This window comes from Adiantum capillus-veneris, chromosome 21 (genome assembly GCF_014529385.1).
Source record: "Adiantum capillus-veneris isolate H3 chromosome 21, ASM1452938v2, whole genome shotgun sequence".
NCBI classification, from domain to species: domain Eukaryota; kingdom Viridiplantae; phylum Streptophyta; class Polypodiopsida; order Polypodiales; family Pteridaceae; genus Adiantum; species Adiantum capillus-veneris.
Genome location: NC_140951.1, coordinates 129,003,340 through 129,147,518, shown reverse-complemented (window position 1 = coordinate 129,147,518; position 144,179 = coordinate 129,003,340). Strand labels below are relative to the sequence as shown.

The window sequence follows — 144,179 nt, the reverse complement described above, 5'->3', positions numbered from 1 at the left end:
TTCTACGGTTCGTGCTATATAGCACAGGTTGTTCCCGCTCCGTTTCTCCTATTTTCGGGCAGTTTTCACATCAGGTGCAGCATTTACCATGGCTGACAACAACACAGATGTGTTCAAGATGTTTGCTACTAAGGACAGGTTGGATGGGGACAACTACCCTATGTGGGCTTATATGATGCAACATGTTCTTGTGTCAAAGGGTGTCTAGAACATTGTGCAGGGCATTGATGTACGTCCTGGTTCTGAGGATGTAGGCGATGTTGAGGATGTTGCAGGTCTTGCTGCAAGGATTGCAGCTGTTAGATTTGTTTTGCCTACTGCAGAAAAACCTCGTTGGGATGTTAAGGATGTGCAGGCTCATGCATTGATTGCGTTTTCTGTGAAGCGCACTATTGTTCCTCACATCCGTTCAGCAAAATCTGCAAAATAAGCTTGGGATATTCTAGCAGGTCTTTATGCAAGCCGCAATGAGGCTAAAATTTCTTTGCTGCGTAAAGAGCTGGAGTCGAAGATTATGCATGAGGAAGATGATATGGACACTTTCCTTGCTAGTTTCAAGGATATCAATGAGCAACTTATTTCTGCAGGTGAAGTTATTTCAGACAGTTCCCTTGTGCAGACTGTTCTTGATGCCTTACCAGATTCCTACTAGACTTTTGCTAGTACTTGGAGACTGATGACCCAAGGAAATCCTGAAGTTGTCAAGTTTGATGCATTATGTACATTGCTGTTGCAAGGTCACTTTCCAGAAAAAACAGAACTAGGCAACGTGCAGTTGAACAGGCTTTTATTGCTTCTCAAAGAAAGGGTGGTAACAGTAATGCAGGCACTTCTTATGGTTCTGCTGCGAGTGGAAAAAATTATGTTCCTAATGCTTCTGCTGGCAGCACTTCGTATGGAAATTCTGGTGATAAGGGCAAAAAGAAGATGCGTTGCCATTATTGTAAAGCCAATGATCACTTGATCAAGTCGTGTCCTAAGTTGAAGGCCAAAGAGGCTAAGAAGAAAGAGGGTGGTTCCACTGCAAATGTTGGTTCCACTACAAATGCAGCCATTGTTGAGTCTTCTGTGAAAGGAGACTGTAATGCTGATGTTGATGCAGAATGGGTGTTTAGCGTAGAGTGCACTTACAATCCTGATGTCCATGATGCATGCTTGTCAGTTGCTGTAGATTCACATGTGTGGTATTTCGACAATGGTGCTACAAAGCACACTACCTCACATCGTGAATTGTTTACCTCTCTTGAGTCTATCCCTCATGGGAATTCAGTCACTTGTGCCAACAACGCCTCTTATCCAATTCAGGGAGTTGGAAAGATTGTGCTCACTGCTGCTAATGGCAGTTCCTTTACACTTGTTGATGCACTTTATGTACCTGGCATCAAGAAGAATCTCTTGTCTGTATTCGCACTTGCTAGACTTGGACTTGTAGTCAAATTTGTGGATGACAGATGTACAGTTCATGATCTCAGTTTTGGTGATGAAATTGTTGCATCTGGCCTTTTGTGCCGTGGGCTGTATAAGATCACTTTGTATGACAAGTGTGGACAAAACTTTGCAAATGCTGTTGCAGATTCAAGGGCTATTTCAGATGCAAAACTTTGGCATGCACGTTTTGGTCATCTCAATTTTGCCAGTTTGCTGCGTTTGCAAAAATCTGATATGGTTGCTTCTTTGCCGCCTCTTGAAGCACCTATCAAACATGTTTGTGAAGGCTATATTTTGGGTAAGATGCAGCGTTCTAAGTTTCCAAAGGATGGTTCAGTTCGGGCCACATGTAGGTTGCAGCTTGTGCATAGTGATGTTTGTGGACCCATGCAAACTCCTTCCTTGGGCAATTACCTGTACTTAGTGACTTTCATTGATGATTACTCCAGGCATGCATGGGTATTTCCGCTTAAAGCAAAGTCCGAAGTTTTTATGTACTTCAACCAATTTCTGGCTATGGCTGAAAATGTCTCGAAATGTACTATGGGCACCCTCCGTTCCAATCGAGGGGGGGAGTATATGTCTCATGAATTTAATGCATTTCTGGCTAGTCATGGGATAAAACACCAATGTACAGTGCCTTATACACCTCAGCAAAATGGTGTTGCTGAGAGGAAAAACAGGTCACTGACGGAAATGGCACGATGTATCGTCAAAAGTCAAGCGTTGCCGCATTCTTTTTGGCTTGAGGCCATTATGTGTGCCACTTATGTACTTAACAGGTGTCCTACGAAAGCTTTACAGTCTATTACTCCATATGAAGCATGGCATGATAGAAAACCTTCTATTGAGCACATGCGTGTTTTTGGTTGTTTGGCATATGCTTTGGTGCCACAAGTGCAGCGTAGAAAATTGGATGATAAGGCTATCAAATGTATTTTTGTTGGTTATAGTGCTGAAAGCAAAGGTTACAGGTTGTATCATCCGCAAACAAAACGTATTCTGGTTTCTCGGGATGTAGTGTTTGTGGAAGATTCTGTTCAGCCCTTGCTGTCATGTACTAGAGACAGTAATGTAAGCTCAAAGGACATTTATGACACTTTGTTGCCTCTTTTCAATGGTGGAAATACGAATGTAAGTTCCAATGAGGCAAATGTACAGCCTATGGGGGTTTCTGAGAATGTTTTAGATTAGCCTATTACTGATGCACATGTACATGATGTACTTGATGAGAAAAGGGCTGAAAATGAGCAGGCTAGAGGTATGCCAAAATGGCTCGTGCACACTTTACGTGACAGTAAATTGGATGCACCTTTGTCTAGTCGTACTCGTTCAGGCTCTCGCCATGCATCTTATGCATCAGATTGTTATTCTTTGTGTGTGTCTAGTTTACATGATGTTGAGGAGCCTCTCTCTTTTGATGAAGCACAGAATTCAAAAAATTGGATGGCTGCCATGCAATTAGAATATGATGCAGAAAATGACACATGGACTTTATGTAATTTGCCTCCTGGCAAAAAGGCCATTGGTACGAAGTGGGTTTACAAGTTGAAATGCAAGCCGGATGGTGAGATCGATCGCCATAAGGCTCGACTTGTCGCAAAGGGTTATGCACAGCAAAAAGCCATAGATTATGAAGAGACTTTTGCTCCCACTTGTCGTATGACTATTGTGCGGCTTCTATGTGCATTCGCAGCTCATTTTGGTTGGGATGTACATCAATCAGACATTGTTACTTCTTTCTTGAATGGTGAAATATTTGAGGAAGTTTATGTAACGCAGCCTCGCGGTTTTGTCATAAAAGGACAAGAGGACAAAGTGTGCAAATGTAACAAGGCTTTGTATGGGTTGAAGCAATCTCCTCGTGCTTGGTATGAGAAAGCTGACACTCATTTGGTCAAACAAGGCTTTCGTAACAGTCCAACAGAAAGCACATTGTATGTAAAGCGTGAGGGTGATGTATTTCTCATCATGGTTCTTTATGTTGATGATTTGCTGATCACTGGACCAAATGAGGGACATATTGCTGAATTTAAGGCTGATTTGAATGCTACTTTCAAGATGAAAGATTTGGGGATGTTGCATCATTACTTTGGTATACAGTTTAAGCAGTGTGATGGTGGTATTGCCTTGTGTCAGAAAAGTTACATAGAGACATTGCTATGTAAGTTTGGACTTGAGGATTGCAAACCTATTGCCACTCCCATGGAAACAGGTTTGAAGTTGAGTCTACATGATGCTGGAGATCCCGCTAATGTCACTCTTTACCAACTGCTGTTGGCTGCCTCATTTATGTATGCAACACGAGGCCGGATATTCAGTTTGCAGTCTCACAGGTCAGCAGATTTATGCATAGCCCAGGGTCTAAGCATTGGCAGGCTGTCAAGAGGATTTTCCGCTACCTTAGTGGCACTTTACATCTTGGCTTGTTTTATCCCAAGGGGGGATCATTTCCGCCAAACTTACATGCTTTTTCGGACTCAGATTGGGCTGGTTGTTTTGACACGCGAGTGTCCACAAGTGGTTTTTGTTTCATGCTTGGCAGTTCATGTATATCATGGTTGAGCAAGAAGCAACCTATTGTGGCCACTTCGATTTGTGAGGCTGAGTACAGGGCAGTCTTCACAGCTACGGTTGAGTGTGTATGGCTCAAACGCCTTATGGCTGATTTGGGTGTTGGACAGGACACTGCCAACACTATCTACTCTGACAGTCAAAGCGCATTGGCAGTTGCGAGGAACCCAGTTTTTCATGCTCGCACAAAGCACATTGAGGTGCATTACCACTATGTCAGGGAGAGGCTCCCAGCAGGAGAGATCAGCCTGGCTTATGTGCCAACACAGGACAACCTTGCAGATCTTTTCACAAAGGCATTGTCTCGTGAGAAGCTTGAAGCTTTCCGCAAAGCTTTGGGCTTACTCCCCTTTGTGGACTGATCCTATCCTCAGGGCATGGCACTTCCCTTTACTCATGTGCCAGCTCTCGTTCACCGCATCACTCCAGGGGGGATTTGTTGCCATATACATGTGGTGGTGATGTGTGTGAACACACTAGGACCACCGGGGCATTTTTTCCCTCTTTAGGAGGTTTTTTCCCCTAAGCAATGTATATACGCCCATCACTCTAGGGCTATCTATCTTTCCATTGCACACTAAGTAAGACACTCTCTATTGTGTGCCTTGAGCTTCCTTCGTCTTCTCCAAGCTGTGTGTGCTTCTCTGCAACCCTAATTCCAACAGAACCTACAAGCCTTGTAAAGTAGCCAATGGCCGTGGTAAAGGGTCCCAAGTTTTTGAAAGGGAACATTATCATTATCTAAGAGGATTTTTGGACGTCGTCTGTGAGCTCCGAGCCTGCTACACTTTTTAATCAATCTTTCTCTTTGACTGGTAATCAAAATTCGATTCTGTTTAGTGCATTGCGTTCCTTATCTCCTGCTCTTGGGAGATTCGCTCCTATCAAGAGCTTTAGCTCACCACCGTGATCACCAAAACGGAATGAGTTGGAAGCTTGATAGGTAATCTAGAGTTAGAATTAGAGTCGGTGAACAATTAGACTTGTATGTCACATGATCAAATGAGCTACCAAAGGTCAAATCATCACATGGCATAGAAAATTAGACTTCAGATGACAAGTTCAGATTAGACTGGCACCATACTTCTGACAAATGACTGAACTAAAATGAACAGACAAGCTCATATTCTAATACACTGAATGAGACAACTCAAAATGTGGTTTAGATTTTGATTACAGAATATAGTTCAAAGTACAACTTGATACAATTGGTTCAGATTCACATTTAAATACAAAGTTACAAGACTCTGTAATGATTGACAAGAATTTTGAAGTCAGATTGCTCTATTGTGCCTACACGTGGCACTTGCTACTGGTGGTAATTTTGGAAAGCCTCAACCTATAGGCTCCAAAGAGAACCTATGCAAGGCACCTCCCTAAAGAGGCTAGTCCCGCAAGGACCAGTCCAAGGAATCTCTCTAAAGGTATTGACCCCACCATCTACCTATGTGATTCCTAATGAAGGTTACACTCTATTTGTAGTAATGTGTAGTCATCAAAGACATAGTCCTTCTAGGATTCCCAACATCTAAATGCATCAAATAAGGTGATTTTTACTTAAAGTTTTCATTATGTAAACATGTTTGTTTTTCTCCTCAGATTCACATGCCTTCACAAATTTTTTTTTGTACCATCTTGTTTTTGGCATGCTTAGGCACAATCCAAAGAGCCTACTATATCTCTAACCATGCTCTCCCAATTGCGGCCATGTCTATAAAGCAACCCTATCCCTATTCAAAGAAAAAAACATTTTTCCTCCCATCCACGCGTTGAAAGCCGTACTTCTTGTAGCTTGGTCTATCACGACCGCCACTTAGCACTCACCCTTTTTTTCCTTTGCTCTCCCCTTTTCCAAAAAGCATCTTCATCAGATTTTCCTTAAAAAAAACTAATTCCAAAATTGGTCCAACCTACTAAATCTCTAACCACCTTTGACCAACTTGTGCTTTTTATTAGCATAGTTGTGTGACTACGTAATGTAAAAAAACTTGGAAATGTTTATATTAGGTATCCTCCACATCAAGGGGGGTAACCATAAAAGAGGGGTTGACGAGATTGATGTGATTTCACTAGTTTCACACACATGTGCCAGAGGGTGGGGGTAATATGTTTCTTTTGCAACAACTGGACCTCGTTGAGGTGCAATTAGTGGAGGGTGGAAGGGGGTAACTCAAAACAGTTACCACCTCTTTGTGTGGAGGTCCCCTTACATATTTCCTAAAGTCTTTTCCTATGATTATCCTTGTGATTCAAAGAATTCAAATCCACACATCATATATCATTGCTTCATTGAGACATCACCAAAGACTTGTCCTCAATGATATCACTAAAAGATGCTTAATTACTTAATTTACTTGTCAAAAAAATTCTATTTTTAATGTCTTTTTGTCTTTTGTAACAATAATTTACTTATGCATGCCTAGGCTAATCATAGAAAATAACAACTACGTGTATCACTATACTACCCTTGATTGTTTCTACGATGCCTACAATTACCCTTGCCTCTAGACTAACCTCTTTCTTTCACCTAGGTGATCCTAGGTGATTGTCAAAAAGAAAAATTGATTTCTTATTTGGTTATGATCTCTTAACAAAAGACTTGTGAATTTATGTTTGGTCCCAACTTTGATCTATAGCCTTTGAGTCTTATTTGCCAAGAATCACATCATCTACTTGTACATTAATTGTTGTAAGATTTTCAAAGATAAAATGAGCATGAAGTGCACTATGACTCATTTCTTGTCAATTGAATGCATCCCTTCTGCAAAAAGAAAAAAGGTTTACCGTGTTGGTATAAAATTCTCTATAGGCAAATCAGTGCATTTTATAGGTCACCCTCAATATGATTCAACTACCTTTTTTTGTAAGAAAAGATTTCTCATTTGGAATTTCCAAGCATAGGAATGTTCTTGTCAACCGCAATTTGATTGATAATCATTTGACATTGTGTAAAAAATTGATGAAAATTAACATATTAAACTATATATTTTCTCAACAATTTTAAATTTCACATTTATGTAATGTGTAAAATCTTTAGATCTTGATATACTCTTTGACTAGAGTAGATATTTGCTCAAACAAAACTCTACATATGAGATTTATCACAAGGATAGACCCCTCGGTGCAAAAGCTACATCCAAAATATTAAAGTACTCTTTTTCTTTTTTATTGTTTATTCCCCTAGATTAAAAGGTATTCCTAATGGCTTTAAATAAATTAAAAGGTTCTCCTAATTCAAAGATTCCACTTCAAAACAAGAAAAACTATGTGTTACTCTATAGCACATAATGACAGGCAATGACAAAGCAAATAGATTTGAAACAATATTATCTAAGAAAGATGAATACAACATTAGGGGGGGAGAGAGAGAGAGAGAGAGAGAGAGAGAGAGAGAGAGAAACGCTAAAGAGAATTTAGAAGAAAACGCTAAAGAAAAAATGAAAGAGTAGAGAAACAACTATTTATATGGACATTAAAGGTCTTTTGACTTTCCATGTGCATTTGTCTTTTGACTTTCCACCTTCATTTGTCTTTTCATTGCCTACACTCACCCTTCACTTATGCACTTAATAAGTTTTGAAAGAAATTTGTAATTTTCTGAGATTGGGGAGACCTAATTGGCCTTTGATACTCTAAAAAGGTGCTAGGAATAAAGGGGCTTGAGCTCTTAGAAGTACACAAACACACACACTCTTAGAGGTACACAAATACTCAAAGAGGATATGTATAATGAGGGGTAAAACGATGTGAATTCTAATGAAGAATGACTTAAAGTCCTACAAGCCAACAAGTAAATGAGACAACCGTCATTTTCAATGGTGATTAGTTCCAACTCTGGTAGGAATTGCCTCATCCATACTCCCTGTTCCACACCCTCCTAGCCCTTCATTTTTCCAATCACCTTTTAGGTGATCTTTTAGTCCTTTCATCTTGGCTTTGATTTAGCCTCTATAATAAAGACTATATAGGGACTCCCAATGAATAAATAGTGGAAAGCCATCTTTGTTTTATTGTGTGTCCAACTACAGAGTGCCTCCCATTGATGCTCTCATTTCTCACAATTTGTATAAAAGTAGGACAGACCTTGGTAGTAGCACTCAAGACCTTGCTAATATTAAAGACTTCAATCATCTTTAGTAATTAGCATGTTTTGAATGATCTGGAGCTTTCTACGAAGATCATTTATACTCTTTGTACAATGAGAGATATTTAGTTCGATGTTCATAGATTGATCTAGAGAAATTTAGAGATGTGTAGAGATTACTAGAGACCTTTAGAGTATGCTAAAATTATCTAGAGCCTAAAACATCCTGAAAATGTGTGGAATCTTCTAGAAGGATTTCTTTTAGAGATGCCTTTAGAATCTGGAACACTCCATGAGGATGTCATGTACCAAAGGCATTAAGAATATTCCACCAACTAAGAGTTATCTCCCATGTGGTGCAATGCACACTTCTTCCAATATTTCCCCATAGAGGTGTTACATGGGACAATGCATGGCCTAACAAAAAGGTCTTACCTCAAACGAGGCAAAACTTCTAGTCTTGAATCTATCTCCAATTAGTAGGAAAGGTCTTAACCTTATAGGGTCGTGTCTAATCTCTTTAAATTGTATGTATGAGTAAAGTATCACCCCTTTGACTAACACCAAGATGAGGTAAGCCGGATGCAAAGCATTCAATTGTGTCCGTGCTCTTTGACAATAGTAAGTCAAGTAAAAATGCAATATCTGTGAATGTGGAAGCTTAAAGCTTCATGGTCATTGTTGTTGTTGATGCCTTGGTGATTGAAGAGATCTTTTGTGCCCTGCTTCTTGCCTTGAAAATCATACTATTGTACATATCACTCACATATGTTGGTGATGTATCAAGAAAAAATTAAAGTAAAAAGAGAGTACAAACGAGCCACCATCATAGCTGAGCTTGCAGATCTTGAGAAAAATTAAGACATTATAGGGAAGTTGATCCCCCTAAGAAATACATGAATAACCAGGCAAGTGCAAGCTATGGAGGATCATTGTTGGTTGATAAAACCAATCATATGAAGCTAGAATTATAAGCAAGCAACTCTAGAACAAATATGGCTCACAGATATCTAAAAGTAGCACTACAAGAGGTCACTTGAATTCCAGCGCCACATTACCGGCTTCACTGTCGGGCGTCGGTATATGTGTTTGTATTTATGAAGGGAGTTAAGGTTTTTTTTTAAATTTGATTTTCAAAATTCCGACCCGTCTTCCGGCGTCTATTCCGACGACAATGCAAATTGACATACCGACGCGTCTTCCGACGGCTGTTTCGACAGCTGTACCGATGGCACCTGCAAAAATTGAAACCGCGGGCTTTCTCTTCGCATTTCTCTTGTTCTTGCATGTTTTCTCAAGCTCTCCTATTCCCCATCTCTCATAGATTTGCTACGAAACAAGCCGTTGGAAGTGCTAATCTTGCTTGTGGGTTAGCGCATAACACTAAGGTGAGATTGTTTTCATGTTTACTTGTAGATTTAGGGTTTAGGGTTTAACTTTGTGTTTGTGTGTGTGTTTTTGTAGGTTCCAGGACTTTTACTACAACTTTCATTGCTCAAATAGGACAAATATGAGTGCTCAAACCTTTAAATGCATATTAAATATATTTGAATTGCTTTGTATATTAACAAAAGAAAATTTCATGCTTTAAACTTTGAATGCTTTAAACTTCAATGCTTTAAAAGAAATTATGGTTTGTTATGTGAAATTTTATTTTAAATTATAAAAAAGAAATTGTTTAAGTTTATGAAAAAATCTTGTTTTGAAGAAATTTTGTATTGATTTATGTCGTTTTTCAAATTATGCAGTTGATGGGGTTTATGTTTTAGGTTAAGTTTAGGTTATAAGTTAAGTTAGATTAGGTTAGGTTAAGTTATACATTAGGTTACGTTAAGTTAAGCTACGTTGTTAGGTTAGGTTATACGTTAGGTTAAGTTAGCTTATGTTAGGTTATCTTATACGTTAGGTTAGATCAAGTTAAGCTACGTTAGGTTAAGTTATATTAGGTTAAGCTACATTAAGTTAAGTTAGGTTATTTTATATGTTAGGTTAGGTTAAGTTAATCTACGTTAGGTTTAGCTACGTTAAGTTAGGTTAGGTTAAGTTAGGTTTGACAATACGGCAAGCCATAGAGCTTACCCACAGTGCATATTAAAAACAACACAATGGCGATCCGTTCGTCAATACGGCAAGCCATAAAGCTTACACACAACACATATGCATTGTGGGCAAGCTCTATGGATTTCCGTATTGCCAACGGCTCGCCATTGTGTTGTTTATATGTCCGCGAGCGGTTTTCAAGTCCTAAAATAGCTAAGTGGCCCTGAAAATAACACCATGGCAAGCCGTTTGGCAATATGGCAAGCCATAGATCTTGCTTACAATGCATATGCATTGTGGACAAGCTTTATGGCTTTTTGTATTGCCAAACGGCTCGCCATGGTGTTGTCTATATGTTTGCGAGCGATTTTCAAGCGCTAAAATTGTCTTGTGTCCCAAAAAACAACACAATGGCGATTCGTTTGGCAATATGGCAAGCCATAAAGCTTACCCACAAGGCATATGCATTGAGGGGAAGCTCTATGGCTTTTCCTATTGCCAAAAGGCTTGTCATTGTGTTGTTTTTAGGACCGCAAGCGATTTTCAAGCCCTAAAATAGCTAAGCAGCCCTAAAAACAACACAATGGAGATCCGTTTGGCATGCATTGTGGGCAAGCTCTATGGCTTGCCGTATTGCCAACGGCTGGCCATTGTGTTGTCTATATGTTTGCGAGCGATTTTCAAGCGCTAAAATTGTCTCTTGCCCCTAAAAACAACACAATGGCGATCCATTTGGCAATACGGCAAGCCATAAAGCTTGCCCACAAGTCATATGCATTGTGGGCAAGCTCTATGGCTTGCCATATTGCCAACGGCTCGCCATTGTGTTGTCTATATGTCTGCGAGCAGTTTTCAGGCCATAAATTCGTTTTGCAACTCTAAAAACAACACAATGGTGAGTCGTTTGCCAAATTGGCAAGCCATAGAGCTTGCCCACATTGCATATGCATTGTCGGCAAGCTGTATGGCTTGTCGTTTTGCTAAACACCTCACCATTGTGTTGTTTTTATTAGGTTAGGTTAGGTTAGGTGAAGGTTATAGGTTAGGTGAGATTATAGGTTAGGTTAGAGCTATCGACAGCATAATAGTTGAAAAAATACAAACGGACTTTGAAAATGACTCGTGTACTTCTAAAAACGCAAACGGACTTCGGTCAGGTTAGGTTATAGGTTAGGTTTAGGTTATAATTTAGGTTACATTCAGTTAGGTTAGGTATAGGTTTTAAGTTAGGTTAGCTTATAGGTTAGGCATAACGATTATAGGTTAGGTTAGAGCTAGCATCAAGTTAATAGTAGAAAAAACTTAATCGGACTTCGAAGATGACTCGTGTACTTCTAAAAACGCAAACGGTTAGGTTATAGGTTAGGTCTAGGTTATAAGTTAGGTTAGGTTTATGCTATAGGTTAGGTTAGATTATAGGTTAGGTTAGAGCTAGCGTCAAATTAATAGTAGAAAAGATGCAGTCAGATTTCAAAAGTGCACACAGACTTCAAGAACCTGAATATATAGTCATTGACCAATAAAGACAAGATTATTATCCTGTGGTCCTAATTTCCGTGCACCTCTAGATCGAGGTGTGCGGGGATCGAGCCTGGCTAGAGAATTTGAGGTTGTTAGAGCTAGCAGAAAATAGTTAAAAAAATGCAGTTAGGCTTCAAAAGTGCACACAGACTTCAAGAACTTTAATATATAGTCATAGACCAATAAAGACGAGATTATTACCCTGTGGTCCTAATCTCTGTGCACCTCTAGACCGAGGTGTACGGGGATCGGCCCTGGCTAGAGAATGTGAGGTTGTTAAAGCTTTTCATGTACTTAGTAGTATGTAGTTATAACAACTAGAGTGTTTTAATTATTTCTTGCATCATTGGTAGATAAAGTATGGACGATATGATGGCATGTCCTTGTGCGCATTGCAAGCATCAGATCTTTTGAAAACGAACAATCTGCGACCAACACATATGCAATCAGGGTCTCTTTCCGATAGAGAAAGTACAAGACCTGCGTTATTGATCTCATGGTCTAGAGATTGAAGGTCAAAGTCCGCAAGTAGATATTGCTCCAACTTCATCCCAGAGAAGACGATTTTCAAATGAGCAGCCATCGACTGAGTCCTCCCAACTAATACCTGAAGCGGCATTTCAAGAAGTAGAGATGAAGCAGATGTTGGACGCTTTCTTTGACATGGATTCCAACATAGAAGGAGACAACATTGAACGCAGTACTGTGGACCAACCTCAACCATCCTGTTCATATCTATGGCATGATAGCAACGATGAAGAGGGCGAGATGATGCAAAGTCTTGCACGCATGCCGCTCTACATTGGTGCAAAAATCTCAATTCTCCGTACCTCATTGGCAATGCTTAATTTGTAGTTTGTCTACGGTTGGTCTGACACCTCAGTCATAGAGCTTTTCAAGTAAACATATTTTATCCTAAGCATGGTAAAGTGCAAATTACAGTTCACATAAAGTGATCAAAGGGCTGACTTGTTCATGTAACGTCAGGTTGTTGAATGACCAGAAGGGAATCACATGCCCCCTACCCGTCCAGCCGCTAAAAAGCTTCTTACTAATTTGGGCTTGGATTATCAAAAAATACATGCATGTCCTAATGATTGTATACTTTTTCGCAATGAGTATGCAAACCTGGAACAGTGTCCCAATTGTGGATCAAATAGGTATAGGGAGGACACACAAGGAAAATTTATCTCTACAAAGGTTCTTCGACACTTTCCTATCATTCCAAGAATAAAGAGCATGTTCAGGTGCAAGTCCATAGCCGCTTTGATGACATGGCACTCAAATACTAGATTGAAAGATGATGTTATGCGGTTACCTGCTGACTCTCGTGCATGCAAGCACATAGAGGAAAGTTGGCCTACATTTAAGAACGAGCATCGATGTATCCGTTTTGGTCTGGCAATGGACGGAGTAAACCCATTTGGATTACGGAGTTCGTCATGGAGCATGTGTCCTATTTTTCTGGTTAATTATAATCTTCCACCATGGCTCGCTATCAAGAAGGGCCATCTGTTGTTGTCATTGATCGTCTCAAGAAAGTACAAAGCAAATAACATGGACGTATATCTAGCACCACTTATAGAAGTGCTCCAAATCTTGTGGACAAGAATCGATGTGGTTGATATGTCCCAACCAATCGGATGATGGAATGTACATGTGCAAGGCATTCTCATGTGGACCATGCACGATTGGCCAGGCTTCGGTGAGTGCGTAGGTAAGTGCCTTTAAAACCCTCACACACATGTGATTCATGGCTATGTCAACGCTTTTATATTTTAATTTTGTGATGTTTCAGGCTTGAGTTACTCGTGCAATCATGCATGTCCGAAATGTGGTCCTTGACTTGGCTTCTGCCGCTCTGAGCATTTGAGCAATATAGTTTACGAGAACATGGTAGATTTTTGCCTGAAGGACATGAGCTACGCGGACCAAACATATGCAAACATGACATGCATCCACTGAAAGCGAGCGATTGGAAAAACATGTGGCTGGAGAGGGGAGATTGGATGCCACCTGGAATGAAAAGACTTTCTATTTTCCATGATCTCCCGTACTGGAGTGACCTGCTGATTAATCATTTTCTTGACCCAATGCACATCTTCAAGAATGTGGGGGAGATCATTTAGAAGACCATCACTAGAAAAAGGGAGAGCAAGGCCCAAAGAGATGACCTGCAGGTTATGGATCGAATGCCAGAGATGTGGCATCACCTTAAACCCAATGGAAAGTGGTCTATACCAAAAGGTCCATGGGTTCTGAGTCGCGCAAAAGACCAACAAGTGAAGAAGACTATATCTTCATTCAAGACTCCCACAGGGTGCATGCGATGTTTGAAAACGGCTTTTACGAGAGATGACAATCTCAGTGGTCTTAAGTCCCACGATTGGCACAAATTTTAAGAGTTCATCTTATCAATTGCCATAAAGGATTGTTTGACAGATGACATTAGAAGAACAATCTACAAAATCAGTGAGTTGGTACGCTGGATCAGTTCAAAAGAGATAAGAGAAGACAGCATCGATGCAGCACGCTTAAATGCTATTGAAGCAGTGTGCATGGTGGAGAAGTACTTTCCAACAAACATTCTTACCATCCAAATGTATGTACTTGTGCATGTGGTCGATGAAGTTGCAGTTGTTGGCGTGGTCCATAGCAAGTGGATGTTCTTGTTGGAGAGATTTATGAAGACTTTAAAGGGGTTTGTTAGTCAAAGGGCTCGCCCCAAGGGTAGCATGGCCGAAGGATGGCTTGTACAAGAGTCTCTTGTCCTCATCATTAATTTTTTGTCTCAATTGATCCAGAGATGCCCCAAATGTGGACTACTAAGGTCAACGTCAAGGTGACAGGGGACAAGCCGCAGGGACAAGGCATCGTTAGGAAGATGGACATCAGAATGCGAGAAAAGGTTATGAGATTTTTCCTTCTCAACTCAGACATCATGCAAAAGTGTCTAGAGAGGTACGAATGGAAAAAGCAACAACGTTTGACAGATCGTCTTCAATTCAAGCGCAGCCGTGCAAATAGAAACCTTCCTTTTCCAGATCATCTACAAAAATTGTCTGACTTTCCAGAGGAGTGGAGTGTTGATTACTGAAGAGGAAGAGGAGATGTCAAGGGGTTGTGATTGGCATGTATATTTCACAGCTTCCTTTTTGAGCTCCACATGAAGATTAGTTTGCTTTAATAACTTTTAGGCTGTTTCAATTTTGTGGCTGGCTCAGTATCACAAATATGGAGCTTTCTAGTCACATGGGAAACACTTAAGAGTGCAACGGATCGACGAACAAAGGGTCACTTTCGACAATGGTATTAGGGCAAGCTTCATCCAAGAAAGTAGGAGTAGTGCCAGGGATGAGAATACAGAGACTAGCCAGCTTGAATACTTTGGCTACATCCAAGACATCTTGAAGATTAGCTTTAGAAATTTTGATATGTTTATCTTTGATGTCAAGTGCTTCAAAGTTATTACAAGTGGCCCTAATGCAACTGTGCGTAAAGACAAGAGTAGATTGATTCAAGTGAACTCTAGGTGGTGTGGACAGATGTGCGGGATACGTTTGTACTTCCGCAGCATTGTGAACAAGTTGTGTTCATACATGATCCACTATGGATAGAAAATGATGAGAATGATCTGTCTAAACCCTGTTGGCTCTATGTCGTTCAAGTTGCTCCACGTAGCAAGCAAGTGTGTGAAGGATCGTGATGTCACAGCACCTTTGGGGTGCAGGTCCCTCTAGACCTACTACGGCTGACTGTCAACTTAAGATTATGGTTTTGCTATGATGGTATGACATTCATCTGATGGTTATGGTTATGGTTATGGTTATGGTTATGGTTATGGTTATGGTTATGGTTATGGTTATGGTTATGGTTATGGTTATGGTTGTGCAATGATGGTATGGCAATCAGGTGATGGTTATGGTTTTGCTATGATGGTATAGCAATCATGTTATGGTTATGGTTGTGCAATGATGGTATGGCTGTTATGGTTATGGTATGACAAGCAAGTTATGGTAATGGTTATGGTATGGCAAACAGGTTATGTTTATGGTTTTACAGTTTTCGACTCATGTTTTAATTATATTAACAGGTTATGTTATTCTTACAATTTTGCTAATTTCCATACACTCGCTCTTTAGCGTCAGCTTGTAGGTGGAGTACGGTTGCTTGTGCACTCTTCCTTTGGGCAGAGAGGGCTATTTTCTTTTGCTGCAGTACATGCAGCATTAGTTCCCAACCCTCTCTGCCCAAAAAAAAAATTGCAGGTTTGTGTCGTCGATACAGGTAACGGTATGAGCATCGGTAGGAGCAATGGTATGAGGAGCGTCGGAATACACTATACAAATATCGGTGTATATTAGGTTGCATATTCCGACGCGTTTTTGAAGGTTTATTCTGACGTCAGCTATACCGATGGTCATACCAACGCTACAATACCGGTGTCTCATCCGAGGCCTATTTCAGTGCTTTTTAGTTTAAAAAGTAACTTCATTTCGTCGGTACTGCACCGATTTTTGCACGACGTCTTGTAGTGTAGAGAAGAAGAGGTTAGGGATGTCCAAAAAAAGTATTGAGATAGTGAAGCCCCTACTGGAATCTCCTCCATCAAAATCACTTCACACAAGAGTAGTGCATATGACACGCGTTGGATCAGAGAAACCTCTTTGAAATATAGAAAAATGCAACACACATGAGAACAAAATGTTGCAAGACAAGGCTAGAGCGGACAAAAGATGAAAAAAGGGTGGGTTGAAAAAACCATTGATAATTCTCAATCGATAAGTTGCGATAAAAGTGGAAGACGCATGGCAAACAAAGTCTAGGAAGCTATGCATAACAAAAATATGGTAACAACAAAAGTCAAGATAAACTAACCCAAATCATTCAAAATTGCACGCAGGGGATAAGGGAAAGCATAAGCAATTAGTTAGCACCACCTTGGCTAATTAAAAGTGTCTAGTCTATAGCCCAAATCATTATTGGGGTATAACAACCAATGATGGCATAAGTGGTAAATACACTTCCAGCTAGAGGCTTCCTTAGTACAGAGGACCACTTATTTCACCTTGTATCTCCATCATCATTGCATATGGGGCTCATATACCTATCATAGGACAAGACATAGGAGTTGGAAATTTTAGCAACAAAAATGGTGAGACTCACAAAGAGCCATGTGGAAGAACTCAATAGAATTGTTTCATTGCCATATTTTCAATTGTCCATAATAGTTTTTTTCAGGGACCAAAATTTTAATAAGTTTGAACCAAGGCTATATCAAATTGTCTTTGAGAGAGCTTACATGAATACATCACCCCTAAGAAATCATCACCATGCCTAGAGTCAAGTTCAAAGTTCATTTCTAGCCTGATGCTCATCGTACCCCTCATTCTCCATTCTAGTTGTATAAGCATTCTATTGTGTTTTAGAGTTATTAGTCTTGGGTATTCTCTCTAGGCTTTGTCGCTCTTTAGTGTGTATTTCCCTCTCTTCACCTCATTCCTTCATGGTATCAGAGGACCAAAGATGGTTAGAGATTGGCAGGTTAGTCGAGAGACTCATATGAGAACACTCATTTTTGTGCATTTTAAAAAACAACAAGTTTACAATTTACTTGCTTTTTTACATGGTTGATGAGGCCATATGATGCTCCACATAAACTGAATGCATGCCATTAGTAACATCCAACATCACTTGTTGCTCATGCTACTCTATGTTTTATTAAACTATTGTGTTGATAACAGTCTGCTGCGAGTAGCTTATCCCGCTTTTCATGACGCACCACCGTTGATATTGACAAGCAACAGCTTTTCCACCCCTCCCTCTTTTCGAAACCCTATATAAATGTATGTGATATCTGTTGAGCTTGCATAGCGGAGGCGAATTGCTTCTCTGATAGACATGGCAAGGAGAGCAAGCAGACAAGAGATAGAGAGAGATAAGATAAGGCATAGCTGAACACCCAAAAAAAAGAGAGAGATTGCATCGAGTTTTTAGACCTTAAATAATTTTTACAATTTGTTCACATGGGAGTAATTGCCCAAGTTGGGCTGACCCCAACAATCCCCCCCTTCAACCAATCTTGGCATACTCATCATCATCAACACATCCCTAGGTGCTACTGATACATTTAGGTGTAGTGTCTGATACATCATGGCCGTTCTCGAAATGGATGCATCACCAAGGTTCACAAGTGCACTCATTCTACGCTCACAAAGTAGTCCTATCATAGTGTCATAGGAAAGGTCTTACCTACGGCACCATTCATTGTCATCATCGTGGGCAGTGCATAATCCCTTACATCATCATAATCGTAAATGGGGTAACTCATCATATATCATGAAAAAAAAATTTTGAATGAATCATCATCGTCATACATTATTATCATAAACATTACCACCCTTATGATCAAAATCATGTGCTTGCCTTTGAGTGACGACCCTCTAAACTAAAATAAAGCCATTATTATTTTTTTGACAATAAAAGCCTGAAGGCTCTCATAAAGTTTTTTTTTTTAATTGGCGTGCAGCGAGAGCTTCGTCAGTACGTACGTCATTGTGTGTGTGTGTGTGTGTGTGTGTGTGCGCGCGCGCGCGCATGGAGCTCATTCATGCTCACCGTTTTTGGTGTTGTCGCCCGTTGGTGGTGTACTACTGCAGGCTGGCACTGCTATTTTTCATCAGTGGCGCAGCCAATGGCCGGGCTGTGATGGTCGGGCTCTGCTGTAGCCCGCTTGGGCGGTGCCAACAAGGTTGAACTCTTCACCTATTGCTCTTCGGCTTCTCTCAGAATTCATCGTCCCGCTCTACCCAGTCTGGCTCGTGTGTTGTTGTCCGGCCCTTTTGTTGTCGTACATGACTTGCTGCAACCACCTTCTCCACTGCATCTCCAACTTGGATCTTGGTCGTCATTGTCGATCCAGCCATCATAATTGCCCCCCCTACAAGTCTGTTAACATGGTTGGCATAATCCATCCATAGCCATCCGTATTAAGCTCTAGCCTGCCATGCCTCAGATCCAGTATTCTGAGAAGTACTTTAAGAGTATCGGCATGTGGTATTACCTCTTGATATTGCCATGCTCTGATACCAGTTGTTGAGCTTGTCATGTAGCGCAGATGAATTTCTTCTCTGATAGAATGGCAAGGAGAGCAAGCAGAGAAGAGATAGAGAGAGATAAGAGAAGGCACAGCTGAACACAACAAAAAAAAAAAAAGAGATTGCATAGACCTTTAAAGAAAATTACACTTTGTTCACATGGGAGTGGCCGCCCAAGTTGGGTTGTCAAAGCACAAATAAATCAGCAAGTACATCAACACTTGCGAAGTTGCAAAATCAAGTACGTTTGCAATCTCTGCAATGCTCTAGATCTTTGATGACACAAAAACCCAACTACACAAGCAATCATTTGCCGACTCGTGTTTTTGACTCACTATCTAGCAAAAAAACCAAGTAATCAATGAAAGTACTAGTACTCTATTTTTTCCAATGGAAAATATCAATTTGCGCTTCATTTGTAGGTCTGATGACCCAGCAAATTGAAACATAATTTTTTAATGTTCACTTCACCGATCTCTCTGTCTTTAATCTGTATCTCATCGTTCCTTTGAATATATATCTCTCATATTAATTTTGTTTGGAACTCTCTCTCTCTCTCTCTCTCTCTCTCTCTCTCATAACAAGTAAAAAGTACAAAAACCTGGACCAAGGCTTCAAATTGAATCTTTTTGAGATTCTTCTAATTGTCTCTCTCTTTAAAACTCTCTCTCTCTCTCTCTCTCTCTCAAAAGTTACTAAGAATTGAAGTTGAAATTAGTACCTAGACTTAAAATTGAAGGTTGAGGTTGAGTTTCAACAATGTTTGCTACCCACCTTGCCCATCAAAATTTGGCTTTGACAAAAACAATTATCTACCTAGTGTGAGTAATGAAAAAAAAATCCTCTTAGAGAAAAAAGTCTCTTAGAAAAAGGCCTCTTAGTATGACCATTGCTAACCTTCACCTTTTGACTTTTGTGCTACAACAAATATTTTCTACATTTACGACAAGCTCTACAACCCAATGCCAAAAATGTCTACACAATGCCACACAGTACTTCCTAAAGGTTTTTCATCTACATCCAAATCTCCATATGCATGTTCTTGGACCACACAATTCAACTATAGGGTATCATAGGTTCCATTATTGTTTATGGGGATGCACAGTGCCAACTACTCCCCAAACTTACGTATAGCACTTTCGTATAATGTACACTATTTGTTCTAGACTTTGTCTTATATTCCTCATTGCATGATAAAAAGTTTAACTCGCTATATGGTTTTTCTTATAGCTTGAGAAAAAGACTTTCTCAATTTTGTACAATTCAGCAAGATTGCTACTCAGATATCAGGTTAGTAGTATAGTTTAAATTCTTCATTTTGATACCACTATTTGTACATTACTTTAGCCACATGTTTTCTTAAAAGCTGGATCCTTGACATCAACATTCGCATTCATTTTGTACAACATGTTTATTTCTTCAATGCAAGATGCTTGATGCCAACTTTTGTATCCATTTGATGCATACACACTTCCAATAAACACTATTATGTCTTGTACTAGTCTCAAAATGAGGATCTCTAGCTCTACAAGGCTACTACTCGAGCATCAAAAAGCTAGAGACCGAGCCGATGTCTGTACACTAGATCATGGCTTAAAGTCATTACATTGCATAGAGATTGGTCCACACAATGTAACATTCTTATCCCCAATCTAGAAATATGTTCGTCTTGTGTGGTGGCAGATTCTACATCCCAAGATAACCAACAATACCCAACAATTGAACCACATACTTCCATTGCCCTAACTTCAATGTTATTGATTGATTCCTTGGACCATGAATAATTGAAATATATATGGATGTCTTGCGCTTCTTGCAAGAAAGATAATTCCCACACAGGCTATGTTGCCATTCACACCCCTGACTACAAACAATGGCTTTTTTCTGCACAAAAAAATACGTGCCCACCTACTTAGTGTTGTTGAAATTTCAATCAGTGTTGCAAAAATGATGCATGCTATAGCATGTGGATTACTCGAGAAAAGGTCGCTGCTAGATAATCCATTGGAATCTTAGGCATCTAGTGCTACCCTACACTCTATGACCCATTAACTTTCTAGTTCGACCATTTTAGATGCCCTTGTTTTCAATATGCATAACAATCCTATAGTGTGGAGGTACAACTTTTCATGGCGGAAAGATCACACAGAAGATACTTGCTACATCGACTCAAGTGACAGCAATAAGACAATACAATAACATCCATTGTTCACTAAAAATTTAAAAAATACCAACCATCAATCAACAATATCCATTATCCATTCATGAGATTCGAGCCACAATTCTATTATAACTCAAAAAAACCATCTTGCTTAACCTTGCTAGCAACCGCCTTGCAACATACATTATAGGATCCTCAAAACTACCAAGAATTGTGATTTTTCATGGACAAGTATGCATATAAGACTACATCAAAAGAGAAATTGGTCAATTTCATACACCTATTAACATACGAATATTATACTCTTGCTAGCTTTCTTATTTATATCACAAGATAGGTAGACACTAGCCCAATCATTTAGTGCACGCCTTACTAGAGAGATCATTGAGAAACTAGGAATTTAAATTGACATGTCCAAAGACCACACAACTACAGAGGACACAAATAGAATACTATAGAGAAAAACAAGCATCAAACCCTACATTCTTGAAATGCTCCACTATGCCTACGACATTGACCTCATTATGGACCTCACACACATGACAAAAAATGATGCAAGAAAATGGCGTCGCAACAAAGATATTTACAAGCAATTCTTCAAAGAGCTTGATCCGCATGCCTATGTCAATAACCAAGCCCAACACATAGGTGATAATATATTTAGTCAATGTTATTCGGCTACATACAAGGTATATTACATCTTTCACAACTTTTTCATTTTGTCTCACAATGTCATTATTTATATTGTATAGAAAGGGACAACAAGAGCCATGTATTGCTACTCATATTGAAGCGTCTCTAGTTCTTCCCTCCATATTCCATAAGCTTTGCTTGGAAGAGCTACTATCTTCATCATCATATCCACCTTTAGTCCCAAATTAGATTTTATTTCTTCATTGTGTGCTCAAAATGTCATCCAATATACTAACAACGTACGACGTTATCAACATGCCAAAAAATTTTGAAAAAAATTGACTCCTTGATGATTGGGGGTCCCATAATTCAACCGTTTTGGTTGGTGCATCCAATCCAAATGTCGCCTATCATCTACACAGCATTCGGTGGAAATCCGTCAATTAAAGGTCAACAGAAACATTTATTACTAGAATGATGCTCTCAACAATGTATCGCCGCCATTTTAAAGTGTAATTGAGAAGTTGGCCTTTGTAGATGATGGATATTGAGGCAGATTTTCCTATTGCAAAAGGTTGATTCCATTTTCTCAAAAGAAATGGGGGCAACAAAGAAACTCCTTGCTGCTTATATGTCTTTTGCATGAAAAGCACGTTAAGAATGTTCAAGAACTTAATGATAATGCCATTGAGAGGTCAAAGTAGTTCAATGACCAGATTGTTAAGCTCGTAGAAGTGGCAACAATAAAGCATGAGAAATTTGGAAAATAACTGATCACGGCTCCAATTTAAACATGTAGCATATGGCATCAAATTGATTACCTCATCCACTTTTCCTTTGGCTTCCATGCACGCAAATGCAAGAGACATTAAATGGCAACACCATCATGTGATAGTTCTCAAAATAATTCCATCAAAAAACTAGGTTTGCACCTTGCTTGAGTTGATTTCTTTTCAGAAGAACTAATTCTTTTGAAGGCTTTGTGCATGTGACCAACAAATTTGTTTTCAAACCATAGGCGTTTGGCCAGATAATTTACTACTAAAACACATTATTAAATGAAAGAACTTGTGGAGATTTTGGATGACCCATCAAATGAGAGAATTGCCCAACTTTTGTGTGAGAGATTTTGTTTTGAATTGAGGAATATTGTGACACCCCAAGAAATAATGGAAGTATGTGATAGCACATGATTACTTTCAAGGAATATGCAGCTTTGTATAGATTGTTCACACCAAGTTGTAGGGCAAAGGGTCTCTTCAAAGTGCTTCAAATACCTTATAGATGTCAATCTTGAAAAGAAATTGACATTGAAAGCTTTTAGGCGGCTTTCAATGGGCTGGTCTTTCAATCGTGCCCACATTGTTAATGTTGTTCTCAACAACCACAAGGAGGTCAAAGCTTGTAAGTCTCTGGTTGAATGGCACTCTTAAAGAGCTTACGTAAACTTTATGTTGGGGTGAAATCAAGTTGCTCTCTTTGTTTTTGTGCATTTTTGTTGCCACAATAAAGTTTCAATGATCATTGAAGGCACAAGTGCAAGGGATACGAAAAATGGTTAAAAAGCTTGAGTGGAAAAGGTGAAGTCAACTCAACAAAATGTGCATCTAGTTTGCAAATAACAATGATAAGGCACTACTACAATGTTCTCAAGGCACCCTTAGGAGGACACCTATTCTACACAGTCCGCTAGCCAATGTTCATGTATGCACTCTACATGCATCTCTTAGAATCCTTGACAAGTTGGTAATGCTCCTCATTAACTACTATAAAAATATGGAGCCAAGAAAAGGAGCAAAGAAGGCATGCAAGGTTTAATGAAGACATTTTTCAATTGTGGGTCTCCATGGTGATCTGGTAGAGCTAACAAAGAATAAGAGGGCATCAAGAAGCACACACAATGGGCAAAGCTTCTCCTCTCTTTTTGTTTGGGAGTTATAATTCAAAAAATATATATTTGTTTGCAACACATACCTTTTGTGCATGTTGCATATTTCCTTGACACATAAGATTCATCAGGCATTTGGAGTAGTCAAAGAAGGGAGCATTCACATTATCAAGCTAAAGGAGTCTACTTCAAAAATAGAGGTGAGAGGAAAAACCAGCAATGCATTGCATGAGATGTTCAACTCGTTCAATAGGGTTTTGGTGGGACGAGAGAGTAAGATATTCTTATGTCAAAATGATTCTAAGATGCAAGATTACTAAAGTAATTGACGTAAGACAATTACAACCACAATTGTAGCATTTCTCAAGTGCAAGAAATTGGCTCCATCTGTGGATGTTAACCAAGCGAGAAGGATAGAAAACTAACCTTTTTTATTCAATTGGTCCTACTCAATGATAAACACATATAGTAATTAACCATGGTGTTTTTGTGATGCCTTCCCTTGTTTTGTATACAATGTTTGTTTAGTGTAAAGTTTTTTACATTTCTTACATATTTTATCAAGTATTTTTAAGTTTTAAAATGCTCTATAAGTCAAAAATCAAAATGTTAAGTTTATTTGTCATTTGCAAGTTGTACACCACCATCTTTAGCATACACTCCCTTGTTGCATGCCATGGCGGATGATGAGCACCAACAATGTGTTTACCCATAAGGCAGTCCATGGCACGGCTATCATTGATACCACACAAAAACATCAACTTCCACTTCATGGAGATGATGCCTTTACTATTTGACATAGTTTTTGTCACCAAGTGCCCTTGCCAAATCCACCCGGCAGTCCTTCCTTCTCCCTCTGCAAGCAAAGAGAGAAGGATGAAGAGGAACAGAGGTTGCCAAATTATGAGGGAGGAGGTGCAAAAATATTTAAAAGAGGAGGAGAGTAAGAAGCCCAAGAAGACAAGGAAGGCTCTCTAGCAAACAAAGAAAGCATGACTGAGACTTTACACATGCACAATAGATGGCTATAGGGCAAGCAACTTCAAGAAAGTTTATTGGTGGTAGAGTATGAAAACCCACCAAGACAATATTCGAGTATAATGTTCCTAAAGGCTCACATGCAAAGAAGGAAAAACGGAGGAAAAGAGATAAAAGAGAGAGGAGAAGTAAGAGAAAGAAGGATCAAGAAGACTTTGAGAGGAGAAGGCAACAATAAGAGGAGGAAAGGAGAAAGTCACAGGACGAGGAGAGAGCACGCAACGAAAATGAGCAAGCGATCGCGGATAAGAAACAAGTATACCATACGCAATCTATCAAACAAGTTGCATCTAGGAGCTCAATACGTAGAAAGTTTTCAAGCGGGTTTAATCCAAGTGCAAAGAAGAAGAAAATTATCCCATCCACAAAGAAGAAATCACAATAGGATTGCATGCCAAAAATACAAGAATGACATCCTTCAGTGGGCACAATTGCCCCCTCAGTCACCAACAAGACAAAAGAAGTTGAAATGGAGCAAGAGCGGTGGTTTTGAGAAAGATTGGCAAATACCCATAGAGCATTGATCACATCATCCCTAAATCTAATTTTTCATGTGTGGTTCAAGAGATTATGGGTGTTTAGGGCGACACAATAACATGGGTACGAAGCATTTCCCTAATGGCACTATACAACAAAGCAGAAAACATCGTAGTTTAGCTTTTCCACCCTCAAAACTAAAAATGTATACTTAACCCTGAACTTGCAACAAAACAATTGTCTACACCCTACTTTGGTTTTGCAATTGTAATCAACACCTTTTGACAAATGAAATTTCTATCTCTAATTATACAAAGCATAGTGTCCCAATCTTTTGCTTTGAGCATCTGAAGTGTAAAATTTTCTTAAGTTACTTCAATGTAGTTTAAGCTTGAAATGTATTTAACCTCATACTAGCATTGGATAGTGATAGGTCAAGAAAACCTTTTTGAATATCATTTTGAATAATTTTGGTGGCACAACATTAGCAAATCGATCTAGAATTTCTAGTGTCTTAGGTGTTTGTTAAAGGAATATGTCTACTACAACTTCTTGGCTACACATGAAAGATGAGATTTATGACAACTAATGATTTCAAAGAGACACAACTTACAGTTGGATGTTTTGAGCCTTTTGTAAGGTTTTCGGAAAAAAATTGTTTAGCAAAGTTTTCAACTGCCTTTGAGCTTGGAGCTTCTGGATAGAATAATGTCTTCTTCCCCTGGTACTCCGGGGCCCACATGCAAGAGCTTTCTTGCGGTGGGAGTTGCACCAAGGAAAGATCCCATCGCCCACCAAGATGCAAGGATTACAACCCTAGAGGACCAAATCCAAGACCTCATCGGAGAGAATGAAAAACTCAAGCAACGCTTGCGTAAGCTTGAAGATTCAAAGGAAGTAGAGAGACAAGCTCTACACGCAAAAGCACACGAAGTCCAAGCCTCCCTCACTGAGACTGTCAAGGCGATCCAAAAGGAAGCCCACAACGCAACACACGAGAAGATCAACACCAAGATACAGGCGGCCTTACAAGAATGCCGATTACAAGAATCTCTTTGTCTCACGGTTAGGATTGAGGGGATCCATGCACCATGGTGCACCAATGAATACACCCTCGACGAAGCAATCGTGAAGCTCAATGAAATTCTTCAACCAGTTAACATAAAGCCCGAAACCATTTCTTGGATCAACGACACACATAAGCCGAGCATTGTATCCTCACATAAGCCGAGCATTGAAAGTGTTACGTCAATCCCGTCTCCTAAAGGGAAAAAAGCTTTGGACCGCGGAATAATTGACCACGAATCAACTCAAGATTAAAGCAAGCGAGCTCAAGAAGATGCATGAAGCCCGTAGCAAGGAAAATGGACAGTCTATCGAGGCGATAAATCCATCACTATTCAGGGAGGAGTTGCAGCCATTGATATATATAGCGCGCAAGGATGAGCATGCTAGGTACGTGTAAGTGAGGCTCAGCGCAGAGACGAGCAGATACCTCTACATTGCTATCTGTTACTTTGCTTCTAGTACGTCAGTATATGCATCACCTAGGGGACAATCCCCCTTTGCTATTTTGGATTATGACATATGGGAGTTTTCTAAGGATGGTGACATTATCATACTAGGGATTTCAATGTTAGGACTGCCCACCACCAGACAATATTTTATGATACTTTCGAGGAAATGCTTAAGGAGCTGGACGTTACCGAGATGGGTCTATCCAGTTTATCACAAGATGAGGAATACACGGATACTTGATAGATATGGGAACCGCACATAGATTGGTCATTTTGAATGGCCTACAAAGATTTTCAACAGCTGGAGGTTTTACTTGCTTTCCACACCAACATGGTGCCAGCACAGTGGATTATGCTATGGCCTAGCCACGTCTCATTCCATTCTTTCAAGATTTCATGGTGGGCACTAGGCCAGTTGGAGTGGGAGTTGATCATGCTATCTTTTCCTTCACCCTAACGATTCATCATAGCTCCATTTAGAGAGGTCCCTACACACATCCGGTATACCTTCATGAGGGAGACGGACTCTGTGTATATGGATGAGATATACAAGAAGCTATGCACCTAGGAGCAAGGACGGCGACTAGATGAACTCACTCAAATACTGACAGAGACGCTCCATGATGCAGCATCAAAAGCATACCCCCACAGCCAGCCTACACGGAGACGACACAGAGACGATCTAGCAAAATGCCCCAAAACAGTTGGTATGATGAGGAGTGTAGAGAGACGAGCATCAAGTTACAGAGGGAAGTGCTCAAGGGTATTACCACACATAGACTTATCTTTCGCCGCCTAGTGCGACGAAAGAGAAGGGCTTATTCATCCTAGCTAGAGCAAGATCTGTATCAGTTATTTATAAGTCAGGACTCAGGCAAAGCATGGAATATATTCCACGAACATTCACCACCACCAACGGTCACCTCCACTGAGACATGGGGGGAATATGCCGCATCTCTCTACACAGTATCAGGACAACCACCTCTGCCGGACCCACTAGAGGCATGCCCGGAGACATGTTCTTTCTTTATTATCGAGAGGGTAAGGAAAGCTATTGAGAGGATGAAGACAAGGAGAGCACACGATCATGATGGTCTGGTAGCAGATCACTTCATCCATGCCAGAGATATGCTTGCAGAGCTCCTGGCTATGATGTTTAATCGAGCCATGTATGAAGGCTTCCCTAAGACTTGGAGTATGTCCACGATTGTGCCTATTTTCAAGTTAGGAGATCCCATGATTCCCGGGAATTATCGCACCATCATGGTTGGTCGCACATTAGCTAGATTGTATGCATCCATTCTTGAACAGGAGCTGAGTAGATGGGCAGAGCGAGAGGACATAAGAGCACCAAGGCAAGCAGGTTTCAGGAGAGGTTTCTCCACTCTTGACCAAATTCTAACACTCAGAGCTATTATTGAGGAGGGTAGACACCATGGCAAGCGGATCTATTATAGCTTTGTGGATTCCCGCAAAGCTTTCGACACAGTGTCGAGAGCTAGACTTATACGCAGATTATAGGACATGGGTGTGCCTACATAGCTAATTTGGGGGATTCTTGCTCTGTACAGGACAATAATGGGATGGGTACGCACCAGTCAGGGAATGTCTTACATGGTCCTCTCCACTATTGGAGTAAAGCAAGGATGCCCCCTATCCCCGACTCTTTTTGGGATGTATGTGGATGAGTTTTCGGAGTATGTAGAGCGTCAGGGGAACAGGGGGACTCAGCTAGCAGGGACATGGATTCTGTTGTTACTATATGCTGATGATATTGTGCTGATTTCTGACTCTCGAGAGGGGATGCAACCTCATTTGGATGCTTTGCATACATTTACTCGTGACAGTGGATTGTTTGTCAATCTGGGGAAAACCAAGGTTATGGTGTTCAACACCACACCACAGTGGGTCAGGAGGTTGGCACCCACATTTATGTGTTGTCAGGAGACTGTGGAGTACACACATGCATATACTTATCTTGGGGTAGTCTTCGGTGGACCGGTGTTTTCACTAAGGAGAGCATCAGAGACTAGACTAACGAGAGCATATGCAGCTTTGGGAAGACTGGAGAGGATGTGTTCACAGGTTCAGTTTCAGGAACCGCGAACACACTCTAGTGACTCCAGCTATGCTCTATGGAGGGACCCTCAGTAGACCACCATGGGAGATCTGGCAACACAGATGGATGGAGATGTATGGAGAGGCTTCTGGTCTCTATGATCGCTCGGACGATTCGGGCTAAGGCCTCAGTACCACATGAGATTATCCGAGCCGGGTTGAGGTCACTCGGATTGTTCCTGCTAGAGCTGCGCAGACTTAGGGAGAGCTTGCTGAGGACATCAAAGAAAAGACAGTCTCAGAGACAAATCCCAGATTTCTTTACACCAACCAGAGGAGAGCCAACGGAACAGTCACTACAGCAGATCTCAGAGCCTACTCATACTAGAGGTACACTACTTGATCGAGCCACGGAGCTTGGCAGATCCAGACATCCACGACCTCAAGGGGTTTCCCACTACCGACGAAGGCTGCAACAAAAGATACAGATAACTCTAACTCGACATGCAAGACGCCCAACCAAAGTATTGACCATGGAGGAGGTCGATAGGATCCGACAACGACCGATGAGAGATTTCATATGAACCCACAACACCCACCCCCCCCCCCCCCCCCCCCCCCCCCCCCCTCTTTTTCCTTTCTCCTTAGTGTTTTAATGTTAGTTCTTTGTAACTTTGTAATTTCCGTACTCAAACATGGTATCAAATTCACCAATTGTAACTTTTTGGTCTCATAGGTCATTTTGGCCTTTTGAAGACGTTAATATAACATTTCATCTCTCTCTCTCTCTCTCTCTCTCTCTCTCTCTCTCTCTCTCTCTCTCTCTCTCTCTCTCCGTCCGTGTGTGTGTGTGTGTGTGTGTGTGTGTGTGTGTGTGTGTGTGTGTGTGTGTGTGTGTGCGCACGCGCGCACGCTGATACACTATCGGTATTTTCAGCACAAACCTAAATAGTCCACTGTTTAAAACAAACAAGTCCACCCTATGAAGAGACTGCTTGCCCATCCTTCACCAAGAAGATCAAAGGCGCCCGAGGTGAAATTGGGCTAAATAACGCCGCAACTTGGATGGTCTGCAAGTTATTGCTCTACCTCCATGGTTGCAAAGCCCGGTTAGCAGCATACGAGAATGCCAGTACAACCTGAGCAATCTCTCTCTCTCTCTCTCTCTCCCCCAAAGACGGTGTTCAAAGGAGAGCAGTCATGCTCATTTACATTTCTTACATCAAGTTATATATGAAAGTCTTGCAATAGGAGAAATCTTTTAAACCGAAGTCGGAGACAAGAAGCTTCACTCTACAGCTGCCCATATATATACGAAGGCATTTGCTGCAAGTCGCTTGAGATAGCTTGTTTTTGGGCATGACAAATACAAGGTTGGGAGCAATCGGTTTTCTCCTCCCAACCTCTCTATACAGGCCCTTGGCCTTGAGACACCTAAGCTACACATGCAATATAGGTGGCAAAATCCTACCCTGGGTACCTTTCCCACACGGCAACCTTAGGAGCCTTGTCCTAAAACTACGCTGTCCGAAAAAAAAAAATGGCACACTAAAGACACCTTTGGCTCTATCATTATCATCTATCTCTCTTGATCAATAAGCTTGAATGATTAGAGGAGGTAGAGAATAATTCCAAAGTTGAGGGCTAAACCATTCTATTGTCCCAACCGATCGAGTTATCGTCTTATGGGAGTCCAATGTGCACTCAAATCTTAGGTGACACATACATGATACATTCATAGAGGCACTAGATTGTGCATAAAAACAGGATGTACAAAGCATGAAGAGCTTCTTATGCCTAGTCCTAGCCTATAGAATAGTATTCACACTAAACTTAGTAAAGTCAATGTCTATGAGAGTACCTCTAGACATTGTGAGAAACACTTCTTCTTTTTAAAAGGCATTTTCTTAAATTTTTCGAAGAAACTTCAACTTTTGATGACAGTTTTAACCAATGTCATAAACTTCTTGATAAGATCAGTATATTTTAATCTTAATACTTTACTAGATTTTGAGCAAGACCTAGAAAGCTTGTTCTTAGTTTCACAAAATACATACGAAAGGTCGGTAGGAAAACATACCACACGTGTCCAAGACCAGAAGAGTCCCAGGATACTTGACACTACAATTAAAAAAATAATGTTGAACTAAAAAAGCAGTGTCCTTTTTTCATTTATTGAAGGGCTTTTATAGCCTTGAAGACGAAAAGCTTAATTACTGGTTCCAAAGCTCTTGGGCTTCATCAATAAATATAGTCAGGTGACCTATGTGTCCGATACATTGTACTGTGGTAAATGGGCTCCTCGCACTCCAAGATGTAATTTAGAATTCCAACCATTATCGATAGCACATGGCTAACAAAGATATCCTGGCATTCACGGTGTGCAATTGTTACTGACCTCAAGGTGTAAAAACTACTCGAAAATTTTTTTTGTCAGCGAATGCAAATAAATGCACAGTATGAATTCAAAGCAGAGAAAAACATACAAATTCGAATATGAGCAGGTGGAGTAAGGGTTTAAACAAAGGCTTCACACCGCTCATCAGTCTTTAACGTGCTTCTGCTGCTTTGCATTGAATTGAGATGTCCATGGAGCTGTAAAAATCATACAATATAGAATTTAGACACTACACCTCATCAATGATTACATTTGGCTTGAGAGCCGACACAGCGTCCACAGTAAGACCTCCAGCCTCTTCTGTGCTGGTTGCTTGTATCAAAAATTTGATGATTGTATTAGTCCCAAATGCGGTATTAGTGGGGTTCATTCCTGTGGAAAGGCTGCAATTCTTTGTTTCTCCTCATTGTTTTCCTGTATTGAAACTTACAGCAATGATGCGAACTATGTACACGAGAGAACCTGTTCTTCTCCAGCCTATACAAACTGTGTCCCTTTTGAACTCAATGCTTCTCTGTGACGAAATGCAAGGCCTGTAATTACAATGCAGCGGATCCAAAAGGTCGATGATGATAATCTGCAAGTAAGAAATTTACCACTTAGCAAAGTCCTTTTATACAAGTATGCATATGTATGTATATACATACATAGATATATATACACATATACCTATATATATATATATATATAGCACTAAGAGAAATAAGTGAAGAAGAGAGACGAGATCTAGAATCTCCAGCTATTAGTATCGATGGTATTCTTGCAGAAGATCTACCCTTTCTCGCACCTGAAGAAAAGGTACACTTTTCCATCCAAGATTCTTATGAAAAGTATGAAACCCTTTCAAATCCAGAATACCCTCTCAGAATATAGTCTCTCTAGTGAGCATAGTCATAGTGGAACTCTCCTATAGATCTTCCCTCTACTTCATTGATGATAGCTCTGAATAGCTATATCCATCTTCCATAATAATATTTTGGAAAGCCACCGACTTTTCCTTTTTAGGACATTCAGAAGCCCACTCTCCTGTTTTATACATACATATCACACAGACACACACACACACACACATATATACATACAAGCCAATAGATATTTATACATATGTAAAATAAATAAACATACAAAACATTCACATGTCAAGAAAAAGGCCAATTGAAGTCATTACTGTTTTGAGGATTGGGAATGGCCGGGACATTTGCCATCCTTGGGAACTCTGTTGCCATCGTCATGCCTGGACTGGAAGAATATAGTGAATTAATACTGCCATAGACCAAATTTGGTTTCTCTGAACCTTCTTGCTTTTGTCCACTTGGAGCTGCAGCTTGCTGCCCTTCACCATCAGAGTCTAAATCTGCTTCATCTTCATCCAATTCCTCCGAAATAGCATCGGCTTCATCCCCAAAGATATTTGCACCATACACAACCTGGTCACCAAACCCTGTTGACTGAAACGAAACAAACGCCTTCTGCATGTCTATTGAAAGTCCATCAACTTGTCGAGAGCTTTTCCTCAATCGAATCCCAGCTGACTTGTTTCCAGTGTACGTCTCTGCAGCGTCCACTTCACACTCATTCACCGTTCTGCAAATCTGAAATTTGAAATCTGTGAGGTCAGAATGCATGAAGCCAAAGCAAGCCTGGTTGGTACATCAAAAGCATGCAGTGGCAAAGACACTACCTCATTGTAAATCCGAGCAACCTCTAATCTTCTTGGTTCATTATCATAAGCATATGCTGAAATTTCTTCTGGAGCTGTCAAAACAATTTGACCAATAATCATTGAAAATATTGATGCCTAATTCAAATTTCATATTAGAGTCTAGAGAAAATAGCAAAGCATGAAAGCATTGATGACTAAAGAAATGAACGCATGCCCATTGTGAGTGACTGATAGTGGCTAATGTTGACTATAAGGGCATGTGGTGTCCCAATCAGCCTTTTAAGTTTTTGTCCTTCCAAATGATTCTACCACAAGGAAATTAAAAACTTAACTCATTGCACCCCAAACAGTTTTTAGCTCAACATAGGCGAACAACTGACACTACTGATAAGAGTAGCTTGAGCCACAAGAAGCAGATGCTTTTGCTTTGTATAAATCTAGTAGCTAGGTGCATGAACAAAGAACAAAATGACCGTGAATAACATCCTAGGACCTAACAGATCCTCTCATTTGTAGGCAGAATCCCATATACCTAATAGTGTGAGAAAAGGGTGAGAGTCCTCAGCATCATTTCCTGTAGCCTGGGGGGCAGTCTGACCTGCATCTTCCATGGCTTCTCCTTCCACTTTTGATTCTTCCTGAAAGGTATTAGCATGCGTTAGATTTGACCACACCTAAAAGCACTGACCCTGCGTAAAGTTGCAAGCACAAAGCCAGCCAAGCAAATGAAACACACAAGGAAAAAAAAGGCTATAATTTCCAAATCACAGACAAAAGGTTGGGCAGATCAGAGACCAAAGACTCCTGGTGATACTCTGCATTCAAGGCCCTTTCAAGTAGCACTACTCGTTTCTTCAAAAACTCAACCATTCTCTTGTGTATGCGGTGTTCGTCTGGCCTTTCAGTTGCTGAAAACCCTATTCCTCCATCTTCCTGCCCCCCTGCATGGTTAGAATTAATGCCCACGGCTTGTCCCGCAGCTTCTTCTTTCGGGAAGCTACTGCCTTCCTGACCCGGTACTTTCGTTGGTGACCGAGAGCCATCAAGCATTGAAACATTCCCCGAAGATGGCAGCTGCAACTCTTTACAAATGTAAGACTTCAGATCAGACTCAGTATCCTCGATTATTTCTTGCCAGCGCCCATAACCATGCCTGTAACAGAACAATATCAATAAGAGCTACGCACATAAAAGTTTAAACTAAAGGATTTCTCTCTCACGGCCCCTCCAGCATGGCTGTAACTTACTTTAGGGTGACCTGCGGAGAAACACACATAAAACTACAAAGTTTCTTTATCATTTCCCCTCAAGCATGACTGTTAACTTACTTTAAGATGGCCTGCAGAAGCTTCCAATCCTGTGGCTCCTTCCAAAACCTGGCATTCACCAGCCCAGGAAGCCTCTTGTAGACATCATCAGAAAAAAGAGCAATCTTGGATACATCTTTGACATCTTTCACCTATTCAAGAAGCAAATATAGTTAAATGCACATAATACACATAACTTATGAAAGACGGCCATGGAGCTTGGCAAGTTACTTTGTCTTGTATTAGGTGTAAAATCGCAAGCCGCACCAAAACATCCTGAATTCGAAGTCCTTCCTTTGGGACGCCGTCTAAATACAACAGACAGACTATCTTATCAAAACCATCAACTTAATACAAGAAATGCTTTGCTGTTACCTCAAAGTTCTAAGATAGTTTAATTTATTTGTAAGAAAAATAGAGCTGGATTACCAATACTGAAAAGCCCCCTGGAGATGCTCTAGAATGAGCCTGTCAGGGGAAGTACAAAGCTGGGGATATAACTAGGCAATAGGCCATGAACAGGCTAGAATCCAAAAAACTGGTACAAATCTGGGAAAATGGAAACAACTGGAGAAACGGCCAGAGGCCAAAGGCTAAAACACTTGGCTTTAACTGTACTACCTGAAAAATTTGGAGAGTCCGATATATCCTCAGCAATATGGGTTAAAAAAAGAGTCCCATATCTGAAAATAGAAGCCAAAATTCACTGACAGAGATCTTCAAAAGATGGGCCAAATACTTGAAAAGTCAAGATCATACCTTGTAATTTCCTCTGCTGTTTTTGGTTTCATTCTTGGTAGAAATTCACTCCAGCTGAAATCTCCAAGTCCAAACCTGCCCAATCAATGCCGATTATGGATGCCTTCCTTTGAGATAGTAATGGCAAGGGAAGCCATGCTGCATGTGGCAAAAAGTGTACAGACCCCATAGCAGATTATGCACACCCTATACCACTTCAATCAAGCAGATTGGAATCTCTTACAAAGTGCACTAACTTCTGAACATTCGACAAGTGCTTGAACCTGCATGTTCCTAGGAATGTATACTTAGCTGACTTGCGAAATCAGTGCACAAGACCTGAGGTTTTTTTGACGCAGTAAAATAGAATAAAAATATTTTTTCTGCCACAATTTTATTTGGTATCAATTGCACCTTGGCCAAATATCTTATATCCGATGTTGAAAATTCATGCATCTGACATGAGAGGACAACAAGCAGCATAGACAAGACTACCAACTGTTTGATGTAAGAACTTGAAGATCGAAAAATTAAAATAAAGGGCATTTCAGTAAAACAAAAGTGACAAAAGAGACCATTTTTCCGAACCCATTCCATAAGACAAGTTTTTGTTAGAAATAAAGAGCCTGCGATTCTATCTCTTTTACTATACGAGACAAAATTACAGATAAAAACATTTTGTCAAATGGAAATGGACATCAAATTATAAGCAATTACCGCATCAAAATCTGCACAAATGCTGCCCTCTGCTTCCGATTGAAGCCTAAAATTTTCAATGATTTCCCCTCTCCATGTATGAGAGGTGGAGGGCCTGCTGGCTCGGACGAATCGACTGAGGCAGAAGCAGAAAATATTAGAAACAGAGGTAGTGTACAAACTTTATCACTTGTGTGTCAATGACAGTCCTGCTAAATAAAACCAAGTTACCTCTAGGCTTCTTTTTGGGCATCGAGGGCCTTCTTTCAAACCCATCAGGAATCTCTTTCACAGCTTCTGGTGCAATGGTCTCGGCAGCAGGCTCTTCATCTTCGTCATCTGAGCTAACGCTAGCCATACCAGCAAGATCATCCTCTCCTGATGCAAAGACCTATAGACCATTCAAAACAAAGAACGTTGTTACAGGCCTGGATATTCCAAGCAAGAAATCAATAGCAACACACAAACAGAAACTGCAAAATCACTGAACTTGAAGAGAGAGAGAGAGAGAGAGAGAGAGAGAGAGAGAGAGAGAGTTGACAGGGCACAACGGAGTTCCGAGCCCAGACGCACTGGCCCAAAAGACTGGCGCCCCTGTCGATATTTCTTTATTATTATGCTTCACAAAGTACAACTCCCAAGGGTCTCACTCTCTCCGAGACTTTGCATCCAGCAGAACAGTGGCCCAAAGGGCACTTATAAACAGGACAAGGGATGCCCAAAGCACTAGGTCAAAAAGCACTACACCCAAAAGCACCTGCTCCCCAAAAGCTTACGTAAAACTGCCAAACAGCCAGCAACACAAAAAGCAGAAATCCGTATAGTCTGCCATGTCATCACCTACAACACAAAACGTGGAATTCCATACAACCTGCCACGTCAGCATGTCACCGTGATTTACGAAAAACTCAACCAGAGTTCAAGCTTTTGATAAACTAGGTGTAGGCCCGTCGGCCAATGCTCTTTAAGTTCTTTAAGTTAAAGGGGGTTAGGTTTCTAAAACCCTAACTTCTTAGGCCCTCTCAACCATCTTTTGGGTTCAATTTCTCTTGTTCTCTCGGCCATTCCTTTCCAGTTAGGCATGCCACGTCATCACTTCGTGACATTCCCCCCTCTTGAGAAAATTGTTATCGCCCTCCATTATGTTTGCAAAAACAGCCAAAGGATAGAAAGTTTCTTCAATAGACATTGACTCTATGTACTCATGCACCAGACTCCACCAATCCAACACTCCTACAAAGACAGAAAGTTTTTTCAATAGACACTCACTCTATGTACTGAAGCACCAAACTTCACCAATCTAGCACTTCTACAAAGACATCAGTTACTAATCAATCACATTTCTGTCGAGGGTCTCAGATACAAATCATGATCATTGTAACCTATTCAGCAATCACATCCAAACCGTGTTGATCTTTTCATGGATGTGTTGATCCATTAAATCTTGTTACTATCACAATCACATCCTTTCTTTTCACATTTCAATCACACAAACCATGCCCATGACCATCCCCACCAAACAGTACATCCACATAGCGTGCAGTTCACATAATCACACACTTAGTTCACATTGAACACCATGTTTCAATCATTCAATCTAGCCATCTCATTCCGTCTGAAACTCTTGATGCCGCAAAGTTTGTATTTCAAAGAGGTGCTTAGATGTTGGGAGCACAACGTAAATGGTGGAATGGTTTGAGTAGGCCTCCCCAATTTGGGAAAAAAAAAAATCCTTTCAAAACATCTCAAATGCATGGGGTGAGTTTAGGAAATGAAAAGTCTCATGGAAATGGAAAGTCAGAAGGTTTTCCTTGTCCATATAAAGATAAAGAGATAGACCATTGTGCAACCATCTCATCCTTCCGAAACTCTTGATGCACTCACAACAGTATCCGGTCATCTCATCCACATAGAAATCTCGATGCACTAGAATCTCATTCAATTCAGATTCAGTTCTCATTCACTTAGCCATCACATCCAGATCTCACTGATCTCTAACAGATGTCTAAATGCACTAAGTTCAAATCATTCATCAGACAAAATGCTGCAAACATTTCATCTTTTTCTAAATGTCTCTAACAATACAAGCATGAAAGAGCACGTCTTTGGTTCAATCAAGGAAATTTCCAATTCAATGTACATATGTTCATAAAGTCATTCCGCAAAACATTGTCAGCCTGTCACTTATACTAAAATCTCAAAGAGAAACTAGTGATTTTATTCAATCTAGGCAATTTGTGACAATGGAGTGGAGTGGCTACCCTCTTGTGCAGTCCGCACTGCACCACATTCAACCTGCTGATCGATAACTTTTGGCATAGATACTGCTAATATTCCAAAAGCTTCAAGGTACAGTGTCACAAAGTGATAATGTGGCATGACCTATAGGACGGACTCCGGATAGAGAGGGGTCCAAACCTTGGTGAGAGAAGCAGAAGAAGAAGTTTTACCAACTTTCAAGTCTTGCCGAGTGGCCTATTTTTAAAGTTCAGTTTCCTTCAGCTTATGGGACCATGTCCGATATGACAAAATGTCACCTTTAAAAATCTCTTCAACGATTAAGAATTTGGATATATGACAGAAGGCAAAGTTGATCCTCTCAACAAGCTCTACGCATTGAAACAAGCAGATCTTATATCCAACAACTTTATAAAATTAGGGTTTTTACAGAAAATTTCAATATGTGTGGAATTAATGTTTTTGGAAGCTCTTGTTATCTGTGTGCAAATAACTACTAGGAGCGAGGAACATACATATGAAAGCTCCTCTCAACAAGCTCTACGCATTGACGCGAGCAGATCTTATATCCAACAACTTTATGAAATTAGGGTTTTTGCAAAAAAATTCAACATGTGTGGAATTAATGTTTTTGGAAGCTCTTGTTATCTGGGTGCAGATAACTACTAGGAGCCAGGAACATACATATGAAAGCATTTGGAAGCATGAAGCGGGACATCGACTCCTTTGCAACGAAGTGAACCATTTGCTTGAAATTTTGTCTATTTTGCAGGTAAAATTGAGAATGACATGGCAAGGAAATTGGCATCTGAAAGCGATCAGGAGCAACGGTAGCTCAGGAATGAATTCGTCGATTCAAGATAAGAATGATGAGTTCTGTTTGAAATTTGAATGAATGGATGATGATGCATGAGAAATGCTGAATGATGATGAATGATTCTAGTGCATCAAGGTTTCATATGAATGAGATGACTAGATATTATGGTGAGTGCATCAAGAGTACCTGCGGGATGCGGTGCATCAAGACTTCTAGACGGATGAGATGACTAGATGATTGAAACATTGTGTTCAGTATGAACTAAGTGTGTGATTTATGAACTGCATGGAAATTCTTCAAGATGAATTTGATTTATGTATGAAATTAATGTTTTCTGGAAGAACTTGCTAGTTGTGTGCAGATAACAAGTGAAAATCGAGAATAAGATGATGATGAATTCGCAAAAATGGCAGCTCTAGAATGAACCCGATAACGAAAAGAATCATGAATGATTCAATGGAGCTGTCATGAGTGCATCAACGGTTCTTACGGGATGAGATGCCACACAACTAGGACTGAATGATTGAACCACTTTGTTTAGTATGAACTCAATGTGTGATTGATGGATTGGGATCCCCGGAAATGATTACTCGTACATGACAGTGTTTGAGTGCAGATGGAATGATTGACCAAATGACTACGGTATTTCAATCTCGGAAATCTATGGACATGATCACAATATGGAATTAGTTAATCCAACATCAATGAGATCCGGGATGGATCTAGATGCGATTACTAAATACGTTGCCAAGAATCATGGTCGTAAATGAGAACACACTCTATGGACATGATCGCAATATGGGATTTGTAAATCCAACATCAGTGAGGTCCGGTGCCGATCTATATGCGATTGCTAAATGCGTTATCGCAATATGGGATTAGTAAATCCGACATCAGTGAGGTCTCGTGCAGATCTAGATGCAATTGCTAAATACGTTGCCAAGAATCACGGTCCTAGACTCTATGTGATATGTTATGAATGTAATGTGAATGTGATGTGACTATCGTCTTTATACGAGTGCTTGATTTGTGTCGTCTACTGTGTCACTACTAGAGTCAGTGTCTACTGAACTGGTTTATGGCTTCTGTCTGATTTTGCAGGCGTAATGAGGGCCTTTACAATTCTTTCAACTGGGGGGCATGTCACAAAATGGTGACGTGGCATAACCACTCGCGGACAGAGCTGATGACGTGGCAAAAAATTGTATGGAGAGGCAACCCGGATTTCACACGACAGATGCAACGTGGTAACAGTACGGCTTTCTTGGATTTGCACTGACTGTTGACGTGGACAAACAGTACGGATTTTCGTAAATAGCGTTGAGTGCTTTTTCCAACATATTTTTGATCATATGTTTTTGGGACTTTTTGCTTTTAAGTTTGGAAGCTTTTGAGGCTCTGCTTTTTGGCATCCCTTGTAAGAAAAAATAAGCCCAAGGGGTCTCACTCTTCAAAGCATCTGGACGCAGAGTCTGAGAGCAGTGGTTCCCTCGCGAGTTGTACTTTGCTCAAGCATTAGTATAAAAGAAATACTGAAAGGGGCGCTATAACAAACTGCTTACGTGCCGAAACCCTAATTCTGCTGAAACCCTAACCCTAAAATCAGAAACCCTAATTCTGCCCAAAACCCTAATTCTGTTGAAACCCTAAACCTAAAATCAGAAACCCTAATTCTGTCCAAAACCCTAATTCTGCTGAAACCCAAAACCTAAAATCAAAAACCCTAATTCTGCCGAAAACCCTAACCCTAAAATCAAAAACCCTAACCCTGATTTGCTGACGTGGCAGGCTGACACGTAGCCTGCTGTACGGACACCAGCGCGATTTAAAAAAGTTGGCAGCTTTTGGCATTGCTTTTTGGACCGGGAGCTTTTGAGTTTGAAGGCTTTTCACTGTAATTGCTTTTTAGGGTAAGGGCCTTTAAATATGAGGTTAGGGCTCATTCTCTGGCATGCTTCCTGGAGAAGGTGCAGAGTCTAGAGTACCGGCTTGTACTGTGTTGATGCAATATAAAGAAACACCGAAAGGGGCGCCAAGGGTTGGGGCCATTACTCTCTGGGGTGGAATTCCGCCACTCCATGTCGCGTGTCGTCTCTCTCTATTTCAGTTCAGTTGTTATTTGAAGTGCTTGAAGTTGTTCAGTCTGTTCTTTTCTATTGGCACGTGGTGCCCGTCTTGTGACAATGGTATTAGAGCATCAGGCGTGTGCTTTTCTGAAAGCATACCAGTCCTACAAAAGAGCAGACAGAGCTATTGATGGAATTCTATTTGAGACATCTTCACCCTCCAACCCGGACCTATTAGCGACTCCCACCCTTACTTCATCGCGCATCGGGCGCGCTCCCATCTTCACCGCTCATGTCTTATTGGGCATAAGCCAATTAAGATCACTTGCAAGAGAAGGATCCAGATTTGTTTCAAGTCACTGTTTTTCTCAAAAGCAGTGCCATGTAGATGTTGATGTCTACAACTACCAAGCAGCATACTCCAAGTACTTGGCAAGCTTTCAAGAAAAAAAAAAAATTGCCTGAAGTTATATGGTTTCTGACATCTTCCTTCAAAGTGCAACTTCTGGCAGAGTGGGGTACCCTGAAATGCTTGCCATGGAAACCCTAGCAGATTATATATTGAAATTTCTCGACATCTCTCAGTAGACGTCTCTGCACGAGCAGATGACCTTGGAGGTTTAATGCGATTGCTATCTTGGGACTACCATCGCCGCCAAAGCAACATTGTTTGTCCAAGAGCTGACGGACCATGCTGTGCTGGGCTACAACCTCATGGAAGGAACTTAACCCTAATTTGGTACAGGTTTCAAGATGGAAAGTCAACCGACTTTTCGAGCTCGACTGATATCAAGATTGCTTGAGTTCTGTTTGATCTTGTTTGGTGATCCTATTTGGAATTTGTTTGAAATGGATGGTATCTGTTTTGAACCTGTTTTGGTGCCGATTTGAATTGTTTGACTCTTGTTTGATACTGGTTTCAATGATTGGTGATTTTACTCCCGGGTGGAGAAGTGAGAAATATTGTTTTGGTATTGTTTGAGCCTTGGAACGACGCAAGCCGATGCCTGGGGAGCGTTTGATTGTATGCTTGTAAAATAATTGTTGTGGTGACTCTCGGCCCGGACCTGGATGGTTATGCGGGAGGAGTATTAAGAAGTCTCAGCAGTGGTTACTCTGAGCACCTCCAAACGACGCAGGTTGCGGTCTGGGGACGTTTGGTTGTAAAAGGCCTCTATATCACCCGGCCCGGACCTTTTTAGGTTATGCGGGAGGAGTGATGAGGAAGTCGTTGAATATCTCTCGGCCCGGACCTTGTTAGGTTATGCGGGAGGAGTGTTCATCGGCGGCTTTATGTTTCTATGTCTTGTAACATGCATATGTCAGCATTTTTGTTGCATTGTGATGTGCCAACCACTGAATATTCCTAATTGGATGAGATTGCCTAGGTATGTAATTTTAGTGCATCAAGACACCCATGGAAGATCAGTCCGGTCTGGGTGTGATGGCTAATTTTACTACGCCGGAATATCAAGAGTTCCGATCTGGACGAAAGGAGAAGCTAACTCCTTGATCAAAACAATCGAAAGGAGAAGCTAACTCCTTGATCAAAAGAGCAGAAAGGAGAAGCTAACTCCTTAGTAAAAAGAGCAAACTGATTGTCCCTCGGAATGACCCTCCGGAATGACCCTCCGAAAATTTTGAGCTAACTTGAGTTGTTTTGCAGATATGCTGGAATCGCGGACAATTACTCTCTTTCAAGAAGGGGAGATGTAACAAACTGCTGACGTGCCGAAACCCTAATTCTATTGAAACCCTAACCCTAAAATCAAAACCCTAATTCTACCCAAAACCCTAATTCTGTTGAAACCCTAACCCTAAAATCAAAAACCCTAATTCTATCCAAAACCCTAATTTTGCTGAAAACTTAACCCTAAAATCAAAAACCCTAATTCTACTGAAAACCTAACCCTAAAATCAAAAACCCTAACCCTAACCCTAACCCTGATTTGCTGACGTGGTAGGCTGACACGTGGCCTGCTGTACGGACACCAGCGCAATTTATGAAAAGTTGGCAGCTTTTGGCATTGCCTTTTGGACTAGGAGCTTTTGAGTTTGAAGGCTTTTCACTGTAATTGCTTTTTAGGGTAAGGGTCTTTAAATATGAGGTTAGGGCTCATTCTCTGGCATGCTTCCGGGAGAAGGTGCAGAGTCTGGAGTACCGGCTTGTACTGTGTTGATGCAATATAAAGAAATACCGAAAGGGGCGCCAAGGTTTGGGGCCAATACTCTGTGGGGTGGAATTCCGCCACTCCGTGTCGCGTGTCGTCTCTCTCTATTTCAGTTCAATTGTTATTTGAAGTGCTTAAAGTTGTTCAGTTTGTTCTTTTCTATTGGCACGTGGTGCCCGTCTTGACAGGCGCCAGTCTTTGGGGCCAATTTCTTTGGGTACGAAACTACACCGGGCCGTGTCAACCAAATTGAGCTGTGACTTTAAAGTTGTGAAGTAATTTAAGTGATTCTCTCGTATGTCATGCCAATTTTCGAACTTGGGGTGCCCAAGCCTGTGACATCCAACAAGGCCTAGGGACATAAGGCATTAAAATAAAGCAAGGCCACTCCAAAAATTGTGTAGCAGGCTGTTGACGTGGTAGTTGTACAAACACCCGCGATTTGCGTTGCTGACGTGGCAAGCCGTGCGATTTGTGTTGGGTATTTCTAGCACACGCTTTTGGGGCAAGGCAAGATGCTTTTGGACTTGACGCTTTTCATGTAAAATGCTTTTGGAAGGCCCAGGGCCTAAAAATAAATTGCTAGGGCCTCTTCCCGTAGATTTGCTTGGGAGCAGTGTTGAGAGAAGAGGACCTTCGGACATTGTACTTTGTGAAGCATAACAATAAAGAAATACCAAGAAGGGGCCCCAGTCTTTGGGGCCAATCTCTCTAGGCACGAAACTTCGTCGTACAGTGTCATCTCTTTCTTTCAGTTTTGTTAGGTACTTCACTTTTCTCGCGTGTGTTGCACTAGATCCTCGACTTGTACTGTCACAGTCTATTATAGTGGTATTAGAGCTCAAACGTTGACTCTTCTATGAAGGATACGATCCTCCTACTTGCAGCACACATGGATTTAGTCGACGAATCCCGCCAGGAGGAAACTGTGGCACTCGACCACTCAAGTTCTAGAGAGAATAGCGGAGATTCAAACGGACATCGACCACCTTCTTAAGGTTCGAAAGAGAACCTGTTTCTACCCACCGAATACAAAAGAATAGAGATGCAGCGTCAACAACAAGTCAATGCTTGTGCTCAACAAATGCTTTCTCCCCTCATTTTGCTGACGAGCATCTGAGCCGAGAGGGCCGGCGGGAAATTGTAACTCTACAGTCACAAATTGATAACGCGTCAAAGCCCTTAAGAAGGGAGCCAACTTGCAGATGTGGGCCGAGGGGCCTAAACCCTAAGAACAAGTAACAAAAGAAGAAGTCCTATCAACTTATGGGGACCCCGTCCGATGGGGCCCCAAGTGACATAAAGGAAATAAAGCAGGACCCACACACACACAAATTGCGTAGTTGTTGATGACATTAGCAGATTTTCGAAAAAAATACGCTGGCTGCTGACATGGCAGGCTGTACGGATTTCCGTGTTTTGCGCTGACTGTTGACATGGCAGCTGTACGGATTTCCATAAATTACGCTGGTAGCTTTTTGGCATTGCTTTTGGACCTGAAGCTTTTGAGTTTTGAAGGCTTTTCACTGTAAACTACTTTTGGGGCCTAGGGCCTTTAAATATGAGGTTAGGACACATTCTCTGGCATGCTTCCTGAAGAAGGTGCAGAGTCTGGAGTATCGGCTTGTACTGAGTTGATGCAATATAAAGAAATACCGAAAGGGGCGCCAAGGTTTGGGGCCAATACTCTCTGGGGTGGAATTCCGCCACTCCGTGTCGCGTGTAATCTCTCTCTTTCAGTTCAGTTGTTATTGAAGTGCTAAAAGTCCGTTCAGTCTGTTCTTTTTCTATTGGCACGTGGTGCCCGTCTTGTGACATCTGTTGATTCATTACTATAAAAATAAATACCGAAAGGGGCACCAGATTTTGGGGCCAATGCCTCTGGGCACAAATGTACTACCAGTGATATCCTATCCGCTATATGTTCATCAAGTCGATCTTGTGTAATAGCTGGAGGGATTCTAGTGGTGTAAGTGACATCAAGAAAAGTACTACCCCTATGTGTGTTCATGGAAGCCCTAGGCCCCGTTGATCCTAAAGGTCCTGTGTTTGGGACTCGTACATGTCCAAAAGACTCCTCCACCTTGGTTTTCATTGGGCTCACATGTACAATCTAGGTCTTGTGTGAGTAGTCATGGTTTTTACCTCTTCCGGATTTACATAGTATTGGTGGAGTGGTCCCCCAAAATATGTACATCTCGTCGGGCCCGTGTCAACTCAACTTTAAATTGTCATAAAGTTGTGAAGTATTTTAAGTGATTCTCTCGTGTGTCGTGCCTGACTTCCGACTTGGGGTGCCCAAGTCTATCACAGTGGACCTAGCTTACCTTTTAGTTCCTTTTTTCCATACCCTCTGACCCGTTGGTAGCCATGCTGACCTCCCCTGTCCTTGGCACCGGAATCTGATCTTTGGAATTCTCTGATCTACCAATTGATTCCGTTTATGTTCTTGTCGTGTGCCCTGGGACCTGTTCGTGGCGTCCCCTACCTGCTGGCATTTCAATTTCAATTGTCGAAGCCCTCACATGAACAATCAACTGATTCCCCTGCTTTGTTAGGACCCTCAAATGCACTATCATCTAATTCCCTTTCTTCCCCAAAATCCTCTGATAAACTTGCATTTTTTTCTCTTAGCTCATCGGAATCTTTAGATGCACTACCATCTGATTGCCTTACTTCTCCGGAATCCTCTGATGAAGTTTCATCCGGTTCCCTTGGTTCATTCTCTTCACTGCAAGACTCTTGCTATGTCGAGGTGAACACTAGCTTGTCCGTAGGATAAAACAATGAGCCGACATGCATTCCAAAACCTTGCTTGGCATGTCCCATAAGTCTCTAAATAGAACCAGACTTCTGTTGCAAACAATACTATCGAATCTCTTTTGGCAAACTACCACAAAACCACTGAATCGGGTCTCTCAAAGAGACCCTCCAAAATGAGCACATTGGCAAAAAGATATCACAAAACCTCCGGCAGTAGTCATCCAACGTGTCTTTCTTAGTCATTCTCAAATAATGCCAAGCCCATCATAGATGCTTCTCTGCGTAACAACAGAGTGGACCACCAAGTATGTGCATGTCCTCTCAAGTAAGAGACTGCCATTTGCTCCTTAGAGCGTTCCGAGAACTGAGCTCCTAAGAAGACGATGTCAAATTGCTGTATAAACTCAAGGGCTTGATGGGTGTCCTTGTCACAAACCAATGACGTGGCAATACACACGTGCGGTGCATTTGTGACGTGGCAAGCAGCCCCGAATTTCTGCAATGACGTGGTAGCAGCATACGGACACCCCGCATTTTGTGGCGCGTTTTACGGAGGCTGTACGGCTTGATGACGTGGCAACAACGTACGACAGCTTTTGGGCTACGCTGAACTCTACGGGCGAGAGAGAGAGAGAGAGAGAGAGAGAGAGAGAGAGAGAGAGAGAGAGAGAGAGAGAGAGAGAGCTTTATTTTATTAAGCAAGCCTTGTGAGAGGAGTTACCTTATTTTTGAATGCTTTTTATAGGCAGCTTTTGGGGCTTTGCTTTTGGCATCCCTTGTAAACCTTTAGTAGTGTGGCTTGGGCTCCCACTTCTTAGAGGATCTGGACGCAGAGTCTGAGAGAGACCCACCCACTCCCATGTACTCTATGCAACAGATTTAATATAAAAAGAAAAACCGAAAGGGGTGCCACTCTTTGGGGCCAATAACTCTTGGCACGGCACTCCGCCGGACCGGTGTCGAATCAAATTGTGAACGGTTTTGAAGTGAATTCATGTCGTGTCGCGGTAGATTCTTAACTTGGAGTGTCCAAGTCTGTAACAGTGGTATCAAAGCACGGCCAGAGCACGGCCAATTTCTCTTCTACCGGGAAATCCGATCCTTTTTACGCGGCACTTATGGATTCAAGCAAAGGACAATCAACTTCCTCTGCATCCGGAGAAGATTCACGCGAGGAGTACGGCCCACCTCGGCCTACTCACGCGGAGCTTGAAGAGACGGAACATCAAAGATTGGTCGATAATGCAACAAGTTAATGATAAATTTTGCGAAGGACCCTAAACTTGCAAAATTTTTGACTCAGACCTCCTTCGACGAGGTGCACTCACAGTGGCGGCAAACCACGGAGCCACCCCTCAAACCGGCGCTCAAACAACCTCCTACGCCGAGGATGTTTACAGAGCAAGAATTAGAAGAGGTGGTTGATGCACAGATTAGCCAGCTTTTTGACGCGCAGAACAAAGCCAAAAAGCACAACAAAAAGGAGAAAGGCACTGACTTCCTGGGTTATTTGGGTCATCAATCTACTTTTGCCTCGGCAAGAAAGCAGAAGAAGCATGTGCGATTTGAAGGAGTACCTGGTTCTTCTTTCTAGAAGATAAAAGCAAGAAAGTCCGAGAGTTCAAAGAAGGTACGGTCAATTAAATTTGACACATTTTTTGGTTATAGAGATGCTTCGAAGGCTTTGGCCTTCATTCAGCAGTTTGACAGAGCTTTCTTTGGATAACGTTACTCAAAGCACTCCAAGATTCGGAGAGCTACCTCTTATTTCAAGGGAAATGATAGAACTTGGTGGTCCACGCTTCTACTGAACAAGACGGCGCCAGTTAAATGGCTGAAATTTAAAAGGCTTTTAATTTCTTCGTGGCTGACTCGAAAGTACGAATGCAACATACGAATTGCTTGGAACCATCTTCGGATGACTAGGAAGGATACAGGGGACGCTTATTGCGAGAGATTCTGGAGCACTTTTCTACCCACCTCTTCATTTAAGAAGATCTCGTTAAAGAACAGATTGGGCGGTTTACCTTCGGTCTTCCTACAGAGATCCGAAATCACTGCTTAGAGCAAAAGTCAGATTCCATTCAGGAACTGATGAGTCATGCGAAACGGGGTTTTGCCATTCACTCAGGCAGTTTGACCTACCACAGATGAGATCATGACGCAGAGAACCGAACACACTTCGGAAAATATAAGTAGAAAGAAGAAGAGCACCCCAGAAACGAAAGAAAAGCATGCACGACCCCAGCTCACTCGTCGAGAGAGGATCAGCTATATCAAAGAGGGGAAGTGTTTTGAATGCGGGGAAACTCAGCATATCTCCGCGAAGTGCCCTAACAAGGCACCGAATGAATAGGATGAAGAAAGCCTAGAAAGTTTCAAAGCGCTGAGGGACGTGGCAGAAAAGGCAGATAAAAATCCCAACTGGTACCACATTGCATGGGGCCCGAACCGAATCAAATGAATGAAAGTACAAACTTTGCCGCTTTTAGGGCAAAGTGAAGGATCACAAAGTCCTCTTTTTCTCTGATGAAGGAGCCAAGGTCAACTTCACTTGAATTGGTGGCTTGATTTGGAATTACGCCTGACAGGCGAAGGCCACAGGCGCAGATAGTTCTAGCGGCACCCGGACGGGATGTTGCCATTACATCGATCATTGGCAAACTTCATTTGGAATGACAGGGGTGTTTAGGGCACGAGAATTTCTACGTATTTTCCTTGGGAGGTTGTGACGTCCTACTCGAAATCCCTTGGTACCACAAGAACAACGCCATGGTTGATTACCGGGTCGAGAAAGTGACTTTGACAAAAGAAGGGCTCAAAGATTGTACTTGTTGAACTTCAGTTTCTTTACTCACTTTTTCTTGGAGAGATCTGAACGATTTTTGAAGGTCGAATATGTGTCTGATCTAGAAAAAGAACGCCAAGATTTTCTCCACACTCATGCCGATTGCTTTTCAGAGGGCTTGCCAAGCGAGTTGCCACTAGCTCGTCCTGAGGATCATACCATTGATCCAATACTTGGAATCACACAACCGAACCGGCCACCTTACCGTGTGAGCCGAGCCTAGAAATACACCTGTTCAGGACATTGTCTCAGCAGCAGCAGGAGTGCAAATGGACTCGGCCAAGATAGAGATTATCTGTGATTGGCCCAATGTGAAGAATATCCATGAAGTTGAAAGCTTCTTGGGCTTATGTTCTTACTACCGACGGTTCATCAGAAAGTTTGCAGAGGCTGTTCACCCCTTTGCACTTGTCGACATAGAAAGGAGTCCTTTTCTTGTGGGGATCCACAGAAGTGACTGCCCTTCAGGAATTGAAACAGAATTTGACTACAAGACCAGTTTTTGACTTTGTCGGATTTGCAGAAATCGTTTGAAGTATATTGTGATACTAGTGGTCGTAGCCTAGATGCGGTCTTAATGCAAGGGCCAATGTCATTGCCTATGAGAGCCGATTGTTTTCAAGGCCGGAATTGACAATACAGATATGTGAGAAAGAGCTTTTGGCGGCTATCCATGCTCTTACTCAGTGGCAACATTACCTACTTGGAGCCGATTTTACGATTTTCACAGATGGTCGGAGTTTACGCTACTTCTTGTCACAGAAGCAGCTATCGGAAAAGCAGATGTGGTGGGCAAACATCTTGTCACAGTTTTACTTCCGCATTGTCCATGTGCAAGGACAGAAGAAATAGGTGGCAGATACTTTGTCCCGGAAGCAGTTGGTTCTGGCTATTTCCGCGCTACATCATAGAAGCTTTGAGGATATGGTCGGTCAATACGTCACAGATACAGATTTTTGCAGATGTATTCAGTTGAATACAGAATGGGAAAGTAGTAGAGGACTATTCCATCCGGGATGGCTACTTGATGAAGAAAACCATGTTGTGCGTTACACAGCCATTGAGGGAAAAGGTTCTAACCGAATGCCACTGTCCACCTTTTACAGGTCACTGCGGTATTGCTACCACCTTGAAAGGTGTGGAGAGATACTTCTTTTGGCTGAGACCCAAGAAGGATGTGGTCAAGTTTGTGTGAAGGTGCTTGGTATGCTAGAAGGTCAAGTTTGACAGGCATAAAGCACAGGGATTGTTACAGCCTTTACACATACCCACCCACCCCTAGGTACGTATTGCAATGGATTTCATTTTTCATCTCCTAAGAACACAAGTGGGCACAATTGTTTATTGCCCAGATCTTCAGATTCCATGGCATGCCTCAGACGATTGTCTCCGATAGGGACCCGAGGTTCACGAGTTTGTTTTGGAAGGCTATTTGGGAGAACATTGGCACGCGGTTGCAGTTCTCGTCATCGTTCCACCCGGATTGACGGGCAATCAGAGATTGCTAATCCAGTGGTACTGGATTTGGTGAAGTCTTCTTCTTTGAATCTGAAGACTTCATGGGAAAAGGTTTTTACCTTTGGGGGAATATGCCTATAGAAACACGATTCACTCTTTGATAGGGAAGGTGTCTTTTGAGATTATTGAATTTGCTACAAAGGTTCCACCCTTCCTTAGCACGAAAGATAAGATTTTTCTTTGAAGCCGACCAATTCATGAGGGGCTTGGACCTGGTCCGGAAGGCTTTAAAGAAATCTCAGAGAAAGGCAGCAGATCGACATCGTCGCGATTTGAAATTGAACAAGAAGGATTGGGTGCTCTTACATTTTGAGAAGGAACGCCTGAGAAAGAAAAAGGGAAAGGAGCAGCTTTCTCGAAAGCTTAGCATGAGATACTATGGACCTTTCCAGATTTTTGCAAAGATAAATGATGTCTCCTTTAGACTAAAGCTGCCTGACACTTGGAGACTTCACAATGTTTTCATGCGAGTCTCTTGAAGCCTTTCAAAAGGCGATGTGCCCGATGATGGGGAGCCAGATGAGCAATCCGAATTGGAGGAAAACGAACAGATACTTGTTCCAGAACAGATATTGGCACAGAAAGATAGAAAGATAAAAGGTAAAGCGATAAGACGGTCCTTGGTTGGATTAAAGACCTACTCCGATTGGATGCGAAGTGAATGGAGGAGGAGGACCTAGCAAATACTCCTCGGATTGTGAATCTTTACCTCGAAGCATTTGGTTTAGCATAGTCTATTCCAAATGGAACCCCGAACTCAACTTGGGCGGAATTTGGTGCAGCGGGTATGCACGAGAGGGGAGTCGCTCCACTCCTTTGTCAACAGATTGCCCCGATTTCTGATACTAAAGTCACTGATGTCTCTTTTGAGTTTCAGGGATACTGTGAGCTGACACTATTCTGCTGTATGACTTTATGAACTGGAATTCTCGATACTGACTTGTTCTGACTTGTTTAAGTGCAGGAACTGATAGACGAAATGACTACACCATTTCGGTCTGAAAGATCTTGATAGACATGGTTGCAATAGGGATTAGTCAATCGGGCATCTATGAGGTTCCGAGTGGATCTAGATACGATTGCTAAATACGTTGCCGATTCGTCATGGTATGAGATCCGAATGAATGTTGAATGTGATTTGTCAAGTGATGTCCTGTGATGTCAAGTGATGTCTGCGATGTCGTGTGATGAGACTGTCGACTGGTACATGTGCTAGATGTGCGTTCCTAGTGCGTCGGTACTAACAGTCAATGTCTGCTAAGATAGTTTATGGCTTCTGTGTATTTTGCAGGCGTAATCGAGGGCGATTACAATGCTTTCAAGAGGGGGGTATGTCACAAACCAATCAGGTGGCAGTACACACACGCGGTGCATTGCTGACGTGGCAAGCATTCCCGAATTTCTGCAATGACACGTGGCAACAACGTACGCACACCCCCGCGTTTTGCGGTGCGTTTTACGAAGGCTGTAGCACCTGATGACGTGGCAGCAATGTACGACAGCTTTTGGGCTACGTTGAACTCTACGCAAGAAAGAGAGAGAGCTTTATTTTAAGCTTTGTTAAGCAAGCCTTGTGAGAGGAGTTACCTTATTTTTGAATGCTTTTTATGGGCAGCTATTGGGGCTCTGCTTTTGGCATCCCTTGTAAACCTTTATAAGTGTAGCTTGGGCTCCCAATTCTCAGAGCATCTGGACATAGTGTCTGAGAGTGAGACCCACCGACTGTCTTGTACTTTGTGCAACAGATTTAATATAAAAAGAAATGCAGAAAGGGGCGCCAGTCTTTGGGGCCAATACCTCTTGGCATGGAACTCCATCGACCGGTGTCGAATCAAATTGTGAACTGTTTTGAAGTGAATTCCTGACATGTCGTGGTAGATTCTTGACTTGGAGTGTCCAAGTCTGTTACAATCCTAATAGCCCAAAAACGTGTCAAGCCTAACTGCTGGACCCCCATCCTTGAACTCCTTGGTCTTCTTGTCCATTTGTTCACTGTCAAAAGAGGACGAGCTCTCCTCCTCTGAACTAGTAGATGGCCTCCATGCCTTCTAAACTTTTTCAAAAATCTTCTTCCGCCATTTCTCACTTCTCTGGGACTAGAGGACAATGAACTTTCAAAACTCTCTGAAGACCACGAAAAATTTGAGTCATTGTTAACCCTCACGGCTCACGGACACCCCATCACCTACGACGGACGTGTATTATGTATTTGGTAGAGTCAGGTACCGGGCTTGTCGGACCAATAGGAAAACGGTAAGAGTGATCGTCGATGCGAGGCACACTCTAACTGGGACATTCAAGGGATTAGTTGGCTAAGCATGGGCGCCCAAGTGTGAATGGGGTGAGCTCATATAAAAGCCAACTAAACCTAAAATTCACTCATTCTCTCATTTGTGCAATAGAAGAGTGCTCTTGCTCCATCTCCATCTCCATCTTCTTCTTCTTCACCTCTTTGTGTGTGTGTGTGTATGTGAGAGAGAGAGAGAGAGAGGAAGAGTGTGTGTGCGATCGAGCATTACGAAGGCACGACGGCGGCGAAGCGGTTGAGCGCGGCACAACTGCAGCTTCTTCTTCATCGCGGCGAGGAATCCACCACGAAGGCGAGCGTAGAGCGATGAGTGACACACCCTTTGCTCTCTTGAGCTTGCTAGTTTAGGCTTGTTGTGTGCTTGGAGCCATTTGTGGCTCGCACACGGTGTATCGGCAAGTCCCTTGCTTCGATAGTGCGGCAAGGAGCGCACATTTTTGCGCCGTTGCCGGGGAAATGCCGTACACTAAGCTCGGTTAAGCACTTTACGCTTTCTTGTGATGCAATTTCAATTGAAGTATTTGTGAAGAAGGAAGGTGTGTGGTTGTGTGGAGAAGGATTTGTGAAGAAGGAAGGTGTGTGGTTGTGTGGAGAAGATTTTTGTTACACTGTACTGTCTTTTTTGTTTTCTGTAAAGAAGGAGTTACAATTTTTTTGCAATGTATTGTTAGAATTAAGGTATTAGCTATGGAATGTTAGTTCTGTAAGGTTCAATGTTAGTTCTGTAAAGTTAGTTTTGTAGATCTGTTAGCTATTGTAGTACTGTGTAAACAGTGTTAGAGTGTGTGTGCCAGTATCTCTATTAGCTGTAAGTAGATAAATTAGGTGTAGGTTAAGAGTGTGCGTGCGCGCGCGCGGCGCAGCCGCAGCGACTTTTCTTTTTTTTTCAAAAAAATCTTTTAAAAAAAATTATTTTAAAAAGAAGGATCGGGCTGGAGATCATTCCCCAAGCTCAAGCCCAAACCCAGACCTCAATCCTTAGTTTTAAAATATAGTTTATACACCTTTTTATATTTAAAAACTATTTTTAGGATTTCGAGGACTATAAGACTATTTTTAGGATTTCGAGGGCTTCACGTAGCCGAATAGGGAGCTGTAAACTACGGCACGTTCCTTTAGCCAAAACGCTCGTCTTGAACAATTACACGCCATATTTTGTGGCTCGGTTACAAAAAATAGCCAAGAATAACGAAAAACTTGGTTATAAAAACCTTTTTAAAAAAAAAAAAAACTAACTAAGTGAGCGGCCTTTACGGGCACTCACCAACGCGTTTAGCGTGTGGAGGTCACATGTACCTACGCTCTGGACGAGTGTTAGAGCACGAACATATTGGTAGTGCCTCCATTTACGCGAGCACCCATTATTCCTCCACCCTAGGTTCTGGACCTTCGGCCGGGACTCAAGGTAGCGCGAACCAAGATCCTCATATCGCGTCTAGTGATTCTTCCTCTGACTACGAAGTCATGGAGGGGTATCCTACACCAAACCCTGATAGTTCAAGCCAAGACAGGCATACCATGGGCCCACGGCCCAGGTCCAGCGTGTTTAGCCGCTTAAAAGAGACCCTTAGTAGAGCTACTCGCTCCGAACATGCGGTTAATGAAATAAATGAAGGGAGTGGGGAAGTAAATTCGTCATTCATGCCTAAAATAGACCCTATGCTTCTTGAGAGTGTGCATGTGAATGTTCCATCCACTGCACCTCCTGATCCTTTAGGACTATCTCCCTCTGAGGTTTTACTACCCGATGGTAGGAGTCTTGCCGAAGTACAAGAGATCGAACGCTATATGCAAGCAACAAGGGAGAGGGAAATTGAGAACCTACGAAGGCTAGAACAAAGTCGAGCCCTGAAAGAAAAGGCTACTATGACAACAATCATGCCAGCCAAGCAACCGAGTGCTCCCAAGGTAGCAGTCACGGAGGGGCAGGCGATGGGGAGCAATAATGCTTCCACCTTGAGGGAAACCTCCAGCACGCCAGGCCTAGATGGGATATTCCTAAACGAAAATTGGGAGTATGACCTACAAGCAGAAGCTTTAACTGATCCGTACACAGGACACACCTATCATGTGGGTTGGTTAGATGTTCTACAATCCACATCGGGTGCTACTAGCATAGATGAGCAACAACAGAAAGTCTGTGATGTCCTCCATAGGATTGTCGAGTTAGAAAGACAGAACACAGGGATCAACATGCCTTCAACAGGCCTAATGAGATTCTTGGATAATGGAAAGGCCAACCAACCAACCCTAGCACAAATGGAGACTCCCTCAGTGAGCCCCATTGATCCTCCATATGTTGTTTCGCTAGGAGCCTCAGTACAATCTGAACCCACAAGTGGCAGCTTTACCTTCCCAGATCTAGCTCATCTTTCTCTTAATGACACTACAACTACCATGCATATCCCAGTGGTGAGCATGACAAGAAATACACCATGGAGTTCATTTGTTAACACTGCGCCGATGCCTAGTAGAACAGTGCCCCCAACTATACCTACATGTATGTATCAATCATGTGCACCTGTCGTACCTCAGCCTCATGTAGCTCCTACACCTCCGATTACTCCAAGAGCTTACAATCCACAATGGAATTATCCAAGCTCTTATACAAGTGGAGCCATGCCATTTAATAATAACATGCCATATTAGGCACCCCCTATGCCTAGGGCCACGCCTGTAAACTTTGGACCACCGTATGGTACACCACCATACGAAATATGGGACCCAAGAGCTGCGCGTATGCCAAGGCCAAGGCCAACTCCCATCTCACATGTGGTTCCAGGAGCACATACACCCATTATACCTGCTCAAATAGGTGATTTGGCAGCATTTGCTCAAACTATCGGTCGCTCTGTTGCGGAAAACATGCGTAGTGCACCTGATAGAGAGCCTAGGAGCAAGGCAGTTCAAGTAGCTAAGCTCACACAGAAATTCAGTGGAGACGGAGATGCTAGAAAGCATATGGAAGTCTTTGAACATTTGTGCGATTCCTTGGAAGAGCACAATGAGCTACATAAGTGTAAGGCTTTGAGTTTGACCCTAAGCGGAAAGGCTGGAGATTGGTATAGAACCGTAGGAGTAGAAGAGAAAACGATCTACTCTACTCTTAGGAGATTGTTCTTGAAAGAGCACATACGAGAGGGAGTACTTTGGGGTGTAGCCTCTCAGCTCCAGAAAGCCCAACGAGAAGAAGGTGAATCCGTGAGAGACTTCATTAGTCGCCTAAACAATTTGAATTCTCGATGCAATCCAAACGAGCGATTCAACAACAACCAATTGCTCGATAGATTCATTAGGGGACTACGACATGAAAGTATCTATAATGGCCTAGTCATTAGAGGTATCACTACTTGGGAAGCAGTCACCATGAATTCAATCCAATTGGAGGATAATTTAATGATTGCAGGAGAAAGAGTGTCTGCCGAGCCGAAGTCTAGTAGCTCGCAAGCGTCAAGGCATGAGCCAATGAAGATAAAGCCAATCGTGAAAGAGCAAACGATATCTGAGATGACTTTGGCAGATCTCACCAAGGCCATTCAAGAAAGCCATAGGGGTAATCGAGCTCCACAAAACACTCATATGTATCCAAGAAGGAAGCAACAATGGTGCTCAATTTGCTTGGGCCCACATACTACGAGTGAATGCCCTACTTTCAGAGTAAAGTTTAACGGGACTTATAACGCGTGTGGTAGGTATGGCCATCAAGCGAAGGATTGCCTAATGCTTAAACGCATCATGGAAAATAGACCGCCTATAGCTTGGGCAGACTCACCTCGAGTTCCTGCATTGATGCCTACCCCACCCATGGAGCAACACTTGCCATTACAGCACATGGTCCCTAGAACCCAAAATGTGGTCCAAACCACACCGTTGCCACCTCCAATGCTAGGTCTCCGCCAGGACAAGAGCCTGCTGACTTACATACGGCTCCTGAAAATTTTAAATCTTATACCACGGGGGAGCGAAAGGTTGTGTATGCCAAAGCCCAACAAATACCTACCAATGGAAGCAGTGGAGTCTATGATGGTCCAGCGGTAGTTAAAGAGATAGAATTAGCAGAACCAGGTGAGGAGTCTAAACCAGTCTTTATTGCTCAAGACCTTACCGAAATTGAAGAGGCTGTACTTAAGGAGCTCCTCAAGGAATACAATGATATCTTTGCTTGGACATATCATGACATGAAGGGTGTTCCACCTTCTGTGGTGCAACATACAATTCTCATGATCAACACTGCTAAACCCGTCCAGCAACGACCCTATCCAATGAATCCTAAGTACGCCAATGTGGATTCATATACCCTATTGAGCACTCAGAATGGGTTTCTCCAATAGTCATTGTGCCAAAAAAGAATGGGAAACTAAGAGTGTGCGTGGACCTCAAGAAAGTTAATGCAGCCACTAGGAGAGATCATTATCCCTTGCCATATTCAGAGCATGTGCTTGAAAGAGTTGCGGGCAAGGAAGCTTATAGCTTTTGAGATGGGTACTCTGGTTACAATCAAATCACAATTGCATTAGAGGACCGAGCTAAAACTGCTTTTATCACAGAGTTTGGAGTGTTTGCATTTCGTGTTATGGCTTTTGGCTTAACGAATGCCCCTGCTACATTCCAACGATTAATAAACACTGCGTTTAAAGAATTTCTAAGGGAGTTTTGTGAAGCTTTCCTAGACGACCTTTGTGTTTATTCTTCTTGGGAGAAGCATTTGTTATATCTACGAAAAATATTTGAAAGGTGCAGATTTTATCGCATCTCATTGAACCCTTTCAAATGTCAATTTTGGGTTAAGCATGGAGTCATTCTAGGGCATATAGTGTCCAAGAACGTGATATCCACAGATGAAAGTAAGATTAAAACCATTGCCGATTTGCCACCACCTACTAACTATAAAGGAGTTCAAAGATTTATGGGCCATGTTGGTTATTATCGAAGGTTTATTTTAAACTTTGTCGAGATAGCGCGTTCATTGTACAAGCTTCTTATCGAGTTTCACTGGACGGAAGAATGTCATCAATCTTATGAGGTATTAAAGAAGGCCCTAACAAGTGCTCCAATCCTGCGAACACCTGATTGGAATGTACCTTTTCATGTGCATATTGATGCATCAAATTTTGCTATTGGGTGTGTTCTAACTCAACCAGGAGAACATAAATTGGACTACCCTATTAGCTTTGCAAGTCGCCAATTAAATGATGCCGAGATGAACTACACTACTACAGAGCGCGAAGGTCTAGCTATGATTTAGGCAGTAAAGAAATTTCGCTATTACCTTCTTGCTACCAAGTTTGTGTTTTATGTTGATCATCAAGCATTGCTATATTTGGTAAACAAGCCGTGTTCCACAGGTCGAATTACACGATGGTTGTTAATTCTTCTTGAGTTTGACTTCACCGTTGTTGTGAGGCCTGGGAGGAAACATGGCATGGCGGATCATTTATCTCGTATCCCTAATGGCGAAGCTCCTACGGGGGTTGATGATGAATTGCCTGATACTCCTTTGTTCATTGTTGAGACAATGGCTGAATGGAGTGAAAAGATTGTTAACTTCTTAGTTAATGGTTTTCCACCCAAAGAACTGCGAAAAGATATAGCTCGAAAATTAATCAAGGAATGCGAACCCTATTGCTTACTGGCTGGAACTCTCTATAAGAGAGGAAAAGATGATGTTCTTAGACGCTGTGCCCGCGAGGATAAGTATTTATATATTCTACAAGAGGCACACATGGGCGTAGCTGGTGGTCACTTTTCAGGAAAGTTGACTGTCCGAAAGATCTTACAGTCAGGCTATTGGTGGCCCACTCTGTTTAAGGATACATCACTTTTTGCAAAGGGATGTGATGAATGCCAACGCTTCAAGAAGCCACAAAGAAGTGATAGGATGCCTCTACATCCCATCAAGGTAACCCAACCATTTGAAAAGTGGGGCTTAGACATTGAAGGACCGATTAGTCAGACTGCACGTAACACGCAATCACCATATATCATTGTGGCTACCGACTATGTAACCAAATGGGCTGAAGCAAAAGCAACACGAAAGGCGGATGCAAAAACAACAGCTAAGTTCCTCTTTGAGAACATTATCACGCGTTTTGGATGCCCCTTTGAACTTGTGAGTGACAATGGAACTCATTTTATAAATGAAGTAATAAAAGAACTCACATCAAACTTCATGATATCTCAACACAAGTCTACACCCTATTATCCCCAAGCAAATGGTCAAGCTGAGAGTACCAACAAAACTCTCATCTCCATTTTGACAAAGACAGTTAAGGCTCATCGCACTGATTGGGACCTAAAGCTTACATCAGCTTTATGGGCTTATCGTACTGCGTATAAAGTTGCTATTAATTGCACACCGTTTAAGATGGTGTATGGCCAAGAAGCAGTTATGCCATGGGAGTTTGTCATTCCTAGTCTTCGAGTAGCTTCTCAAGAAGGTTGGGATGGTAACCCCTTAGTGGAGCGATTATATATCCTAGAAAGGCTAGATGAAGAAAGGCAATTAGCTGTGCGAAATGCTCTAGTGGAGAAGGATAGGAGAAAGAAGTGGTTTGATAGCCATTTAAAGGATAAAGACATCAAGGTTGGTGATAAAGTTCTTATGTACGGGGTACGTAATGAAAAGAAGAAATTGAAATACGCTGGTAAGGGACCATATCGAGTGTGTGAAATTACCCCGCAAGGGACCATTCGTGTGGAGACTCTAGATGGAGTTGAAACCATTGGATTCCTTAATGGGAGTAAATTCAAAAGATATTATGATCCTCTAAGCCAGGAAGAGTTGCAAGCCATCCATCAAAAGAAGGCTGCCAAGGAACAAGCAGAGCTTTAAAAAATCCAAGCAAGAGTAGAGGCTCGAGAACGACAACAACGTCTTAGACGCCAACGAGAGGCTAATCTGGGAGTCACGCAAGCATTTTTCGAGGACACAGATGATGACTCATTAGAATTTGAGCCACCCCTACGATACCCAATTGAGCTAAGTAGCCCCTATGGGAAAGTACTATACAATGCCTTATTAGATACGGGAGCTAAACACAATTTGTTGTCCTATGGAGTTTGGTGTCAATTAGGGAAACCGACCCTATCCCCGAGTACGATGGAAGTCAAGGGCATTAATAAAAAGAAAACTGTTATTCTTGATGTCCTTCAGACCCCTGTTGTCTATGACAATGGAAGCATAGTGCAGAGGTTTTTAGTCATGCTCGCGGGAGCTATGGAAGGCAACGTAAACCTGGGACGCACGTGGATGTTGGCAACCAAATGCACTATTGATTGGAATACTGGTAGTGTCACGACGCGACCACCGACTCTTACCTCTATCATTCAAGCAAAGTCACCTACGTTGCAAACTCTAGCAAAGTTGAAGGATAGCCAACATTCACAAGCCAAGGTGGTTAACTCGTCTTTGCCAGCTACCCATGAACCTAGCACTTCAACACTTGTAGTTGCAGTAAGCAGTAATATTGCAAGTACTCAACCTGTACGACCTAAGAGTACATATCAATGGGTCCCCAAGGCCTTACTTCCAACTACCTCAACCCTCCCATCCATTCCAAGAAAAAATTTCCCCGGAAAACCAAGAGCGCGCCCTAGGAGAGTCAAGACCAAATCACGATGGATTCCAAAACAACTATTAGAAGCCTAAGCCTACTATGATGGAAATGAGAAAATTTGGGTACCTAAACGTAAAATGTATCCTTCCCTATCAACAACAAACCCATATGAGTCAAACAGTGTAACGCTAAAGCCAATGGCAGACCGTGGGAAGGGAAAGATCACAGAATGCTACACACCTAGTCCAGAGCTAGTTTGGGCTCCAAGGCAAAACCGATTTATTCCACCTAGCTCAGGAAGCGGGGAGTTCCATGAAGCTTCTAGCTCCTCATGTAATACATCCATAGAGGTAAAAGCTTCTACACAGCCTCCATCTATAGTAGTGGACCTCCATGAAGCTACAAAAGAATCCACACCTCCCAGTGTTCAAGAATCACCTGATGAACCACTTCAAGTTCGATCCTGGGAGAGTACCTTACCACCCTTGCAACTTGACGAGGCACCTAGGGTAATAGAAAACTATTGGCAAAAATCCTCACCTATTACCAACTGGAACAATTGGTTTCAAAGGGTGACGACATCATTTCAAACGGTACGATCTACCCAAGGAAGAGGGGAGTGTTTGTGGACATCCATCATTCACTTGCTTCCCTCTCAACCTTTCTCCCTGACCTCTTAATCTCCAATCTTAGGGAATGTATATATAAAGCCTTATACTCACAAAAACAAGATAAAAAAGTAAAAGAGCAAGAGCCATAACACAAATCATAAAAACAAATTATGCACAAGAACACGACCCTTGTAATATGTGCACTCTAACCATCATCTATTTGCGTGTACAGATATGGCTAGTACGCTAGAGTCATCCATTCCTGCCTTGGGTGAGAGGTACCCTCATTACTTTTCACAAATATTTCACATGGTCTTTCCAGTGCTTGCATGTGAATGGGATTTGATAGGTATGCTAGCATGTGAGAGGAATTTTGAGGAGTTAGAATGGCTGATACGTCTCTTGACCATGTCTGATCCATACTTAGTAGAGAGCGTTTCTCCCATTGCACAAGCCTACCCTTTTGACCAAGATGACTATAGACGTCTAGTGACCTTCTTAGTAAACATAGGCACCTATGATGAAGAAGAAAATTTACAGGACTACACGGATGGCACATATGGTCTCATGGATGATGACTTTGTTTATCTCGACGACGAGGATAGGGGTTTAGCCTTAGGGTTTCCCCCCAACCTCTACAATATCCTATTCCCTAGACTCTCTAGGGGGAGTGCAAATAAGTAGGTTAGGGTTCCTTATGTCTTTTGTTGTGTTCAATAAGTGTTGGTACCTTTTCCCACTAATGTGCCTCCTGGAGGTATTCCTTTTGTTTCCTAGTGTGTACAGGAGCGTGTTGCTATTGATAGGATTTGGACCTTCATGGAATCTTTATCTCGACTCACTCTTCAAATCAAGCGCGACCATCGACACAAACAGGTGTTTCTTGTCCATTAGCATTGCCCCTTATCTTTTTTGCATCTATGATTGTCTACTTTAATTGTGATTGGTAGCCTAATATTCACCGCATTTGCTTAGTATCAAACATTTAATTCAATGTAATTTTTTGTCATAATCACTTGTCTAGGTTTAAAAATCAAGCAGTCCGACTAAGCTAGTTTGACCAAGTTAGGTGTTAGAAATCTTCTCTTAATACCATGGGGAATGCCTTCCTAATAATCAATGGTTACTTAGGTTCTTAATCCGATTTAAGCAGCATTGTGTGAAATGTACTAGGGCTTTCTAGTGGGCTTGACCCTATTGACCTTTCGCTTAAGTATTATAAAGGGAGTTTACTAGTGTGATGAGCCTGAGGAGGTGTATCAGTGTTATATGACCCCCCAAAGTTACAAAACTAAAATGCTGAAAATGAACAAACAAAAAATCAAAGTGCCACACTGTAAAATCTTAAGCTGAAAGAGAAATCTCAGCTTTATTTGGTACTTCACTCACATGTATTGCCTATGGTACTAGAGCCCTAGAGGTTCCCAGTATGGGCGCTTTTCCTTGAAAAGCAAAAAACCCAAGGCATACAAAATAAGCGCACACATCCAATTGAATCACTGTGAAAACACTTTGGGGGGTCAAAGAAAAAGTAATCAGTCAGGCGATGATTTCATGAGAAATTCCTCTTATCGTAGCTTAACTACAAGGTCCTCTAAGTATAGCCTCTAGTCAGCCCTCGAACATGAAATACTTGGCTCTCGCGATTAAACAACTTAATTGACCAGAGAAAATTAAGAAGCTTACCCATGGTATTAATATTCGATCTCGAGTGCCTTTCGACCGTCAAATTAGCGACCCCAGACTTGTTTAATTTTTTACCTTTACATCTGTTTATGCATTTGATTACATTGCAATTTAATGTTCATTGCTGACAAATTGTTTGAAATTCTTTTACCAATCAATTTGTCTACCTAAAACTGCATATGCTTTTTAATCACTTATGAAAATGCAATTACTGTGCCAATGTTGTTTGATTTTGCAATGACTGAAGACCCCTAAGGACATTCATCTCAAATGCTCTTCCACCTCGACGAACGAGCTTCAACTCAATAGCTTCCGAGGACGGAATCTACATCAGGAAGGGGGGCATGTTAACCCTCACGGCTCACGGACACCCCATCACCTACGACGGACGTGTATTATGTATTTGGTAGAGTCAGGTACCGGGCTTGTCGGACCAATAGGAAAAGGGTAAGAGTGATCGCCGATGAGAGGCGCACTCTAACTGGGACATTCAAGGGATTAGTTGGCTAAGCATGGGCGCCCAAGTGTGAATGGGGTGAGCTCATATAAAAGCCAACTAAACCTAAAATTCACTCATTCTCTCATTTGTGCAATAGAAGAGTGCTCTTGCTCCATCTCCATCTCCATCTTCTTCTTCTTCACCTCCTTGTGTGTGTGTGTGTATGTGTGAGAGAGAGAGAGAGTGTGTGTGCGATCGAGCATTACGAAGGCACGACGGCGGCGAAGCGGTTGAACGCGGCACAACTGCAGCTTCTTCTTCATCGCGGCGAGGAATCCACCACGAAGGCGAGCGTAGAGCGGTGAGTGACACACCCTTTGCTCTCTTGAGCTTGCTAGTTTAGGCTTGTTGTGTGCTTGGAGCCATTTGTGGCTCGCACACGGTGTATCGGCAAGTCCCTTGCTTCGACAGTGCGGCAAGGAGCGCACAGTCATCCTCGAAACAAACACGCTTCATGGATCTGCTTACCACCTCAAAAGTCCACTTCCGGCCCAAATAATTTCCACCGATTTCTTCTTCTTCCGAGAGTGCTTAAGCCTTTTGGTAACTAGTCCATCTTCTTTTCAAGAGCTTTGTCAAACTCTTTCTACGAGTATAGTTTCTGCTTTCTACGCTCAACTTTACTTTCAGCTTCCTTCCTGCTTTGAGAAGAGAATCGACGGCCTCTCGCCATCTCAAGTGAATCTCCTCAATCTAGTAATTCTTGAGATGCTTCACATCTTACTTGATCAATGTTTTTACACACGTGTCAACCTGCAATTGACGTTTGTACTCCAAAATCCCTGCCGAAAAATCGCCTGAATCTCTGTTGATTTCTTCAATCCTCAATCTTGAACTCAGCTTTTCTTTATCTCCCCGCATAGGGGTGTCGTTTCTGTTAGATTCTCCGCGAGAACCCATGTCTGTTGCAAAAAGGATCGGATCCTCCGTAGAAGAAGAATCATTCTATGCCCTGATACCACTATTACAGGCTTGGACACTACAAGCGAGAAATCGATCGCAACACACGAACAGAAACTGCAAAATCACTGAACTTGATGAGAGAGAAAGAGAGAGAAGGAGAGTTGGCACGGCACAGCGGAGTTCCAAGCCAAGACGCACTCGCCCCAAAGGCCTACGCCCCTTTCCGTGTTTCTTTATTATTATGCTTTGCAAAGTACAATTTCCAAGAGTCCAACTCCCTCTGAGACTCTGCATCCAGATGCTCTGCGGAATAGCGGCCCAAAGGGCACTTATAAACAGTAGAAGGGATGCCCAAAAGCAGAGCCCCAAAAGCATTTGGTCAAAAAGCATTGCACCCAAAAGCACCTGCTCCCCAAAGCTTGAGTAAAACTGTCCAACAGCCAGCAGCGCAAAAAGTGGAAATCCGTACAGTCTACCCACGTCATCACTTGCAGCACAAAACGCAGAATTCCGTACAGCCTGCCACGTCAGCATGTTAGTGCAATTTATGAAAAAATCAGCCAGAGTTCAAGCTTTGATATATTGGATTTAGGCCTCTTGGCTGGTGCTCTTTAAGTTCTTTAAGTTGTAAGGGGTTTTAACCCCTTAGGCCCTCTCGGCCATCTTCGGGGTTCACTCTCTCTTGTCCTCTCGGCCATTCCTTTCTGGTTGGGCACGCCACGTCATCACTTTGTGACATACGTATACTTAGCATGGCTTACTCTAGGGTTGTATTAACTGTCCAGTCTTAGCTTCAGATATGGTTTTTCCTCCACATGGGACTTCAATTCCGGCAACTTGCAGCAATAATTTTCACTTCAACTTTAAAGGGAAGCCCCCAAGCTTCTCAACATAAACCCTCACGTGAAAGTCCATATGAATTTTGGCCTCACCGTGCTACTCTCAAATCTTCATTTGCTTGGATTTGAAATTCCTTGTTCCTTGAAAACGCCCAGTTTTTTCCTCATATGTTTCAAAGGAAAAATTCAATTTGCTTTCTTTCACATTAACACCTCGAGTTGCTCAATTTTGCTTCTATGAGGTTGAGCTGGATATGCCCTAGGTCATTCATCAGCAGAATGAGGCTATTCCCGGTAAGGACGTAATAGTTTGAGTCTTTCAGACCCCCACTACTAGCTCGATATGGGGCCCCAGGCTTCTATACTTCTGTGTGACTTAAGACTGCTTTGTCATCCTCTCCCCTTAACTTGATCCTATATCAAGCTAGTACAAGACAATATAATGCTTGGAGGACCCTCATGCTTTTGCTCAGTCAGGCAGCTAACGATCAGGGACAGAAAACCAATCTATCAGCACTTCGGGAATCCAGGTGATTGGTTTTTGCCTTTTCATAAAAGACTCAATTCAGAGTGTCATTTCACTATTCAGCTCGGACTGGCAGAAAATCTGCTACCACATAGTACACTCAGCCTACTCAATAACATGCTTAGCTCTATACTGGCTTGCCCAATTTTAAACCATCAGTCAGCTCATTAAATAGGTAAAAGCATGATTTTGAAAGAAAAAGGAGATGCGCTGCAATCAACTACCCAAAAACACAGGTCATGCCCAAGAAATCAAACTCTTTCAGGCATAGCATATAACCGGTGCAAGATAAGTGCCATACCTGTCTGCGAGCTCGTTTGCCTTTGCCAAGCTGTGCAGCTGCATCACGTTGTTGCTGCTCTTCATATCTCTGCTTCAAAAGATCATCCCAATACTGAGCCTTTGCTTCAGAGTCCAACTCTTTTGCATCTTCGCTGCCTTCTGCCTCTTTAGGCCCATCATCCTCTTTATACTCAAAGTTTGCTACCTGAAAGTGTAAGCGTCTTAACTTTCCAAAATGCAATTTCCATGATCATTTGCTTACTATTCAACCGTATTAATATAAAGAAGTGATTTAGTAACTAGCAAATAGAAGGTAGGACAAATGCATCAGTACAAGCAGTGCAATGTATACCCTAAAGAGGTGTTTCTCTAGACAACATCCTGTCTAGAGCCAAGATTTTTTTAAGATTAACTTTTTGTTTGAATTTTCATGGCGGTACAATGAAAATTGCAAAATTTAATAAAAAGGGTTGCAGCCAAAAATCTCGCGTAACGAGTACAATATTTTTTGATACATATCTAGACCATAACCAGGTTAACTCAATTTTCAAAGAATAACTAAGCCACAAGAACTTAGCAGTGCCGCCACATTGGAATTTCACAGCAGAATATACAGCTCAAGTACCTTAAATGCTTTCAGTAAATCAGTGTCTTCCTCATCCGCAGCCACTTCATCGTCTTCAACTTGAGATCTGTCTAAAAGCCTGAAACAAAGCACAAATAACTAACCTGAAGAGCATAATTGACGTTGATTAAAAGCATTTTTCCACCCAATATTGCTCCTCACCGGTCGATGGCTGCATCATCATAGTGAATTTGCTGGGACTTTGTTTTCTCATCATTTTCATCTGCAAAAAGCTCCTTAGCTCCATATCTCAAGATATCATCCAGCTCTTCCTGACAAAATAGTAAATTTTCCCTGCTTTTGATAAGTGATGACCTGCAAAAGTTTTGAAGCGCTACATCTATGTTGGGCATCCACATATACCTGGTTCAAAACCTGTTGGTGTTTTAGCCGTCCAACCACTAAATGCTCAAGCACCATCTTCTTTTTTGTCATTTGCATCATTCTCTCTTCTATAGATCCCCTTGTTACCAGTCTATAGATCATTACCTGGTTAATAATACATACAGGAGAGTTTAATGCAACCACCTCACGACTATAAGGTCGATAAAGTAACTAGCACAGATTCAGCAGCAATTGATAACAAGTAACCTTATTTGTTTGTCCAAGGCGATGAGCTCGAGCCATGGCTTGTAGATCAGCATGTGGATTCCAATCACTGCAAGCAACAAATGTAACCAAGGGTCCACACTGCAGGCTTAGCATGCCAAGAATCTTGTTTCGAAGAATCAAAAACAGAATCAGTGAAAGGATGAAAACACAAACCTATCATATATAATGACAGTGTCTGCAGTTGCTAAATTAATCCCCAAGCCTCCCGCACGTGTTGACAATAGAAAACAAAATCGTTTCGAATTGGGTGCATTAAACCGATCTATGCGTATCTGTCTCTCAGATCCACTGATATTACCATCTATGCGTTCATAGCTCCATTTCTACAAAACAAGTAAAGATTGCAATCTCTCTCTCTCTCTCTCTCTCTCTCTCTCTCTCTCTCTCTCTCTCTCTCTCTCTCTCTCTCTCTCTCTCTCTCTCTCTCTCTCTCTCTCTCTCTCTCTCTCTCTCTCTCTCTCTCTCTCTCTCTCTATATATATATATATATATATATATATATATATATATACACACACAAAGACCACCTTCTCCAGCTTACGGAGGATGGTTTTGTGACGAGACCCAGATACATGGACACCCACTTGTCTCATGGGATACGATGTGCTATTGGCCAGTTACGCACATCTTCTCACCAGCTGCGGATTGACACTGGGAGATACAGCGGAGTACCAGCAGAGGCCAGGACATGCCCCTTGTGTGACATGGAGCCTGAGACAAAGCTGCATTATACATGCCGCTGCCCCGTCTACTACGAGATACGAGGCCGCTTCCATTGCTTGTTCAGAGAGGGTTTTGGACCACTCTCAAGAGTCATGGGATACGAGGATCAGAGATGCCTGGGTTTGTTCTTGCTCGAGCTGCGCAGACACAGAGATAGCCTGATGAGTGGCGAGGCTAGCCAGTCTCAAAGACAGATCACAGACTTCTTCAGAGCAGACACGAGACAGCCGCAAGAGCCACTCCCACAACAGAGCTCCCCCTCGTCTCACACCAAAGGCACACTGATCGACCGAGCGACTGAACTGGGGAAATCCAGGCGCCCACGACTGCAGAGGACTACACAGCATCGACGAAGGCTACGTCAGAAGATTCAGAGCACTCTGTCCAGGCATGCACGATGCCCGGTCAGACTACTAACCATGGAGGAGATTGATGAGATCCACCAACGACCGATGCTAGATCTCCTGTGATTCAGCTATCCCAGCAAGCCGCCCATTTTTACTTAGTTCACATCGACCAGTCTAGGATCCCATAGTATATATCTTTGTTTTGTACTGTTGTTATTTTGTTACTCTGACTTTGTATCAGATCCACCACCTTGTAACTTTCTGGTCTCATAGGTCACTATGGCCTTTTGAAGACATTAATATAACATTTCATTTCATTTCATCATCTCTCTCTCTCTCTCTCTCTCTCTCTCTCTCTCTCTCTCTCTCTCTCTCTCTCTCTCTCTCTCTCTCTCTCTCTCTCTCTCTCTCTCTCTCTCTCTCTCTCTCTCTCTGCATTGGCTACCAGCACACCATGGCCACATGAATGACAATGTGAACCTGCGAATTTCCAGAAGCGGCCTCTCTGTCAGGTCCTCACCTACACGCACCATGGGACCCAAACCAATACAGCAAACAACCCCCCCGAAACCGGACATCATGGAAGGGAATACGCCACCATGCTCATTACGAGACATATGGGGACTCATCTCCTCGATGCACACCACCATCATGAAGCAGAGCGATGAAATCAAAGACCTAGCTCTAAAAAACCAAGAATTGGAACACGAGCTCCAAATGCAAGACCTACAAGTCCGTCACCAAGAGGAGAAGATGCAGGAGCTCCAGGGTGCTCTTCATAAGCACACAGCTACAATGCAAGACACGCTAGCCACACATGATGAAAAGATTGCGCAAATGAATGTATGTGAAAATGTGGGCTCTTGGAAAGATCCATTGACACACACACCAATGCCTCAGACTTCCTCAATGAACAGAGACATGTATGCTAATGAGGATGACAAAGAATACACCGAACAAGAGAAAAGAAAAATGAACATCGTGATACGGGGCATCCCCGAATCCGACAACGAGAAGGTCATTACCTTGAACACCGACATCACGGAAATGATCTCCGCTAACGTCGGAATGCATGATGTGGTGGTATATGGTGCACATTGAGTAGGCAAGAAGAAACCAGAAGCAAATCGGGCAATCGTATGCACACTTCTAGATGCCCGCAAGAGGGCTATTATCCTCGAAAACACCCGCATCTACTTAAAGGATAGCGCACTATACATCAGTGAAGATAGAACGCCGAAACAACAAAAGACCATACGTGAAGCATACGAAGCTCGCATGAACAAAAAAACAGCCCAAGCGGACACGAAAGGGGAAGCAAAAGAGGAAACAAAATGACAATGCGAGACCCATGGGTTCACCGAACTACACGTGACAAGTTGGAATTGCAGAGGCTTCCCGTGGCATAAAGGAGAAGGATTAACGGAAGTCCTACCACAAGCCGACATTCTCTTTTTATTGGAAACATGGGAACACGATGCATGTAGAATACCACACATTGAAGGATATGTCACACACTCCCTACGGATGCCATGTACAAAAATGAGGGGACAAGGAGGAGTCGCGGTGATATACCGAGAGGAACTTAGAAAAATGATCACAATTTGCAAGACAGATGCTCATAACCGGTACATATGGATCAAGTTTGACACAAAACCTAAACCTATGTTCATTGCCGGGTGCTACATCCCCCATAGAGAGTCACCATTCTATGGTGCCTTCAATGTAGAGAAGAATTACCCTTTCGAGGATCTGTATGCCGATATCCATGCCTATGCACAAGAAGGGATGATTATGCTTATTGGGGACATGAATGCTCGCATAGCACATGCGCAATTGCAAATGGTGGATCTCATGACACCTCCAATGCTTGAACATAATGAGATACTAGATCCCACATGGGAGAGATGTTCGAAAGATCTCATTACAAACCCGCAAGGTATTGCATTGCTCAGTATGATGACATCCTTACAACTAATCGCCGTCAATGGAACAAGTAAGTTTGAAAAATCGGGAGAATGCACATGCTACACGGCCAACAAAGGCATGAGTGTTATTGATTATGTATTGATTGCATATGAGGCATCCCATATTGTAAGTAATTTTACAATTGAAAAGAGGTCACCCAATTCGAACCACACCCCAATCCATGTATGGCTACAAGTTCCCACTCAAAAAGCACAAAAACAGCCCCATGCCCGATCACGGACATACAAAATGCAAGTGGACAAGAAAAGAATGTATGCAAAACATCTAGACAATGCACTTGCTCATGTACCCATGCCATCACACATTGAACAAACATGGCCAATTTTCAAACAAGCTCTATGTGACGCCGTGGAACAAACAATGGGAAAAACGCATCGGCGAGGAAATCATGTTAAAGGGCTACCGCATAACCCATGGTTTGATGAAGACTGCAAGTATGTAAAAAAACAATTGCGGGCACTATCAACGACGAACACGGAATGGGAAACTCTATCAAAAGACTACACAAATCTCAAGAGGCGGAAAAGAAGAAACTATGAGCTACGCACGGAGACACAAGCCATAGCCAACTTCAAGAAAAATCCCAAAAAGGAATGGCTCAAAATAAAAGGACGGAGACATGACATTATGGGGGACATAAGCTCAGATGACATGTACATGTATGTGGAACAACTATATGTGCATAATAATGCGGAAGAAATGCCACACATGCAAACCGATCTCCATGCCCAAGACCACTTTGATTCCGAAACGGTTAAAAAAGGCATACAAAAATTTGCAAATGGGAAAGCTCCGGACATACTACACTTGAACTCAGAAATGCTTAAATGGTCAGGTATGAGAGCCAGAGAGTGGATACATAGAATGCTAAACCAAGCCATTGTTCAAGGGCTACCCGAGGATTGGCAAAAGAACTGGATCAAAGCACTTTACAAAAAAGGGGATGTAAATCAGCCTACCAACTACCGTACCATTATGGTAGGATCTTGCATGGCAAAGCTTTTGGGAAGCATCTTAGAACAAAGCATAAGCACATGGGCAGAGACAATGCACACATAATAGAATTGACATCGGCCATGCCAAGTACTATCAATTTGAAAACATGTGCACACAAAGGAGCATAAAAAGATGGGAGATAAAAGCAACCATTTTTGAGACATGCGTAGTGCAAGCCATCCTCTACGGAGTGGAAATCTGGGGAGCAAGCATTTCAGCCCACACATGGAATGAAATTGAAAAAATTCAGAAAAAGTTTCTATGTCGACACATGGGGGTCAAAAAGACGACACCATACTCCGTGCTACTCTTGGAGGCAGGCAAGAGACCACTAGAAATGAAAGCATTATAAAAAATGTACACGTATATCATGAAGGTCAAAGCGATGCCTACTACTCGAATCCCCCGCATTGCATCGGAAACGGGATGTGCGCCGCAAAAAACAAAAAAAAAAAGCAAATTTCTGTCATCGAGCCTCATACAGGACATTAAGAAATGGTTCGCTAAATGGAATGTAGAGGCATATGTGGACATGCTTATTAAGGAGGGCAAGGAGGAAGAACATATGCTGAATTTTGAAATTGCATTACTAAATAGTCTCCACACCAGGTGGAAGACAACGCAACGCCGCTCGAAATTTGAATACTATTGTAAGCATGTCAACACAAAGTATTGGGAAGGCTATAGCACAAACCCAATGGAAGCCCAGGCCCACATACGAACACCCATGCCCCACATGGCACGAAGAGCCATCTCTTTGATGCGCACAAGGTCACATATGCTCAAAATAGAAACAGAGGGCTGGCTGAAAATTGATGCTTCTAAACGGATATGCACATCATGTACAATGCAAGCTCCCGAAGATGAAGCACATGTGACATTGGAATGCCCAGAATACGCTCACATCCGGGCTAATTTTCAACCACTTCTAAGCGGTTGCTCTACCTTTGCGGACCTATTATCCAAGACAAACCCCTCCCCTACAGCTCTCGGAACATACCTCACCCGCATACTTGAGCATCAAAAGACACTCATAGGAACACAAAAAGAGAATAACACACACCACACCAAACACCCCCATGAGGGGAGACTATGTATCACTTTGAGGTCCCATGGGTCATTTCTGGCCCCCCGCGGACGTTAATCAAATCAAATCTCTCTCTCTCTCTCTCTCTCTCTCTCTCTCTCTCTCTCTCTCTCTCTCTCTCTCTCTCTCTCTCTCTCTCTCTCTCGTGGGTAGACGTTATCACAAAGACCAAACAAAAAGCAAAAAAGGCCGAAAAATGGATCAAGATTGTCAAGAAAGGAAAGGGCAAGGAAATAACCCCCACCCCCACACCAACCATCATTAACTTGACACTAGAAGAGGAGCAAAGGAGTCGTGTGCGGGCCTTACACGTAAGGATATGTGGCCTCAGAGACCAAGATAATGTGGATGAAGAGGTGAAAGAACGCATGACTCTTGTGCACGTTAATGAGCAGACGCATACGAGGGCCTAGAGAGTGGGCAATAAGAAAAGTGGGAGCAACGGAGAAACCTCGAAAGAAAGGGCACTCATCCTCCGTTTCCCTTCCATGGAAGCGAAGGACTTCTTGAAGAAGAGACTGACTCTAAAGAAGACTGACATCTTTCTTGGAGTTGACCTCACCCTCTCGCAGATTGCTCATATGCAAGAAGTAATGCCGGAAATTAGAGCAACAAGGGAGAAAGGGATGGAAGGCTGGTGATATTGGAGCGACGCTCCACATGACGGTGCGAGACCTATGGGACCACACTAAAGATGGCAACCTGGAAGTGTAATGGGTCACTCCGCCTTGATGTAGGTGCCTTTGAGGATAGTTTCACAAGGAGAGACATCATTTTCTACTCTGAGACGCATCAAGCCCCGGGGCAATCCATGCCACAGGTGAGCGGATGTAGATGGGAAACAGCCTACAAACAGGAGACCAGATCGTAGCATCGAGGATGGGGTTCAGGGGGAGTGGCAGTTCTATTCAGGAAGGAGTTGCAGCCATTGATATATATAGCGCACAAGGATGAACAGGCTAGGTGCATGTGGATGAGGCTCTAGGCAGAGACGGGCACATACCTCTACATTGCTATTTGTTACTTTCCTCCTAGTACGTCAATATATGCATCACCTAGAGGACAATCCCCCTTTGCTATTTTGGATAATGACGTATGGGAGTTTTCTAAGGATGGTGAAATTATCATACGAGGGGACTTCAATGCTAGGACTGCCCATCACCAGACAATATTTTATGATACTTCCAAGGAGATGCTTAGGGAGCTAGACGTTACACAGATAGGCCTATCCAAACTATCACAAAATGAGGAGTACACTGAATATGGCAGATACTTGATAGATATGGGAACTGCACATAGATTGGCCATTTTTAATTGGTCTACAAAGATTCTCAACAGCTGGAGGTTTTACTTGCTTTCCACACCGACATGGTGCTAGTACAGTGGATTATGTAATGGCCAAACCAAGTCTCATTCCATCCTTTTAGGACTTCATGGTGGGCACTAGGCCAGTTGGAGTGGCAGTTGATCATGCTATCCTGTCTTTCACCCTGACGTTTCAGTTCATCACAGGTCCATTAGGAGAGGTCCCCACGCATACTCGGTATACTTTCATGAGGGAGACGGATTATGTGTATATGGATGAGATATACAGACAGCTGTGCACTCAAGAGCCGGGACGGCCACTAACTGAACTCACTCAGATATTGACAGACGCTCCATGATGCAGCATCAGAGGCATGCCCCCACAGTCAGCCTACACGGAGACGTTCTGGGAGCATGCCCCAGAACAGTTGGTATGATGAAGAATGTAGAGAGACGAGGATCAAATTACAGAGGGAAGTGCTCATGGGTATTACCACACATAGACAGCCACGGATTATCTTTCGCCGCCTAGTGCCACGAAAGAAAAGAGCTTATCTATCTCAGCTAGAGCGGGATCTGTATCAGCTATTATGAGTCAAGACTCAGGCGAAGCATGGAGACTATTCCACGAGCATTCACCACCACCAACGGTAACCTCCACAGAGACGTAGGGAGAATATGCCACATCCCTCTACACAGCATGAGGGCATCCACCTTTGCCGGACCCACTAGAGACATGCCCGGAGACATGTACTTTCTTTATTGCCGAGAGGGTAAGGAAATCCATTAACAGGATTAAGACAAGGAGAGCACATGATCATGATGGTCTGGTAGCAGAGCATTTCATCCATGCCAAAGACATGCTTGCAGAGCTTCTTGCTATGATGTTTAATCGAGCCATGTATGAAGACTTTCCCGAGACTTGGAGTATTGAAACGACCATAGGAAATGGATCTCCCGGCTACACGGACCGCCTACAGACACGCGTTGGACGAACCACCCGACCATAGCCACTATCCGGCAGCTCCCCCGTGTTGGGGCCAGCGTCTGAGGACATAGGCGTGCACCTGTAAGACCGAGCATCCCATACCACCCGGCCTCACCTCCTCGAGGTGACCTCGCGCACTCCTAGCCTCGTGGGCTAACCACTGGGACTCTGCCAGTGGGGGTCGATAACTGCAAATGAGGCCTTGGCCTCCCTTTTATAATAATGGCCGGCCACACTGGTCGGGTTCACACTACGTCCGCCCGGACACTGGACGCCCATCCCGACAACGTCTAGGCTAGATCCCCTCTCCGATGAGAGGGACATAACATACTTCCCCCCTTAAGAACCATTGATGTCCTGTGACAAACTGCTGACGTGTCAAAGCCCTGAAGAAGGGGACCAACTTACAGATGCCGGCCGAGGGGCCTAAACCCTAAGAAACCAAGTAACAGAAGAAGAAGTCCTACCAACTTACGGAGAACCCGTCCGATGGGGCCCCAACATAAAGGATTAAAATAAAGCAGGACCCGCACACACGCAAAAACTGATGACGTGGCAGATTTTCGAAAATTGCACTGGCAGGATGATGTGGCAAGCTATACGGAATTCCGCGTTTTGCGCTAGTTGATGACATGGCAGGTTGTACAGATTTTCGTAAATTATGCTGGCAGCTTTTTCGGCTTTGCTTTTGGACCAGATGCTTTTGAGTTTGAAGGCTTTTCACTGTAATTGCTTTTTAAGCCAAGGGCCTTTAAATATGAGGTTAGGGCTCATTCTCTGGCATGCTTCCTAGAGAAGGTGCAGAGTCTAGAGTACCGGCTTGTACTGTGTTGATGCAATATAAATAAATACCGAAAGGCGCGCCAAGGTTTGGAGCAGAGTAGTTTTCGTTCGATACGGAACGTCTAGTACCATTCGGTCAGACCCATTCCGTTCAATACGTTTAGTACATTCCGTTCGGTCAAAAAATGTAGCCATTTATGACCGTTGGCGGCAGTTTTTGAACATTGACAGTGGACGTTAGTGGGCATTTAGGGAGCCGTTTTGGACCAGGTGGCATGTACCAATGCCCATTGCCATTGTCACAAGACGGGCACTACATGCCAATAGAAAAGAACAGACTAAACAGACTTTTAGCACTTCAATAACAACTGAACTGAAAGAGAGAGAGAGAGAGAGAGAGACGAGACGCGACACGGAGTGGCGGAATTCCACCCCTGAGAGTATTGGCCCCAAACCTTGGCGCCCCTTTCGGTATTTCTTTATATTGCATCATCAAAGTACAAGCCGGTACTCTAGACTCTGCACCTTCTCCAGAAAGCATGCCAAAGAATGAGTCCTAGTCTCATATTTAAAGGCCCTTGGCCTGAAAAGCAATTACAATAAAAAGCTCAAAAGCTTATGATCCAAAAGCAAAGCCAAACAATTGCCAGCGTAAATCACGAAAATCCGTACAGCCTGCCACGTCATCAGACAACGCAAAACGCAAAAATCTCCCTGCTGCCCTTAAGGTTAGGGTTAGGGTTTCTGCAGTTTTAGGGTTTCTGGCAACAGGATTAGGGTTTGCAGGTTTTAGGGTTAGGACTTCCAGAATTAGGGTTTCAACAGTTAGGGCTTTTGGCAAAAATTAGGGTTAGGGTTTCTGCTCTCGGGCAGCCACGTCATCACTTTGTGACAATTTAGGCCCCTCGGCCACATCTGTAAGTGGGCTCCATTGTTTAGGCTTTGACACGTCAACAGTTTGTTACAACCATGCTCACCCTCTCACATGCATAATGCCCCATGCTCTTCCTCTTCCTATAATCTATTTCAGCAACTCCTCCACCTTGTTCTCAACACAACTTACAAGCTCCAAGTCTAGCCTCTCAATGCTCTCACGAGTCACCACTTGAGACTCCATACTCCATAGTCTACTCTAGTCTTTAATTAGTTTGAATATACTAATTATGTTTTCATTGTCCAATGTTGTAAATGTCAAATAGGTCAACGTGGATGAGCTCACACTCACGATTGACACTCTAAAGAGTGTCAACAAAGAGCAAGACCCTGAGGAGCAAATGATATTTCGTGAGCTCTACTTGGAGCTTGAGGAGATTGATCGCTGGGTTTCTCGCACACGATCACGCACGAAGGTCGTCATCCATGGAGTTACATCGGCTACAAGAGGTAGAGGTGCAAGGGCTTCAACTCCCCGTGGTGGTGATAGAGGCAGAGCATCAACAACCACCACGGAGGCTCCTAGGACCTATGTGCGGCGAGGCTAGAGAGCCAGAGCATGATGATGAAGGCAATCTCATTAGTGATGGAGATTATGAGCCGTCATCCTTCGACTCTTGTGAGGAAGAGGATGATGTTGATGAGCAAGGCTCGGAGGAGGAGGATGAGGAAGATGATGAGAGCACTAGTGACTAGTGACTAGTGACTAGAAGCTCTTAGACTAGTTACTTTAGACTTTACCATTTGGTCGTACTTTGTAACCCTTCTGGCCTTGGTCCCCCCACTTTTTTGTATCATCTTGAGTCTTGACTCGTTACTTATCAATGATCATTTTGGTTTATGTAATGCTCATTCTCTATAGTCTTTGAGGCTTGACTCTTTACATTGTAGTATTGTAAATTGTAATCTGTACAAATGTCAAGTTTCTTTAAGGCCTAAGCCTTAGACTTAAGAATTATTTGTTTTTTTATTTTTAACGTACATAGCATCATCGTATATCATAAAAAAATTTAGTTCGTTTAGTACCGCACATCGTCGTACGTGTACAAAACGTACGTGACCATACGAGACCACTATGGTTTGAGGCCAATACTCTCTTGGGTGGAATTCCGCCACTCCGTGTCGCGTGTCGTCTCTCTCTCGCTCAGTACTATTTTTATTGAAGTGCTAAACGTCTGTTCAATCTGTTCTTTTCTATTGGCACGTGGTGCCCGTCTTGTGACAATGCTATCAGAGCATCAGGGGTGTGCTTTTCTGAAAGCATATCGGTCCCACAAAAGAGCAAACAGAGCTTTATTTGAGGTATTAGCCACTCCCACCCTCACTTCATCGCACATCGGACGCGCTCCCGTCTTCATCGTTGTGTCTTACAAGCATAAGCCATAAAGAACCCAAGACTTGGAATTCATGGATTCAACAAAATATTTGCAGTTTCTGCTCAACGAGCTTCACGACATTCTTTCACGACAACCTTAGCAGAATCTTCCGATGCTACAAAGTTTTCAACAATTTTTGAGCTACATGTTACCCCCTCTGATGACCCAGGTGGTACCTCCTCCTCCGGCACCAGAAAGTACGAGAGCTTCCAACCAACAACCTTCTCAGCCATTTGTTCCGATTGGGGGGGTCTTCAGGAATATGGTGCAGCCATCTGACCCTGATCAAGTGCAACCGCCTTTGCCACCGCCATTGCCCCCACCTCCACCACCGCCGCCACTGCCACCAAGCTACAATGTTTGGAGCCCATATGGATACCCTTATTATCTATACTCGGGACATGCGCCTAACCAACCCAAAGATTTCAAAGATGGTGGCACGACAATCAAATTTTTCAGTTTCTCTGGGGTAAAAGATTGCAAGAAAGCATTGCAGTTCCTACAGCAATTCGACAACATCTATGCTTTGGGGAACTATACAGAAGAATCCAAGATTTCTCGAGCAGCGGGATTTCTTAAAGATAATGTTGTGCAATGGTGGAGTTCAATCGCAACACAACCGCATGCTCCAAGGACCTGGCAAGCTTTCAAGACAGTTTTTGCACGTAGTTGCATGACTTCGATGTTTGAAGTCCGGATTTTGGCAGAGTGGGGCAACTTGAAAATGCTTGCCACCGAAACCATGGACGACTATAACCAAAGGTTTCTCAACGTGTACCTTCCGGTGTCCTTCCGGTGTCATTCCCTTGGAGGACTAGTGCGAGCGCTACACCATTGGACTACCATCACCATTGCAGGAATATTTTCTCTCCAAGCAAGTCTCTACCATGCAAGAGCTTATGGACCATGCCGCGGTTGGCTACAAGTTCATGAAAGGAAAGTTGGAGTTTACCACAGAAGAACCTCCGGCCACTAACCAGAACTCCCAGCAACAACGAACAAATTCTCGGGAATCCCGTGAAAACCAACCTCAACGGCCTTGTCTGACACAACATCAACGAGACGTCTTGTTACAAGAAGGCCGATGCTTCGAATGTTTCCAAATAGGGCATACGTTCAATACATGTCCTGAGCGAGCCTCGACGTCCTCAGTGCAACCTTTTGCTCCCACGACAGACAGATCCCCGGGGCCACCTCCAGCCAAGAAGGCTAGACCTACTACTGGACTAGTACCCGATATTTATGGTATACACCTCAAGCGTTTTAATGAATTATGCAGAGCTTATGGAAAAGTCAACGGCTTGAAAGCCCTTATTTTCTTTGACCCTGGAGCTATGGAGAACTTCATCCATCCAAAATTCTTGAAGCAGATGCACTTTGATTATGATGCAGAGGGTGGAGAAATTGAAGCTGAGCTAGCCACGAGGCAAACTCAGAAAGTGGTACCGCTCATTGGTGCACTTCCAGTGACTATACAAGATTATCATGGAAAAGCCGATTTCCACATTATGAAGTTGGGGAATTGCGATGTTCTCTTGGGCACGCCCTGGCACAACAAGAATGATGCAACTCTCCAGATTCGGAACCGAACCATCACCGTGATGCAGAAGGGCAAGTCCGTTGTCCTCAAAGTTCGGTTGTCCAAACAAAACCCTGAATGACCTCTCTAGTTGTTTTCTAGTTAGATACTTTTGAACATTGTTTGAGAAAGTATTGTTTGAAATTTGTTTGAAATGGATGCTATCTGTTTTAAACCTGTCTTGGTGCCGATTTGAATTGTTTGAATCTGGTTTTAAATACTAGTTTCAATCATTGGTGATTTTACTCCCGGGTGGAGAAGTGAGAAATACTATTTTGGTATTGTTTGAAAACCTCTAAACGACGCAAGCCGATGCCTGGGGAGCGTTTCGTTGTATGCTAGAAAACCTCCAAACGACGCAGGCTGATGCGTGGGCAGCGTTTGGTTGTATGCTTGAACCTCCAAGCGACGTAGACTACGGTCTGGGGAGCGTTTGGTTGTACAGTCCTCTGAGCTCATGGCCCATACCTTTTTAGGTTATTTGCCGTGGGAGTGACGAGGTAGTCGTTGAGTAGCTTCATACCGCAGACCGTTAGTCTCGGGGGAGTGCTCAGCGGCGTTGTTTATTGTGTCTTGTAACATGCATATGTAAGCATCTGTGTTGCATTGTGATGTGCCAACTACTAAATATCCCTAAGTGGATGAGATTGCCTGGGTATGTAATTTTAGTGCATCAAGACACCCGTGGAAGATCACTACGGTCTGGGTGTGATGGCTAATTTTACTATGCCGGAATATCAAGAGTTCCGATATGGACGAAAGGAGAAGCTAACTCCTTGATCAAAAGAGCAGAAAGGAGAAGGTATATCCTTTATCAAAACAGCCGAAAGGAGAAGCTAACTCCTTGATCAAAAGAGCAGAAAGGAGAAGCTAACTCCTTAATAAAAAGAGCAAATTGATTGTCCCTCAGAATGTCCCTCGGAAATTTTTGAGCTAACTTAGTTGTTTTGCAGATATGCTGTAATCGTCGACGATTACTCTCTTTCAAGAAGGGGAGATGTAACAAACTGCTCACGTGTCAAAGCCCTGAAGAAGGGGGCCAACTTACAGATGCCGGCCGAGGGGCCTAAACCCTAAGAGAACAAGTAACAGAAGAAGAAGTCCTACCAACTTACGAGGAACCCGTCCAATGGGACCCCAAGTGACATAAAGGACTAAAATAAAACAGGACCCGCACACATGCAAAAATTGATGACGTGGCAGATTTCCGAAAATTGCACTGGCAGGAGGACGTGGCAAGCTGTACGGAATTCCGCGTTTTGCGCTAACTGATGGCGTGGCAGGCTGTACGGATTTTCGTAAATTATGATGGCAACTTTTTTGGCTTTGCTTTTGGACCAGATGCTTTTGAGTTTGAAGGCTTTTCACTGTAATTGCTTTTTAAGCCAAGGGTCTTTAAATATGAGGTTAGGGCTCATTCTCTAGCATGCTTCCTAGAGAAGGTGCAGAGTCTGGAGTACCGGCTTGTACTGTGTTGATGCAATATAAAGAAATACCGAAAGGGGCACCAAGGTTTGGGGCCAATACTTTCTGGGGTGAAATTCCGCCACTCCGTGTCGCGTGTCGTCTCTCTCTCTCTCTCTCTCTCTCTCTCTCTCTCTCTCTCTCTCAGTACTATTTTTATTAAAGTGCTAAACGTCTGTTCAGTCTGTTCTTTTCTATTGGCACGTGGTGCTCATCTTGTGACATGTCCTCATCAATGAAGTGGGGATACTGAGCTTTCAAAGCTCTAACTAATTCCCAAGTGGCGAACCTTTCAGATTGACCCTTCCATTTAATTAAGTACTCGTCATAAGCCTTTTGGCGCGAATGACGGATACGATGATCTAAACCGTCTCTGGTTCTCGAGGAATATACTCAATTTGCATATCTTGCCATATATTTTCCTCGATAGGCACAACAACATCGGCTTCACCCAATTTTACTTTAAGGCGGTTGACATGAAACACTAGATGTACACTAACATCCGAGGGAAGAGCCAGCTTATAGGCAACTTCGCCAATTTTCTTTGTGATCAAGAACAAACCACAATATCTAGCTGAAAGCTTATAATGCTTTCCTATTCGCATTGTCTTGGAGTCCTTGGGTATCTTCAGATAGACCCATTGTCCCACATCAAGAGTCCTTGAAGATCTCTTTTGATTAGCATAAGTAGTGACTCGATCACGAGCCGTTCTTATACTATCTTTAGCCAGTTCGAGCATTTCTTACATGTCATACAAGAAATTACGAGCTTGGCGTTCCTTCACTTTCTCTAAGCCAATAGCAATTGGGGATTTAGGCTAATCCATACATCAGTATGAAGGGGCTAAATCCAGTAGCAGAATGCTTGCTACTATTATAGGCAAACTCTAATTGTGGAAGATACCTTTCCCAATCAGACTATCTGTGAGAGACATAGGCTCTCAACATGTCCTCTAACGTCTGATTCATCCTCTCAGTTTGTCCATCGGACTCAGGATGGTCAAAAGACGACATACTCAACTTCGTCTGAAGATGAGCAAACACATCTCGCCAAAATCGGCAAGTGAATTAAGTATCTTGATCATTGACGATATCCCCTGGGAGACCATACAGCTTATAAAGGTGATCGACAAATAAAACCGCCAACTCATGGTTTTTGACTGTCAACTTCGTTGGTATTAACTTCGCCATTTTTGTGAGTCTATCGACCACAACACAAATAGCGTCATTGCCACGACTAGTATTTGGCAAACCAACGATGAAGTCCATGGAAATACTCTGCCACTTGGCATCTAGGATTTCTAATGGATGTAGCAGGCCAGCTTTCCTAAGGCGCTCTGCCTTATTGACCTGACACTGAGCGCATTCCTTCGCATAGCTCTCTATGTAAGAGCGCATTCTTGGCCAATAGAAATATCGCTTGACCAAAGCCAAAGTTCTTTGATGCCTTGGTGCCTACCGCTAGGAACATCGTGGCATTCGCACAAAATCCTTTGTCGAACTTCATCGATTTTCGGCACGCAGACTTTACCATTTCTGAACAATAGTCCACCTCTAATGGAATATTGTCGTTGTCTGGTCTCCCCAGCACGACTCACTTGGGTCTCCGGATCACCCAATCTTGTACGCGAGTCATGACCTCGTTCCATATCTTGCCAAAATGGCCATCGAAACGACATAGCCTCGGAGAGAGAGAGAGAGAGAGAGAGAGAGAGAGAGAGAGAGAGAGAGAGAGAGAGAGAGAGAGAGAGAGAGAGAAATCCGTTGAGATTTCAGCCATAGACAAGGCATTAACCTCAAGAATCCTGCTAAGTGCATCGGCAACATGATTGCTGGATACTTTTCTATAACGAATCTCGAAGTCAAACTCTTGCATAAGCTCAACCCATCTAGCCTTCCGGCCTCTGAGATCACCCTGATCACAGACATAGCGCAAGGAGTGATGATTTGTCCATGCAACAGACGTAGAGCCATACAAGTAGTATCGCCATTTCCTCAAGGCGTAAACTACGGCGTAAAGCTCCTTCTCATCAATGGATAATGCATCTCGGCGTCAGAAAGTTTCTTACTTTCAAACGCAACAGGACGTCCATCCTGGTATAACGCCGCACCAATGGCATAATCACTAGCATCCGTTTCAACCACAAACGGTTGCTAGGATCCACAATGTGCAATATTGGAGTAGTAGTCACCAAGTGCTTTAGTGTCCGAAAGCTCTCATCGAGACCCTCATTCCAGACAACAGGGGGATTACCTTTACGGTAAGGACCCGAAGTCTTCAGCCCTTTCACCCCTCCTTTTAAAAGTTGCGTAAGCGGAGCAACAACTTTAGAGTAGTCCTTGATAAATTTGCGAAAGAATCCTGTAAAGCCTAGAAAGCACTTTACTTGGCATTCTTCAGAATGGGCCAATTTCGCACTTTATCCAATTTTTTAGGGTCGACGCGAATTCCATCGGGAGTAATGATCTGACCCAAGTACAGAAGCTCTTTCTTGAAGAATTCATACTTGGAAGCCTTAGCATAAAGCTTTCCAGTTCTCACTACTTCGAGAACAGCGCGTATATGCGCTAAGTGCTCAGAAAAACTTTGGCTGTAGATCAAGATATCATCGAGAAATACAACAACGAAGCTGCCTAAAAATGGTCTAAACGGATCATCCATCATCTGCTAAAACATAGCTGGAGCATTGGTCAAACCAAAGGGCAAGACCAAACACTCGTAGTGACCATAACGCGTATAGAAACCTACCTTAGGAATATCTTCCAGTTTAATCCGTATTTAATGATAGCCTGATCGCAGGTCTATCTTTGTAAAATACAACGCTCCATGCAGCCGATCTATCAGATCGTCCATGCGTGGGAGCGGATACTTATTCTTGACAGTGAGCTTATTCAACCCTTTGTAATTCACGCAGAAGCGCATAGTATTATCCTTCTTTCGAGAAAGTAACACTGGCGCTCCCCACAGGGATTTACTTGGCCAAACAAAACCCCTGTCGAGATAATCTTTCAACTGCCGCTGAATCTCATCCTCTTCGGTTTTACTAACCGATAGGTTTGCTTTGAGAAGGGCGTACTACCAGCCACCAACTCAATGCTATGATCTACTCCTCTCAAAGGCGGTAAGCCAAGAGGTAGATCATCATGAAAAACATCCTCGAAATCGGTCATGATTTCTCGGATAAGGTTGGATTCGTCAGAATCCCCAAGTTGAACAGAAGAACATGAAACATGTTTACGAAATTCAGTGACAGAAGTACCGAGCACTAATGAATCAAACCAAGCATATGGTACACATTGATAAAAGTCAACATCAAAAGACTTTGTATAACCGGCCCGTACAACGTAGAGGGCGGTACTATTTCAATTACCAGTTAACTTTACACAGAGCACTGAGAAGGGAAGAGAACACAGTTGCGTCCAGCGACTAGAATGTCACTGCGCACACGAGACCGACACCCTGTAGGCCCCAAAGACTGGCGCCCGTTTCGGTATTTCTTTATTCAAATTAAGATAGACGATCCGACCACTTCGCACAAGCTTTCACAAAGCTGTCCAAACCTGGCGAGGGCTGAAAACGCACGTTTTCGACCTAATTTTGGCAGCATAACGGCGCAAAAACCCCTATAGGTCAAAAACACCTGTCTAGAACGGATTCCCTCGCTATCTGGAAGCTTTCTGGTGAGCTGTCACAGAATTTCAGCAGGCTGTAATTCCCTGTTTTTCACTGCCGGGTGCCCAAAAGCCTGTACACGCATCCCAAGGCTCTCACGAGACTCCCCCGGTGTTCCCTTGCAGTTTAGGTGCGAAACCCTAAACCTGCAGAAAAACACAGCAGGCTGTAATTCGCTGTTTCGGATCGTTTTTAGCGGAGCGAGCACGCCTACGCGTGTCCCAAGGGCTCCCGCACGCAATGGGACAGTTCCCCTGTGAATTGGACGAGTTTTCACGCGAGAAAACTCTCCAAACTCGCAATCTTTCGCGATGGAACTATGCGTACCTGTGGGGGATTAGCAATTAGCTAATCCGGTTCCTGTTCAGAAGGCTCTTGCCTTGGCAAACGCGCATAAACCCCCAGAACTGTACATGTTCAACTGAGTAGCCCAACTAGTGGGGCATTACCATATGTGCCAAAGGGGAGAGAGAGATGCACGAGAGCAAATCATCGCGCTACATGAGACAGAGGAGAAGGCAAGCTTTCCATTAAAGCTGTAGACCTGCACCCACTACACACACAGACACTGTAGGTCACTTATGATCAAAAATCAGCCTCCTCTCTCAAATTGGGCGCCCCCTCTTGCTGAGGTGTCCTGCAGGCAGCTCTCCTCCTACCAAGTGTCCAGTTTGCCCCTTTGAGTTAATTCTCTAGTTCCCACTGACTTATAAAGTTATAAGTGACTTTCCGAGTGGCCCAGACTTCATTTGGCGCACACAGGCTTCCATACTCATCAAAATTCAGTGCTAACTGGCCCGACCAGTCCCAGACTGACCAACCCAGACTCCCGTTGTGAGAAACCTATCCGGCCGCAGCCGTTTCACACTGGCCATGCAATGTCCACTTGCACCTTTTCAAGGGTTTCGGGGAAAACAAGTAAAAATAAAAATAAATAAAAATATCTAGTACTTATTTACGGAAGACAACAGGAAAAATACACCTCCTGGTGACACTTTGTATCTTTATACGTTTCCAAAGCAGTAACAAATGGTATTGCAAAAGCATTATTTATAGAATTCTAATTACAAAGTGGCACAGATACATGAGGCATGTCCTGCTTAACAAAAACAAGAGAATGATGTACATAGCTATATACAACGAGTCTTGTTTATCATAAAACCATGGAATTCCTAAAATAACATTTGCTATGTCCAAGCGCATGATGTGGAAATCTAGATTCTCTTTGTAATCAACTAGCTCAAGTGACAAATCTGGAACCATCCAATTCATACATCCGTATCCTCGCCGCGAGCCATCTTCACGCGATACTCGTGGTCACTCTCCCGCGTCCGCAGGCTCTGCACCAATTTTACATCCACAAAATTGTGTGAGCTTCCATTATCAAGGAGTACGGTTACATCGCGACCATTGATCTTCCCGGGGAAACGGAGAAGATCATGCTTATCAAACACTTTGGTACTAAAAGTACAGTTAGTGCATGAAGTGTGCACTGAACGATGGATTTTAACTTGAATGACATCAGAGTTACCTGAGATCTCGTGAATCTAATCCGAAGGACGACCTTGCGGTTTCTGTGTCTTCTTCTTCTTGGGGCAATCCTTGATTTGGTGACCAGTCTGGCCACATCCAAAGCAAGCCCCTTTCTTCATTGCATCAGCAACTGAAGCATTTTTGGCTTTCTCTTCTCCTGAGAAGATCTCGGCGGTGATTTGGACTTATGCCTGAATCGGGGTCACTTCCTCGAAGCGCCCTCACCAGATTGATGATCTACAGTTCTTTTCTTCTCATAATTTGCTCCATTTATCAAATGGAACGTCCTGGCCTTTGCCACTGCATCCTCGACGTCAGTCGGGGCTTTGTCCTTGATTAAGGCCCAACGGTAATCTTCATGTAGTCCCAACAAGTACATGTGCACAGCATGCGTGGAATCCACCTTGCAGAAGGTGAGCGCTTCTTTGAAAGTTGTCGTATACTTATCAAAAGATAGAGCTTTCATCGAAAGACTCTGCAATTTGGCGTAAGCTTTCAAAGGATCCATTTTGGCGAAATCCCTATTGAATTTCACACAAAAGTCAGCCCAGGTCGTAGGCTTCTCTATCATGTCGCGCCACCACGTAAGCGCCTTCCTGTGCAAATAGAAAGGAATCGCATGAATCCTCGTTCACCATGCTCCCTAGCAAAATACATGGTCCACTGATTGCAGCCAGTTATTTACAGCCAATTCTGTACATTCTTCTCCTCCCCTGAGAGATTTGTAGTTTTGTACGGAATCGTGGCAGTTAGACCACCGTGTGAACCCCCCAAAAGTAGCAATCCGCCTCTATAGTTGCTAGAGATGGGTTTCGCCCTCGAAAATACGTGCAGTCGTCGACTGAGCCATATTTTCCAGAGCGGTAAGTCGAGAACTAAGTCCTTGCACGACCCCTTCGAAAGAGGCCAAGCGAATGTTCGTCTGAACATTTGCGTTTTCCAGAGCGGTAACACGCTGGTCAAAGCTCTGGAAAGTACCTGTAATCCATGTGTATAGAGCATGCGTGAACGGAATTTGAACATTACCTAGCGCGTCGCCACGCTGCACATCCGAGCTGGGGGAATCCATGGCAAATTCCGTGAAAAGACTCAAAATTTCATGCGAAACAAGGCCTTTTCTGCACTTTTCGATCGCGGAAAGTTGTACTGTGAGTAGCTCTACGCGTCGGCGTGAGCGTCGGAAGGCGAGCAGGTGGTGGCGGGAGAGCAAGCGTGCGAGCGGGTGGGAGGGAGGAGCAGTAGAGAGAAGCAGAGGGCTGAAAAGAATGAGTTTTTCTGCAGGAAAACTCACTTTCTATAAGTCTTTTAATAAAACCAAGGTTTCACATTCACCCCTTTTTTAAAAAATCAAGGATACACTTAAAAAGACCTGGCCTTTTAAAAATAAAAAAGACAAGCCATCTTGTAGCGTTAAAGAGAAAACGCCCAACGTTGGAAAGACGCAGCGGAAAAAAAAAACCGCCGAGTAGCACCCGTGTAGAGAGAGAAGGCAGCGTGTGTCAAATTTGCCCCCGCTTAGATGCGTGTGCGGGCTTGTGCCAAGCACGCTACTCTTGCCCACGTTGGACCCTCCACGCTGGAAAATGAAACGTTGGCTTCTTCTCTCTCCTATAGCGCTGCAACAGAAGCTCACCTCTGTACTAAGAGAGGTAACTCTCTCTCTCTCTCTCTCTCTCTCTCTCTCTCTCTCTCTCTCTCTCTCTCTCTCTCTCTCTCTCTCTCTCTCTCTCTCTCTCTCTATGCTTCGCACACAGGAAGAGTGCAGAGAATATGTATTGCATGCTGAATTTTAATCTGAAATCAGAAATTCAACGAATAAGTCACTGATTTTCATCAAAAATCAGCAAAAGCAATAAAAATCCACCGCTTTTCAGCACCTCCGCCTGCTAAATTGCTGAGTTTTATCAAAAATCAGCGAGAAGCACATTACATTTCACCTGCAAACATGTTCATGAGAAGAAAATAATCGATTAAACAGTTATTTCATCAAAAATTGCATGAAATGGTAATTATCCGACTCTAACCAGCCTGTAGGTGTGCACACAGTGCTTCCCGTAGCCAAGCCGGCTTTGGTACTATGAAACGAACACAGGGAATGGATCTCCCGGCTACACGGACCGCCTACAGACACGCGTCAGACGAACCACCCAACCATAGCCACCATCCGACAGCTCCCCCGTGCTGGGGCCAACGTCCGAGGACGTAGGCATGCACCTGTAAGACCCGGCGTCCCATACCACCCAACCTCACCTCCTCGAGGTAACCTTGCGCACTCCTAGCCTCGTGGGCTAACCACTCACACTCTACCAGTGGGGGTTGATAACTGCAAATGAGGCCTTGGCCTCCCTTTTATAATAATGGCTGGCTACACTGGCCGGGTTCACACTACGTCCGCCGGACACTGGACGCCCATCACGACGGCGCCTAGGCTACATCCCCTCTCCTATGAGAGGCACATAACAAGTATGTATATGATTGTGCTTATTTTCAAGTCAGGAGATCCCATGCTCCCGGGAATTATCTCACCATCATGGTTGGTCACACATTGGCTAGGCTGTATGCATCCGTCCTTGAGCAGGAGCTGAGTAGATGGGCAGAGCAAGAGGGCATACAAGCACCAGGGCAAGCAGGATTCAGGAGAGGTTTTTCCACTCTTGACCAGATTCTGACACTCAGAGCTATTATTGAGGAGGGTAGACACCATGGCAAGAGGATCTACTGTAGCTTTGTGGATTTCCGCAAAGCCTTTGACACAGTGCCGAGAGCCAGACTTATACGCAGACTACAGGACATGGGTGTGCCTATAGAGCTAATATGGGGTATTCTGGCTTTATACAGGGCAGTGATGGGGCGGACACGCACTACTTAGGGAATGTCTGACATAGTCCACTCCACTATTGGAGTGAAGCAGGGATGCCCCCTATCTCCGACTCTTTTTGGGATGTATGTAGACGAGTTTTCAGACTATGTAGAGCATCAGGGAGACAGAGGGCTCAGCTAGCAAGGACATGGATTCCGTTGTTACTATATGCTGATGATATTGTGCTGATTTCTGACTCTCCAAAGGGGATGCAGCGTCATTTAGGTGCTTTGAATACATTTGCTCATGACAGTGGATTGTCTGTCAACCTTGGGAAAACCAAAATTATGGTGTTCAACACCACACCACAATGGGCCAAGAGGTCAACACCCACATCTACGTATGGCCGGGAGACTGTGGAGTACACAGACGCATATACCTATCTTGGGGTAGTTTTCGGTGGACCGATGTTTTCACTGTGGAGAGCATCAAAGACTAGACTGACAAGAGCATATGCAACCTTGGGAGGTTTGGAGAGGATGTGTTCGCATGTTCAGTTTCAGGAACCGCGAACAAAACTATGACTTTTTGACTCTCTAATGACCGCAACTATGCTCTACGGAGTTCAGGTATGGGGACCCTCAGTAGACCATCATGGGAGATCTGGCAACACAGATGGATGGAGATGTATGAAGAGGCCTCTGATCTCTATGATCGCTCGGATGATTCGGGCTAAAGCCTTAGTGCCACATGAGATTATCCGAGCCGAGCTAGCCCCCCCTCCCCCCCGTGGTTGAGCCATTGACTAGATCAATATCCTTTATCAACAGTTTATGGTATCTCCCCAGGGATAGATATGCTCGGCTTGCCCTAGAGTCATCTCGACAAGGAGATATAGCATGTTGATATGGACAGATAACAGCATGGTTTCAGTCACATGGTTTCAGCATGGATAGATTGCCTCCGTTTCAATACTCCCTAGATGCCCCCTCCCTGTCTCTCACACAGATCGAGATCACCAGACTCATACGCCAGGATCTGATTCAGCTAGATACCAAGAGCACATGGATATAGCCGACACAGGAGTTGGGAACGAAGATGGCCTTTTACAAAGAGCATCTTCTCCAACTCACGGAGGATAGTTTTGTGACTAGGCCTGCATACATGGATACGCACTTATCTCATGGGATACGATGCGCTATTGGGCAAATACACACATCCTCACATCAACTTCAGATCGAGATTGGCCGATTTCAAGGGGGGCCATCGGGGGCCAGGATATGTCACCTACCTCACTTAGAACTAGAAACAGAGCTGCACTACACATGTCATTGCCCGGCGTACTATGAGATACGCGGCGGCTTCCACTGTCTGTTCAGAGAGGGCTTCGGACCATTTTCTAGAGTCATGAGATACGAGGATCAGAGATGTATTGGATTGTTCATTCTAGTGTTAGTTCTTTGTACTTTTCGTACTCAGACATGATATCAGATTCACCAATTGTAACTTTTTGGTCTCATAGGTCAATTTGGTCTTTCGAAGACGTTAATATAACATATCATCTCATCTCATCTCATCTCTCTCTCTCTCTCTCTCTCTCTCTCTCTCTCTCTCTCTCTCTCTCTGCTGATCTAGGGGATCTTAGCTTTATACAAGACAGTGGTAGGACAGGTACGCACTACTCAGGGCATGTCCGACATGGTTCACTCGTCCATCGAGGTGAAGCAAGATTGTCCCCTATCTCCGACTCTCTTTGGGATATACGTAGATGAGTTTTCAGATTATGTACAGACAGAGGGTGATAGAGGTGCGCAGCTTGCAGGGACATGGATTCTGTTGCTATTATATGCTGATGATATTGTGCTAAGCTCAGATTCTCCAGAGGGGATGCAGTGTCATTTGGATGCATTGCATGTATTTTCACTGGACAGTGGATTGTCTGTGAACCTTGGTAAGACCAAGGTAATGGTGTTTAACACCATAGCGCAGTGGGTAAGGAGGTCCGCCCCAACTTTTACATATGGTTGAGAGACTGTGGAGTATGCAGATACATACACTTATCTTGGGGTGGTTTTCAATTGTAAGGTGCAGCGGAAAGTGAATGTTGAACTTTGCTCAAGATGAGTGCTCCGAACTGTGCTCAAGGTTCCTTTTTACTTACAGAAGGGAGAGCCTTCCGTTCCTTTAGTAAGAGAGTGCAATGGATACAAACAAAGTGGATAAACCCTGTGAATGAAGGTGCTGAGACTGAGAGATAGAGAGAGAAGAATACGACACCAAAAAAGCTGTCAAACCCTCCTCCGAAGGCCCCACTCTCTATGGCGAGAGCGATCTACTTATGATTGCACAAATCTCTAGAATGCTTGGACTTGCCGATGATGTCAACGACGATGAGGACAACGACAAGACGGGCTGAATCTGAAAATGCTAATGCTTCTAACTGTTCGCGAAAGATCTGCAAAACGCTAGGATGGTATGCTGATCCAAAAACGCTAGGGCTGAAAATGGTTCCTGCTGCAATAACGGTGTGAATCTGTTGGTGCAAACCACTAACGCTTGGGCTGATTTGTCCTTTGCTGTCGCCAGGCTGATGCAGATGCAAAAACGCTGGGTGATCTGGGTTCTTGATGGAAAACGCTAGCCTTGCTGCACATGTTGCAAACGCTAGGCATCCAATGCCGATGGGGGTCTTGCTAAGAAGTTGCCTGTTGAACAAACTAATCCTGCTGCCTCTTCTGCCAGAAAGTACTAGCGCTAGGTTTTTATATGTACTTGCTTGTGAAAATTGCCCTACCTAGTTCCCAAAAAAAGTCACTTAAATACAATAAGTGAAAAATGGCTAAAATAGGGAAAATAGGTTTTCTACACTGTAAATGCTCCTGATGGAATCTGATGGTAATCTAATGATCATGTTGTGTGCAACCACAAGATATGCATCTAATCTAAGTGTCTAGACATGCACGGCCTGCGAACAGACTCACAAAAGTGCCAGATCACTTCCTATTCTAGACTGACTTGACTAAACTGAACCCTAGTCATGTTGTAGCTTGTCCACGGACACATAGGTTTGGATGTGTCACGTGACATGAGTGGTCCAGTCTATTCCCTGAGACGTGCAGCAGATACGCGATTGACCAGAGCCTATGCAGCATTGGGGAGACTTGAGAGGATATGTTCGCAGGTTCAGTTCCAGGAACCTCGGACAAAGCTTTGGCTCTTTCACACTTTGGTCACTTCGGCCATGCTGTACGGAGTGATATGGGGTGTAACAAACTGCTGACGTGTCAAAGCACTGAAGAATGGAGCCAACTTGCAGATGTTGGTCGAGGGGCCTAAACCCTAAGAAGAACAAGTAACAGAAGAAGAAGTCCGACCAACTTATGGGGACCCCGTCCGATGGGGCCCCAAGTGACATAAAGGATTAAAATAAAGCAGGACCCATACACACACAAAGAAAGACTTGCACCAATACTGATGACGTGGCAGCGGTACGGTCAAATTCCGGAAATTGCGCTGACATGATGACGTGGCAGGCTGTACAGATTTCTGCGTTTTGTGCTGACGGTTGTACGGATTTACGCTGGCAGCTTTTTGGCTTTGCTTTTGGACCAGAAGCTTTTGAGTTTTGATGGCTTTTTACTGTAACTGCTTTTCAGGCCAAGGGCATTTAAATATAAGGTTAGGGGTCATTCTCTAGCATGCTTCCTGGAGAAGGTGCAGAGTTTGGAGTACCGGCTTGTACTGTGTTGATGCAATATAAAGAAATACCGAAAGGTGCGCAAAGGTTTGGGGCCAATACTCTCTAGGGTGGAATTCCGCCACTCCGTGTCGCGTGTCGTCTCTCTCTTTCAGATCAGTTGTTATTGAAGTGCTAAAAGTCTGTTCAATCTGTTCCTTTCTATTGGCACGTGGTGCTCGTCTTGTGACATGGGGCCCCTCAATTGATCATCATAGCAAAGTTGACAGTACTGATGGATGGAGATGTATGGAGAAGACCTTGGTGTTTATGATTTCTCGGATGATTAGCGCCAAGGCCTCAGTACCACATGACATTGTTAGGGCGGAGCTCGCTGCACCTCCATTGGTAGTGGAGGCACTCACTCGATCAGTTTCATTCATGCATAACACTTGGGCTCTCCCTAGAGACAGATATGCTCGATTAGCACTAGAGTCTTCCCGAGAGCTGGCATTGGAGGGAGATAGATCATGTTGGTATGCATAGATGGCATCTTAGTCTCAGTTACATGGCTTTAGTATGGATCGGCTACCCCCATTTCATATTCTTTGGATGCACCCTCCATCTCCCTCACTAGGGCAGAGATTACCAGACAGGACTTGATTCAGTTGGATACGAAGAGGACATGGATACAACCTACACATGAGCTAGGTACGAAGAGGACTTTCTATAGAGAGCATCTTCTCCAACTCACGGAGGATGGTTTTGTGATCAAACCAGGATACATGGATACTCATCTATCCCACAGGATACGATGTGCTATTGGTCAGATACAAACATCCCCACATCAACTAGAGATCGAGACAAGCAAATTTAGAGTACCACCCAGTGAGTCCAAGATTTGTCAGGTATGCCAGATAGAGCCAGAGACAGAGCTACATTACATATGTCACTGCCCAGTATACTATGAGATATGAGGCCGCTTTCACTGTCTATTCAGAGAGGGTTTTGAAAAACTTTCGAGTCATGAGATACCAAGATCAAAGATGCCTCGGATTATACTTACTGGAGATTGGGGCACAATGAGAGAGATCCAGTGACAGCGGAAGATTACAGATTTCTTTCAGTCACAGAGAGGAGTTCGAGCAGTCCCCACAACATAACAACACTAGAGGCACCAGCGGCATACAGCTTGATCGGGCGATAGAGTTGGTGCGGTCCCGTCGCCCACGGATGATGGGGCCCTCTCGACATCGACGCAGATTGCGACAGAGGATCCATACCATACTGTCGCAACATAAGAGCCGTCCCGACAAAGTGTCTACCTTAGAGGACATTGAATCTCTATAGCCTTTTGGATATTGATGTATATGTATATGATGCCTCAACTGTCAGAGAGCTCCATTGCATCAGCTCACCCCTTGTATTCCCTTTGTATCAGCTTTAACCCCACCCCTACCCACTATTTTCTTTTCAGTTCTTTGTACTTTTTGTACCCAAACCTGGTATTAGATTCACCACATGTAACCTTTTGGTCTCATAGGTCATTTTGGCCTTTTGAAGACGTTAATATTACATTTTCATTTCATTTCATCTCTCTCTCTCTCTCTCTCTCTCTCTCTCTCTCTCTCTCTCTCTCTCTCTCTCTCTCTCTCTCTCTCTCTCTCTCTCTCTGTGTGTGTGTGTGTGTGTGTGTGTGTGTGTGTGTGTGTGTGTGTGTGTGTGTGTGTGCTGCCAACCCCCCCCCCCCCCCACCCCCACCGGGCTACCCATTGACACCTTTCACATAGCCTTCCTAGTGGCTAAAACCCGCCTCCCTCTCAACATGGAAGAAGGAGAAGAGGAACCTATGCTCGCGTCCAAGAGCAAGCGGCTTCACAAGAAGCCACAATCCGAACTCTCCAAGGTGAACTTGCAACAACAAGTGGGCAGCTCAAAGAAGGCGAAATTCAGTCATCCATGATGGAAGAATTGAATACCATGAGAGAAGAAATATGTTAGGTGCAGCGGAATGAATGTTGTTTTTTCTCAAGATTAGTGATCTTTATTGCTCAAGGTTCCTTTTAGTTCTTTAGGGAAAGTGAGAGCTTTCCGTCTTGTAGAGTGCTGTGGTCACGAACAAAGTGAGTGGATTGTGCGTGCAAGTGAATGAGACTGAGAGAAGGAGAGAGAAGAGATACGACACCGAGACGTTTGTAAAACCCTCCTCCGAAGGCCCCACTCTCGTCGGCGAGAGTGGTCTACTTGATTGCACAAATGCGTACAATGTAGATGCAATGGATAGATGCAATGGGACTATGCCGATGACGACGACGGTGATGACGATGACGACTTGATGGCTGAAATCTGGGATCTTCTTGATGCTGAATTTCTTGGACTGTTTCAAGGCTGAAAATGACTGTTTTGGCTGCGTTTTCTTGTCTGAAAATGGGGGGTTGGTCGGGGCCTTTGCTGATGGTAAAAACGCTGCAGACTTGGACTAGCAGGCTGTGTTTTTAGGGCTATTGTACCTGCTGGAAACGCTGCAACAGCAGGCCTGTCCGAGGCTGAAAAACTTTGCAAGGGCAGCAGCCTAGCGTTAGTGTTTGCTGACACAAAAACGCTGAAGGGGCAAAAACGCTTTGAACGCTTAGAACGCTTAGAACACAAAAATTTTGAACGCTTTGAACACTTAGAACGCTTAGAACACAAAAACTTTGAACGCTTAGAACGCTTAGAACACAAAAACTTTGAACACTTAGAGGTAATGATGGCAATGTCTGCGAGAGGATGAAACGCCAGGGCAAGTGGGGAACTCGGGATGGCGATGGCTGGTCTGGAAACGCTAGTGGATGGAGATCTGGCCCGGCGAGGATTAACTCCAAACGCTGGGGGTGCTAAGGGGGGGTACTGCTGAGAAGTTGCCTGCTGAGCGTTAAGCTCCTGCTACCTCTTCTGCCAGAAAGTGTGAACTTTGGTTTGCTTATATATTAACTTAGCAAAATTGCCCTACCTACTTTTGTTGGAAAGTTACTTAAAAATAATAAGTGAAAAATCCCAATAAATAGGAAAATAGGCTAAATGCACTGGAAAATTTCCCTAACTGATGCTAATGGATTCTGATGGGAATTTCGATGATCATGCTGTGTGCAACCGGAGGATATGCATCTATGCTAAGTGATTGGGCATGCACAGTCTACGAATAGACTCACGAAAGTGCCAGATCACTGCTAATCTAGACTTGATTGAACTGACTGAACCCTGCTGTGGTGTAGCTTGTCCACGAACACATAGGGTTGGGATGTGTCACGTGACATCCCCTCCTTTTCAAAGTGAGGTACTGGTACCGAACTGTATGGCGTCGAGGGAGATCGCCAACAGCATCCGAATCCTGGAAGGGACTCTTCGCCGGCCCACTCTGATGTGTGGGTCGTGCGGTACTTGAACTTCATAAAGGTCTGCAACGCTTGCTTCTTTGGGCCGCGCAAAAAGCGACTCAAAGTCTTCTGAATCTCCTTTCTTGCTTCAACTTCGTCTAGAGTCCTGTTTCTTTCGTCTTCAAGAATCTCCATGGCTGAAAATTCCTGAAACAATCTCCAACACAAAAGCATGAACATACCCATTCCATGTAAAGTGAAGGAAACAAATCTTGTCTTCTCTAAAGACTGTGTATGCAATGTAGATGAACATATAGACAGAGTGACAACCCGTTCATCAAACACATGCAAACAATGCGATCGAATCTTCTCTGTTTGATCGAAATCAATCAACTGTGGCAAATCACCATGGAAATGCCCATGCTTGGTGCTCATACGATCATGTGCTCTTTCCGAAACTGTGTCATGCCAAGGAAGAGACATGGAATGGGACTTCCTGACATACAAACTTTTCAACTTTTCATGAACACTCCGCATACATTCGTGCTCATCCATGAGAGAAACGTGCTCAACATACAATATGTCATGCCTAGGAAAAGGGATCACATAACGATGCTGACTAAAATACAGGAAACCTTCACGAATGAAACACTCGAACAATGCGTGCGTATCAATCATGCGAACACATAATACTTCATGTGATGGTTCTTTGGACCAAGGCTCGAGAGCCAAGATCGGTTCGTCGGGATCTATCGAATCTTCTTGTGGGGGATCTGTGGACCTCGACTCAAAAGCCAAGATCGATTCTTCCTGAATGATCGAATCGTCCTGTGGGGGTTCTTTAGACCTCGACTCGAAAGCCAAGATCGGATCTTCGTGATTGATCGAATCTACAACGAGGTTAGTTTTGCTAGGAAAAGCATCCACTAACACATCATCCTTGTGACCTTGTGAACAATCACATCATCTTCATGCAATTCATCATGCTTGTCTTTAGCATCCAAATCATCATGCAAATCATTATCCTTCAAATCATCGTGCTTCACACAATCATGCAAATCCTGTGTATCATGCTGTGGAGAAAAAGAGACTGAGAGAGTCTCCTTATCTGGAATCCTTTCAACCTTGTCCTGCATATTAGCAATGAGAGATGGAGAAGGAACAATGTCCACTCCATGAAAGACAGTAGGAGAATCACTTTTGGCATTGAGAGTTAAAGTGCTAGCCTCCCAATCAACGAGAGGGTTGATTTCACGAAACCATTTCATGCCTAAAATCATATCACATCCTGAGAGAGGAGGAACAACAAATCTTCTAGTGAAGGCAGTCTGTTGAATTGCAAACAACACATCAAGGCACTCCTTCGTGATGAGAGCGTCCATACCAGGACGAAAGCCAGAGACCTCGATAGGAGATCTCGGACTAACTTCGAGGCGAGCTCTCTCAACAAGAGAGGGGCGTGTTAAGTATGGAGCCTGATTTACCCTTTGTAATTTTCTGTGGTAAAAGCGCACATTTGTAAGGCCCCCATTATGAGGAGAAGCCATCGTGCGTGAAGGAAAATCACTCACCGGAAACTAAAATTTTCACGGACAAGAATCGGGGACAACTTTAAAGGCCTCGGAGGCAGAGACCCCCGAGACTTTTTTTTCGTCGGAATATTCTTTTTCGCCGGAATATTATGGCCGGACGGCGGCCGGAAAGTGGTCGGAAAACAACCGGTCAGTTGGTCGGTGGCCGGTAGTCAATGGCCGATGGCCGGTGGTCGGAAGTCAATGGCCGGTGGCCGGTGGCCGAATTCAAAAGCGGACTTGTCTTCTCAAGGGCGGCCACACATGGGCGGATTGGAGGGTCCGATTTGGACTTATTCGCACAAGGGCAGCTACACCTGGCTGTCTCTCATAAGAGAGGGCAACCCTTTTGGCCTATAAAAGGAGACCATTTCTACACACATTTCATAGTGTGAAGTTGATGCAACAAGGTGAGAGTGAAGCAAGGCGGGAGCTCCATTAAGGGTATAATCCCTTTGTAAACTACTTCTTGTTTTGAAGTACTAAAGCCATTGAGTGGCTGCTTTCCCGTGGACGTAGCCCACATTGGGTGAACCACGTATATCGTGTGTACTCTCTCTCTCTCTCTCTCTCTCTCTCTCTCTCTCTCTCTCTCTCTCTCTCTCTCTCTCTCTCTCTCTCTCTCTCTCTATAATCTCGTGTATATAAATCAGTCTCTCTCCATTAAGTAATCTACTCAATTATCTATTTAGCTACGTCTTATTTCCTAACAGGGCGGGTTGATTACATCATGCATACTACCTGGGTCAAACAATATAACAAAACGGTGTCGTGACGTACGACCATAACATTTGATGAGAGAATCATGAATAGGAGGGTCCTGAGAAACTGTGGGCACAATCGTGTTATCATACATTGCATTGATAGATGTAGTGGGTATTGTGGGTTCTTTAGATTCATTCGATTCAAGCTTAGGACATGTTCGTTTTATGTGACCCTTAATGTGACAATGAAAACAACGACCTTCCTTAGAATACGTGCGTTGTTCTTCCGAAGTGATGTAACCTCCTACAATTCCTTGTGCTACCTTTTCATCTGGAGTAAGCTTAGGTTTAGCAATTGTGTTAGCCTTACCCTTAGATTCATTGGAAGAAGTCTTTGATGAGAGACTGTTGGTAGATTGGTTAGAAGAGTTATCATTCTTACCGTTCTTACCGTTCTGAGGAGTTTGCGAGGTACTTGTGGAAGTCTTGTTCTCCTTAGGCTTTCCCTTGTTGTGCTTCATCTCCTAAGCGAGAGCAATCGCTACCGCCTTGTTGAGATCGATTGGATCGAATACCTCGACATCGTATTTGATATACTCGTCCAATCCAAAGAGAAAAGCCTCTTTGCGCTCATCATCCGACATGCGTAATTGGGTACCTAGCTGCAAAACACGATTAGAAAAAGACATAACCGGCATACCATTTTGATTGAGAGCTTGCCAATCGTCCTTCAATCGTGCAAGGTACTGAAGTGGCATAAACCGCGCCTTGAGCTTGTCTTGAAAATCAGCCCAACTAAAAGAGAGGGGCGTGAAATCGTCGGCTGCCTCTAGGTGCGCGGCTAGCTGTGCCTCTTGCCATGCGTGGTACCAATTGATGGCATCACCGGCAAGGTACATAGCTGCCGTCAATACTTTGCTATTCCCTGTCTTCTTAGTTGTCGCAAAATAAGCATTAAATTGATGCAACCAAGAATGAATCACTGTAGCATCCATCTTACCATCATACTTACTAAAAGTCAACTTTTCTATAACTGGATGGTTGGAATCCGCGTCGTGGCTTGCGCCACTTGACGAACTTCCACGATCTTTGGGTGGTTCGGTCTTCGAGGCTAAGATGTGGGAAATAAACTCTTGATGACGAATCTCCCTTTGAGCCTCGCGTTCATCGCGCTCGCGTTCGAAAGCAAGTCGATTTTCTTCTTGTTTTGCGGCAAGAGCAATGCGCTCACGCTCCTGAGCAAGGCGCTTGTTGTCCTGATGGCCATCATTTGCTTCATCATTGCCTCCATAAGGTCTGGCGTAGATGGCGAAGGGGGAGGGTTGGAAAAACCTCCTGGTGGGGAGAATCCTTCGTCGCCTCTCTCATGCTCATCACCTGAAGGCAAAGTATCCATGCCGCTTCGGGTGACAACCATGCACTATGATCTTGGGGTCTTAAGCTCGCGAGGAACTTGGTTCTTGAGGGTCTTGAGGTTCTTGAGGTCCTTGATTCATGAGAATCTTGGGTTCTTGAGGTTCTTGAGGTCCTTGATTCGTGAGAATCTTGGGTTCTTGAGGGTTTCTTTTGCTTGCAAATCGCGTTGGAGAAGGATCTTCTCTTCACCCGAGTTCTCCTCTTTTCTACGGGCGCACCCCTTGGCGGCCTTGCGCTCACACCAAGGTTGCTTTTTCCCACCTCACGTCGATTGGCCGGCCGCTAAGTGCACGGTCCGCTCTCAATGAGTGAAAAGAGACACAAGGGGAGGTTGGACAAGCCCTACTTTCTTGGGATTCCTGTCACTCTTCAACAAAACACGATTAGGAATCGCAACGCCCAAGTAACTTGGGTTCGTGCGATCACAAGAAGCAAAAAAAATTCTTGTGGTTCTTTCCTTGAGTAATGCAGAACACTTCCAAAGCTCTAATACCAATGTTAGGTGCAGCGGAATGAATGTTGTTTTTTCTCAAGATTAGTGATCTTTATTGCTCAAGGTTCCTTTTAGTTCTTTGGGGAAAGAGAGAGCTTTCCGTCTTGTAGAGTGCAATGGTCATGAACAAAGTGAGTGGATTGTGCGTAGAAGTGAATGAGACTGAGAGAAGGAGAGAGAAGAGATACGACACCAAAAGGTTTGTAAAACCCTCCTCCGAAGGCCCCACTCTCGTCGGCGAGAGTGGTCTACTTGATTACACAAATGCATACAATGCAGATGCAATGGACAGATGCAATGGGACTATGCCGATGACGACGACGGTGATGACGACGACGACTTGATGGCTGAAATCTGGGATCTTCTTGATGCTGAATTTCTTGGACTGTTTCAAGGCTGAAAATGACTGTTTTGGCTGCGTTTTCTTGGCTGAAAATGGGGGGTTGGTCGGAGCCTTTGCTGATGGTAAGAACGCTGCAGACTTGGACTAGCAGACTGCGTTTTTAGGGCTACTGTACCTGCTGGAAACGCTGCAACAGCAGGCCTGTCCGAGGCTGAAAAACGCTGCAAGGGCAGCAGCCTAGCGTTAGTGTTTGCTGACACAAAAACGCTGAAGGGGCAAAAACGCCAGCTTAGAGGTAATGATGGCGATGTCTGCGAGAGGATGAAACGCCAGGGCAAGTGGGGAACTCGGGATGGCGATGGCTGGTCTGGAAACGCTAGTGGATGGAGATCTGGCCCGGCGAGGATTAACTCCAAACGCTGGGGATGCTAAAGGGGGGTACTGCTGAGAAGTTGCCTGTTGAGCGGGAAGCTCTTGCTGCCTCTTCTGCCAGAAAGTGTGAACTTTGGTTTGCTTATATATTAACTTAGCAAAATTGCCCTACCTACTTTTGTTGGAAAGTTACTTAAAAATAATAAGTGAAAATTCCCAATAAATAGGAAAATAGGCTAAATGCACTGGAAAATTTCCCTAACTGATGCTAATGGATTCTGATGGGAATTTCGATGATCATGCTGTGTGCAACCGGAGGATATGCATCTATGCTAAGTGACTGGGCATGCACGGTCTACGAATAGACTCACAAAAGTGCCAGATCACTGCTAATCTAGACTTGACTGAACTGACTGAACCCTGCTGTGGTGTAGCTTGTCCACGGACACATAGGGTTGGGATGTGTCACGTGACAAAATACGGGTTATCAAGGAAGATGAGAAGAAGAATTCATTGGCCGCAGTCATCTCCGTAACACAAAAGAAAGTAGAGGAGACCGAAAAATGGATTGAGGTCTTCAAGAAAGGGAAAGGTAAGGAAGCTCCTTGTACACCCACTCTTAAGGAGGATGCAGGCTCTACATGTGAGGGTAACCGGCTTCAAGGACATAAACAATGTGGAAAAAGAGGTCACAAGCCTCACATCCATGATGGGGCTGGACAAGCCTTCACCAAAAGGCGTGGAGAGTGGGCAAGAAGAGTGATGGCCCGGGAGAATGTTCAAGGGAGAAAGCTCTCATACTACACTTCCCCTCCTTGGAAGAGAAGAAGGAATTCTTGAGAAAGAGGTGTACTCTCAAGAAGACACGTAATTTCCTCGCTGATGATCTCACTCTCTCACAGCTTGCGCATATGAGAGAGGTAATGCCAGAGATTACGGCGGTAAGCGAGAAGGGAAAGATGGCCTTTTACAGAGATGGTCGGGTGGTGATTGTAGAGCGGCGCTCTACATGACGATGTGGGACCCATGGGACAACACTGAAGATGGCTACTTGGAATTGTAATGGATCTATGACGTTGGACGTTGGTGCTTTTGAGGACAGTTTCAGAGACAGGGACATTGTTTTCTTCTCCGAGACTCATCAGGCCCCTCGATAGCTTATGCCACACGTGGTGGGATACAAATGGGAGAGAGACCACAGGACACTCGCGAGATCTGAGCATGGGAATAGAGGTTCAGGAGTAGCAGTGCTATTTAGGGAAGAGTTACATCCATTGCTACATATTGTACGAAGAGATGATCATGCTAGTTACATGTGGGTGAGGCTGAGAGCTGACGCATGCCAATTTCTATACATTGCCATATGTTACTTCCCCCCAGTACGTCAGTATATGCTGCATCCATAGGACAGTCGCCTTTCTCTATACTAGATGATGATATATAGGAGTTTTCTAGGGATGGTGATATCATCCTCCTAGGGGACTTCAATGCTCGAACGGGCAACTCTAAGACAGTCTTCTACGACACTTCAGATGAGATGCTTAGAGAGCTGGATATGGGTGAGTTGGGGCTTGACAGATGCTCACATGACAAAGAGCATACGGAGTATGGGAGATACCTCTCGGAGATGACGACTACACATGGGTTAGCCATACTTAATGGCTTACAACGATTTCCTGGAGCAGCCGGTTTCACATGCTTTCCACAAAGACACGGGGCCAATACAATGGACTATGTTATGGCACACCCGAGCTTTATTCCTTGTATTCAGGATTTGATAATGGGAGCCAGACCAGTGGGCATGGTAGTGGATCATGCTCTTTTGACAATGTTCATTTCATTTCAGTATAGTACAGCCCAGACATCAGGAGGCAGGTCACATACCCGTTATACATTTACACCGGAGACTGACTCGGTTTATACAGAGGAGATCTATAGCCGTCTATGCACTGCTCGTCCTCGCCTCTCAATGGAAGAGTGCACTACTTTATTGACTGAGACACTGCATGGGGCAACATCAGAGGCATACCCACACACTCAGCTGGGTCACAGGCGACATTATGGGAGCATGCCCCAGAATAGTTGGTATGATGAGGAGTGCAAAGAGATGAGACCCCAGCTTCAGAGGGATCTTCTTTTAGGAGTCATCACTTACAGAAGTCTCGGATTGCTTCTCGGCGTCTTGTGCGACGGAAGAAACGAGCTTACTTGGCCAAGATGAAGCGAGACTTGTATCAGCTGTTCTTAAGTAGAGACTTAGGAGAGGCATGGCGATCTTTTCATGAGCACTCCCCTCTCCCAGTGATTACTTCTCCTGACCTGATGTGTGGGGCCAGTATGCGACATCGTTATATACGGTTCTTGGATAGGATCCCCTTCTAGATCTTACAGAGCCATGCCCACCTACCAGCACCTTCTTTACCTTTGAGATGGTAAAGAGAGCCATTGGTAGGATGAGGACCAGCAAGGCATATGATCATGATGATCTAGTAGCAAAGCACTTTATACATGCTTGACATATGCTGGTAGAGGTTCTTGCACTGTTGTTCAATCGTGCCATATGTGAGGGGTTACCTGAGACTTGGAGGTTGTCTACTATTGTGCCTATCTTTAAGGCAAGTGATTCCACAGTCTGGGAATTACCGCACTATTATGGTTGGACACACATTGGCACGGTTGTTGCATCCATTCTTGAGCAGTTGAGTAATTGGGCAGGGGGTGAGGGTGTACGTGCAAAGGGCCAGGCCGGTTCCAGGAGGGGTTTCTCCACTCTTGATCATATTCTGACACTCAGAGCCATCATTGAGGAGGGCAGATCACATTGTCTCCTACTCTATTTGGTATGTATGTTGATGAGGTGTCTGATTACATTGATAGAGAGGGTGATAGAGGTGCCAAGTTGGCAGGGACGTGGATCCCATTGTTGTTATATGCTGATGATATTGTGTTGATCTCTGACTCACCAGAGGGTATGTAGCGACAATTGGATGCATTACACAGTTTTGCAGAAGATAGTGGATTGTTTGTAAACCTTGGTAAAACCAAGGTTATGGTGTTTAACACCACATCACAGTGGATCAAGAGATCAGCACCGACTTTCACATATGGTCAAAAGATTGTAGAGTTGGGGCCCTAGTTTTGGGCACCCCTTGTAAAGTTTAAAAGAGCCCTTTGGGCGACTCTTCCGCAGGGCATCGGGACGCAATGTCTCGGAGAGAGTTGGACCCTCGGGAGTTATACTTTGCAAGCTTTGTAATAAAGAAATACCAAAAGGGGTGCCAGTCTTTGGGGCAAGTGCATCAACTTCGCCATGCCCTGCCGACTCTTCTCTCTTTCTAGTCAAGTTCGTAATTTTGCGGTTTCTGTTCGTGTGTTGCTATTGATTTCTCTTTTACAGAGTTCAAGCCTCTAACACCAGGAGCTTTTGGACCCAGAGCTTTTCATTGTATGCTTTTGGCCAAGGCCTTTAAATAAGTTGCAAGGGCCTCACTCTCGGTAGGTTAGCTTGGGAGCACTGCGAGAGAGAGAGAGAGAGAGAGAGAGAGAGAGAGAGAGAGAGAGAGAGAGAGACCATCGGATATTGTACTGGACGCAAGTCTTTGGGGCCAATGCATATTGGCTCGAAACTCCGCCGTGTCGTGTGGACTCTCCTCTTCTTTCTCTCCCTCTATTCAAGTTTATCCAGTTGTTGGCAGATTCTCACGTGTGTTGCTATAGATCTTTGACTTGGAGTGTCCGAGTCTATTACACTCAGGGGTGATGGTGAGCCCGTATTGGCTCTATGGCTAGGAGGTGAGCCTGATGTCCGCTCTCTACGTTCGTTTATGTTTGAGTATGACTTGTGTCGTGTCATGTTTGCAGGATGGATCCAACTAGGGACTACCACGGACATAGGTTAGCCCACCAACACAGATAGAGATATTGCAATCTAGAACTGCAATGGATCATTATGGGCACAATTGGACTATGGAGCATGTGATGGGAGAGAAGGGACATCATACTATTGACAGAGATACATCAGAGCCTAGAGAGAGGACTACCACAAGTGGAGGCTGCTTGTACGGGTCAACATACAAAATAACTACACGTCAAGGCACTACAAAGGGTCTAGTGGAGTGGTAGTACTTTTTTGGTGAGAGCTCCAGGCATGACTTAGAGCAGTGGCTCAGGATCCAGAGGCTAGAGAGATATGGATCAATATACAGCTCACACACAACAAGGTAATCTACATTGCCTTATGTTACTTCTCCCCGTCAGGCTCCTCTTATGCCATCACAAAGAAGGGTCCACGCGAGACGGAGAAGATGGGAGCATCACCATATATATTATACACGCCTGTTAGAGGAGATTATGGATTACTCACTGGGAGAGGTCTTCCTCATGAAGGACTTCAACGCCCACACACAGAGCCACCTATGTGAGATGTGCCATTTTGAGGATATAGAGATAGAGTCCACAGAGGTGGGGACAGCCCGCACATTGGAGGACTCAAGGCCAGACAGAGACCACTATAGAGATCACGTCACCCTCTCCTTATTTATAACAGGATGCATCACACACTGGCCCGACTTAAGGGGGCTGGCATGCTTCCCACATGGAGGACATATACTGTGTGTACCTGCGCATGTTTAATTATTGTGTGTGTACATATACGTTTATAATACATATCTTTTTTTTGGTGGTGTGTGTGCATTATATATTTGTATTAGTATAATATATTACATATCTTTTTTTTTATGGTGTGCGCATTATATAATTGTATTTGTATTATATCTTTTTTTTTATGGTGTGTGTGCATTATATATTTGTATTTATTTATTCATTTATTTATATTTACGTATACTCTTTCTTGATGTACACAGTAACTTATTCAAAGGATGTATCAAATGGCACCTTCATCGTCAGCCAATCCTCAATAATATCTAACATAATCTTGAACTGAGAGTATATTAATACTCGATGGCCTTGTTCTTTCAATTTCACCATCATTTTATCCATGAGGACAAGCTTTCCAGAGGCCTCTAAGAGCTGCCTGTGTCAAAAGCATGACATAAACATATTACAAGTTGTGTCTTGTAGATTGGATACATACACCACAGCCAAGTGAAATGCGTTAACTGACCTATAAGTGTCTTTGGATCTTTTCATCTCTTCTTCGACTCCTGGGAGTAAATATGGATGTCCACAAAGCTTGCGAAGCTCCATGACCACATTGTTAAGAGATATCTGACCATAAAAACAGTTCAGAGACACCGAACATTTTCCAGAGAGTCCCAAAACTCTTTTTTCAAGAAAGATGGCACACTAGCATTTTTTCTCCACCTGTGGCCCTCCCTTTCGAGACAAAAGCTGATAATTTCGTGTGAGTATGGCCTTGTAGTATTCCTTTTGTAATGAACTGAGCTCCACTCTCAATATAAGCTCTTTCTTTGGAGGTAAGTCCTTCATGACATCTTTCTTCACCCCTACACTCACATAAGGCAACCAAATAAAACGTCTGTGGTCGAAGTAGCCCAAGCATTATTAATTTAACGAAATATTATTTTAGGGAGCACACCTTTTTCATACTTGCAAAACAAATCAGTCACATGAAAAACTGGGCAAGTGACTCACTTCTTAGAAGATGAGGTGCCAGCATCTTATGTAGTCGTCCAACTTGCTCTTCTTGATTGAGGTCTTTAAACTCCTCTTGAAAATCCTCTAGATTCGCAAACTGTAGAGAATTTCTGTTAGTGAACCACTGACATGACCTGAGAGACAAGCAGTTAAGAGGGGTATCCTTGTTTGGCATCAAGCTAGTTTACAAACCTTGCCAGCATCGAGGAAATGCATTAGCATAAAAAGCTCATCTAGATTATTCTGCAAAGCATAGAAAAACAAAAAGATTGAAATTTATTGCGCGCACAGCTCTAAAATGGCATTTTGCACCAAAGGTCAAAAATGGTAACCTGCAGTGGTGTCCCAGTCAAAAGTACTCGATGCCGAGTGGTGTATTGATGCAGAGTCTGAAAAAGTTTGGAGTCTTTGTTCTTTAAACGATGACCCTCATCTACAATCTAATCATTTAAAACAGAGCAGCAGAAAAACTGAGACGTCAAAATCACAGCACTCTAACCCAAAATCATTTTTTAAAATAACTTCGTTGTGTAAGACAAAGCAAATTACCAAACATTCCCACTTTATTGCCTTCAAAACTGTACTATCAAAGTTTATCATCTCATAAGAAGTTAGTAAGACATCAAACTTTATCCTTTCCTGCTTGCTTTGCTTCACTACTGTCATGGGTTTTGCTTTCTTTTTCTGCTTCTTTTTCTTTTGAGGAACTTTTTCCTTCGGAAGATAGAACTCAAGATCTCTTATGACAGCCCGAGCTTGAGCTGATCCAACATACATGACCTGTAAGAACAGCTTCACAACTTAACAACAATCACAGCTTCACAACCATAATACCAATAATCAGCATCCTACAAAACATACCACATTTATATGGGGTGCCCATGTTGAGAACTCACGTTCCCAGTTTCGCAGCGTGGACAAAGGTGCCACAACTAAATGAGGTATTGATGCTCCTTCCTCCATAAGAGATGCTAAGAATGCAATGCTCTGAATGGTTTTTCCTGGATTTTAGCAAAAGTTTAGACCTGAAAATGTTGAATCCATAAAATTTCCTCAGAATGATTAATGACACATACATACCAAGACCCATTTCGTCCGCAAGAATTACATGCTGGCCTTGCTGCCATGCAAATCGAAGAAAGTTCAACCCCTCTAACTGGTAAGGATGTAAAACACCTACAAACAGAGTTCTCATTATTAACATCAGCAAACCAAGAAAGGCACCCCTAAAAACACAAGTAATTTAACATAAATTTCAAACCTCCAGTCAAGCACTTAGGAGTCTCTTCAAATGCTTTGAACTCTTTGCGTTTTTTTGAAGTTTCTTTCTCATTTCCAGGTCCCTTCCTCTTCTTTGGATTGATGGTGGAACTCACAGCACGCCTTGATTTTATCTTGTTGAATCTGTCAATTTGAGCTTGGAACGTTGCAATGTCCTCCTCAACTTCCCAAGAGATGTCCTCATAGCCAAGCTCTTTCCATTTGACGAGATACTCTTTTACCTCACCAGTCTGCCTGTACCAAAACACTATACATTAACCCCACCAAGTGTCCACTCTAGTTCACCTAAAACTAAGCTATTTGATCCTCAAATATACAAGCACATATAGTACAATTTTTCATAATCATCTGACATGGTCTAAATTTCCAGCAAGCTAATTACCTTGAATCAAGCACTTTCTCTACAGTTGTCCACTCTGGCCTGATGGGTGTCCACTCATCTTCCATTGCATTAAGACCTTTCATCGAGTCCAGCTGGCGACGAAAATTGTTTAGCTTCATCTTCAATCCAGAATATAACTTCACGGCTTTCTCAAGTTCAGTCTCAGGAAGCCTGTCGACAGATGGATTGATGACTACAAGCACACCGCAGATGCAAGTGTCTAAAATAACATGATAAAAAATCCTTTTAGAAGTCCAGTAGCTAAGATACCATGAACAATGCAAGTAAGATCTTGACTTCCATTTCACAAGATACTGCCGAGTCAATGACTCTTTAGATTCATCTGTCTCTTCCAAATTCTCTTGTGGCCGCATTTGACAATCAAGAAATTTGTCAATCTCTGACATTGGATCAACCTGCATGCAACAAAGACAAGTCATCTGAAATTTGATGTTCTTATAAGCAAGATAGCTACCAAATGTTTAAATAAGTTAGGTCCATACACAATGAGGACAGCTCCATCTGCCTCTTGGCGCAACCTTGAGAGGGGGAGTTAAGCAACTTGGGTGATATGCCTCTGGACAAGTGTAACAGAATGTAAGTTTGTCTCCTGACCCGCACACTGAGCAGGAGTCGGCTTTCTGAAAGCAATCAATACGTCTGTTAGGCAAACAAGCACCTTCATGATGCAATCAGTGGATCATGAGACACTCGTGCTGCTCTCTCTTATCTCAATTAAGTGTAACCTACTTTCTTCTGTGTGATAGTGACCAGACCCAAAATCCAGAGTCTCTAAACCCTAATGGAGGCGCAAGGCTAACTGACGAGAATCTCTAATTCCTCTAAAACCTGTACATAACTCTCCTTGTACTTGACAGTCTGCTTTTCTTGAAATTTTATTTGTCCTTACATTTTGCAAAACCTCGAACTTCTTGTCTAAAAACTGCTCTCAAAGCTTTGATAACAATTTTTAACTACCTGCCTCTAAACTATAATTATATATATCCCTCGTTCACAAAAAATACCTTTTAGATCACCCAAATAAAACCTTTCTACATCCCTCTATTACCCTCAAAGCATTGCTGGATAAACAAGTGAAACACCTGCTTCTTTTTTTTTGCCTTGCTTGAAAGCTGTTCGATGTCCCTCCCTTCATCAGATTCCCAATCCATCTCTTCATCAGCATCTTCTGCATATGAGAGTTTCTTTGCCGAGCGTTGGCGAAGTCTCTCAGGCTTTTCTGCAGGCTCCTGCAACTTACAATGCAGATGTTCCAGTACAAAATTCCTCCCACTAAATACAAACTCTCAAACACATCAAGATGATTAAACATAGCACAGACAAAAAAACCTCTGCAGTCAAGCCATCATCTGTGTCATCTGCATCCGCATCCCCTTTCTCCATATCTCCAGTGCTCAGAAGGCCATCCTCGTCACCACTCATATTGCCAGGTGCGGCCTATAAATCAAGAAAAACTCGCATGAGCTCTACAATGAACACCTGACTGTTCAAAAGGGTCTCAGACATCTAATTTAGGTGGCAAGCTGCATATTAGCAAACTTATCCAAGAAGGTACAACTCCAACAAGCATGATCAATGGATAAATGTGCGTAAACAATAAACAGGGAATTGCTCACACTGTATTCCAGCGCCTCAATCATTAAGATAATGCACTTGTGACTACAAGAAATTAAAATATGTTTGTTAGGTTATGTGGGCTTTAACATATGGTTTATGCTTCTTGATGAGTACCACCACTTGTCTACACGCATCCCACATGGGAGAGAGTCGTGTAATTATCATGTGCCTAGCCCTAGGTGTACTAGAGGACAAGTGATGTGTACTAGGAAACAGGTTGGCCCTCACATGGAGTCCTACCAGAAGGGGTCGACTCCAGATTCTAAGAGCTTAATTTGGAGTGAGCTTGGACTCACATGCACTAGTACTACTCCTTTGTACTACCTTCTCTAGCCCTATTTACAGGTGATATGATATATCATGTAGTCTTTTTTTCAGGTTCAATGATCAAATTTACTGTGTCCATTCTCTCTCTTCTTGGTGCATGCTTTGATTAAAGTGCAGGTAGTAATCTCTATTATGCTTAAGGCCTAAGCAATGAAATCCTCTTTGCTCTTCCCACCATAGCCTTTAAGCGGTATCAGAGGTTGAACAAATTAATACCTCGTAGTCCACTTAATTAGCACTAGTGTTAGTTTTGATTCTCTGATCTCTATCATAATCCTTAACTATATTTATGTACATGGGTTAAAGACCCTTGTGCCACTAATAACCTTGGGTGATTAGGCTTAAGATTAGAGGAAGCATAAATGCATCCATTCAGTCAATTTTTCAAGTTTTGCATTTCTAATTACTCCTCCACCAAAGCATTGATTGCTCCAAAAATTGTGCCTTTGCATCGTACTCATTGAGTTGATTCACACAATAGAGTACATCAAAGCTTCAAGTTTTTCCTCAACAAAGCGTTCAAAGCTTAAATTCCTAGGCTTTAAAAGCATCGCAAAGCTGCAAGGTTATCATCAACATTTTACCAAAGAAAAGTTCTCATCTCTCTCTCTTGGTGAAGTCTTCCTTATGGGAGACTTCAATGCTCGCACCCGCAGGGAGCAGTGTGAGGCATACGACCACAAGGACCCAGAGGCACTACACACTCTATATGAGGAGGCTACTATGAGAGATACAGCAGACAGAGCTTCATTCACGGCCTACGGACGACATCTACTTTGACTTGGCTCCCAGCATCGTCTCGTTATCTATAACGGGATGGCCCAGTGGCCCATCTCAAGGGGCCTGACTTGTATGCCACATGGAGTTGCAGAGGGAGGGGGGAGTACACTTGACTATATTCTGGGACCCAGAGAGGCCACTCATCTTATCACATCCCTCACCATTCCACCCATACCCATCGGAGCCAACCACACATATCTCTCCTTCTCTATTATTGGAGATACCATTCCACATAGCTCCACGGCACGCACTCCACATACCACCCTCCATTTCACACATGAGTTAGCTACTATCTACTTAGCCGAGGTTGAGCATGGTCTATGCCTCCTCGATCCATCCACACCACTCCCAGTTCTTACATCACATATCTCTTCCGGCCTCCACACCTCAGCCATTAGCTCTTTCCCACACACCACTCACACAGGACGTACCCCCCCCTCCTGGGACTATGCCTCAGAACCGATGGTACGATGATGAGTGTAAAGAGCTATACGGACGCCTCCATGCTCGACGAGCTCTGGAAGAGATCACAGAGAGAGAGGCCAGACAACAGATGAAGGCAGTGACACGCCGGAAGCGGCGAGCATTTGAGGAGGCACAGGAGCTTGAGCTATATCGCCTTTTCATGAGCATGGGTAGCGCGACGGCATGGCGCACCCTCCGCGAGCCACGCCTGACTACACCTATTGAGGATCCACAGATATGGCATGACTATGCAGAGAGACTACATGAGGTGCCAGGGCAGCCCCCCATCCCAAAAGCCACTTGAGCCACGACCCACGCGCTCCTCCTTCACAACAGCGATGGTAGAGAGGGCCATACACCGCATGCAGCATAGACGATCAGCTGACCATACTGAATTACAGAGTAAGCACATCATCTATGCGGCCTCCACTATAGCCCCGTTGATTGCACACGTCTTCAACCGGGCTATAGGGGAAGGCTTCCCAGAGGAGTGGACACAGCACACCATAGTGCCTATCCACAAATCTGGCGACACCCTGGACCCAGGGAACTACAAGACTATCATGATTGGTCACACGATGGCCAAGCTATATGGAGCAATACTTGAGGCAGAGCTCAGCTCATACGCTAAGAGCTAGGGTTTACGAGCCCCAAGCCAGGCAGGTTTCAGACGAGCTTTTTCCACCATTGATCACATCTTCATTCTGCGCTGCCTCATTGATGGGGCAAAAGCGCAGAAGAAGAGGCTTTATTGCTGCTTTGTGGATCCTTTGATACAGTCCCACGCGAGAGACTCTTCTAGCGCCTTTAGAGTCTTGGGGTACCAGCAGAGATGATTTGGGCCATATATGCTCTCTACGAGAGGGTGACAGGTCGAGTCCGATGCCCAGGTGGTCTATCAGAGACCATTGCTAGCACCATTGGTGTTAAGCAAGGATGCCCACTCTCCCCGACACTCTTCGGGCTTTACATCAATGAGATCTCCGACTACATACTGCGAGCAGGAGGAGAGGGGAGCGACTTGGCAGGTACTCCACTCCACTTCATGTTATATGTTGATGATATCGTGTTGATTTCAGAGTCACCCGAGGGCTTGCAGCGCCATCTTGGGGTCCTGGACGATTTCTACACACACAGGGGATTGACTGTGAACCTTGGCAAAACCAAGGTTATGATTTTCACACATCCAGTGTAGTGAGGAGCGCTGCCACCTTCACAGCATCGGGAGGACAGGTTGATGTGGTCACCTCATACGTATACTTTGGCGTCACACTCACGAGTTTACCCGGACCCTTCACTATGAGGCAGGCAGCTACTGACAGGCTCACCCAAGGATATGCAGCCATGGCCATGCTAGAGCAGAGATGCCACCAAGCACACTTTCAGGAGCCCCGCACGAAGGGGTGGCTCTTTGACACCCTACCACCCCGGCCTTGATGTAATCAGCGACAGTATGGACACCTGGATTGACAGCTGACCAGTGGGCACAGACTGAGAGGCCACAGATATGTATGATCTCACGCTTGTTCCGCAGCAAGAGGACAGTGCCACATGACATTATCAGAGTAGATCTCGCAACACTACCTATGGTTGTATAAGCACTATTTCAAACAGTCTGCTTCATCCAAAGGATGAGAGAGCTACCCCCAGACAGACTTACCCGTAGAGCACTTGAGGCAACTATACAGTTATCAGAGAGTGGGCATGAGAGAGCATGGTACTCACAGGTTAGAGCATGGTTTGAGGCACACGGCCTTGATATGGAGCGCTTACTACCCTTCCAGTACGACCCTGACTCACCCTATGTTCACCTCTCTCGCAGCGAGAGGAACTTGGTTTTGAGGCAGGACCTTTGGTAGTTATACATCAAGCGAGTGTGGGAGTCACGGGACTTGGGAACGAGGCTGTCAGACTATAGAGACCAGTTCGTCACTATACTGCCGGATGGTTTCTTACAAAGACCACATTACATGGACACAAACATGCCACATAGCTCACGGGTGGCGATTGGTCAACTGAGGGTGGCATCACACAAGCTAGAGATTGAGACCGGGAGACATACTGGTGTTCCTAGGGAGGAGCGAGTCTGCAAAGCATGTACAGAGGAGGTGGAGACTGAGGAGCATTTTGTATGTCGTTGTAGAGCATATATTGAGATCAGAGGCAGATATGAGGCCTTATTCAAAGGACAGCCCACTCTCCGAGAGATCATGGACTCTCGAGATCAAAGACAGTTAGGGCTCTTCTTATTAGAGATACAAAGCCACCGGGATACACTACTACAGTCACACACAGTCACACAGACAGAGGGGAGACAGTTGCAGCTCACAGACTTCTTTCAGAGGACGGGAGGCTCCCCCTCATCCTACACTCAAAGAGTGACACTCCCACAAGCAGAGACGAGCCGAGCTAGACAGCGACCACGAGTCACAAGCCCCAGGGGTGTGAGCCTCCACCATCGACAGATCGAGGAGTGCCATTGACGAGCGAGTGGCTCAGATGAGGGCCAACCCTGCAACTTTCATCCGGGCAGCCCTGGCACCTGATCCACCCATGTACCACATATTACACCCCCCCATTAGTAAAGAATGGAGCTAGATAGCTTGATGCACTCTCATGATGGTACTACCCTGAGCATATAGCCATGCATATACCCCTAGATAGAGCTCCATCCCTCCTCACAATGGACATATCACCACCACCATCTCCAACACACCACTACTAATTTTCAGTTTAGTTCAGTTTTATTTCATTTGTCTTTCCGATAGACGGTTGACATACATACCATGTATATTTGATTTGTCTCATAGGCCGATTTCGGCCTTACATAGACGTAAAAAATCTTTCTTTCTTCTTTCTTCGTCTTCTTCTTCTTCTTCCTCTCTCTCTCTCTCTCTCTCTCTCTCTCTCTCTCTCTCTCTCTCTCTCTCTCTCTCTCTCTGTGTGTATTGCTGTTTTGTGGACTTCAAGAAAGCGTTTGACACAGTACCCCGTCAAGGTCTATGGTCACGTATGGAAACTCTAGGAGTTCCTATGCATATCAGGGCAACCATAGGGCGCCTATACCAAGAGGTCAGATGCAAACTCAAGACAAAAACAGGTTTCTCACAAGAATTCAAGAGCACCATGGGAGTTAAACAAGGATGCCCTTTGTCACCTACGCTTTTCGGACTATGCATAGACGAGCTTGATGACTTCATCAACGAGGCTATGAGAGAGGGGGGAGATCACCCTAGTATTGGCACTTTCACGCTGCTTCTCCTCATATATGCCGATGATGTAGTTCTCCTTGCCTACAATGCCCTCATTCTACAGAAACTTCTGAATGCAGTACATGCATTTTGCAATGCAACGGGCCTGTCAGTCAATGTAGCCAAAACAAAGATTATGTCAGTCCACACATGTAGAAATGAGAATCAGCCCATCATCACGTATGACGGGCAAACACTCCAAGCGGTTGAGAGTTTCAAGTACTTGGGCATCTATGTTCCCTCAAACCATGCATGGGGGAGTTGCGTACAAAACAGAATTGATGCAGGACATGCAAAATACTATGAATTTGAGAACATGTGCAAGCAGAGTGTCACAAAGAGATGGGAAAGTAAGTCTATGGCATTTGATGCATGTGTGGTCCAAACAATACTTTACGGTGTAGAGGTATGGGGGGGGAGTATCCCCGCTAGCACTTGAAACGACATTGAAAAGATACAGAAGAAATTCCTATGTAGACACTTGGGGATCAAAACTACCACCCCATACTCAGTGATGCTTTTGGAGACAGGCAAGATACCTTTGGAAATGCAAGCCTTACAAAGAGTACACAGATACCTCATGAAAGTTAAGATGATGCCAGAGAGCCGTCTACCCCACAAGGCATGGCAAACCGGCGGATGTAAGCCGCAAAAGAATTACAAGAGTAAGTTTCTCACATCTAGTCTTGTAGAAGACATAGAGAAATGGTTCTCTAGATGGAATGTGGGAGACCATGTGAACATGCATATAGAGAAACACATCGAACATGAACATGGGCTGAATTTTGACATAAGCATACTTAAGCCCTACACACCAGATGGAAGACAACAGTACACAGGTCCAAATTTGAGTACTACGGCAAGCACATCAATACACAATATTGGGAGACCTACAAGACTGGGGACACTCGGATGCATATAAAGACACCCATGTCCCACCGGGCAAGACGAGCCATTACTTTGATGCGGACGCGATCACACATGCTCAAGATTGAAACGGGAGGGTGGCTGAATATTAAGGAAAATAGGAGGACATGCCCACAATGCAAGTTGAACAAAGTGGAAAGCGAGGCTCATGTCACCGTTGAGTGCCCAACATACACACACATCCATGTTGAATTTCCACAGCTCTTTCAAGGGAATGTCACCTTTGAGGAGCTTCTCTCTCGGATACACCCCTCCCCGGTAGCTTTAGGCATCTACTTTGCCAAAATATTGGATCATCACACAACACTCACACACAAGAAAGCTACTAACCCACTACCCCCTCTCACATGAGGGGAGCATCTTGTAGACCTTTTGTGGTCCCATGGGTCATTTTGGCCCCCCGAGGATGTAAATACAACATCATCATCATCTCTCTCTCTCGACCGGCACCACGTGCCAAAGGAAAAGAATGAACAACTTTAAGCACTTCAAATAACAACTGAATTGAAAGAGATGCACGACACAAGACGAGGAGTGGCGGAGTTTCACCCCGAGAGAGCACTAGCCCCAAACGTTGGCACCCCTTTCGGTATTTCTTTATATTGCTTGAACTCGGTACAACTCCCATGGCTTTGCTCTGCATCCCCCACGGGTAGAGCATATCTACAATAAAGAGCTCTTGGTTCTAGACCGTCACATCAACATCACAGGGTGATATCATCAAAGACACTCTCACTCTCTCTCTCTCTCTCTCTCTCTCTCTCTCTCTCTCTCTCTCTCTCTCTCTCTCTCTCAAAAGTGGGGCTTGTGACCCTTTGCATTACATAAAATCAACCATAGGTCCATATACAATAAATATGGGAAAAACCATGGGGGAAAATACCCAAACAACCACAAATTACATCAAAGGATAAGATACTCTAATTATAGTTGTAGGGCTTGACGAGAGGATCAACTTTGACTCTTGCCGCATATCCAAATTCCCATATGTTGAAGAGATTTTTTTAAGGTCTCTGAAGCACAAAAAACTAACAAAAAGCATGTTTTAAGAGCTGTTTAGGGCGAAACCGAGCTCCCGTTTCTTCATTTCCTCTTCTTCCAAGTCCATAGCTTCTAGTTGTAGGTTGACGTAGGGACCAGTTTTCTTGTCAAAACAACAAACGACGAACGCTCTAATACCACTATAATCACTTCCGACAAGTGATCAGACAGAAAAACTATGGAATACTTTATCGCTTCAAACAACCTGAAACAATTGAAGTGTAACAGAAACTGAAGGGGTGGGGGAGGGGGGGGGGGGGGGGGGGGGAGAGAGAGAGAGAGGAGCGGGATGCCCCTTGCCACAGTTGGTGGCCCTGAATTGCCATTGTCAGCACCCCTGTTTGGGTATTTCTTATTAGTTGAACTCTTCTACAAGCTAAAATCCGAGAGTTGGTGCTCATGAAATCACGTGGAATCAATCTACAAGTGATCATGTATGCAATTGAAGCCCAAGAGGGTTGCTTTTATAGGCCCAACGGACCTGTCACAATAGCAGGTCCCCAAAGAGCAGGGGCTCTCAAAAAAACAGCTCCCCCCTTTCTACCTTTCCCCTAACAAGAGAGAAGAAGAGTACTTGTTTTGATGTTATTTAAATTTATCTTTACTGAGAAAACTCGTTTTCAGAAAGAGAAAACTCGACATTGGTCTGGAGAGAAAATTGTAGTAGAAATACAAGTTTAGAGAGAGAAAATGGATGCACGAGAGAGGATTCTAGCTCTACCAAGAGACTGTTTTGGACCACCTTTCTAGAGAGAGAGTGTGTGATTGGCCAAACAAACGCAATGATCAGTTCTGTCTATGACCTCGACACAGAAATCCTAACCCTAAAACCCGTCACACACACCCCACATACTCACCAAACCCAAATGCGAAAAAAGAAACTTGAAAACAAAACAAAACAAAAAACAAACACAAGCTGCACACTCGCTCACAGCAATTTCCCACACACACACCCAACCAGCATACAAGCTTGAAACAAAAAACAAGACAACCAAAAAAGAACAAAACACAAGAAAAAACCCACAAAAAAAACCTATTGAAAAGGACACTCGGGCAGTAGCGGGAATCAAGGAGGGCAAGTCCAGATCCAGTAGCAGTACAAGGCAACATGAAAAGAGGAGGGGGGGGGGGATGTAGCGTACCAGTTCCTTCACTTAGACAAGTCAAGAACAAATCAGTATCATACAGCAGAATACTGTCAGCTCACAATATCCCTGAAACTCAAAAGAGACATAAGTGACTTTAGTATCAAAAATCGGGGCAATCTGTTGACAAAGGAGTGGAGCGACTCCCCTCTTGTGCATACCCACTGCACCAAATTTCGCCCAGCTGAGTTCAGGATTCAATTTGGAATAGACTATGCTAAACCAAATGCTTCAAGGTAAAGGTTCACTATCTGAGGGGTATCTGCCAGGTCCTCCTACTCCATCCACTTCGCATCCAATGCGGGATAGTTCTTGAATTTAACCAAGAACCGCCTTCATTTTACTTTTTACCTTTCTATCTTTATGTGCCAAAATCTGTTCTGGAACAAGTACCTCCTCATTTTCCTCCGCTTCGGGTTGCTCATCCGGCTCCCCATCATCGGGCACATCGCCTTTAAAAGGCTTCAGGAAACTCACATGAAAAGCATTGTGAATCCTCCAAGTATCGGGCAGCTTCAGTCTAAAGGAGACATCATTTATCTTTTCAAAAATCTGGAAAGGTCCATAGTATCTCATGCTAAGCTTTGGAAAAAGCCGCTCTTTTCCCTTCTTCTTTCTCAGGCGTGCCTTCTCAAAACGTAAGCGCACCCAATCGTTTTCTTTAATTTCAAGTCGCGACAATGTCGATCTGCTGCCTTTTTGCGTCTTTCTTGAGATTTTTGCAAAGCCTCTCGGACCTTGGCAAAAGCCGTGTCCAAGTCTCGTGTGTACTCGTCGACTTCAAAAACTTATCTTTTGTGCTTAGGAAGGGTGGAACCTTCGTAGCACCTTCAATAATCTCAAATGGCGCCTTCCCTGTCGAAGAGTGAATCGTGTTATAGTAGGCCAATTCCACCAAAGGCAAATACTTTTCCCATTGAGTCTTCTGATCTGAGATGTTAGACTTCAATAAATACAGTACGACTGAATTTGCAATTTCCGATTGCCCATCTGTCTGCGGGTGGGAAGATGACGAGAACTGCAACCCTGTGCCAATGTTCTCCCAAATAGCCTTCCAAAACAAACTTGTGAATCTGGGGTCTCTGTCGGAAACAACTGTCTCAGGCATGCCATGTAATCTGAAGATCTGGGCCACAAACAGTCTCGCTAAGTGATTCGGCTTGACTGTCTTCTTCATTGGAATGAAATGAGCTTGCTTTCTAAATCTGTCAATAACAGTCCAGATACCATCGTGCCCACTCTGTGTTCTCGGGAGATCAAAAATGAAATCCATTGCAATACTTTCCCTGGGGCGGGTGGGTATTGGTAAAGGCTCCAACAATCCCTGTGCTTTATGCATGTCAAACTTGACCTTCTGGCATACCAAGCAACTGCGTACAAAATCGTTTGTCCTTCTTGAGTCTCGGCCAAATTCAAGGTGGTAGCAATGCCGCGGTGACCCGTAAAAGGTGGACAGTGGCATTCGGTTAGAACCTTTTCCCTTGACAGTTGTATAACGCACAACATGGTTTTCTTCATCAAGTAGCCATCCCGAATGCAATATCCCGCTACTACCTCCCCATTCCGTATCCGAGTGAAAATATCTGCAAAATCTGTATCTGTGGCATACTGATCGACCATATCCTCGAAGCTTCTATCATGTATTGCAGAAATAGCCAGAACCAACGGCTTCCAAGACAAAGCATCTGCCACCAAGTTCTTCTGTCTCTGAACATGGACAATCTAGAAGTGAAACTGTGACAAGATGTTCGCCCACCGCATTTGCTTTTCCGACAGCTGCTTCTGTGACAAGAAGTAGCGTAAACTCTGGTGATCTGTGAAGACTGTAAAATCGGCTCCGAGTAGGTAATGTCGCCACTGAGTAAGAGCATGGATAGCCGCCAAAAGCTCTTTCTTATATATCTGTGTTGTCAATTCCGGCCTTGAGAACAATCGGCTCTCGTAGGCAATGACATGGCCTTCTTGCATTAAGACCGCACCCAGACTACGACCACAAGCATCACGATATACTTCAAATGACTTCTGCGAATCCGGCAAAGTCAAAATTGGTCTTGTAGTCAATTTCTCTTTCAATGTCCGAAAGGCGACACCTCTATGGGTCCCCACGAGAAAGGGACTCCTCAAGATATGCAAAGGGGAAGCAACCTCTACAAACTTTCTAATATACCGCCGGTAGTAAGAACATAAGCCCAAGAAGCTTCTAACTTCATAGACATTCTTCAGATCGGGCCAATCACGGATAGTCTCTATCTTGGCCGGGTCCATCTGCACTTCTGGTGCTGAGACGATGTGTCCCAAAAAGTGTATCTCGGGTAGGAAAAAATCACTTTTCTTTGCATTGATCACCAACTTGTGATCTCGTAATGCCTGAAAGACCTGTAGCAGATGTTCTCTATGTTCTGCCTCATCGTTGGAGAAGACAATAATGTCATCAAAGAAAGTGCCCACAAAAGATCTGTACTCTCTGAAAATCCTGTCCATCATTCGGTTAAAGGTCGCTGGAGTAAGCCCAACAAGCATCACCAAAAACTCGAATAAATCGAAGGTCGTCCAAAAAGCTGTTTTGTAGACATCTCCCGGCGCGATTCGGATCTCATGATATCCACTCTTTAAATCGATCCTACTGAAACAAGAGGATCCCTGTAGTCGGTCTAGAATATCATCGATCCTGGGAATCAGAAATTTGTTCTTGATGGTGATTTTGTGGAGAGCTCTATAGTCAATACACATTCTTCAAGATCCGTCTTTCTTCAAAACCAGTAACACTAGAGAGCAGTAAGGTGAAGTACTCGGCTGGATAAGACCCTTTTCCAAGAGGTCTTTCACTTGGTTCATAATTTCTTCATTCTGGGCTCGGCTCACTCAGTAAGGTGGCCGATTCGGTGGTGTGCTTCCAAGTATCAAATCAATGGTATGATCCTCAGGACGAGTTAGTGACAACTCGCCTAGCAGGCCCTCTGAAAAGCAATCGGCATGAGTGTGGAGAAAATCTTGGCGTTCTTTTTCTAGACCAGACATATTTGTCATATGATCATCATTCAACTCTTTCAAAAAGATTGAGTAAATAAGCAGGCTGGATTTCATTAATTTTGAAACGGCCGAAGCCGATACAATAGGGATAGACTCGCCCTTAAGTTTTACATCAAGTACAATGGTTCTGCCCTTTTCTATAGTCAAAGTCCCTTTTCTCGCTCGATAATCGACCACGGGGTTGTTCTTATGGTACCAGGGAATTCCCAGGAGGACATCACAACCTTCCAAGGGCATTATGTAGAAGTCTTCGTGCCCCAAATACCCCTGACAATGCAACCGAAGTTTGCCAATGACAGGTGTAATGGCTACGTCCCTGCCAAGTTCCACTAGAACTGCCTCTGCGAGTGGTCCCATCCAATCGGGTGTAATCTCGAGCCGCGCCGCCAATTCAGGTGCAATGAAGTTGGCCTTGGCTCCTCCATCAAAGAAAATCAGGGCTTCTTGATCTTTTACTTTGCCCTAAGCTCGACAAAGTTCTGTACTCTCATCAATCGTGCTTGGGTCAATATCCATGCAATCTAGAACCGGTCCTACTTTCATCTTGCCTTTTCGTCCACGTTCCTCAGCTGCTTTTGAACTCTCTTGCTTGTCTTCATCTTGTTCTTTCTGTGACTTTTTAGGGCACTTCGCAGAGATGTGTCCTTGTTCCCCGCATCCAAAACACTTCCCCTCTTTGATGCAGTTGGCTCTCTCCCGAGGAGTGAGCCAGGGTCGTGCATCCTTATCTTTCTGACTTGGGGGCTCTTCTTCTTTCTACTTTCATTTTTAGAAGTCTGTTAGCGTCATGATCTCATCTGTGGGAAGTCAAACTACCTGAGTGTATGGCAAAGCCCCTTTTTGCATGACTCATCAGTTCTTGAATAGAATCTGACTTTTGCTCTAAGCAATGATCTCGGATCTCCGTAGGAAGTCTCAAGGTAAACCGCTCGCTCTGTTCTTTAAACGAGATCTTCTTAAATGAAGAAGCGAGTAGAAAAGAGCTCCAAAATCTCTCGCAATATGCATCCAAGGTATCTTTCTTGGTCATCCGAAGATGGTTCCAAGCAGTTCGTATGTCGCATTCGTACTCTCGAGTCAACCAAGAAGAAATAAAAACCCTTTTAAATTCCAGCCATTTAACTGGCGCTTTCTTGTTCAATAGAAGAGTGGACCACCATGTTCGAGCATTTCCCTTGAAGTAAGAGGTAGCCTTTCAAATCTTGGAGTGCTCCGAGTAATGTCCTCCAGAGAAAGCTATATCAAGCTGTTGTATAAAGGGCAAAGCCCTCGAAGCATCTCGGAATCCAGAAAAAGTGTCAAATTTAATTGATTGTCCACCTTCTTTAAATTCTCGAACTTTCTTGCTTTTATCTTCCAGAAAGTCGTACTGATTGGCTTTATAGAAATTCTTCTTCTTTGCATAAAATCTGTGATCATCGGAGTCCGAACTATGTGAAGACAAGTCCTTTGTAGAACTGTCAGAAACTGGCGAAACTTAGGCTTCTTTGCCTTTTTCTTGCCCTTTCCGAAGCTTTGCTTTTTGCTTCACTTTTTCCCTTTCCTGTCTTCTTCGCTAGAGTCAAAAAAGCTAGAAGAACTGTCAGAAGAAGAAGAAGAAGAAGATCTAGATACTCCTTCAAATCTGACATGCTTTTTTTGCTTTCTTGTCGAGGCAAAAGCAGATTGACGACCCAAATAACCCGAGAAGTCGGTTCCTTTCTTCTGCTTTTTGTCGTGCTTTTTGGCTTTGTTGGTTGCGTCAAAAAGGTGGGTAATCCGTGTATCAACCACCTCTTCTAATTCTTGCTCTATAAACATCCTCGGAGTAGGAGGTTTCTTGAGTGCCGGTTTGAGGGGTGGTTTTGTGGCCTTCCGCCACTGGGAGTGCACTTCGTCGAAGGATGTCTGCGTCAAGAATTTTGCAAAATTGGGATCCTTCGCAATGTTGATCATCATCTTTGTCGCATCGTCAACCAATTGTCGACGCTTCATCTCTTCAATCTCCGCCTGAGTAGGCCAAGGTGGGCCATACTCTTAGAGAGAAGTTCCTTATCATGCATTGAATGGTTTTTTCTCGACTACTTGACTGTGTACTGAGAGATGCTACTCGACTGTGTTTTTTCTCTCCTTCAGAACAAGAGAGTGAGAGATTGATGACAAAGGTGGGACACTCTGCACACTGCAAATGACCACGGGCGAGGCACCCTCAAGTGTGATGGAAAAACATTGGCTAATCTGCTGTCTAGAGGGTGCTGGAAACTGCTAACGCTAGGAGCCTAAGACTGATTTGGTCTTGCGGAACTAATCTGGTACTGTACGCTCAAAACGATAGGCTAAATGCTTGATGAAGAAACATCAAGTGTCTGAAGTTGCTGATGATGGCAAAAACGCCCTATGAAGGGTATTGATGGGTACTAACTTATGCTTGATAGGTGACCCATAGAGTCACTTATATAGGGATGAAAAGCTTAGGTCAAAGCATGGCTCTAAATCATCCACAACTTATTAAAATGTTGGCTAAGTGTCATTTATAATAAGTTATTAACTCACTTTTATAAGAGGTGCTTCCTATGCAATAAACTACCTAGGCTTGGTATGGTGCTAGACTATGGGAATGCCTAAACCTCGCAGACACTGACTAAGCTGCAATCAAAGGGTATGCAACTACTCTCAAGTGCCTGGGCATGCAGGGCTTGTGTACAAGCTCACAAGGGTGCCATAACACTTCCTAGGCTTTCCTAAACCCTAGAAGTAGGAGTTAGCTTGTCCACATGCACATAGGGTTAGATGTGCACGTGACATGATGGTCCAAGTAATGGATACCTTGGCATACACCGTACTTTGGCTTCCATGGGCTAGTACTTCTATGGGCGGCACATGAAAGCTTTTGTTGAAGGGTCTATGTGGGAATGCACGTAGTTTCAGCTAGACATGAGAAGCGTGTTGGGCTCTTACATCCTCTACATATTCCAAATGAGACGTGGAATAGCATTTCTATGGCTCCAAACCTAGCTGTGGTCATGATGTCATTGGTCATCGTTGATCAGCTTACAAAGATGGCGTGTTTCATTCCTACCATTGGCAAAGAGCCATGAGTTAGCTCAACTCTTTAAGGAGCACTTATATAAGCTCTACAGTTTGCCCAAGAAAATTGCCGATGACCATGAGACCAAGTTCATTCGTAATTTTTGGCAAATAGTCTTCTAAAAATTGGAGGCCCGCTTGTGCATATAGTAAACGTTATTTCCCCCACATTGAATTTGTTTATAACAATACTAAGCATTCAGCTATTGGTTGTAGTCTGTTTATGATTATATGCACGGTTATATGTCCACTTGTTATGACGTAAACATTGATCTGTCTTGCTCGGTTTTTTCTCGCATGTGTGTTCGAGGATAATTGCTCTTTCTTTGATGAGGGGGTATGTCACCAATTCAAGATTTACACAAAGGCTGATGCCAGGTGAGCACCTGCTTTCTTGCAACAACAAAGATAATGAGTCGATAATGTGGCAAGTTGGCCACATGGCAACCATGGCAACTTGTAACCACTTCCGGCGAGTGGTTGGATAGAAAGATAGCGAACTACCAAAATTTGCAAGACTTGAATCGACCTGAATACTTCAAAACAACTCAACTAATGGTGTTGAACAAAAAGGGAGATGGAAAAGATGGTGGAATGCGATGCTCCTGCACAAGAGAATTGATGGCCCTGAACCGCCATTGTCAACGCCCCCAGTTTGTTTCTTGATTTTGGGTACAATGGATGGCAAGAATCCGCAAGTCCCTTGTGTATTCTATTCTCAGATTTCGCACGCACAATAAATTAAATACATACCTATATACATATCTATATTTCAGTTACAGTTAGAAACTAAGTATAAGATGTAATACAAAGCTTCCGATCATCTGCGTGAGAGAAACTGCATTTCATTTCAAATTATTGCAAAGGCTACAAATGCGTAGGAGCCCCAGGCATGGATACTACTTAAGAAAGGGCCGCACTGATTCCAGCAAAGGAATTTTCAAATGAAATGTATTACGTATTTGAAACTTTTACGTGTTTGGTTGCATGCATACATAGCAGCTGTTTTCTTTTTTTTTACACCAGAAGTTATTAAAGCCATCACCCGAGTGTGCATGAGCTTACCTCAGCACCGTCACCAGAATGATTTGAGTCTGACATGAAATATGGCAGGGATGCCGGTTGCAAAGGGTTGAACCCTCACGCCTGATCCACGTCTAAGGCTCGTCGATTGTCTTGCAGAACTCGATTAGAATCTGTGCGAGCTCCTCAGAATGCTCTTGCTTTCGCTTGGGCAAATACCTAATTGAGGTTTCTGCGCATTTTTTACAGCTCCTTCTTGATCCGGGCGAAGAAGAAAAGACTGAAGCCAGAGAGGCCAGTAGAATTAAAGGAATTCGCCCAACAGTAAGATCAAAAACCTCTCTGCTTCCCGCTTAGTGGGTGCACGCGCACGCGCGCGCTTACACACATACAACTACGAACTTCCCTCTCTCCTTGAGATGCATTTTCACCCACCTGCTGTTATTTTAACTTTGTTGCTTCTCCCAACTCCTCTAAAATCCCATACATTGATGGTTTTGCCCTACTCATTTTTAGAAGCAATCACGGCCACTCGAGTCACATCTGTAAATTGGGATTTCTCATTTCCGGCAGACAATAATTATTTTAATGAACGAAGGTGTTATTCCATTAGCGAAAGTCTCACAAGTGGTTGAAGGAAAGATGTATTTAAAAAATATTCTTTCAACTCACTTTAACAATGTGACTCACTCATTAGCCCCAAAATAATATTCTATGAAGAGACAAATTTATTGCTAAATTTTCCCCCTCTTGTGTGGCATCATCATAGAGATGCTTATCTCTCATTTATTGTTAGAATTTCTATTATTAAGGAGAGCATCTCTCTCTCTCTCTCTCTCTCTCTCTCTCTCTCTCTCTCTCTCTCTCTCTCTCTCTCCACACGTGCACGCACACGCATCAGTGCATGCATTCAAGCCATCACGTGAGTTATCATCTTGTTCATTCATGGAAAGAAGAAATGGCATCTACCTATTATGCAACCTAAAGCATCCTTGTTGGAATATGTGAGCATGAGTGTGGTTCTGTGTGTGAATCATCTCTGAAGAGTGTGGATATAAGACTATTCACATCACCCTTGAAAAGAGTGGTGGTACTTTGCATCAGCTTAGAGCCTCACCTAAAGCTATAAAGGTAGAGGTTCCTTTCATTGTATGAAGACCAACACGTGTGAAGTATCGGTCCTTGTGGTCTGCTTCTCTATTTACCTTATCTCTCATGTATCTTTTGGCTATTGAATGTGGCATCCGAGGTTGTGGTGTACAGAGAAGGGGTAATGCTTTTGGGTGTCAAGCCTTAATGAGAAACAGAGGAGACACAAGTGTTGTCTTCCAAGCACCATCATGTGTTGGTAAATGTCATTGGGTTTGCCAAAGGACCTTTTAAGTTTGAAAAGACACATGCAAGCTATGTGGAAGTTGAGGGTGTTGGAGAAAGTGTTTCCTTAATCTGGGAAGGCAAGCGAGTAGCTATTGTAGGTGGGCTACGAGCTATAGTCTCAATAGGAAGCTCATGATATCATCACCTAAAGAGCCGAAGAAGTTGAATGCATTGCCAACATTGCTAGAGGCTCGAAGGATTATTTGCCATAAGTAGAGTCCTTGAGATAGGGCCAATATAGAGTGACTAGTTGGAAGGTTTCCCATCATCGATGCTCATCTTTGATGTAGGCAATACCTACATTCATTTGCAATTGATTCCTACAGATTGCCTAGTGTGCATCACAAGCATTTCCATGAATGTCTTGCCACAATGAAATGGCAATAAGTTATCTTCCACATTGTAATGGCATTGAACTATGTGAGTATAGTTTTAATTAAGGTGCTCCCTAGCTCTTGGGGCACTCAAATGTCATCATCTAGAAATCTTAGGTATAAAAGAAACTTTGCAAAGATGTGAACACATTTTTCAATCATCCACCTCATGCTCTCAAGCAAGCAATGTGGCTATGGAGACCTTTGGTTTCTTCATGCTCATGTGACTAACCTTTCATGGAATTAAGTCTAAGTTTCTTCTCTAGCTCCTTTTCCATTCACTAATGGCTTTGAGTGTATCTGTTGCCTACATAAAAGTGTTTGAGCATGTTAGTTTTCAATGCTATGTGTGTGAGGGGGTGAGGTTTTTCCCATGTTATTCCCAATGTGTGTGTGTGCTTGTTGAAGAGAGTGGGTGTGGTTGGCAGGCTAGAGCTGTATGCATTCCTAGGTGTGTGTGATTGAGAATGCTAGATTGAGAAGAGATAGGAGTTTGTGGTCTATGGTTTCACTTATACATTATTTCATAGAGTACTTCTCCATATTGTTGAGCTACATGTGTATGTGGGATACACTCGTCTTGTATGACAGTTTAGGTGTATGAGTTGATATGTGGCATCCACTTGCTAGGATGAACACCATTCACATTGTAAGAAATGCTAAGTTAGTGTAAAGAAAGATAACCAAAAGGGTTTCTCCCTTTTTTATTTATCTTCTTCTTCAAATCCAACATTCCAGTTTATTATAATGTGCACATTTTACAAAGCACAAAATTATGAGACTCGTGGTCATTAGCAATTGCATGATGGCTCAATTACAATATCTCCTTCTTTCAATTTTTGTAAAACTAAATGCTACTTGATAGGTACTCTCATTATCGTACTTTCAATCTCTACATGATGAATAACAAATGTTCCTTGTCCTTTCCGTGCCTTTGCACAGTACTTTGGTCAAAACAAGCTACCTGCATGTGGTCAAACTTCCTTTCCCATTTCTCTCTCACTATCTAGCTCTTTGCCTTGAATGTATCAAAACAAGCCCATACACTTTGTCATGAAAATTAATTTCTAAACTTTTGAAAGTATTTCCATCTTAAATTGGCCACTTAAGTCTGCAAAAAATGAAAGAGAACAAGTGAAATTGATTAAAGTGCTTATAGACTTAGTTTGGTCAAAGGCTTGGGACCAAAGGAAAAACGTCTATAAAGAGTAAGAATAATTGTTAATAATAGGGTTGTAGGGAAATACACTTAGCTTGGAGAAGACAAAGAAGCTCAAGGAACGCAACAAAGAGTATGTATTGGTTGGTGCACAATGAAAGATAAGATAGCCCTAGAGTGAAGAGTGTATATACAATGCACGGGGAAGAAAAACTCCTAGTGAGGGAAAAAATGCCCCGGCGGTTTTAAGTGCGTTCACACACATCACTACCACATATGTATGGTAACAAATCTCCCCTGGGAATGATGCGATGAACGAGAGTTGGCACATAGAGTATAGGGAAATGCAATGCTCTAAGGACATGATCATTCCACAAAGGGGAGTAAGCCCAAAGCTTTGCGAAAAGCTTCGAACTTCTCACAAAAATATATGCAAGGTTGTCCTGTGTTGGCATATAAGCCAAGATGATCTCTATTGAGAGTCTCTCCTTGACATAGTGATAATGCACCTCAATGTACTTTGTGCGAGCATGAAAAATTGGGTTCCTCGTAACTGCCAATGCTCTATGACTATCAGTGTAGATGATGTTGGCAGTGTCCTGTCCAACACCCAAATCATCCATAAGGCGTCCGAGCCATACACACTCAACCGTAGCTGTGAAGATTGCCCGCTACTCAGCCTCACAACTAGAAGTGGCCACCATAGGTTTCTTCTTGCTCAACCATGATATGCATGAAACTGTCGAGCATGAAACAAAAACCACTTGTGGACACTCGTGTGTCATAACAACCAGCCCAATCTGAGTCTCTAAAAAGCATGTAAATTTGGCGGCAATGATCCCCCCTTGGGATAAAACAACCCAAGATGTAAAGTGCCACTCAAGTAGCAAAAGAGCCGCTTCACAACCTGCCAAAGCTTAGACCCTCGGCTATGCATAAATTTGCTGACCTATGAGACTACAAACTGAATATCCAGCCTCATATTGCGTACATAAATAAGGCATCCAACAACATTTTGGTAAAGAATGACATCAATAGGATCGCCAGAATCATGAAGACTCAACTTCAAACGTGTTTCCATGGGAATGGCAATAGGCTTGCAATCCTCAAGTCCAAACTTACATAGAAATGTCTCTAACGTGTTTGACACAAGGCAATACCACCATCACACTGCTTAAACTGTTTACCCAAGTAATGATGCAACATCCCCAAATCTTTCATCTTGAAAGTAGCACTCAAATCAGCCTTAAATTCAGCAATGTGTTTCTCATTCGGACAAGTGATCAGCAAATCATCCACACATAGAAAAACAATGAGAAATACATCACCTCACGCTTTAGATACAAAGTGAATTCTGTTGGACTGTCACGAAGGCCTCCTTTGACTAAATGAGTGTCAGCTTTCTCATACCAAGCGAGGAGACTACTTCAACCCATTCAAATCTTTCTTACATTTGCACACTTTATCCTCTTGTCCTTTCTTGACAAAACCACGAGGCTGTGTTACATAATCTCCCTCAAATATGTTACCATTCAAGAAAGCAGGAACAATGTCTGATTGATGTATATCCCATCCAAAATGAGCTATCAATGCACATAGAAAATGCACATTAGTCATACAACAAGTGGGAGCAAAAGTCTCTTCATAATCTATGTCTTTCTGATGAGCATAGCCTTTTGCAATAAGTCGATCCTTATAGTGATCAATCTCACTATCCGGCTTGCGTTTCAACTTGTAAACCCACTTTGTACCAATGGCCTTTTTGTCAAGAGGCAAATCATATAAATTCCATGTGTCATTTTCTATAAGTACATCATATTCTGATTGCATGGCAGCCATCCAATTTTTTGAATTCTGTGCTTCATCAAAACATAGAGGTTCCTCTAGATCACATAGCCTAGAAATAGCCAAAGCATAACAATCCGATGCATAAGATGCATGGCGAGAACCTGAACGAGTATGACTAGACAAATGTGCATCCAATTTATTGTCATGCAAAGTATCTACCAGCCATTTTGGCATACCTCTAGCCTGCTCATTTTCAGCCCTTTCCACATCAAGGATATCATGTACATCTGCATCATAAATAGGTTGATATGTAACATTTTCAAAAAACCCCATAGGCCGTACACTTGTCTCATTGGAATTTACATTCAAGTTTCCACCACTGAAAAGAGGCAACAAACTGTCATAAATGTCCTGTGAGCTTTCATTATTGTCTCAAGTACATGACAACAAAGGTTGAACAAAATCTTCCACAAACATAACATCATGTGAAACCAAGATACACTTATTTTGTGGATGGTATAACCTATAATCTTTGCTTTCAGTACTATAACCAACAAAAATACATTTGACAGCCTTCACATCCATTTTTTTGTGATGCGGTTGTGGCACCAAAGCACAAGCCAAACATCCAAAAATGAGCATGTGATCAATAGATGGCTTTGTATCATGACATATTTCATATGGAGTCATAGACTGCAAAGCTTGCGCTTGACATCTATCAAGTACATAGGTAGCACCACATGATGGCCTCAAGCCAAAACAAATGTGGCAAAGCTTGACTCTTGATCGTACATCTTGCCATCTTTGTAAGTGACCTGTTTTTCCTTTCAGCAACACCATTTTGTTGAGGTGTATACGGCACTATACATTGGTGTTTTATCCCACGACTAGCCAGAAATTCATTAAACTCATGAGACATATGCTCCCCCTCTCGATATGAACAGAGGGTATCCATAGTGCATTTAGAGACATTTTCAGCCATAGCCAAAAATTGCTTGAAGTACATAAACACTTCGTACTTAGCTTTAATTACACATAAGCATTTACAACAACTAACATACATGCACATGGACAAAAGGATCATAAGTGCACTCTACACTAAATGCCCATTCTGCATCTATATCATCATCAAATATCCTTTCATAGAAGATTCTATAGTAGCCGCATTTGTAGTGGAACCAACCTCTTTCTTCTTAGTCTCTTTTGCCTTCAACTTAGGACATTGTTTGATCAAGTGATCATTAGCTTTACAATAGTGGCAACACATCTTCTTTTTGCCCTTTTCACCGAAATTCCTAGACGAAGTGTTGCCAGCAGAAGCATTAGGAACATGTGATTTTCCACTCGTAGAAGAACCAAGAGAAGTGGCTACATTGTTGTTACCACTTTTTCTTTGAGCAACAATAAAGGTTTGTTCAACTACACGTTGTTTAGCCCTATTTTTTCTTGGAAGTGACTCTTGCAATAGCAATGTGCATAATACATCAAACTTGACAACATCAGGATTTCCTTGGGTCATAAGTCTCCAAGTACTAGCAAAAGTATAATAAGAATATAGCAAAGCACCAAAACAGTTTGCACAAGGAACCTGTCACAAATGACTTTGCCTGCAGAAATAAGTTGCTCATTAATATCCTTGATAAAATCAAGGAAAGCATGTATAATCTTCAATTCCAGCTCTTTACGCAGCAATGCATATTTTAGTCTCATTGCGACTTGCATAAAGACCAACCAGAATATCCCAAGTCTGTTTTGCAGATTTAGCTGAACGAATGTGAGAAGTAACATTGTGCTTCACAGATAATGCAATCAATGCATGAGCCATCTCTTACATCCCAACGAGCCTACTCGGTCATAGGCAAAACTTCTCTAGCAGTAGCAATCTTGCCACCAAAACCTACAACATCCTCAACATTGCCTGTATCCATAGAACCAGGACGGACATCAATGCCCTACACAACATTCTAAACACCCTTTGACACAAGAACATGTTGCATCATGTAAGCCCGCATTGGGTAATTATCCCTGTCCAGTTTATCCTTAGCAACAAACATCTTGAACACATCTGTGTTGTTGTCAACCTGGTGAATGCCTGCACCTGATGTGAAAACTGCCCAAAAAAAAGAGAAATGAAGCATGATTAACACGTGCTGTATATAATGAAATTAAGATAATAAGTTAGAGTGTAGCGAAAATAGATTAGCCATAGTTAGTATTTCATTAAGAAGACACGGGCCTCAATCCCAAGACCTCAAACACCATCAAAGGTGGAGAGAGCTAGCAGGGAGTGAGGAAGATGAAGAGAAGAATATGTATCTCTTCAAGAAAGAAGTACTCTTCTCACATATAAGCACTCTTAGAGCATAGCTTAGCATAGTGATAATGAAGATGGAGAGATTGATAAGCATTGCTTTGAGCATAACTCTTGGTTGGATTTTCGTTCCATAGCCAAGGTGTGTTGGTGTAGGCTCTCCACTTCTCAAGCTTGGAGAAGGAGATGACTTGTGTGCACAATACACAATGGGGGAGTGTGTGTCTGGGGCTTGTCGAGTATGAGAGAGAGAGAGAGAGAGAGAGAGAGAGTTTGATTTTTCTACTTTACTCTTGCTACAAGCCTATTGGCTCAAGCCTTGGGTTAGCCAATGAATTGATCTAGTCATAACAAGCAAGGGGTGTAGCATTTGGACAAGTGTCCTCCTTTCCCGGGCCTTTGAGAGAAAGATCTTAATTATTTAATTGTAGCATTTGTACAAGTGTCCTCCTTTCCCCCTTTGAGAGAAGGATCTTAATTATTTAACTGAATCTAAATTCTCATTGGACCTCCCTATAGGTCATCCAATAGGATTGAGGCACATTATGAGGGCAATATTGCTTGGGGCCTGAGATGTGTCCTTTATACCCCTTGTGGCTTGGGTGTCTCTTGGTGAGTGAGTGTGGGGTGTAGCATTTGGACAAGTGTCCTCCTTTATGGAAAACATGTTGACTTAAGCTCCTCAATCTCCTTAGTCAATAAGCACCTTAGTCAATAGGCACTTCAAGCATTTTAGTCAATAGGCACCTCAAGCATCTTAGTCAATAGTCATGGCACCTTAGTCACCTCAAGCACCTTACTCACTTGAAGAATCTTGTTAGCGGCTGGACACATTCAACGGAGGATGATTGCCCGGCGAGATACTAATTTCCTTTGTGATCATTCCTTCATTGAGAAGAAACCGTCATTTCACCTTTGTAAATAGTGGAGCTTGCAGAAGCTTCCAAATTGTATCCCATTTTTGACATTTAGACTTAGTAAATGGTTAAATTGGAACATTAGGGTTTGAGATTGCAAGGTATTTATACCACATTTGATTTTAATGCAAAGAACCTTTTGTCATTTTCATAAGTTTGTCTGTGTGAGTTGAGCGTACTCTGTGTACGAGAGAGAGTGAGAGTTCATCTTGACGCAACGCACACACTGGTGGTCGAAATCGAGTGCGGAGAAGTGCAGCGTGTTGCCCCCGGAGGAGCTACGCACCAACACCTACATTGCGCGTGTACGGCCCGGCCTCGCGAGATTGACCAGCAAGCTATTTCTGGTGATTCGGTGAGCATATGATGTTTGTTTTCGCATTCCAGCATATCCACGCGTTCGCAATGATTAGAGCTACGCATTAGGCATGTTAGTTTCAGAAAACTTCGACCTATGAATTTCGACCAGACATCCTACGTGATTCTGCACGGGGTGTTTAGGGTTGGGGTTTTGGGTCACGGACCTTAGGGAGAGCGACCTATTGGTGTTAATAGGATTTTCCTCAAGTTCCGTAGCATTTGATGGGTATTTGGCTCTTGAAAGCGTTGTAGGAAATCTCCTCTTGTGTACTCTTGAAGGCTATAACTTAGACATTGGGTAGAGACCTCTGTAAGAAGTAGTCAATAGTCGGCCGAGTGTAGGTTGACAGGCTATACTTGCTTCCATGCGCCTGCGGGTTGAGCTTCGTCCTTAGCTGACAAATCTTGTTAGGTGAGTTCTCGCTGTGCTGACGTCCGTCGCGGCGTACCCACCAACATTGGCGTCGTTTCCGGGGACAAAAACCCTAGGTAGGTGACCGAGACTAGTCCTTGAGGATAGGGATTCTCTGGTTTGCCAGAGTCTTATTTTACATTTAGATAGGATCAGAGGGTGGGGGACTCTCTAGGTCTTAGGAGGAGTCTAGGGAGCAAGTGTCTGGCCTAGATCCTTCAACTTAGGTAGTATTAGGTAGGAGAGTAGGAGTTGGAGTGGTAGAGACGATGAAAGGATAGCTTGAGAGTCCGGGGAGGCCAAGAAGCAACCAAGATACCAAAATCACTATCTCAAATGATGAGTAGGAGTAGGGTAAGTAGGACATCATGATTTATGATCTGGAGCACTTCATGCATGTTATATTTGTTGTTAGGCTCATCAAAGAGCTGTAAAATACGGAAAAGAGTGTTTAGAAGCTGAATCGAAGTTCAAAAGTTTCTGTGAGTATTTCTGAGAGAGCTGCAGAGCATAGGGAGTACTTCTGTCAGAAACTAATTTAAATTTTAAGACAATAGACATCCTACGCGTAGCATGTCTCCAGGAGGTTTTTGGCAGGGAATTTGGGGAAACTAAGGTCACATGTGTGTTTAGAGGGTGGGTTTCACCCTAGTAACATATAGACTTGAGTGTTTTTCTCTTATTGGATTGCCCAAAAGCTAAAAGGCGAACTCAGAAAACGTAAAAGTTCAGAAAAGGTTTAAATTGAGAGAAATTTACATATTTTTGCACTTGTAAGGCATATTGGCACTTGCTGAGAGCATAGGAAAGGCAAAGTAGCACTTTAGTCTGAGAAAAGGAGCAGTAGACATCCTACGCGTAGGATGTCTACAGGGTGTTCTGGTGAGAATTTTGAAAATCTGAGTTGACCAGTGTGTTTAGAAGGTAGCAATTACCCTATATTCACCCGGAAGGGGGAACTTGACCATATCTTGACAGGATAAGTCCAAAAGAAAGGAATTTCCAGACATCCTACCCAAATTGTGCCAAGGAATTATTTTAAGACCAAAACCATAATTTGTCTTCATGAGCATGATCTACATGATTTATTGAGTGCATGAGAAAGGTTTCATCTCAATTGGGTGAGAAAATTGGGTTTTAAGCAGACTTTAGCATTTTTTACTGAAAAATGCTACAATAGCTAAATATGGGGTCTTTTGAAATCCAAACTAAAATCTAAGCATAGCATTGGGTTGCTGACATCAAGGGGAAGCTGTGGCTCAAGTTTGGAGTCAAACAAAGCACTGGCAGGTGATCATGGTAACTTAGTATCCATTGAAGAAAGTGTAACCCAGGCAAGGCTAGATCCATTAGCCCCAATCATTGAGGAGGGTAGTGATACTGACACTTCATCAGATAAGTCCTTCTTCATGATGGGTAGTCAACAACCAGGAGATTTCTCCGGTGAAGGACCAATGCTAGGAGAAAGTACCTCCCAAAACCCGATGCCAAGTTCACTATAATCTTCTTAGAAGGAACAAACTCTAGGGGAGCCCTAGTTTATTCTAACTATCGGGAACGCAATTGTATTTGTATAGAGGAAAGACCTTCTCAGAGACTGGAGATAATTCGAGTCTATGATGATGGAGATAGATTCCAAGACAAAAGGAGGAACCACTATCTGATAGTTAGTAACCCTGAGGATTACAACAGATATGGAGATAATGTGGCAAAAGGAAAAATGGTCTCAGAGGCTCAAGAGCCGCCTCCAAAAATTGATCCACCTGGAGCTCTTTTTATGTATGATAAAAAAACAACCAGGGTCTCTACCTATAATGAGAACGTGGGAATTTACAAGCATGAGAGCGAGGGAGTAGTTTCTTATTTTTGATGCAAAGAACCCTACCCAAATGAATTAAGCAAAGACAAGGTTCTTTACTTATTCTCTTATAAAATTGCTATGGGGAAGGATATCATTTTTGTTGACAGTTATGGGCGAGAATACAAACGAATTCTCCTAGAGGAGGTAGAAAAGGCAACAGTTCCAGAAACATCAACTTATGCCCCCGAAGAAATACCAAGGTCCACCTATACCCCTAGCAAGTTAACAAATCCATTTTCAAAAGAGTACGACGCAACATCACATTCTAACCGACAACAGACGTTCAACTACTAGAACCAACAAGCAACCCAACCATCATTACAGGCATGGCTTGAACAAAGTGCGACATTAGAACAAACCGAAACAGAGATGGTTATCCAGCCGCACGAGGGCTAAGAGATTTACAAGAACCACCACTCTATTCATAGTATCAAGGCGAGAGTAAGCCAAAAACTCAAGAGTCGACAGAGCCCGGAAGACAACCCATAGAACGAGTTAGAAGAGATGAACCACCTCTTGCAAGAACCATCAGAAATTATGGCTTAGGGGCACCTATGGGAGAGAAACCCTCCCACTACTAAAAGCCAGAGGAGGTATATCGAGTAGGATGAGGAGAACCAACGATGAGATTTGTAGACTGTTAACCCTCACGGCTCACGGACACCCTATCACCTACGACGGACGTGTATTATGTATTTGGTAGAGTCAGGTACCGGGCTTGTCGGACCAATAGGAAAAGGGTAAGAGTGATCGCCGATGAGAGGCGCACTCTAACTGGGACATTCAAGGGATTAGTTGGCTAAGCATGGGCGCCCAAGTGTGAATGGGGTGAGCTCATATAAAAGCCAACTAAACCTAAAATTCACTCATTCTCTCATTTGTGCAATAGAAGAGTGTTCTTGCTCCATCTCCATCTCCATCTTCTTCTTCTTCACCTCCTTGTGTGTGTGTGTGTGTGTGTGTATGTGAGAGAGAGAGAGGGAGAGAGAGAGAGAGCGCGCGATCGAGCATTGCGGCGGCACGACGGCGGTGAAGCGGTTGAGCACGACGTAGCGGCGTCTCCTTCTTCTTCGCGGCGAGGAATCCTCCACGGCAGGAGCATAGAGCGGTGAGTGACACACCATTGCCCTCTTTTGAGCTTACTAGTTAAGCTAGTTGTGTGCTTGGAGCCGTCTATGGCTCGCACACACTGTTAGGCAAGGCCCTTGCTTCGACAGTGCGGTAAGGAGCGCAAATTTTTGGCACCGCTGCCGAGGAATCGCCCTGCACTAAGCCCAAGAGGCACTTTGTGCTTCTCCTATGAGTTCTTTGTAGTAGGAAAGAAGAGGAAGAGGAAGAGGAACGAGTTGTTTTTCTGCAAGTTGTTAATTTCTGTATTGTCTGCAAGTTCTGTGATTTCTGCATAATGTTGTGTTTTCTGTTTGCACAATTAGTAGTCCATAGCTTGTTTGCAGTGAATGAATAAGTAGGAAGGCAGTTAGCAATTTCTGTTTGCACACAGTCTGTACACAGTTTCTTGTCAAGGTTTGCCTACACACAGTCTTTGCACAGTAAGGTAGTGAGAGAGGAAGTAGGTGGACAGTTAGCTCACTGTCAGTAAACAGTTAACAGATTAGTTAGTAGATTAGTTAGTGGTTAGCAGCACTGTTAGTAAGTAGATAAGGTAGTGAGCTGTCTGTGAGCTGTGAGCTGTTGACAGAGAGGTTAGGTAGGTGTTGACAGTGTGTGTGGCCAAGAAAGGGTCACCTAAACCGCGCGCGATCGTCGCCTTAAAAAAAAAATAAAAAAATTGATTTTTTTTAAAAATAATAATAAACCGAAAATATTTAAGCGTGAGTGACTGGGGGGCTACACTAAAATTCTGATCGGAATCGGGATCATTTCCCCAAGCCCAAGCCCAAGTCCTCAGTCTTATGATGTATACTAGACTCACTCTTATATATATACCCTACCCCCTTAAGAGGGAATGAGAGCATGTGGGGCAAGTCCTCCACTCTCCTCCCTTCTCTTCCCACTTGCACCCTTAGACTTTCTAATTTGGGCCTAGTTCCCTACTAGAAATTGACGGTTTTAGGGATTCCGAGGGCATAAAGTGACCAAATGGAGGGCTGTAAATCACGGCACGTCCCTCTGACCGAGACACTCGTTTTGAGCTATCATACGTTCTATTCTATAGCTGGGTCAGAAAAAAAGGACCACAAAAGCAAAAAAAAAGAAAAAAAAAGAAAAGACTTGGGTTGCAAAACACTCAAAAAGACTAGGTGAGCAGTCTTCACGGGCACTCACTGACACTTCTAGGGGATCCAAGTCATATGAACCTACGCTCTGGACGAGTGTTAGAGCACGAGCATATTGGTAGTGCCTCCATTTACGCGGGCACCCATTATTCCTCCACCCTAGGTTCTGGACCTTCGGCCGGGACTCAAGGTAGCACGACCCAAGATCCTCATATCGCGTCTAGTGATTCTTCTTGTAACTACGAAGTCATGGAGGGGTATCCTACACTAAACCTTGATAGTTCAAGTCAAGACATGAATGCCATGGGCCCACGGCCCGGGTCCAGCGTGTTTAGCCGCTTAAAAGAGACCCTTAGTAGAGCTACTCGCTTCGAACATGTGGTTAATGAAATAAATGAAGGGAGTGGGGAAGTAAATTCGTCATTCATGCCTAAAATAGACCCTATGCTTCTTGAGAGTGTGCATGTGAATGTTCCATCCACTGCACCTCCTGATCCTTTAGGACTATCTCCCTCTGAGGTTTTACTACCCGATGGTAGGAGTCTTGCCGAAGTACAAGAGATCGAACGCTATATGCAAGCAACAAGGGAGAGGGAAATTGAGAACCTACGAAGGCTAGAACAAAGTCGAGCCCTGAAAGCAAAGGCTCCTATGACAACAATCATGCCAGCCAGCAACCGAGTGCTCCCAAGGTAGCAGTCACGGAGGGGCAAGCGATGGGGAGCAATAATGCTTCCACTTGAGGGAAACCTCCAGCACGCCAGGCCTAGATGGGATATTCCTAAACGAAAATTGGGAGTATGACCTACAAGCAGAAGCTTTAACTGATCCGTACACAGGACACACCTATCATGTGGGTTGGTTAGATGTTCTACAATCCACATCGGGTGCTACTAGCATAGATGAGCAACAACAGAAAGTCTGTGATGTCCTCCATAGGATTGTCGAGTTAGAAAGACAGAACACAGGGATCAACATGCCTTCAACAGGCCTAATGAGATTCTTGGATAATGGAAAGGCCAACCAACCAACCCTAGCACAAATGGAGACTCCCTCAGTGAGCCCCATTGATCCTCCATATGTTGTTTCGCCAGGAGCCTCAGTACAATCTGAGCCCACAAGTGGCAGCTTTACCTTCCCAGATCTAGCTCATCTTTCTCTTAATGACACTACGGCTACCATGCATATCCCAGTGGTGAGCATGACAAGAAATACACCATGGAGTTCATTTGTTAACACTGCGCCGATGCCTAGTAGCACAGTGCCCCCAACTATACCTACATGTATGTATCAATCATGTGCACCTGTCGTACCTCAGCCTCATGTAGCTCCTACACCTCCGATTATTCCAAGAGCTTACAATCCACAATGGAATTATCCAAGCTCTTATACAAGTGGAGCCATGCCATTTAATAATAACATGCCATATTAGGCACCCCCTATGCCTAGGGCCACGCCTGTAAACTTTGGACCACCGTATGGTACACCACCATACGAAATATGGGACCCAAGAGCTGCGCGTATGCCAAGGCCAAGGCCAAATCCCATCTCACATGTGGTTCCAGGAGCACATACACCCATTATACCTGCTCAAATAGGTGATTTGGCAGCATTTTCTCAAACTATCGGTCGCTCTGTTGCGGAAAACATGCGTTCTGCACCTGATAGAGAGCCTAGGAGCAAGGCAGTTCAAGTAGCTAAGCTCACACAGAAATTCAGTGGAGACGGAGATGCTAGAAAGCATATGGAAGTCTTTGAACATGTGTGCGATTCCTTGGAAGAGCACAATGAGCTACATAAGTGTAAGGCTTTGAGTTTGACCCTAAGCGGAAAGGCTGGAGATTGGTATAGAACCTTAAGAGTAGAAGAGAAAACGATCTACTCTACTCTTAGGAGACTGTTCTTAAAAGAATACATATGAGAGGGAGTACTTTGGGGTGTAGCCTCTCAACTCCAGAAAGCCCAACGAGAAGAAGGTGAATCCGTGAGAGACTTCATTAGTCGCCTAAAGAATTTGAATTCTCGATGCAATCCAAACGAGCGATTCAACAACAACCAATTGCTCGATAGATTCATTAGGGGACTACAACATGAAAGTATCTATAATGGCCTAGTCATTAGAGGTATCACTACTTGGGAAGCAGTCACCATGAATGCAATCCAATTGGAGGATAATTTAATGATTGCAAGAGAAAGAGTGTCTGCCGAGCCGAAGTCTAGTAGCTCGCAAGCATCAGGGCATGAGCCAATGAAGATAAAGCCAATCGTGAAAGAGCAAACGATATCTGAGATGACTTTGGCAGATCTCACCAAGGCCATCCAAGAAAGCCTTAGGGGTAATCGTGCTCCACAAAACACTCATATGTATTTAAGAAGTGAGCAACAATGGTGCTCAATTTTCTTGGGCCCACATACTACGAGTGAATGCCCTACTTTCAGAGTAAAGTTTAACGGGACTTGTAACGCGTGTGGTAGGTATGGCCATCAAGCGAAGGATTGCCTAATGCTTAAACGCATCATGGAAAATAGACCGCCTATAGCTTGGGCAGACTCACCTCAAGTTCCTGCATTGATGCCTACCCCACCCATGGAGCAACAGTTGCCATTCCAGCACATGGTCCCTAGAACCCAAAATGTGGTCCAAACCACACCGTTGCCACCTCCAGTGCTAGGACCGCAACCCCCTCATCCAAGAGTTACACCTATGAACCAAATAGGTTGCGAGTCATCTAGTACTTATGTAGATTGCGAAGAGGACATATACTTTAGTATCACCTATGGAGTCGACATGCTTGAGGAGTGTCCCATGTACTATATGGAAGACCATTGGGGACAAATCAAACCAGTATATCAAGCTACTCTGCTAGCAGCAAGAGGCCAAAACATTAATAGTTTTGCCAGGAGACCACCTCTTCAGTGCTACGAATGTGGTGGACCACATCAAGTAGCTGAGTGCCCCATTAGAATGCAAAAGAATGTTGCACTAATGCAAACAAGTCAATGGAGTGCATTGGCAATGCCAATACTCACTTGTAATCGTTGTGGCATAGATCATTTGATCGCACAATGTCCTAACAATCCAAACGCACCGAAAATCACACCATTGAACATAATAGAGATTGTTGATGGGACACGACCAACTATAAACATAGCACCAGTGAATGCACTCACACGGTCGATGCTCCAAAAGCAAAATTACATCCTCGAAGAGAGAGATGCTGCATCCATTGGCCGAGCGAGAAAGAAGAAAACACGAAGAAAGAAATCCCTTAATGCTTCTAGCTCAAAACCTAGTTCAAAGACTAACATAGGGACAGGAGAGGATCCCATGTATATGAATGACCGTGAGGATGACTCAGATTCGATAGAGACCACGGAGACCAAAACTGTTACTACAAAGGAAAAAGCCAGTGAGGAGGATCACGAGAGGGACTTACGACGAACACCAAAAGAGTATTCAAAGTTAAACCACCCAGTTGTGAACCCCCAAGATAAGCCACGAGAGACAGAAAATGAGGATTGCAAGAGAAAGATTGGAACCTATCCAAACCCAACAGTGGAAATTGAACGAGTCCAACAACTGAGGGGTTTGGTGGAAGAAACTCAACGAACATTAGAACCTGAACCCAAACATATCCAAATGTCGGACTCAGTGTTTCCTACACAAGTTCAACCTCACAAGAACTACAGGCCGTTAGCTATACCCAGTATCATTCGGGAAGAGAGTGAGGGTAGGACATCTGAAAGTGGACACATACCTTTCCTACTAGAGAGAATGTTCAATGAGGGAATGCCTGACCCTCTTGAGGAAGTGGAGATTCCATCTTCACCATTCTCTTGTCAGGGTCCTACGTCCCACAAGATGCCATTAAATGTTGCCAAATTGATGGATTTCATGTCTTCAGAAGTTAGAACCACCATAATGTCCAAACTATATAAAGACCGTGAGCTAGTCTCAGCTCTTCGAGCCTTCCTCAATGGAGAATTACAGGCCGGATTACCACAATTTTCACATATGAACAAACCTGACTCGGTAATGAATGATGAGGAACATTTAGCACCACCATCTGACCTAGCGGGACATGAATCTGTAATTGAAGTACCCGTTAACAAGTTGGGGCAATACTTTGAAGGTGATGAATCTAATGCTACTCTACCAATCACTACTAAAGGATTAACTGTAAAGGGGGTCCTTGACGGTGGTGTGGGAGTTAGCATGGTGACAAAGAGTTGTTGGGAGTCTATGGGGCGACCTCACCTTGAAGCCACAAGCGTAGTGGTAAAAATGGATAATGGATCTATTGTTACGCCTATTGGAATGCTAAAGGATCTCAGGATCAAAGTCTTGGGACACAAGGTAAGGCAGACTTTCATTGTTATGGATTTTTCCAAGCATCCTATGTCATTTGAGATGATCTTAGGGCGTCCATTCATGAGGGAAGCAAAAATGGTGCATGACTGGTCCAAAAACCACGTCTACTTACAGTTCCAAGACTCTGTCATTCGAGTTGATCTTTTAAGTGGTCGAACGCATCCTCTAGGAAATAAATTCATCATTGATAATCGATCAGACACAACAATTCACTCAGCTCCATTACAGTATTGTTACACGTGTAACGAAGACACGGATATTGGGGAGAACTCTCCTTATATGGATATCCTACCCGGAATGGCTGAGTCAGACAATGTCGATTGGGTACACCTAGCGGAAACTATAGATACATGGGGAGCTAGAGGAACAACCTGGGTAACACCAAATGGGGAAGAGATACCACACATTGCACCAGTAAACATGTTAGGTGTAGCGCATGTAACATCCGATGATAAGAAAGAGGCACACCTACCTGAGAGTGAAACCGATGATTCCTCAAAGGCTTCAGGCCAATACACATCAGAAACGGAATCTCAGGGAGAAATGGATTCAGAACCTGAGGAAACATCGAGTGAGCCAAGTATAGAAACTGAACGCTCAAGGCCTAGTACGACCATCTATGGTAATTTATATGAGAGTGAAGAAGATACAAGCGAAGACCTATCAAGCGAGTCGAGTTCAAACATTTACCAAAATCAAAACCTTAACAAGAAACAAAGGTCATATAAGAGACGACGATATCAAGCAAATGTGAGAGCTAGGATAAACAAGGAAAGATCTACTGCAGAATGGCTTAGCTATCTAGGGGCATGTGATGCTCATAGAAAGCTAGTAGACAATTGGATTAAACATCTCCAGAGTATCATGTGGTGCAGCCCGCGACCCACTGACCTCACTCAATTGGAGGTTACAAAGCCGAAATTGAGTCGAACTCTAAGAAGACGTCAAAACCGAGAGTTAGCACAACAACAAAAGCAGGCAGAACTAAAAGAAAGGTCTCCGCCAGGACAAGAGCCTGCTGACTTACATACGGCTCCTGAAAATTTAAAATCTTATACCACGGGGGAGCGAAAGGTTGTGTATGCCAAAGCCCAACGAATACCTACCAATGGAAGCAGTGAAGTCTATGATGGTCCAGCGGTAGTTAAAGAGATAGAATTAGCAGAACCAGGTGAGGAGTCTAAACCAGTCTTTATTGCTCAAGACCTTACCGAAACTAAAGAGGCTGTACTTAAGGAGCTCCTCAAGGAATACAAGGATATCTTTGCTTGGACATATCATGACATGAAGGGCATTCCACCTTCTGTGGTGCAACATACAATTCCCATGATCAACACTGATAAACCCGTCCAGCAACGACCCTATCCAATGAATCCTAAGTACGCCCAAATTGTACAAGAGGAGATTGAAAAACTTATCCAATGTGGATTCATATACCCTATTGAGCACTCAGAATGGGTTTCTCCAATAGTCATTGTGCCAAAAAAGAATGGGAAACTAAGAGTGTGCGTGGACCTCAAGAAAGTTAATGCAGCTACTAGGAGAGATCATTATCCCTTGCCATATTCAGAACATGTGCTTGAAAGAGTTGCGGGCAAGGAAGCTTATAGCTTTTTAGATGGGTACTCTGGTTACAATCAAATCACAATTGCATTAGAGGACCAAGCTAAAACTGCTTTTATCACAGAGTTTGGACTGTTTGCATTTCGTGTTATGGCTTTTGGCTTAACAAATGCCCCTGCTACATTCCAACGATTAATAAACATTGCGTTTAAAGAATTTCTAAGGGAGTTTTGTGAAGCTTTCCTAGACGACCTTTGTGTTTATTCTTCTTGGGAGAAGCATTTGTAATATCTATGAAAAATATTTGAAAGGTGTAGATTTTATCGCATCTCATTGAACCCTTTCAAATGCCAATTTTGGGTTAAGCATGGAGTCATTCTAGGGCATATAGTGTCCAAGAACGGGATATCCACAGATGAGAGTAAGGTTAAAGCCATTGCCAATTTGACACCACCTACAAACTATAAAGGAGTTCAAAGATTTATGGGCCATGTTGGTTATTATCGAAGGTTTATTTTAAACTTTGCCGAGATAGCGCGTCCATTGTACAAGATTCTTATCGAGTTTCACTGGACGAAAGAATGTCATCAATCTTATGAGTTATTAAAGAAGGCCCTAACAAGTGCTCCAATCCTGCGAACACCTGATTGGAATGTACCTTTTCATGTGCATATTGGTGCATCAAATTTTGCTATTGGGTGTGTTCTAACTCAGCAAGGAGAACATAAATTGGACTACCCTATTAGCTTTGCAAGTTGCCAATTAAATGATGCCGAGATGAACTACACTACTACAGAGCGCGAAGGTCTAGCTATGATTTACACAGTAAAGAAATTTCGCTATTACCTTCTTGCTACCAAGTTTGTGTTTTATGTTGATCATCAAGCATTGCTATATTTGGTAAACAAGCCGTGTTTCACAGGTCGAATTACACGATGGTTGTTAATTCTTCTTGAGTTTGACTTCACCGTTGTTGTGAGGCCTGGGAGGAAACATGTCATGGCGGATCATTTATCTCGTATCCCTAATGGCGAAGCTCCTACGGGGGTTGATGATGAATTGCCTGATACTCCTTTGTTCATTGTTGAGACAATGCCTGAATGGAGTGAAAAGATTGTTAACTTCTTAGTTAATGGTTTTCCACCCAAAGAACTGCGAAAAGATATAGCTCGAAAATTAATCAAGGAATGCAAACCCTATTGCTTACTGGCTGGAACTCTCTATAAGAGAGGAAAAGATGATGTTCTTAGACGCTGTGCCCGCGAGGATGAGTATTTATATATTCTACAAGAGGCACACATGGACGTAGCTGGTGGTCACTTTTCAGGAAAGTTGATTGCCAGAAAGATCTTACAGTCAGGCTATTGGTGGCCCACTCTGTTTAAGGATGCATCACTTTTTCAAAGGGATGTGATGAATGCCAACGCCTCAAGAAGCCACAAAGAAGTGATAGGATGCCTCTACATCCCATCAAGGTAACCCAACCATTTGAAAAGTGGGGCTTAGACTTTGTAGGACCGATTAGTCTGGCTGCACGTAACACGCAATCACGATATATCATTGTGGCTACCGACTATGTAACCAAATGGGCTGAAGCAAAAGCAACACGGAAGGCGGATGCAAAAACAACAGCTAAGTTCCTCTTTGAGAACATTATCACACGTTTTGGATGCCCCTTTGAACTTGTGAGTGACAATGGAACTCATTTTATAAATGAAGTAATAAAAGAACTCACATCAAACTTCATGATATCTCACCACAAATCTACACCCTATTATCCCCA

General features: G+C 43.4%; 1 protein-coding gene and 1 pseudogene across 1 annotated transcript; one reads left to right on the top strand and one right to left on the bottom strand.

Moving 5' to 3' along the window:
• Positions 1-31,058: 31,058 nt before the first annotated feature.
• PKL (chromatin remodeling factor CHD3 (PICKLE)) lies at positions 31,059-124,119 on the bottom strand. Its single transcript, XM_086494226.1, has 33 exons — positions 123,708-124,119; positions 108,323-108,430; positions 108,076-108,222; positions 107,476-107,613; positions 107,243-107,388; positions 106,973-107,143; positions 106,571-106,824; positions 106,390-106,485; positions 106,171-106,310; positions 105,859-106,089; positions 105,642-105,749; positions 105,502-105,552; positions 105,307-105,406; positions 105,016-105,158; positions 104,816-104,919; positions 104,587-104,725; positions 66,340-66,509; positions 66,166-66,232; positions 65,938-66,063; positions 65,737-65,846; positions 65,575-65,653; positions 64,969-65,154; positions 35,550-35,709; positions 35,340-35,454; positions 34,644-34,718; positions 34,506-34,567; positions 34,116-34,192; positions 33,906-34,036; positions 33,373-33,730; positions 33,110-33,215; positions 32,596-32,669; positions 32,083-32,506; positions 31,059-31,491 (listed from the first exon to the last, which is right to left on the bottom strand). The coding sequence occupies exons 1-33, from the start codon at positions 123,741-123,743 to the stop codon at positions 31,454-31,456; spliced, it is 4,470 nt and encodes a 1,489-aa protein (XP_086350352.1). The 5' UTR covers positions 123,744-124,119; the 3' UTR covers positions 31,059-31,453.
• On the top strand, positions 110,166-114,024 carry LOC147431718 (uncharacterized; annotated as a pseudogene).
• Positions 124,120-144,179: the final 20,060 nt, after the last annotated feature.

Bases quoted from the DNA above. Each gene is read 5' to 3' on its own strand.
- PKL (XM_086494226.1), bottom strand. From the start codon at position 123,743: ATGTCAGACTCAAATCATTCTGGTGACGGTGCTGAG. The intron at 35,455-35,549 runs GTAACTTGGTTT...CTTCTGCCTCAG, and splicing joins GCCCAAAAAGAAGCCTAGAG to TCGATTCGTCCGAGCCAGCA. The intron at 33,216-33,372 runs GTCTCTGATCTG...AATACCTTTCAG, and splicing joins AGTATCACCAGGAGTCTTTG to GAAGAATCAAAAGTGGAAGG.